Here is a 110,758-nt window from a genome sequence, read left to right as displayed (position 1 = left end):
GACTGAATAATTAGAAGTCAAATACAGTACGTTGCACAAAACGTGGACAATTATGGATCGTTATAAAACAATAAACACTGTTTTTTTCTCACCAAATAATCTACAAAGCATGATAGGACTGAATAATTAATAGTTAAGTGCAGTTGCACAATTATAAAACTATAAACATTGATTTTATTGACAATCTTGTAACATGTCATTGAAACGAGATAGACATCCTTTATTCTGTCATCTCGACTGGTTTTAAACTGCGAAACAGCAGTGATGGTGCTTTGCTAATTTAATTTTTAAACTCTCATGTTCATAATTTCGCAGACGGGTTGGGTGAACGGTTGTTCATAATGTTATATTTGAACCATCTTCAGAACAAAAACATGTCCAAAGTATATACAATATCAGTACGAACTCGGTTTGTTGTCGGCGGATAATCTTGACTTGTTTTAAACTAAATAGCTCTAGAATTTTTCTTGTTCTAGAGGACTTATCTCTGTCACAATTTGGAGCTGATCAAAATGCCGCATGTTTAACGGAGAGGCAGTTGCTACCTTTTATATAATGGAAGTTTCATTCTTACGACAGGACTATAACTTCGCAAGGCGAAAAGTTACCTTAGAATAACTAAAAGAAATTTATAAAGATGCATATCTGTAGAATTTATACTCATACATTTACTACAATGCATATACTCGCTGTTTGTTCTGGAATACCGGCCTTCTTTTCGGTGTTAAAACAGAAATATCTGCAGGACTTTTTAGGTATATATATGACCAGTTTGCGTAGTTCAAATTGAAAAAGTTCAAATCTAGGACATTTATAAAAAAAATATAGAATGTCCTATAAAATGACAATAAAAGTGTTTCGTTTACAAGTAGTGAAAATGCAGTAATAGATATTTAAAACGCGAAATATGTGAGGAAATTTAGGTATTTTTTGGCATCTATAAATATATGCATACCGTATGATCTGTCCTCTGACTCATTATATCAAAGAGACGAAGTTCTACCTTTAATGTAATAAGGGATCATGTAGATATCTTTTCTTTCTTTTTGTTTACATTTAAATATTTAATATTTTAATACTTTCGTAAGTATATTATCTATATGAAACAGTCACAAAGAAAGTTTGTAATTACATGTCCAATATTGTGAATATTAGCTAATTTTCAACAAAGATGAAACTTTGCCAATATTGAACACGCAAATAATCTTCTGGTACCAAAATCTACCCAACACGTTGAATAAATATCAGTATTTGTAATAGTTTACAAAGAAAGAACTCAACGACTTCACCTGATGTTTACCTCACTCGAATAACGTTTCCACAGTTTGACATATTTCTGTTCTATCAATTTTAATTCAAACCAACTTAAAACATATAGATAAAATTTGAAATCAATCAAATTGTAAACATGTAAACCGTTTAAATATTACATTTAGATACGATATTATGTTAAATATACATGTACAGTGCTACGTCTTCTGTGACCATTATGGACTAATGACAGGAAACAATTGATGTAAAAGAACAGAAATACATGATTGTGTTCAATATTTAAAAGAAAGTCAGATTTATAAAGTAACTTTAACAACAGTTTGGCAGGCAGTTATTTAAGGGAGCATACCTATATAGAACATTTGCGTAAAACGATGCCTAGATGACAAAACCTGGGGTGGTGTTCTCGAAAGTATCATAAGATTCGTCCTAAGACACACCTTAGACCAATTTTAGGATGGACTAAGGACCAGTTTAGGACACTCTTAAGTTGTGTCTCGAAGCTATCTCAGACGAATCTTATGTTAGGACGTCCTAAACATATCCTAAGTCGAAATTTTAAATCGTTAAAGTAATTTTTTGATAAAAACATTTATTCATGACAAAATTATTTAATAAAATTGTTTACGAATTTTATAATAACATAATATAGAATTAAATGCATAATTACCGATGTAATTATATCAAAAAGGATTGTAATTTAAACTGGAAAACAAATTCTTTTGAAATGAGAATTACATTTGTAGTGTAATCGTATCGTGAAACACGAAGTTCAAAGTTTAAAATCATGCACAATTTCTTTATATACGAGTTAATAACCGATGATGCGTTTCATTTGATGTTCATTTTCACGTAAAATAATTAGCAAAAAGCGAAATCCAAACTTTATCATGCTAGAATGAAGATAGGATGATCTTAAGACACCTTATTGGGTGACTTAAAGTTAGGACGAAAAATGAGATATATCATAAGTTAAGAGAGCTTCGAGAACACGACTTAGGACAAAGACTTGTCATAAGATAGACTTAGGACACGTCCTAATTCTAAGATAGCTTTGAGAACACCACCCCAGGAATTTTTCTATAAAAAAGATTAAAAGGATCACGAATTACACGAGAAAGCTGCAGCCTATGACTTTGAAATCTAGGATCCATCCAGTTCCTCTTTAATGCACCATCCCAACCTTTCATGATCATATCATTTATATTAATTTCATTTTTAAATGTTCCATATTGTCTTTTAAAGCTGTCGAGTTTGTAAAAATCAACCATCAACCTGCAGACTTAGGGGATTCTGATACATGCATTTTTAAGTTTTTCTTGCTTGATTTAATGCGGAAATGTTTCATAGATTTGCGACTGCTTTTTATTACTGTTTTACATTTTCGTTTCGGGAAAGCCTATTTGGCTCTTTATTTCCCTATTGATTTTTCCGGAGTATACTGTTTTTTGTCCTGGTTTAGTGACTTTTTATTTATCGAGTTGTAAAGAATTATTATTAATTGCAGTGTTTAGGATCGCTTACAATGTATGTTTGGCAGGGCACAGGACATTTTAGTGAAAAATTTTGAACTACTAGAGGACATTTGAGCGCCGACATAAGAGGCCTTTAGCGCCGGATTAATCCGTTCACCTGTATTTTCGATGGCCCATTTTAGCGAAAACATACCGGGTTGAATAATACTCGCTAAGCTGTGGGCAGAAGTTATATTATAATGAGCAATTTTATATATATATATAGTTGTCGCCAGCTATTTGCGTTTTTAACGTCGTACTATATTTGGCATTTCAATATTTTTATTCGAACGTAACTGAGCCTTCTGCAGACAAAACGCGCGACAAAATTAGAAGCCTTCAACCCTCTCTTTTCAGTATAACTTCGATCAATTTTAATCGTTATTTTCTTTTTTTTTTTTTAAAGAGTCGCTGGTATCTTTGATCATATTATTTTGTAAGACCCTTTGAACATGAATTCTGGAAATGATCAAATACCAGGAACAAGCGATTATATAATTCGTGATAATCTATATCAATTTTCCTCAATCGATTTTTCAAATATTGGACGGAAGTTGTAACTTATTCAGCGATGATAAAGCACAAAATTGGTATTTAAATCAATATTTTCTGTCAACAGCGTTTATAAAACCATTAAAAAACCTCTCTGCAACTACCAAATTTCAGGAAGCCTTCGAGTGACATGAACATGATCAATTTGATGCTTATTTGTCACTCCTTAAAAAGCAAGTATTTCTGGATAGCATCTGTAAAAAGTATCGCTCAATACTTTGTATGTCTTCGAAAGCTAGGGAGCTTAAGGTCATCGGTAATCGATCGCTTCCTTGGTTAGATTTCTCGTTACATTGAAACATTTGCACTTTAATCGAAGTTAGATAATGAAACAACCTTTGATTTTCATGGCCAAAGTTCATACTACTAACAAAATATATCTATATATATATATATATATATATATATATATATATATATATATATATATATATATATATATATAACTATTCAGTTATTATCGATTTCAACTGCAAAATGGTAAATGCAAAGGTATAATTATGCAGATCAGATCTATCTACCTGTGAAACTAATTTAGAAATTCCTATTGATTTCGCCTTTTGTTCCTGTCATGTGTTTCCGTTTTAACCAAGTAAAAATAACGTTCCAAATGTGTACACAAAGAAAAATCAGCGTCCGATTTTGGAACTTCTCCAAATTATTTTTCACTTTTGAGGTCATATGATTAATTTATTGAAAAAGTTTGTCAGTTTTTAAGGTAAATCTTTGTAAGCGTCCAATCCACGTGATTCCGATTGCTTTGTCTATATCCGTGAGCTGATCAAGTGGACATAGCTTACAAAGGAATTAGTCAGATACTTTTTGTTGTATATAACGCATATTACTTATATTATAAGAAGGGAAATTTGAAAGGATTTTTCATATTTAAATATACTTATGATCGATCAGCTGTTTTTGTTTACATGAAGACATTTAAATCTATTTTTGTACACAAAGAAGATATACGTCGAAATGCGAAAATTACATTTATATATATTCCATAGGACAGAAGACAGTGGTGCATTCAAAATGGATATAAATAAACATTGATTGAAAACAAAGGTAAGAAGCTACAAATTCGGAAAATTTAGAAAGTATTTCGTAAGAGCCATTTTCAAGGGAAATGACAAAGCAAAAAAAAAAAAAAAAAATACAGATACAACAGATACAAACCTTTTATTGTAAAGGGTGAACAATATAAAGACAATCTACATGCAATAGTTGTTTTGATTTGGGTTTGATTAATAAGGTCAGGTTTTGTTTTGTTCGAATATTTTAAAAGCTTCTAGTCTTTAAAAGATTGTCCACTGAGTATTATTTCAATGGTTTTTTTTTTCTAAATTCATCTGTTGAATCAGTTTCAGTTTGTGTTAAGTGAAGATATATCAAGCTTAATATATTTACACATTGCAAGAATTAGCATTGCTTCGCTAGAGGCTTAAATGATTCTCACCAAATGTTTGACCAATGAAACACAAAGAGAAAGAGAAATTAAATGCACAATCTATTCCATACTTAAGAAGGAAGAAGTTACATTATATGGTTTATTTACACTAAATGCACGCATTCAATATAATTAACTTAAAAACTCATTAGTCCAACTTGTTTTCATGAAAATAACAAATACATTTACAAATATCCTGTTTTGATACCGGACAATCTATACCTATGAACAGACTCTGTTTCAAACAAGATATCAAAACAGTTAAACTGACACGATGTATTTTTTATTGCCAACCTATTTGTCTTAGTTGACGTTGTTTTCAGCAGACACTTTGTATTCACATGGGAGCGAACTGCGCTCCTCTTAGCACAGTCATATTCCTGTACTCACACGAGGAAGACTAAGTAGTTTATCTAGCTCCAATTGATCAATACACCGTGAAAAAGATCATTAACGTATAAATTTACAAGATATAGTTGATCTTATTCTTTAATACAACCCATTATCAAGATTCAGTCCGGTCGATATTGCGCATGCGTGATTTCAGATACCCTACATGGATACAATCGTTATATAAAGTTATATGGAAAATAATCTTTAACAGACGATAGTCAATTTTCTTCTCAGTTGTTTTCTTAGGTGATCTGATGTATGGCGTGGAATTAGGGTCATAAACATAGAATTTAGCATATGCTTAAATCATTTTAGCATATGCTATATTATAATTTAGCATATGCTAAAATCATTTTAGCATAAGCTAAATTCAATTTTAAATTTATGCATTTATAGCATATGCTGAATTGTTTAGCTTATACATAAATGTTGGCGCGAAATTAAGGTCATGATAATAATGAATTTAGCTTTATATGCTAAAAATGATTTTAGCATATCTTAAATTATGATATAGCATATGCTAAATTCGATGCTTATGACCCTAATTCCGCGTCATACTGATCACCATAATCCTTAATGTGTCTTCTTTTAATGATATAAATTATTTTAAAATAATGTTTAAACTTCTTGCAAAAAAATTAAATTTTTCTTACAGTGATGTCAAATAGCTTATATTTGCCGTTATTTTCACAGAAAATGTCATTATTAATAAAAGTGGTCAGCTTTGAAAAAATAAATAAAATACTTTTACTGATGATATTCCGTTGCTGCTGTAACCAAGAAAAAAGATGATAAGCTATAGTTTAACGAGGTGTAGTTTGTTTTTAAATTTTTTATTGTCTTCTTACAACAAATTTGATTTTAATGTAGGCGATTTTAAGTTTTTTCTATCAATTTCTATTTGACAATTAATAGGATACATTGTTTGTGTAAACAGATAGTAAGTAGCCTGTTATACAATCTTGTTAATACAGTCATGTTGAGACATAATAATTCATGTGATATAGTGAGTGAGTGTAAACGACGTTTTGTCTTAACTTGGTTTAGGGCTGAAAGAATTACAAAACAATAAATAATATTAAATTCACGTTTTTATAATTGAAGTTAATTATATTCCAAGTTGTTTTTGAGTCTGTTATCGGCGAACTCAATCAGGACCTCAGGCTTTATTCAAATACCAGGAATTGAAATTTTAAACACCATTGACCCTTATAGTGTTTACTGGGAAAATAGAAACGTGGTCACTTCAATTTGTTCCGTGCGACAGTAAAGCCTATGCCGAAAGTAGGAGATGTTTGTTTTGGCGTTTAGGGATGCACCGGTACGTATTTTATAACCAGACACATTTCAACATACGATGTTTTCCCAAATTTTTCATATTGCAGTACAATGCCATTTAAAATTGACGTCCGTTTATCAGTGCGGTATGTATGATTACGCTGCCATGTTTGGAAGGACATCCTTTCAATTTCAAGTTACTTGCTCTCATTATCATCGGCACACTTTGCAAAATCTATTATATCAAAATAACGTGCCCTTGTACTGAATATGCATGTACTTTTTTGTTATTATGGATGTTAGGCAAAATAACAATCTAGAAACCAAACCTGCATAAAATTCGACTATTTGCGTTTAGGGGACGACCATATGATATTTTGAGGGGTGGGAGTGGGCAAGAGGATTTTCCGGATTTATCAATTATTATCACTTGTTGTTAAGCACGCACATACTTATTTTTCTGCGTCTTTGCAGCACTAAAACATATTTTCCTTTGTACACATTTGTATCCGCAACTATCCTGCATTTAATGTTGCAAAATATTCATTTTCATCCTGTCTTGTGCTAACTACTTCATTTTTAATTCTTACTAGGCCAAGTTTTTCAAAATCATCTTTCACCCTCCAGAAAATCAAATGGTCGTCCCCTTAAAAATGTTTAAATCTATTTGCGAAGCCGTTTTTTTAATCACGCTGAGTATCTTACTCATATAAGCATTATTCATATCAAAGTATGCTGAGTAGGAATAAAGTTCAAGCCACAGTTTCACTAGATACATGAATAATTTTGATATATATGCATGCGCGTAGCTACGTTTACGTCAAAACGCCCGGGCGTACACTTGAATTTTGAAAATAAAACAAATAATCGACATAGAATAAGAAAACTAGTCAAAAGCACATCAGCCTTGTGCTTCTTTTTTTTAATGGATTGTAATTTTGAATAAAAAGGGACTAAGTTTACTCAAATAGATCATTTTAATATGTTTGTTCGAATCTTTCGTAAAAGTCTGAATCCACTATGAATTCTACGTACTTTTCTTATATTTAAAGCAATTCACTATCTGCTCAGATTCGATATGCTGTGTGTATTTTTGTCGAGCCTGTGATTTATGTCCCAAAAGCGAGACAAAGCGGCGTCAATATTTAGGTTCCGAATGTAGATAAAGTCTTGAGAATGACTCTCCGTGAAATTTTACGAACGTTGTACAGAAACTGTTTATGATCAAAAGAGTATTCAGAGCAATATAGTAATGCAATTATATCTTTAATTTTCCCGCATTTTAAGGACCAAATGTATTTCTTTCTGCAATTAATAAGTGGCCGCAGTTTGGGCTTATATTTTGTTATTTCTCAATTACATTAACTACTTGTCGAACCTTCATCGAAATTTATGAAAATGCCGAAGAAGCTTTTTCTATTACTAATGTTTAAAGCTAAAATTTTGAAAGCATTTGTTTTCGTTCATTTTTCGGTTCTTTTCTGATAGACAGATAGCCGGACTCTTCTTTACGCAATTAATTGTTTTACATGCTCAATTTATAAACCTTCATAGATTGTCGTGAAATATTCCAGATCAAGAAAAAAATATCAAAAATTTTTTTTAGATTTTTTAAATATCCCTTTAAAGGAATGATAAATTGATTCACTTTTTGTGGGAAGAAATCCTACGTGTTCCAGATTTTTTTTATATTGCACCTCTTAGAAATATTTTTTTTTTCGTGTTCATAAAAATCTGCTTTTGTTGATTGTATGCTCACTCACGGCACCCTTTAAACTTATTTAAAAGTAATATTGGTTTGGACGTTTCCTCTAAAACCAACGACCATTAGGCTAGCTTCCAGTTTAACACCATGAATAAGTTAACATATTACAAAATTTAACCAAAAAAAATAAACCATTTAGATTCAAAAGTATGTTGATATCAATGATTTTTTACTGACAGGAATAGTTATGGTATCTCATTCTCGATAGCTTTCGGGCCTTCGTCCCTTTCGAACCCACTACCAACAACAGGTGCTTTGACATTGAGCGGTTGGCACCCCCCCCCCCCCCTCCATATTCCTCGCCAAGGTTCGGGCGTACGCGTAAAAATGACCCAGCTACGCCACTGTTGATATATATGCATTGCAAAGAGAGACATTTTAAGAAAATACAATATATATATATATATATATATATAGACTATACTTCTTCTAATCTGAAACAGAAACTATTAAAATACATGTCAATCAAAATAAAAACTGCACAAATATCACCGAAAGATTAATATGCGATATGTATATACATGATATGTTTCTTTCTGCATATATATATCAAGACTAAAAGCTAGCCACGTAATCGGTGACCTTGAATTATAAATCGATTTTTATTAAATATATAATCAGAATGCAACGCAAGCATTTATAAGTTTGGTATTTGATGAGATCAGTCTACCGTCATACTTCAAAAACATTCTACAAAATCCCTTTTTATAATAAATCCAATAAGGCTTATATAGATTACATTTAATTACATGTAATTATATTTTAATAATAGAGCATGCTACCGTAACAATTAACTAATACTATAGATCAATAGGCCACGGTATGAGGGGCTGCATTGTGGGTCTTGATTTCTGTGTATCTTTTTAGACTATTTTTCTTCTTTCTTTATTGGTGTTGCCCATTATTCTCTATATTTGATTTTTCAGCACACTATTATTCGTTATTCTTTATTCTTGGTCCATTTCTCTCAGTTCATTGATTTGAAACTCATTATTGTTCCTTTATTCTGTTTACTCAATATTCACACTCAACACATATAATCAAAACTATATCAAATATATTCTTTTTTATTGATTTATCTCACAATTGAAGTGAAGTTAAAACAGTCAGTATATATATATTCATAGGTTTCCAGCAGTTCCTCCTCCCCCAATTTATCTCGTTATGCCCTTGTTTTTAGTTAAACAAAAAAAGAATTGTGAATGAATATACATTACTTGTATTATGGTAAATTTGTCTTACACATGTACTTAACCAATGACACAAAACACAATTTAGTTTTGGATTTTCGTAGATTATCAACTTATTGAAACAGTCTCTATAAAATAAATATTTAATGGCAGAAAAGGGAGAGAAGCGATCTGGCACGAACATATTGGCAGGTAATCTTGGATATCAAAGGTTTGAAGTTCTGTGTTGCTAGACTTACTGCGTGACCTTTGAATTGCTTGGCTTAACTATGCTGCATAAATCATAAATGCATATTAACCATGATAGTAGTCTTTTGTTTTAATTGTTTGATGTTTTTGTTTGTATGCCGTATCCAAGTACCAGGGGAATTCTGGAATTCAGCGTTTGGAGTCATTTGAAGTAATGAATAAGCTTTCATAGAATTTAGAATTGAAACAGGGAATGTATAAAAGAGAAAATAACTCAACCAAAGAGCAGAACACAGCCTAAAGCCACAAATTGGTCTTTAAAAAGCGCAGCAAACGAATCCCGCAAAAAGTTTTAATATCGAGTTTATAATGTCCGAGTTCGGATCTCAGATATTAAAAGACTTATAAGCATATCACTCTGTGTAAGAAGATGCACCTTGGGGAGCAAAGTGGCAGACCGGAAAAAGTAGGTCACATTGCCTTTCATTTTACGTCTATTTTTATTTGATGGTTTTGCATCTGAATCAAATATTAGAAAGTAAAAGACAAATTTCATTTTCGCTCATGATGACTTTTATAACGTTTTACGCAGATTTCATATCTGAGAACGGAAGATACAATGTCTCATATGTTGGTTCTAGTTTAGTAAAAGTGCTTATCACAAAGTAGATGACTCTGACCTTGATTTTACGCTTCGTGGACTTATTTTTTATTTCTTATGATTGTATTAATTATCAAGATGGTGAAAGACCTATACATCAATTAACTTGCCTTAAAAAATCTTCTTGAATTTATGGAGTTTAGTAACTTTCGGCGAAATTAGTTCGTTTGTACCTATATTTTGTGCTTTATTTAAGTAATTCAAGCTCGAAGGTCCAAGATCGTTTTAACTTAGTAATGATCAACTTTTCTGTCAATTTCAGTTTATTTTCTCTTTAATAACTTGTTTAAAAATAAATAAAAGGTAAGAACAAGGCGAACTTTATGATCGTTTATAACTATTTAAACTTTAGTTGTTTAGTTTCAAATAGATGTAGAATGCTAGTAAAATTGATTTAAAAGAACAAAGAGAAAGCATAGAACATTATTTCCAAATAGTGGGGTTCAGTTGCGGATTCAACCATTTTTTAAATGGAGGTTCCAACCAAGGATACAAAAAAGGGGTCCAACCATATTTCCCCATTCAAAAGCATTGATCGCCAAAAAGTGTTGTTTTAAAGCCATTGATATTATGTTGCCTCTAATGGTATCCTCTTATAATTTCTTTTTCTCTAGAATTTCCATTATGATTTTTGTTGGTGAATATTCTGTCTTAGGTGTTTTTCTCCGTTTTTCTCATGACTTACCCTTAACCTTTAATCATATAATATATTGATACACAATTTTAATCAAAGTAAACACAACATGTAACAGGTCTAATAATCGATATTTTATTTCTTAAATTAACCCCATAAGGTTATCAATAATGTAAATCCTTGTTTTTGTGGAAAGGTGCCAACGAGAATTGACGAAACATATTTTAGTAGTAATATATTTTGCTTTCTAATGATATAAAGTTGTTTTTGCATATTTCCAATGAAACACGATTTCCATAAATGTCAGTAGTAATATGTTTTGCTTTCTAATGATATAAGTTTGTTTTGCATATTTCCAATGAAACACGATTTCCATAAATTCGGTTTGAAATTTTTAAAACTTTTTTAAAACGATTTTTTAAGGTTCAATGCTAAAGGGTAGTAATAATCATAAGTCGAAAAGGAATAGAACGTCCAATGTTCAAGAAAAAAAAATGAAGAAGGGACAAATAACTTAGTACGTCAAATCAATTAACCGAGAACTGAAGCCTGAGTAAAACAAACCGAACGCACATCACGGATGAAGTAAGATGCTAAAAATGATTGGCATTTCATGTTTGCTAGTTTCTTATATTGCCGTTTGATAAGTTATATAAAAATAAGAAGGTACGAGAAGATTGCCAATGAGACAACTTTATATCAGAGACCAAATGACGATGAAGGTTAACTTAAGGTCGACGTACGGCTTTCAACAATTAGCAAAAGCCATACCACATACAAGCTATAAAATGACAATTGTAAATCAATTCAAAAGAGAATCAAGATTTATGATTCATAACCGTTGGTAAGTTCTCATATCAAAATGGATTTGTATATACCGCTTTTCTAATCATAAGACAATACAAAATGCACAAACCGTCGTACATACAAATCCTAGCAAAGACAACATGATGATTGGATGTAAAACAATACATTTAAGAAAGTTTTCAAGAAAAAGGATCGGCAAGACCACGCTCAATATAGAAACAATCTAGCAATCTAAAAATAAAATGCAACATTAAGAAGCACAGAATTATCATGAAGTGAACATAACATTGACCTATAATGGTTTACTTTTTTTTAAATTTGTTATTTGGATGGAGAGTTGTCTCATTGGCACTCACACCACATCTTCCTATATCTATAAGTATGAGATTCTCAGAACAAACAAAGGCGCGCCTTTCTGGCTTATAAATAAGCAATTCCTTCTCATATTGGCACTCCTCGTGTACATATAGTTGTTTTATATTAATAGGTTGGTATGGACTTTAAATACAGATGTCCTTTGGTCAGATGATGTTGTATTGTTGTCGTCTTATCCTTGAAATCTTTTCCATTCACTCAATAAAGTTGACATTTTTATGATATAACAGAAATGACACAAAATACGAGACATAGGGTGGCTATGTGCTTACCTTTATGGCTAGGCTGCTAGAAACAGCGAGCCCGAAATTTACCTAATTACAGGATTCAACAACGTGTTTTTATTGATTAGGTCAATTTTGCAGATACTATAGGCGTTTGACCATCTGTCTTTTTTTGTGAATACGATATTATCCAAGGGTAAGATGTACTTCATCTGATCTTGATCTCACTTTTTCGATGATACTATATAATAGACCAATCTTTATTTTCTTTAAACGGTCAGTATCTCGAGAAAAGATAAAGTGCCACGCATATTTGATATACAACATTATCGTCCGGTGTACTATTCTACAAGAATTAAACTAGATCTATCATGACCTCATTTTTGCGGTTCATTGCTCGACGTTGCGTTTTCGTGAAAATGTATTCTAAACACACAAATTCTTGTAAAATTGTATGTGCGATTGCGCTATAAATGGCATTTCGCTTGTCTGCTCTTGTGGGGTTATGTTTGTGACTATTAAGCCCTGGTTTGTATTATTGATGAGGTTTGTAAAATCGACGAGCAATGGAAAAAAAACAACACTTATCGTATTTGATGATTTCACTTATGAATTCAAGAGTAAAACATTGACGGCCAAACTAAAATTAAATATTGTCTGGTTTATGGAACAGGTGTTGTTCTGTATTTGATCAGAATATGTTACTTGTCTAAAGCGTTAACCCCCACTCAATATAGAGGTGCGAAAAGACACAGTAATTTTGAATCTGTTAAATAAATGTGTTAAACTGCGTTTTGTCAGACGTGTGTTTGCTGAAACATCTGCCTCGAGATCTATTTTGCGGTTTATTTTTGGCAACAAGCAAATGGACGTACATGTGACAGGTAATTACTTTAGTAGTCAGAATATCTAATCTATTTTTAAGCAAAATTTACCAAATCTTTGTGAAACCTCTATGTGTTCATTTTGAGTTTATTTAACCTTCTGTATTTCTAATTGTCGAATTTATATCCAAAGAATATATTCTTAGTTCAAAGATGCATTGATTAAAAAAAAATATCATCGCAAACAAAACCCATGTGAAACAAAATTAAACATGAAAAGTACATGTCATAGTGATATATTATCATATTACCTACAATTAAAGAGACCATCATGTGATTTTACAAAATATAACCAAATGATATGTGGGGTTCATGTAACTTAGACTACAGTCTGACTTGGTATTTTGACACGTGACCATTAGGCGAGGTTTCTGGCTTGGCAAAGACACATAAACATGAGGCGAGGTCTCTGAATTGTTTAAGAAACTTGAACATAATATTACGGGGTTTCTGATTTGGTAAACTTTAAGACCCGTGACCATGTGTCGAGGTTTCTGACTTGGTAAAGACATGTTAACATATGACGAAGTTTCTGACTTGGTGAACATCTAGCAAATTGTCTTATTTTGTAAAGAAACGTGAATATGGGGCGAGGTTTTTGTCTAGGCAATAACAATAACAATATACTTTATTTGGAAACACTCAGACACATATTTACATGTGCACCAAGAGGCAAAATACATAGTCATTATTATGGTTACTACAAAACAATATATATATATATGTTAACATATTATCATATAAGTTACAATATTTTAACTAATTTCTTAATAGACAATGATAAATTTTTAAGAACTTTGATATTTCAAAATGAAAGCAGTCCTTCATTTTCTCAACACATTGATAAAGACAAATAAACATAGGTTGAGGTCTCCGACTTGATGAAGATACTTGAACATTGACGAGGTTTCTGACTTGATAAAGACACGTGACCATGGGGCAATTTTCTGATTTGGTAACGATACTTGAACAAGAGGCAAGGTTTCTCACTTGGGAAAGACACGTTAACATGGGGCAAGGTTGCTGCCTTGATTTTAAAGACACATGAACATGTGGTAGATTTCCGAAGTGGTAATAACACTTGAAGATAAGACGAGGTTGCTGATTAAGTTAAAAAAAACTTGGACAATGGGTGAGGTTTCTGACTTCGTAAAGATAGGCGAATATGGGACGAGGTATCTGATTTGGTAAATATATGTGAACATATGACGAGGTTTCTGACTTGGTAAAGACACGTGAACATTAGACGAGGTTTCTGAGTTGGTAAAGACACGTGAACATATGACGAGGTTTCTGACTTGGTAAAGACACGTGAATATTAGACGAGGTTTCTGACTGGTAAAGACATGTGAACATATGACGAGGTTTCTGACTTGGTAAAGACACGTGAATATATGACGAGGTTTCTGACTTGGTAAAGACACGTGAACATCTTGAAAGTTTTCTAATTTGATAAGGACACGTGAACATGGGTCGAGGTTTAACAAGTTATCTTCACTCTTTTTCTTCAAAATTGAAATAAAAAGGTAAATGAAAGCACAATAAAAATCAGTAAACGAAAGAGCTGAACCATATATGGTAGACACCAATGAGACAAAACAATAATATATATGAAAGGTCAAGGAAATTCAATGTTCGCAGCTGCTCATGAAAATATCAAGGATCTAACATACGGACGTTGTCTATCATTTCGAAATGTCATTAGAATATTTTAACTCGGCATTAGAATTGTGTGATGACTAAAATATATCATATTTTGATTTAGAGTGTCTAGCTGATAAGTTATGAAAAATATGACAGTGGATACAGAATTAGACAATTTTCGTGTAATAGTGACGAACAACACATTGAGTGTCGTTCTTGTTGGCATTTTTATAGCAATTTTTGTCACCAGCATTATAATATTTTGGATAAAAGGAAGACATTCGCCGGACATTACTTTTGATTCAGCTCACGTCTATTCAGATTCAGACGGTGATCCTGTAACGGAAGTAAGTATATTATTAACAGAAAAGAAGTAGGTCCGGTAAGGACCGATTTTGGCCTCAAATTTCAGGTTCATCTGACGAAAGATTTTGACCACTTTTTAAACACTTAAGTGTCTATTTCATTTGAATCAATTAGTTTATGTGAAAGATTTTAATTGATTTAGTCATTCCGATTCAAGCTCAAATATAAAAATCTACCTAATATGTAAAAAAAATGTCACTTTTCAGATGGTTTTTGTCAAAAATGAAAGTGGCCGTATCCATGTTCATCCTCAACCTTTATATATGTTATGTATTATCATAAAATACAACTTATATTTTAATATTAAGGATGAACACGAATGCGGCCACTTTCGTTTTACATGAAAACCGTCTAAAATTGAACTAAAATGCTAGAATTGTTAAGATTTCAGTAATTTAGCATGACTTAATGGTGCTAGTACCCGCTATATGTGTATTGTATTGTCAAAAACAGTCCATATTTATGTAGCAGAAGTATTCTACTGTCTTATAAATAACTAAAAGTTTACATTTTAACAATTTTGTAAAACTGCTATATTTTGGGGCCAAAAAGGGGTCTTACTGGACCTACTTCTTTCTCAATTGAAGCCATTTTGAAAATTGGTAAATACATGTATATGAATACTTAATACAAAATTTCATATATATTTGATTACATTTTGATTAGTTTATAATCATGTATGAAGTTTCGATTAATTAGCTCCTTATACGTATTTGTTCATCTTAGATGTAAAATTTGTCAAATTCTGGTAATGTTAATTAAGTGCACCAATAATGGTACTTTATATTTCGATGTTGCAAATATATACAGATACCAATTAAAGTTTCTTATCATATCTAGTTACCTTTACTACAAAACATCCATAGCAAAATATGAGTCTTCTGACAAGTGTTCTTTGATATGGCAGCACAAAAATGTGTCGAAATTGTAATTCACATTGGCCTAAGACAAATAAAAAAGACGGACAATATTCGATACATTGAATATGTCGAGATTTGTTAACATTAAAAAAGTGATTATTGAAAAAAATTAGGACATCTGAGTATACGTCAGCATTTCAATTAGAAAGCAACAAAATAACAAAACAAAAACATAAAAGGGAAACATAAAGTCCCGTGTGTTGCAAAATTTTCCCTTTAACGTTATTTACATTAAAAAATTAATATTAAATAGTGCATATAATGAAGGTTCTTAAGCACGCTGTAGTAAAACAATACAAAAAAAATCATGAATATAACAGACTAGGTAATCAACAATTATTTCAGTACGTTTATTTTATTTGCTTACGTAACTCATCGTTATTGCTGCTGTACACCTCCAGCGTTTGTCTTTAAAAATCACAAATATTCATATGTTTATACCAATATATGTTCAAACAAGTAACATCATTTTATTTAGTTGCATTTTTTTAATGTTTTTTGTAGAAAACCCTGACTTTGGATGAAGATTCAACCTATCAACGAGATTGTGTAGAAACAAACAGTACGCTCATTAAAGAATCTGACTGTTGACATGTAGAATTATTTTTACTATGACGACTTCTCAAAAACTATATTAGGCAAATGCATTTTTGTTTGGTTTATTTGTCTTTTAAGTCATGTTTAAACTACATCTGAGATTATACATCATAATAATACCCCAGGATGACCTGTTACAAATGTAGCTGTTTTTGGCAAAACATTAAAAAATTCAGGGTGTAAAATCCCAAAAGCAATCACAGAACATGTCTTTCTGTTTCTGTGGGAAATCCCGAAGCAATCAAAGAACAAACCATGCTGCATCTGTGTAAAATCCATAAACAATCACAGAACAGTCCATGCTGTATCTCTGTAAAATCCAGAAGCAATCACAGAACAAAGCAGGCTTTAGCTGTGTGAAATCCCATTCACATGGGTTTGCTTCGGAATTTTACACAGCAACAGTATAGTCTGTTTATAATTTGTTTCTTAATTCTAACTGCTAGATGTAAAAATAAGATTGAAAATAGAAATGGGAAATGTGTCTAAGAGACTACACCCGACCAAAGAGTAATATACAATCGAAGGCCACCAATGTGTATTCAACACAGCAAGAAAATCCAGCACGTCTTGTTTTGTGAATGTAATTTGATTTATCAACAATATTGCATGAATGTATTAAGTTCTATGCTTGACATGTATTTTCACAAAAGTGGATCATGATCTCTTTGTGCTATTTATGGTATTTCTCACTTTTAAAATATTGTTATCATCACAAATTAAAGGTGTTGGTTACTGATCGAATAGTTGTATTGACTGTTTGGAAGACTGTCGGAAAATCATAATGTCATCTGAATATTTACCCTTTTGCAAATGTACATAATAACTACGGGTTTTGGTCTATACAACTCCTGTGTCTTGCTCTTTTGACGAATACCGACATTTTCTTTTCTAATGTCATGCACGATGCCATCTTTGATATCATGGAAAGAATTGTTTTACTGCTTGTCAATCATGTATTGCATCAAGTATTATTAACACATCACGTGACCCTTTTTTTTTGACAGTATTCGATGGTTAAGTGATAATAGACAACTTTCGACTGAGTTCGATGCATTTCCGTCAAAAACTCTGGTTTTAGAGATTTTGACCATCATTCGTGCGTTTAGTGGCATCGTCACTTTCATTCCAATGTTGAGCAAGTGGTTGAGAAACTATAATGTTATATTGCACGAATTATTCGGCAAATTGAATTCTCATAATTGACAAATAGTAGTGCTGTCATTTGGGAATTGTAATTAAGTACTTACAAAAAAAATATTATTTCTAGTTTATCCTGAACAATGATGATCACTAAGACGCTTGATGAACGTTAACAGTGCAGACCCCCTCTATCTGGTAAATGACGTCATAAAGGCGCACAGAATTGACGAGTTTTTGCCGGTGACGGATGAACTCGAAAATGGTCTAATGAAAACAGCTGCCTTTGTTCAGTTAATCGTCGATTTCAAATCTACTAATATTGTACTTGTTGGTATTAATCAAAAATCGAATAACAATTAACAACGCTTAAAATATACATTATATTTTGATTATCACTAAAGACTGAAATAACCAATGAAATATAAAGTAACTTTAGCAATAGTTTCAATTCAGCATCAGTGTCTTGGGTAATATAAATATAACTTTCAGAATTGCAATCAAATTGCACAATTAATAGTTTGTTCGTGTTCTGATCGTGACAGAAGGGAAAAAAGACCTTGTCCCATTTCGCTTAGCTGCTTCAAAGTGATTTCATTTATTTGAAATAGTTTGCTATCTTATTCATTTACAGTACATTTTTTCTAGAAATTTATGTTAAGAACATTGCAATGTGCGCTATAATAGCTTTATATAAGTCATGTAAAACCATTCAAAAGGGGATTTTCTGAGTAAGCTACATTTAGCTGTCAAATTCTTATCCACCGATTTGACCTAATTCTCATATTTGGCTTATAACGGTACTAAAACGTGTATCCAACTCGCAAAAAGCATAAAAAGAACAATACACAATACATGGATTATATAATATGTATCAGGACTTTGTGTGTATTTTAGTCTCGAAGCCAGCTAACTACAATGTAACAATAAAGATGACATCCGACGACTGGCGACGGTCACATAGCCCGATATTAACATAAAATACAAATATAATTAGATAGGGACCCCGTGAAAGTAGAATTTTCTAGGTCTGTTTGATTTCATGTTATTAGGTTTTAAAAAAAAGTAATTTTTTAAAGCCCTCTTCTAAATTGTTTCCAATTTTGTCATGCTGTGATCTTTTAAAGTTAACTCTATCGTATAAGTTATGGTTATTGTTGAATGCAATATAGCACGGCCGACACTCGGCTAACCGAGAGTTTGGTCGGTTAATCTATATTGAGTATGCGGCTATATCGGCGGTTGGTCTGTTAATCGGGTTCGTTATACGTCTGTTAAGAGTAAAACTCACAATTTAATGTTAAACTCTGTTAAATATACAGATTTTTGCCATATTATGAGAACCACATCAAAAAAAGAAAAGTGTCTGACAAAATGATATCTATCATAGAACATTTTCCACCAGTAAAAAAAAATGCATAGCCTGCGCAGTTTTAAGTAAAACGAAAAGGCGTCTCGCAAGTATGTGGTTTTTATGCTTGTACGCATAGCAATATTTTGGATAAAAGGCTATAAAACATTTTTATATATGATTTAAAGGACACAAAATAGTACTTTTGTTCTAAAAAAAATAATTGTCATTGATAAATATTTCATAATTGTCATATAAGTTGAGTAATACCACATTTAAATGAATATTAGGGGAATACAGTCTGTTAATGGGTTGGACAATTTAAATCGTGTCAGTTAAGAGTTATTTAGCCACGACAATAGTCTTACTACCTTTAGTTTATATTTTCACATTGAAAAAAATGAGATGTACTTGTGACGAAAAAATTACAATACGGTGCAACAGTATCCTTATAGAAAGAGAACTTTTATTTTAATTTTATTTCGTTGCATTTCATTGAAGGGTGTGTCACTTCAATATAGCGTTATATGGACTGATTGGCCGCTCGAATTCGCACGAATTTATTATTTACGCCAAGTTATCAATCAGCCTTATTTTTTTTGTCTGTTCAAAGTCTGTAACATCTATGAATCTGTCATGTTTTTCAATGCAGCTGGTTAAATTCCATGCGTTTTCTTTGAAATATTAAGGCTTTTCTACATCAGGAATAGATTACCTTATGCCGGCGTCACACATTGGCGTATAGACCGGCGTGCACCAAATGTACAGAGAAAATTGACAAAGTCGGTATACGTTAGTTGCATGCCATAGGAACGCTTCGCAATAGTTCAAAGCGCGTTGCATAAGTTTTTAGTACGTCGAAATACAAAGGTAAAATTGAGAAAGGACATGGGGAATGTTTCAAAGCGACAACAACCCGACCATAGAGCAGGCCAAGGCCACCAATGGGTCTTCAATGTAGAGAGAAACTCCCGCACCCGTAGGCGTCCTTCAGCTGACCCCTTAAAAAATATGTATACTAGATCACACAAGACTAACAAAGGTCAGAGGCTCCTGACTTGGGACAGGCGCAAAATTGCGGCGGGGATAAACATGATTATGAGATATCAACCCTCCCTCTATTCCTCTAGCCAATGAAGGAAAGTAAATACGCTTGATGAACGCTACAATCACAGGAATTTTGTATGCAGCATAAAAAAACATACAACATACGCCAACATACGTTTCTAGTACGCCCAATACACGCTTAAAGCTCGTTTTGCACACGTTACAAATATGATTGACAGGTTAAATGCATCCAAAATTACTAGCGTATTGGCAGCGTAAATGATTTTGAACACGCCAGTGCTATACACTGATGTGTGACGCCGGTATTAGTTGTGTTTCCTCAATGCTTTTCAACTTCGTATTTTATTTGGCCTTTTAAACATTTTTTTCGTCACTGATGAGTTTTTCGTAGACGAAACGCGTGTCTGGCGTAAATATAAGGCGTAAATATAAAATTTCAATCCTGGTATCTATGAGGAGTTTATTTCCGGTATGTATTGTCTTTTGAAATTAATATTACTTTGATATTACACTTTTTGAAACCATTTCTATCAATTTTCAGATTCCATTGTCTAAACTTATGTTTCATTGTTCATGTGTTGTTTCCATATATTCTAGCCACTAATCTTGAGTCTATCCCTTTATTCAGATAACACCCCATATAGCAATTAAATTATGCTTGTAATGTCATTCATAACTCTTAACAGACCAATTAACAGACCGAGTTTTATACATCCGACCCATTAACAGACCACATTTGTATTAAAAATTGATTTATGTCACCAAAATACAGTTTTTCGTGTAGATTTTTTACATATTGATGTTAATATGGTAAACAAACATAATGCCTGTCTTTTTTCGATGTTCAAAATATTGCATGCAAGTAAACTCAACCAACTTGTCATTTTTGTGTACATTTTGTGTGTGTAAAATGTATATAAATTTACTGATGAGTAACTCGCCTTTTCATTTTATAGATCGTTTATTGAAGCTAGAAAAAAAATAATTACACCACTGGATTCAGTACTCCAAATCGTTTTGTCAGACATGAATAGTTTTTATGATATAAATATAATTAAAAAGTTATACAATGAAACATACTGACCTTGCAATGATTTTCTCGATAACACCTGATTAACAGACTTTAGCCAACCCTATTAACAGACCAACCGCCGATATAGCCGCATACTCAATATAGATTAACCGACCAAACTCTCGGTTAGCCGAGTGTCGGCCGTGTATAGTGTACTATCCTTGCTTACATTCTCGTAATTTGGTTTATGGTGAATAGTTGTCTCATTGTTAATCATAGCACTCTTTTTTTATATATATAAGTACTAATTATTTCCTTTTTAACATTTTGTAATGTTTTTAAAGTCTAGTTTCATCAAGGAGAATAAAAAACGAATTACAGATACCAGGCTTAAAGATTTATCTATCTTGGCTGATGAAGTCGATATAACAATAATGATACATTTTTACTGCAGCAGATGTGCATTTCTGTTTGTCCAATAATGTTTTAGGCAATAACAAAAAAAAAACCAACAACATTGCCAAAATATTAAAACAGCATCCATAAAACAATCTTCACATTCTGTAACCAGTACCGATGCGTGCAAAATATCTTGAAAATGTTTACATATTTTTCGTAAAGCGATGGCTATCAAATACATTATGTATATTATTGATAAATTCTTTTGTTGTACGTCTGTAATAATTGCTGACATATATATTTTAATTCTTTGATTGTCCTTATTCATGAACCTGACAAGAATAACAATCTTACGTTGTCTGTAATCTCAAAGATCGTATGTAACTCATTGAATTGACAACCTTTAAAAAAACATTTCTTCTGCAATATATATATTGTCTGTTTAAACAAGGCCGACATTAGTTTGGAAATATATAATAATTAAAGGTCTCGCATAATAGTTGCAGTTAATTTTGAATTTCAAAAAAGGCGGATTAAATCAAATATTATATTTGCCAAGGTTTTAAGCCAATATATCCTTTTTATCGTAGAAATGAGTCTTTACAAATCATGCCAATGTATACTATGGGTAATTCGTGACAGTGGTCGGGTCATTGTGCATTAAAAAGATAGTACAAAAAGCATTTAATTAGTCTATATATACATGAAAAACATTCTTTCAAATCTTCAATTGAAGTTTGTTATATAACTTGTAAAAGTTTCGAGTAGAGAAAATGTTATTTAAAAGGACTTATTTGTGTTTATTTGGTTAAATAATTACTTATTCTATGACGGTATGCTGTAATTACGATATTAGAATCGTCTTTTTTGTTAAAACATAAGTAAGGCCGTTATATAATTGCGTTTTAAACGCATATATACCTACATTAGTAAAGAATCGCATGCATGCACCATGCTAGAAACAAAATTGTTTTAACGTTTTCTGAAACTATGTTTTTTATTTATATCTTTACAAAGGAACAAAGTTTTATCATAAAATTGCGTACAGCAATAATGAAATTAATTAAATAAAAGTACACCAATTATAAGTACAGGATACATAACATACTATTTTGTAAAGCATATTGTTTAAAACAAAAACCTAATGAACATTATACTATTCAATTGCACTCTATGGAAAAGTACGGAAGCCGTAAGGGGACACACAAAACATTAGAATTTTTTTTTTTAATTCGAGATCACGATAAAACATTACCGTTTTATCGAGATCTCGATAAAAAATATATCGTTATCTCGATAAAACGAAATTGTTATATCGAGATCTCGATAAAAAATATATCGTTATCTCGAGAAAACGAAACTGTTATATCGAGATCTCGGATTATTAAATCGTTATCTCGGTTTAATATATCGAGATCTCGATAAAAAATATATCGTTATCTCGAGAAAACGAAACTGTTATATCGAGATCTCGGATTATTATATCGTTATCTCGAGAAAACGAAACTTAAATATATCGTTATCTCGAGAAAACGAAACTGTTATATCGAGATCTCGGATTATTAAATCGTTATCTCGGTTTAATATATCGAGATCTCGATAAAAAATATATCGTTATCTCGAGAAAACGAAACTGTTATATCGAGATCTCGGATTATTATATCGTTATCTCGAGAAAACGAAACTTTAATATATCGTTATCTCGAGAAAACGAAACTGTTATATCGAGATCTCGGATTATTAAATCGTTATCTCGGTTTAATATATCGAGATCTCGATAAAAAATATATCGTTATCTCGAGAAAACGAAACTGTTATATCGAGATCTCGGATTATTATATCGTTATCTCGAGAAAACGAAACTGTTATATCGAGATCTCGGATTGTTATATCGTTATCTCGGATTATTTAATTGCTTCTTATCACGTGTCAACTTATTACACAATGGTGACAGTCAACACGGCGGAAAGAGTAAGTAGGATTTGTGTGTTTTAAAGCTTGTTTTATATATGATGTTATGGTGATGTGTCACTATTATAGGTGCATTTAGCTGGGAATATATGATATGCGTAAGAAATCTGTATGGCAATATCTGAATAAATCAATTGAACAAATTCGTCAATTAGTGAATGTTTACAGTATAAACAAAACATGGTAAAGTTCTCTTAGAAATCATACTGTAAACACTGAAGAACACGATCATTTCCGTCAGGAAGGTAGAAAAAGGGACAGTACTTCTTGATGGGTTGATAAATCAGCGTCCAAACTTTAGAGGAGGTACATTTTTATGTTTTGATTGTGTTTGTTCATCCTTTAGAAGAAATATTGACATCTGTTTAATGTGCCATTGACCGTCATATGAACGATCTAGGCTCATAATCTAAGATTTGCTGTAGCGGCCATGTTTTTAATTGGACCAAAACAAAGGTAGGATTGTTGGTAACATTCCTGCATAGTTTCGTCAAAATCCGTCAAGTGGTTTCAGAGAAGAAGGTGAAAATGTAAAAGTTTACGACGGATGACGGACGCAACGTGATGGTAAAAGCTCACACTGACTTTCAGTTAGGTGAGCTAAAAAGGATTATATTTTCATCCCAATTTTTATCAATTATGTGTATAGTAATCCTTTGGGTAAACATTTTATCAATTCAATGAGATATGAGGAACTCTTTCTTTTGAATTCTATAGTCGGATAATCGGAAGATCTGCTATATGTATGTAGACAAAAAGACAAAAATTACAACAAAGTTCCAAAGTCATAACATTTGTATATACTAGAACACACCCGTGATATCACGGGTCCGTGACTGAATTAAAGTATATAACTATGCGTAAGCCTTATTTTAGTACTAGTATTGTCATCTGATAAAGTCATGCCGATTATAAGTTTCACAGTTTTCTCTGCATTCAAAATCTTTCTGTTTGAACCCGTCGACCTGGATTTTATCAGTTATTGGTAATATTGGAGTATTTTTTAATAACAGCATTGTCCTATATTAGTTATAAATAAAGTTTTAAGTCATGCCGGCTAACAAATCGAAAACTACCTATACGCCTTATTTTAAGTCCAGATTTTTTGTATTCGTATTGACATCTTAGATAGTCATACTGATTAAAATACTACAATAGGGAACAATATGACAATGATTGAATTTAGAAGTGTCAACCCTTTGATTATGACCCGTGTATATAGCAAAATCCTAAATACACCGTTTTGTGGTGCGCCTGTAAGATGCGCAACGTACAGATAAGGTAATAGGTAACAGGTGAATATATTATTTATATCGATATCGGATTCTACCCGGAACTTGTTAATGTTATGTGGAAAACAAACGGGTCTGGAGTGGTGTAAATTCTAATCAACACCATTGTTCTAATATTAGCTATATATAAAGTTGAATTCTTTGGTTTGTCATTTTTACCCCATGACGGCTGACAAATTCGACCTCGTTATTTTAGTATTATAGATATATACAAAAATATTTGATCTTGACAGTTTCTTTTGTAGGTAAACGTGCTTCGTTTGGTGAAGAGATATTTTGAAATGGAATTCTTTTATAGAGATATTGTCAAGATTTTACAAATGAATCATGCCATTAGTATATCACTTCGTCAGGTTAAGAGGTATTTAAAAGAAATGAATCTTGCTCGTAGAAAAGACTACTCAAATATTCGATCTGTATTTAACTTTGTTCATACGCAAGTCACTGCATACGGACCAGCGCATGGATATCGTTGGATGTATCAGAAGTGTAAGCGGCACGGGTTTAAAATAAAAAGAGACCACATTAGCCTCATGCTTAACACAATTGATCCAGAGGGGGTATATCTTAGAGCCCGGCGAAGACTAAAAAGAAGAGAATATTTTTCAAGGGGGCCAAATTTTTGTTGGCATTTGGACTCCTACGATAAATTGAAAAGATATGGCTTATGCATCAATGCTTGCATCGATGGGTTTTCCAGGAAAATAATATGGCTCAAAGTTGGTAGATCTAGTAGTAATCCAAAAGTCATTGCTAGGTATTTTATAGACGCAATAGAAGAGCATAGAGGTCATCCATATAGCATGAGAGGTGATATGGGCACAGAAAATGGGCTGGTTGCAGTAATGCAGACGTTGTTTGCTGGAGATGAATTGACAATACCTTTCATTTACGGAAAAAGCACTATGAACACTAGAATTGAGTCCTGGTGGGGCATTTTGCGAAAGAAGTGCTGTCAAGTATGGATATCAGCGATGAAAGGCCTTCAGGAACGAGGTCAATTTTCAGGAGACAAACTTGACATTAACCTAATTCAATTTTGTTGCATGCAGTTACTTCAGGTACCTTTCTTTTCTATTTGTAGAAATATTTTACCTTCCAATATGAGCTCATGGCAATAGGCTTTCTTTGAAAGATCCTTTTTGATACCAATTTTTGTTGTCATTTTACTTGTTATAAACTCTTATTTTGATATAAGGAATGTATTATGTTTTTTAATCAATCCCTCACAAACGGTATTTTAAGGGAAAATATAGATTATTTGATACTAGTACGTTGCTTGGAGCATAACTACGTAATTGGCTTACACTTCAAAATTGTTTTATTTTAGTTATCAGTTAGGTCATTACACGATCTACTGTATCTACTAAATCATTGGAATGTCACTCTGTATTCATCGTAGTAATCTTCATTTGACTAATTTATTTTAGGATGAAGGATTTGCTATCGAGGTGCTTGGGTTTTTTTTTCTATTATCAGTCGTTTAGGTTGCCTGAGCTGCCTGTCAGCAACAGCGAGTGTTCTCTTGTGAATCTTTTTATTTATGTTTTGTCTTCTTTTTCTGTAAACATGGTAAATTGTCTATGATTTTTCTCGATGAATTGGATCCTTTTTAATTCTTATTTAGATTGTACGTTTTACTTGTTCAAAATTGTTATTCTCATCTTGGTATATCAGGGACAGGCTGCATTAAATACGTTTAACCCCGCCTCATATTTTTAAGTGTGCGCCTGTCTTATGCCAGGAACCTTTGTCAGAGTTTGTATTTGAATTAATCTTTTAATTTCTTTCTGGGAGAAGGTTTCTCATTTGGTTTGCCTTGGTGTTAAGTTGGCATATCCTCATGATGCCCTATGGGACCATACATAGACGGTCGTACATGGTGTACATGCTGCATGGCGGCCTCCGTATGTCACGCTTTAATTGTTCGATGATTTGGTATCTGATTGGCATTTATTCCATAAATTGTACCTGACTTCTAATGATTGTAACGTATAGGAGTTTTTGTAATAAGTAATATCCTAACGTATAAACTCGTAAACGACATACATATCAAATGTGATCTGGAACAGAAAAAAAATAACATCATAGAAAAAAGTTACCCACATTAGGATTTCTCGGTAACGCGAAATTGTAGAAGAGGGACGAAAGATACCAAAGGGACAGTCAAACTCATAAATCTAAAACAAACTGACAACGCCATGGCTAAAAATGAAAAAGACAAACAAACAACAGCACACACGACAAAACATAGAAAACTAAAGAATAAACAACACGAACCCCACCAAAAAACTAGGGGTGATCTCAGGTGCTCCGGAAGGGTAAGCAGATCCTGCTCCACATGCGGCACCCGTCGTGTTGCTTATGTGATAACAAATCCGTCTAAGGGGGACGATCCGAGAATTTTGAAAAGGAAGGGTGCTAGAACAAATGAGGGGTGGTGGTGTGCCAGGCTACTATTTGCCGATTTTGGCCTATATTTCACATGAATTTAACAAAATTTTCCAAAAAAGAGGGGGTGCACATACCCGGAACACCCACTTCCCCCACCTTTTAATCGTGTGCTGTTGAATCTGGACATATTTTGAGAATGACACATATACTTTCAGTCGACGTTTCGTCTTAATGTATGTTTGCCAATCAGAACCTAGAGAAGACAATTACGCCAACAAGATTGGATTTTTACAGTGACATTTGGAACAAACTGATCAGCCCTACTTCTAACGGTAGTGTACAATTAATGGGGAAGATTTTAATCAGATTGCATTTGAAAATCTTGTGATTTGATTGGCCTTTTGTCCTGATTAAAAATGAAAAATGGCTTTGTCTTTTTTACAGAACGAACTAGATGACACTGCGCAGGTATGGAACACTCATTATATTAGGAGAAGTAGAGAGTATGTTTTTCATGGACGGCCTGTCAACATGTATCTTTATCCCGACTTGTTCAATGCTGAGGAGCATATTCGACTGGTCGATGACGACGTGCTACACTTTTGTCGATCAGAATGCGCTGAAGAGGACGAGTACCCATGCGAAGAAGAGATTTTTGAGTTGGGATGCATTTACATGGAGGAAAATCTACTGAAACCACCCGAAAACGTCGACGAGTCAGTAGCGCTATACCTAAGTTTGCGTCGCTGGTTTATTCAACAGCTATGAAAATGAAAGAGATACAAAATAAATAAATTGGTTTATGCTCTCGCTCTTTTGTATTTGCATGTAGTGATATACAAAGCAGTATCTTACGAAAATGGGTGTAACCGATGTTCTTCTATCACACAGGTACAAAATATGGTAGTTTTTTTTGATAAAGATCTTGGCTTTTGACTTTGTAAACGTTCCAAAATGATACGTGGAAATAACCATGCTAATGATTTTTGTTGTATATCAGACCGAGAGCGTACATATATAGGTCTTTTGATACTTGAACTGTCAATCAACTGTTTGCTAATTACACTTGTTCCATCTTGTTCCGTATGTCAATTCTCTGAGATATTCTCCAATGCTTCTCTTTCTTTTGCTCTATCTCACACCGTATCCAAACGTTGGTCTTTTGTTCTTTTTGCTAAAAAAAATTCTTCTTCTTTTGCGCTCTCTTGCACCGTATCCCAACCTTTTTCTTTTCTTCTTTTCGCTCAAAATAGCTCTCCCCTCACAACTTATCCCCACCTTTGTCTTTTGTTTTTTTTTTCTCGCTCCAATGGGCTCTTTTCCGTTCCTATTCCCGATACCCCCGGTGATCTACACTGCTCTGATCCGTGCTCACAACCTTGCTTTTCCTACTTTCGGCGTTATTTTGACAGCAAAGGAGGAGAAGAGAGACTGTGGCCGATGCAAAATGTAAGCATGAGTCGTATGAGCAAGCCATCGAGTCATACGAAAAAGCCACGAGTCGTATGAGCAACCATACGAGTAGTATGAGGTACCCTGCGAGCAACGACTCTCTCGGTCTCTTTCACTCACTTGTTAGGTGTTTGTGTCTTGTGTCCAAAATTCCTCAAAAATAGACATGAGTCGTATTAGCATAGCTTTGAGCACTATGAGCAACATTTCGATTCGTATGAAAAAGAGTGGACACACTGAAATGTCTCGCCTGTTCCAGTGTTCATAATATAACTTATGTTGTAAGTATAAAAAACAAGTTTAAACCACAAGCATTATAAATAAATTAACATTTAAATGATCAATGTACATGAGACGAAGGTGAGATAAACCCTTTCAGACAGAAATGTAGTTCATGCACTCATTCCATACAACAAATCTAGTTTACCTATTGCTAAAAGTATCTCCGAATAAACCTCTTAAAAAATAACCTTGACCATGAAATATAGGTCAAGATCAACTTACACCTACTTAACAGACATACACACCTTACAATTATTCCCAACACCAAATATAGTTATACTATCCCTTTAGTATCTGAAAGAAGGCCAAATCAGATAAATGTAACATTGGCCAATGAACCATGAACTTGAGGTCAAGGTCAAATGATTATTGCCAGAATGGAATCCATACACGAAATAAAATTGACTTCTGAGAAATAGACCATATCACAAATTTTAAATTTGGCCAGTCAACCATGAAAAAGAGGTCAAGGTCAGATTATTATTGACAGACAGACATGTACACCTTACAAACATTCCATACACCAAATATAATTGACTGGATACTTATAGTATCTGCAAAATAGACCAAAACACCAAAAAAAATATACTTTGACCACTGAATCATGAAAATGAGGTCACGGTCAGATGTCACCTGCCAGTTGGACATGAACAACTTACAATCATTGCACAACCAATTATAGAAGACCTATTGCTTTATAGATATGGACTTATAAAAAAGAAGATGTGGTATGATTGCCAATGAGACAACTATCCACAAAAGACCAAAATGACACAGACATTAACAACTATAGGTCATCGTACGGCCTTCAACAATGAGCAAAGCCCATACCGCATAATCAACTATAAGAGGCCCCGATAAGACACTGTAAAACAATTCAAACGAGAAAACTAACGGCCTTATTTATGAAAAAAAAATGAACGAAAAACAAATATGTAACACATAAACAAACATTAACCTTGTTAACTGATCCATGCAATGATGTCGAGGCCAAGTGAAAACTGACTGCAGACATGAGGACCTTGCAAGGTAGTACATATCAAATATACGGGTATCCTATTACTTATATTAAGCGAGAAATTATCATTGCAAAAGAAAAAGATTTTTTTTCTCAAGTAGTTACTGAACCATGGAAATGACGACAAGGAAAATCGTCATGACAGACGAAAAGTTCGTAACATAAGGCATCTATATATAAAGTATGAATTATCCAGGTCATCTACCTTCTGGAAAATAAAGCTTTTAAATCAAGCGCTAACGCCACCGGATCACTATTCCTAAGTCTCGCTTTCTGCGACAGAAGTCGCTGGCGAGACAAAAACCCTGAAAGTAACGACTCTTAACGCTGTAAAGCATGATTCAGAATAACGTTTCACCGCACACACACCACCATTTCCACGTTGAGACCTTGACCTTTTACCTAGAAAATCGATAGCTTCCGAGTAGATACAAAGGACTATCATCAAAACTCGTCAAAACTCATTGAAAGATGTTGATTCTAAAGTGTCCACAAAGGGATGATATGGACAACATAAACAATTACAAGTATTACTGCGACCTTGACCTCTGACTTTGAAATTCAAAAGCATCCGTGATATTGTTTTGGACTATCATCAAACGAAGCATGCTGATTCTAGAGTGTCCACAAGAAATGTTTCGGTGGAAGGACGGAAGCTTTCAAATATTCCCACGCCACTAAATTAGCAAATAAATCTGTCGTTCGTCATTACTGTGAAGTTTCAAAACATTTAGCCTAACAGTTTCAGAGGAGAAGATTTTAGAAAATCGGCCAATGAGAATCTAAGGTTTGCTATAGCGACCCTGTTTTTCATTGGACCAGAACAAAAATAAGTAAGTTCGTAAAGAACCTTCAACTGAACATTCCTATAAAGTTTCGTTTAAATCCGTCCAGTGGTTTCAAAGAAGAAGATGAAAATGTGAAAAGATTACGACGGACGACGGATGCAACTTGATGGTCAGGTGAGCTTAAAATGTAGCATAAGGACATGAAAGATAGACTGTGCCAAGTTCAAAGTAAATCCCTTCAGTGGTTTTTGAGAGAAAATTTTCGGAATGTTAACAGTGGGCGACATACGATGGAAAGCAAAAGCACAAATAGTCTTCGGCTAGGTATACTACGCTAAAAAATAAATATCATGAAATCTCCTTCAATATCTTTATTTGGCCAACAAAACTGACAAAATAATATAAAGCTGAAAAATGGGGGCCCGTATGCATAACACATCTTAAGGTTATATTTGTTCGTAAAGGACAGTTTTTTCTTCAAAAGCAATGGACGTCTACTGGTACTCTAAATGGAAATCTTAACTTCAGTATTTTTATGAATACAGGCTCAGGCCATTCTCAGTAATGCATCATACTCAGTACATTTTATATATTGAACTGAAAAGCAAACTTAATCATGTTTACTTAATAATATTTACATTAAAAAGTTACATTCAGTGCATATGATATTAAAGTTTTACTAAAGAAAAAAAGCTAAAAACTTTATGATCTTATTTAAATTGGTCTAAATTTGAAAAAAATGAAAACAAAATTTCGACAGGAATACCTCTGACTCAGAAAAAAAGTGTAATTCACACTGAATAAAAGTGTCAACGAGTTAAAATAATGGTGGAAAGGTTATTTATTGGTTACATGCCTAAAATTACCCCAGTTGCTGGAAACTACTCTGATACTTTCAGAAAGTACTCCTACAGCTTATTAAAAAAAAGGCAAAAAAGGGACATATCTCCCAAGACGAGACATTGGAGCAATGTAATTAATATGCTGACCAATATTTTGATAGCTTTACTGCTTTACAAATACTGAGGCTAACCTCATGATCTATTTCAAGTCATTTGAACATTGTTAGTAAACCCTTTAGATTATGTTTACCTAGTTAAGATCAGGACCCTTTTGATTTTTACAGGGTCAAAGATTTTAATATGTTTATGATGGATAGTTGACCCATATCGATAATACTTTCAGACTGGTGACCTAAAATGCAAGAGGTGGGATTAACTTCTAATGACATATTTTAATGCCATTTGAACTATGCATGTTTATTTTGTTGAGACAAGTATACACTCTACATTTATAATCTTCAGTTAAACATATCTAGATTCAGTCAGGCCAGTCACTCAAAGGATGCTGCAGTGATCTAGCATTGATGTAAGCATGGTTAAACAATGTGCATTTAGTCCCTGACAAATTTACATTTTGTTGATTCTTCTTTGAATCATTACATGAAATCATACAATACAATCTTAAAACAATGTGCATTTAGTCCCTGACAAATTTACATTTTGTCGATTCTTCTTTGAATCATTACATGAAATCATACAATACCAACTTATTGAATGTAAGTGATAAAGGCAAAAGAAAGGAATGTCCAAACTTCAATCAAAGAAGTGACTAAACATAATCCATCTCCCACATGTTTGTTTTGAATATGTTCATAAAGTCTTCTCTGAGGTCAGCAACAGACTCATAACAAGATGGCAGTTGTAGCATATTCCCACAAGTCTGAGCTGTGGGTCTCCTCTCAAAACCTGAAAGCATACTAAATGCTACATTTAATTGGTAACACATGAGGTTTGATCCAGTACAAAAACGCATAAAGTTTTGAAGTCCTTTCTCGTCTAAACTTTTTATAAACTTTTTAAGATAACCAGCCACAATCTGTTCTTTGAGTTCAAGAACATCAGGAAACTTTAGAAGTTTCAACACTTTTGCAACTGTTGGGTTCTTGTTTTCATATAGTTGGACCAATTCTTTTCTGTTCACTGAAAGTTTATTACGGAATATATCTTTCCAACATTCAATCACAAATTTTGGTTCTTGTAAAATTTCTTTATGCGCTATTTCTTCTATCAAACGTTTAATATTTTCTGCATTTGGGTACTTTTTGCAATTATAGACCTCCAGCACATCAATCAGCTCTCCAATTTCAACATTAAATCCTTCTAAAGCATACTGAATAGTCACTTTATCTGGGTAAGGTATATACTGTAGGAAGGATTCAACCAAATCTACTCCTGTTTTCCCATACATAGCATCTTCAAAAATTGCCAAACTTATTTTGATTGGAAAATATCCAAATTGAAGCCCATTACAAATAATAGAGGCTACTGACTCCCAATGTTCACGTTGCATGTCATGACGTAATATAGGGACTTTTGTAGAATTACCCTCGCAACATCTCAAATAAAATGTGTCCCAAAAATCAGTAAATATGTCTCTGAGAATACCAATCCCTTCCCCTGCTTCCTCTTTCCCATTATCCATAATCCTTATTACTTCACATTGTCCAAGATCTAGAGTTTTGTCCCGAAATAAGTCTATCAACTCACAAAATGTGTTGCTTTTATGAATCTTAATCACTCTCTTGGTATGTTCCTCGTCCGAATATAGTAATATATTAGGCACAACCAGTGGTTCATTTGGAATGGGCTGTTGGAGGGGCGGCTCATTTAAAGAGATTATCAAATCTTGTGGCTCATTTGAAGGAATCAGTTGGGATGGTGTCTCAACACGGTCCTCTACAAAGTTAAACAAATTCTGAACTGAATCATTTGATGATTCATCATCATTTTCAATTGGACTTACTGGCAAATTTAGCGGCAATGTTTCATTATAACTGTCAACTGATATATCATGTGGCAATATATCTACATATGGATTCAATGCCACCAGCATCATATTATTGCCAGAAGGTTGACCAGAAATGACAAAAGTATCATCTTCATTAACTCTTAGCTGGACTGTTTGTGGAGTTAATGATGAAGTCTCTGAAGGTGAATCATTTGATGGATTAAATTTATCAGAAGATAAGTTAGCGCCTTTGCCTGCAGCTGCAGTTGAAACGTGTTTATTTACTTGTAGTAATTTGGGATCAGGTAAACTATCATCAGATGGAGATTCCATTTCAGAACAGCCCACAGCAGTTGTTGGTAACTTCTTGCTGTATATGTAAAATCGTAGAAGTTTTGATCCTGTCAAAGTATATAGGTCTGCAATTGTGCAATCATTGTCCATTCTGTCTCCCATAAAATTTCTGACTTCATATTGAAATTCTGTTACTTTTCCTCTTTTCGATTTGCCATTCAGGAAAAATACCTTCTTCCCATGTTGAAGGATATCATCCTGCCTCCAGGTCTTAGGTGCATTGATGTATCTTGCGCCTCCTCCATTTGGTGTCCTGACTTGACGATATTCACTACTTCTGTAATCGTAATCAAACCACCCAATTTCAATCTTCCTCTCGTGCTTTTTGGCATTGTCATTTCCTTTGAGCTTTTCACTTCTGTTAGTGGGTCTTGTGTCCTCTTCATGGGCATTTTTTTCTTTTTTCTTTCTTTTGTTCTTTTTTTCATAGGAACATTTGCTGTCTTCCTCACTGACATTGTGGTCACTGTCTGATGACTTATCATGTTTCACTTTGCGTCCCATTTTTTTCCTAAATTTATGGAACAGACCTTCTGTTCTTTGATTTTTTTTAACATTTTGTACTTTTGTCTTAAAATGACGTTTTGCTGCATGGATATCTCCATAACTTATCATAAGGAACTTGTGCAGGTCGGTATCAGTCATATCCAGCAAAGTCTGGGGATCGACCTACAAAATTATAAAAAAAATAATAGAATTATTGCATGTATGAGCCAGCACCTTAAACAGTTATAGTGGTTGTGTAAGTGTGAGTTACTGGACAAATGATACCAGAGCATTTGTTTTGTGACAAAGATTTTGATAGGACAATCATGGAAGTCTTCCATGGGACAATGTAATATATCATTACCGGTAATCTAATCTATGACAGATGACAAATGATGGTAGCGTGATAGCTCACATGACCATGATGACCCTTTGCTTCAGGTGAGCAAAAACATAATACATAATCAAATTGAACAATCGATGCAGTATGTTACCATAAATAGTTGAGCAATCTAAGATTTGTTATTTTTTATTGATAATATAACAATTGTAGTTTTCCTCTCAGGTCAATACAAGGTTATAATATCCAAATGCCATATGTATATCAACATTGGACTTTGGCCTGTAACAAGTGTTGATATTCATTTGTCAGGCAGATACAATCTCTCATCATATACGGCATGCCTTATACAGTGCTTTTTGCACATGTGTAACGATTGGAAGGAGACAAGCAGTATTTGCAAAACCTGGACTGATAACCCTGTACCAGCCCAATGACGTCACTACCCAGGCTAATATGGCCGTATCAACCAGGGCAGAAAATCCATATCAGCTTCCAATGTTATTCTACCTTATTGTCGGAAGAATATGATGAATAGATTAATATATGGGTAAATCCATATCAGCACGACTATCATCTCTCTTCCCATATCGGCCCTCGACTACGTCTCAGGCTGATATTGGAGTCTTGGGATAATAACCGGGGCGATATAGATTTACCCCTATATTAAGCTATAAGTATTGACCAGAGAGAAAAGCTATAATTGTAGAAATAATTTCAGTTGGGAAAACTGACATTTACAGGTCTATTACCCCTAATATAACACATTCTTGTTTTTTCAAATAAGTACAACTCTTATTAAAAGAGAGTCCAAAATAAAAAAGGAAAATCCAAGAATGTCCTTTTTACAGGTCGAAATTTGCTGTTATTGTGAAAATACCTAATTCTGTAATTTCATATGCTAATATTCTGCTTTTGATGGGTATTTTTTGCAAACAAACAGTGTTAGAAGAAATTTCTTCTCTTGCAAAGGGAACACATGGAGAAAAAAACATCATTAGTATGACAATTTTATTGGATATATATATTAAATTACTATTCATATTATACAAAACATTCAAATTACAACGAGATGGAGGAACAGTAACCTATAAATTAATAAAATGGAAAGCCATAATTTGTTCAATAAATTTTGTTCATATAAATTTCCCGTCTCCTTGGAAGAAATTTCTTCCAACAAATTCGAAAATTTATTTCATTTCTAATAAAGTATCGTACAATTTTAGTTCATAAACTCAACTTTTTCACTTCATTTGTTATCCCCTCTCAAGTTGGAAGAAATTTCTTCCAAGTAAATTTAAATCATCCAAAACTTGTCCCAAATATAGAAACATGTAATATTTTTACAAATTATTGTCCATTTGTTCAACACAGATATTTCACTTATTTAATGTTCCTTCTTGGAAGAAATTTCTTTCAGTTACTTTTACAACAGTAAGAAATTTCTTTAAAGATTAAAAAAATATATTTCCACAGTGCACTGCAGAAGTTTCAATTGAATTTAGCAAAAAAAAAAATTGCCAATACATTATTAATTATTCAACATATTAAAAAAAGAAACATATTTATATTTGGTATTTATATTATAAAACAAATAAGTCACTCCATTTCAAGACTCAATCTTGGAAGAAATTTCTTCCAAGAACTTTTACAGCAGAAAGAAAAAAATCATTCCATTCTGAATAAAGTATCCACCACTACTTGGAAGAAATTTCTTCCAAGTTCATTTACACCCGTAAGTGTACAAATTTGTTGTCATTGATACTGGTTGGAAGAAATTTCTTCCAAGTGCATTTATAGCCATGTGAAAAATTGTCATTTCGTTTCCTATAAAAGCTCCGTCATTTCTTGGAATATTTTTTTTTTATTTCGTCATTTTTTTCCAACAGTATATTTTATTCCTCTACCTTTATATAAAAAAAAATTAAACCTTTTAAGAAATCTAGAAAAAATGAAGTACATTTTAACAAGTATTACATGAAACAGGTTTTTTAGAACTCATGTTAGACTTGAACGCTGAAGTTAATTCACTAAATTTTGAATAGCTAGCACATACATATTACATAAAACAATAATGCTAAACACCAAATACATGTAACTGTTTAATATTAATAAGGGGGAGACAATAAGGAGGGGGAATCTGAAGAATTAGTTATTTGCACTTTTTAATGTGCGGTAAACTGAAAGGCTCTATGTACAGTAGAAGAGGTGAACATGTTTCCCTGATTCCTATACCCTACTCCCAGACTAATATTTGGTTAAAGGCATTTTTCCAACATATCTATTCTTATCCTACAAGACGTTTTGCTAATTCTGACACCAACAGTGCATATCAAATTTCTGTAAAAAGGACAGGACATAGATTTGTGACGTCTATGACACAGTACAATATAGAAAACAGATTTGAGGCTGGCCATAGATTTGAGGCTTACATATTTGTTTGACTTTTTTTAACATAAAGGTTTCAAAAGTAAGAAAATGTGATTTTACAAAATAGGTTCTAATTGTTACCTTATGCACTACAACCACTAACTAGAATGCTTAACAGTACACTACTATTAGCTGGTTTTGGCATATTGTTAAACAAAGCTATTCATTTCTCCGGTAATAACAGTAGTAATGAGACTATTTAAAGTCACTTCAAGATGAAATATGATCAATTAATTGAACACAAATAATAATTCTACAACAGATAAATGCATTGCAATACAATATCAACAAAACATAATATTAAGTTCAAAAAAGAAATCTCTTAGTTTGCCTTTTCCTGCAGTTCTCTGGTAATAGTATTATCAGTTCACACAAGAATGTACTTTGTTTCTGTTTCTTTGTTGCCTTTATTTTATCTGAAAAAACAAAGTACCGCATAATTATGTTCTCTGTCTAAAACATGAAGATGTATCAATAGCATGAACTTTACTCAAATATACACCAATATTCATAAAAACAAAATAAATTTATTTTAAGTTATATAATCTGGCTAAGGATATGACCAAGTCCCATCCTCTCCACTCTTGGCTGTTTAAGATAGAATTTTGTATCAGTGAGGTAATGATTATATTGGTCCCATTTGTAACTTGCAGCATTCAATTAAAATGATTCGAAGGGCCTTTAACATGTTTAATGAGCATGTGTGAATGTAGAAAAAATAATAAACGATTGCCATGTGGTGATTATGCATCAAGTCTGAACCCCAAAACCATTATAAAACAACAATGAGTGACAATTTGAAAGTTCTTAATCAACTAATTGAAGTTCCTTTATGTTACTTTCACACGCAAATGTTTGAATATCAACGTATCCTTCTGGTTCCTGCTTCCAGGAATGTATGTTATACTAGCGGACAAAATCATTTTTAAAACCTCAACACTTCGGAGAGTGCAAGTGTTTCCGTTGGTCAAGAATGTTACAAAAGAACAATATTATTCCTATAATGCAATTCCATACGGTACCAGTGGTATATTCTTCATTTTTTTCATCGAAGACTATACAGGAAAAATGGATAGCATTTCCTGTTACTAGATATGTCCGTGTTGTATAACAATCAAAATCATATACATGGTATGCAGCAAAAATGGATAGTGTCTTTTTTGTTGTTGGGATATACAAGTACCCGGCCACGTCCACAGTGTGTTTTTGTTATATGTATTTCTATTTATCCACCTGATGAGTTAGGCTTTTTCAACTGAATTTATAGTTCGTTCTTACAAATGTATGTTGTACTGTTGTGCCACTTTCCCAGGTTATGAGAGATTTTGAATCCCGCTAACATGTTTAGGTGAGAGGTTACGCGCTATAAAACCAAGTTCAATACACCATTTTCTACACTTGAAATGCTTGTACCAGGTCAGAAATATGACAGTTGTCCATTCGTTTGATGTGTTTTGTCATTTGATTTTGCCATGTGATTAGGGACTTTCCGATTGAATTTTCCTCGGAGTTCTATATTTTTGTGATTTTACTTTTTAACCCCGCCACATTCTATATGTATGTGCCTGTCCCAAGTCAGAAGCCTGTAATTCAGAGATTGTCGTTTGTTGGTGCGATACATATTTTTATTTCGTTTTCGTTGATTTTGTTGTACATGAATTTGGCCGTTGATTTTCTTGTTAGAATTATTTAAACTTGTCATTTCGTGGCCTTGTATAGCTGATCGACTATTGGGTATGGGGTTTGCTCATTGTTGAAGGCCGTACGGTGATATTAAAATGCTGCTTAAAACATCGACTACATGTAATCTTTCAATTAATGAAAAAAGTAAATTTTAATGACCTTGAGGTGAAGATTTTTAAACATATTTTCTATAATTTGTAAAATGTTATTTTGATTTTCTGGATTTTTTTACACCAAATTGGATAAGCTTTCAATAAGAAGTAATTGCAATCCTGTATCGTCCAATTAGAACCTATACAAGATTTTAGTCAGAGTACCATCTTAAAAGAAATCGCTGTGTAGTTGAAATGGGCATAACATTGTAACCATTGTCAAGCGAAAATGATAAAGTGTAAGAAACAACAGACAAAAATTTCAAAATTATGCATGAATCGAATCATTAATAACACAGTAATGTAAAATGATAATAAATATAGGAAGATGTGGTATAAGTGACAATGAGACAACGCTCCATCCACGTCACAAGTTATAAAAGTAAATCATTATAGGTCAAGGTAAGGTCTTCAACACAGAGCTTAGGCTCACACCGAACAGCAAGGTATAAAGGGCCCAAAAATTACTAGTGTAAAAACATAAACTAAATGCTCCGCAGGGCGCAGCTTTATACGACCGCAAAGGTCGAACCCTGAACAGTTGGGCAAGTATGGACACAACATTTAAGCTTGGTACTGTCTGAAATTGGAATGTGGTCAAATGTTTGACATAATATTGGTTTTGACACAAAATAAATGTGGTCAAAAATCTTGCAAATCTATAGATATTGCTCGTCAGTGTGCAAATTGAAGATATTATCTGGAACCTTATAGTACAATTTCAGCGAGATCCATATACTCTAACACAAGTTATTGTCTAAACCTAGAAAAATGCTTCTTTTTGGCCCTTTTTGCCCCTAATTCCTTCATGTTTGGGGCAATAAACCCCAAACTCAATCCCGTCATTCTCTTTGAGAGATCCATACACTTACACACAAGTTATTATTTGGAACTAGAAAAGGCTGGTTTTGGACCCCTTTTCGGCCCTTCATTCTTAAATGGTTGGTCCCATAACCCCCACTACAAAGGTCTAAAAGTCTGAAAAGACCAGTTTTTGTCTTAATTTGCATGAACTTTTACTCGGCATTCTCCAAAAGTATGACTTGTGTTTTAAGTTTTCTTGACAAATTCTCATTTATATCAAGTTTGTATGAAATTTACTTGACATATTCTTGGCATTCTGAATATGGTCTTAAAATTTCTTGACAAATTCTTGACATTTAAATAGTGTCTTGAAATTTCTCGACATGTTCTCGACATTCTTATTTTTTCTCAGTATGGCTTGACATATTCTGAACATTTTGAATTGTGTCTTAAATTTACTTGACAGTTCTGAGTTTAACAAATCATGACTAATATATATATTCATGATATAACTTTAATCTTTATTTCTCTGTTGTTTCAAGTTACACTTCAAAAATAAAAGTAAGGCATGTAAAATAATTGAAAATTTGGGTAATTAAATAGAAAGTCACAGGACAAAAAGTCACAGACAAAAAGTCACGGACAAAAAGTCACAGGACAAAAAGTCACAATTCATATATATTTTTTTTTGTCAAACAATTATAAAATTCAACACTCATATTGCAATAAAAAATGATTTTTGGTTGTCCTAAAAAAGAATAAGGTTTTTGAAACAAGATGGGAACAAATTCTTTGACCTTCACGAAATCCCTCCCCCCTCTTATTTTAGCCACACAAACCCAAAAGATGAATTTTGGGGTCCAAAAGAGACGCATGGTCACATTTTAAAACTGCCTAATAGACACTTATTTTAGTAAAGCATTTGACTGGCAGTTTTGCGAACGGCAAAAATCTAAATGCTGTTTGTCAGCAACTTCAACTTATGTTCCAAGTGAAAACAACTAATAAATTAAACGTTTAATAAACATAAATCAAAATTAAATTACATGGGGGATTATTAAGGGTATTCCAACTAAGTTGCACCAAAAGGGTATCTTACTATACCAAATTAATCGTTGATTCTTCAAAGTTTAGTTTAGCCATGATAAGTATATAACAGCAAAAGAATGTCACAAACAGTGCAGAATAAGTCTGTTCACATTTTAAGGCGAAATTTATACTGTTGAGATAGTGTCAAGACATATTTAAGACTGTCAAGGATGTGTCAAGACATATTCAAACATTATTAAGAATGTCAAGAATATGTCAAGACAGATCGAGACATTATTAAGAATGTCAAGAATATGTCAAGACAGATCGAGACAAATTTAAGACAGTCAATAATTGGTCGAGACTAATCCAGACTGTTATCAGATGATACAGGAAGTGTCGAGAAATTTTAAGACAATGTTCATACTGTCAAGACACTTGTCAAGAAAAATTAAGAACCTTATGAGACAAATTCATACTATGTCAAGAATTTTTAAAAATTATTTAGACAAATTAAGAATGTCGAGTAAAAATTCTTGCAAATTCAGACAAAAACTGGTCTTTTCAGACTTTTTTGACTTTTGTAGTGCCCTAAACAGAATCCTAACCTTCTACTTGTGGTATTTAACATTTTGGTACAATTTCAAACCAATAGAAATATTCATACACAAGTTATTATCCTGAAAATAGAAAAATGCTTGTTTAGGACCCTTTTGGGCCTCTTATTCCTAAACGGTTGGGACACCCATGCCCAAAATTTATCACAGGCTTTCTTTTTGTGATATTGACCCTTCTAAAAAAATCATAAAGATCCTTTTACGTAAACTAAAGTTATTGTCCGGAAACCATTGTGTCTTCGGACGATGACGACCACGTAGACGACAACATCATAGTATTATACGATCTTAAATTTTTTTGTGGTCTTATTATAGAAAGAGAAACGAGAAACACTAATGTACCACATACATAAACGACCACTGAACATCAAATTCCAGATTCATGGTTTAAACGTTTTAATGGTACCAAACCTTCTCCCTTTTCAGAAACAGTAGCATAACATCACAACATAGAAACACACACTATAAAATATCAATCTAAATAAAAACAAGTGTAACTTTTTTTAATAACAGCAACTGTTGATTTCGTAGGGAATCAATTTACATGAATTTTGTTTGTAGAAATGTATTAGGTAAACCAGTATTTAATGTGTAAATGAAGTGTGAATTTCCATTACGGACCAGTTTCTTTGAAGTATTATTGCAAAATATTTCCATGTGTTGAGTCAATACTGCTAAAACAGACAGTAAAGAGGACATCTATTGAGGAATCCAACTCAACCAGATGGGTTCGGTTCAGTCGCTCGGAACACTTTGTAAAAGGTGATTGTAAGATAGAACAAGATGCTCCATTGCTCACATTGATATTTTTATTTACAATTGATGCATGAAATATTGCAACCGTTGTAAATTTTGCTTTAATTTCAGAGATACAAGTCAAGAACTTCATTTCCCCCTATTGTCTATTCTTAGCCATGTCTGTCATGTTGGTTGGTTAGCAGGGTCATCGGACACATTTTTTTTTTTAACTATATACCAAAATGCTGATTTTGGCCAGTTTGATTAAATTTGTCTCAATTGTTTCAGGAGAAGACTTTTGTTAAAGATTTCGAAAAAAAATAATATAATTTGACTTTAAAGAGCAATAATTCCTTATGGGGTCAATTAGTCATTTTGGTCATTTGACTTATTTGTAGATCTTACTTTGCTGAACATTATTGTTGTTTACAGTTCTATCTCTATCAATAATAATATTCAAGATAATAACTAAAATGTCCTTAAAATTATTTATTCAGGGACAAAAACCAAACAATTTACATCTGATCGTCTGAAATTTCGGGACAGATAGATCTAGACATGGAAACCAATTGTTTCTTGTCAAATTTGCTCTAAATGATTTGGATTCAGAGATATAAGCCAAAATCTAAATTGTTCCCCCATTTGTTCTATTTTTGAGCGATGGTGGTCATCTTGGTTGGTTGTTCGGATCATTGGACATATTTATTAAACTAGATACCCCAATATTGATTATGGCCAAGTTTGCTTAAATTTTGGCTAAGAGTTTCATCAGGGAAGATTTTTGTAAAAGTTGACGGACGACGGACGAAAGACGCCGGACGACGAAGGCCTAGTGATGAGAAAAGATGACTTGGCCCATAGGGCCAGGTAAGCTAAAAATCAAATCATTATATAAAATAAAAAAAAAAAGAATAATTATATATTCCTACCAGAATCTTTGTCTTGAGCTGCTCGGTTTTTTCCATTTCTTTTTGATTAAGAAACTATTTTCCTATGCTGATGTGCTGGTTTCTTTCCAAAATCTTTGTTAACTTTTAAAGTACTGTTTTGCTTGGTTTTATTCTTTGAGGATGTTTTTTTTTTTGTGTTTTTTTTTCTTCCAGATGAGCATGATGGGCCATTTAAAAGGGCTGGTTTCCGTTTCTCTTGTCAGTTTGCTTTTGTCCTTTTCTTTTCTTCTGGCATTTCCACCTAAAAAAATATCATTTTTGTTTTACTTTTAGAGACAAAATATTCTATATTGTGCCTGATGTTCATATGATGAAATCATAATCTTTCAGTCAGTTTAATTGAAGTCTGGAGCTGGCATGTCAGTTAACTTCTAGTAGTCTGTTGTTATTTATGTATTATTGTCATTTTGTTTATTTTCTTTGGTTACATCTTCTGACATCAGACTCTGACTTCTCTTGAACTGAATTTTAATGTGCGTATTGTTATGCGTTTACTTTTCTACATTGGTTAGAGGTATAGGGGGAGGGTTGAGATCTCACAAACATGTTTAACCCCGCCGCATTTTTGCGCCTGTCCCAAGTCAGAAGCCTCTGGCCTTTGTTAGTCTTGTATTATTTTAATTTTAGTTTCTTGTGTACAATTTGGAAATTAGTATGGAGTTCATTATCACTGGACTAGTATATATTTGTTAAGGGGCCAGCTGAGGAACGCCTCCGGGTGCGGGAATTTCTCGCTAAATTGAAGACCTGTTGGTGACCCTCTGCTGTTGTTTTTTATTTGGTCGGGTTGTTGTCTCTTTGACACATTCCCCATTTCCATTCTCAATTTTATTTCATTTATTTTTTTTACGGAAGCCTTTTAGAGTCGTGCTTATTTACTTTTTAAAATTTGATATAACAAATTATCTGTTTGATATAATAGATTATCAATTTGATATAACAGATTATAATTATTTGATATAACAATTTATCAATTTGATAAAACAAAAAAGAAAATTTGATATGTCAAATTACTTATGCAGGAATTGGGGTTATGCCCTCAGTTTCTTTTTGACAAAAATGTTTTATAAGTGAAATGCTTAAACTGTTAAGAGATATGGACCTAAATGTTATTTTGCATTGCTTTGCTCATGATCTGAAATCCTTTAACCTAAATATACAACGTTATTAAGGATGACTGTACTAAGGTGAAGTTTTGGAATTTGTGTCAAATGTTCGGACTCCTTGGTGTTTTTCCATACAATACAAGGTAAAATATTTTGTCCCATAACACCCATTTATCTTTTCATATAAGACTTTATAGCTCATGAAAGGTCATTTTCCAAAATTTAAGAAGATTCTTGATTTTCTTTCTTTTGTTTTGAGACCCAAATAATACCAATGCAAATGTAAGGTAAAAGTCCGAGTCAGACTTTTCCCGCCATATTTTAAATCTCAAACATCTCGAAAAGGAGGTCCATGACCTATCAATATTTTTAGCTTATTTTCATCCTTAAAGAATGCTCTACCAACTTATCGTATTAATTTTAATTTATTAATTTATTAATTTTCGCCTAACCTCACCTAAGTACATCCTTAAGGTGCTCTATATATGTTACTGTTATTAATAACTACGTATACGAGCATGTACAATATTACATAACTGATTTTATGAGTGCCCGTGTGTAAGGGTTAGGGTGCAAATAAGAAGTACGCTTTAGAAGCGAGGCTCCTGCTAGAGGAGGGAGATAAAGACTAGGTAACAGGTAACAGCCCAGAGGTATAAAAAGGGGAGCCCTCAGGGCCTAAAACACGGAAGTGGAAAACGCGGAAAAAATTGGTATATCTCTGGAATATAAGATAAATTAATAATTAAAACGGATTTTGAAAGCTTATACAATAGACTATCAGATAAAAAATAATTTAGGTATGCGTTTTCACCGAAAAGTTGACCGGAATTAGTCTCTCTTAGCGTGACCATAGCAATTCGTTTTGGAACCTTAAATCTTAATTTCACGAATTTATAAAAGCATATAACCTGATCAAAATCTGGAAAATGATTCTTAAAGATAATTTTATGTAAAATAATATGATATAAAGAAATATACAATGTATAATATGTATTTACATTGCGTAAAAAGGGTTAAAAATTGACCGGGGGGAAATTGACCGGAAGTCTTCCTTGTTTAATATAAAGATGAAGTCAAATTTTCAACTTTGAATTAAAATTTACCAAAAAAAATAAAAAGCCCGGTAAAAATCGTGAACATGTTTTTTTTTAAAATAATTTAAGTAAAAAATATAATCCGACATGAATGACATGAATAATCGATCTGATGCTTCTTAGTCGAAAATTAAAACTAACGACCATATATTGCATTCAGTTGAAATGTGATAAATGTTACCAGGAACATATTTATTCCCAGATGTTACGTACACATATAAAATAAACAATACTTTAGATATTATTTGTATCCAATTGTTTTTGAAATTTCTACTCACCGAGTCAGTTGGTGCAACCATAAGTGCTTTCATAGCAACGTCCAGAAACGATTTTATTTTTTCGATATATTCTCCTCAATAAAAAGAAACATCCGATTTTTAACACAAATTTAAAATTCTAAATATTTCTGTTCAAACATATGATGTGTTAATAACTAAATATTGCTTACAAATGGACTGTTTCATACCACCCGACTATTAAATGAAACAAAAACAGTTAGGACGCATGTTGTGCACCCAGTGTGATGTGTTTTGCGCACTGTGTGATGCGTTTGATGATAAGACTAGCTTAGGGTCAATTAACATATTAGTTCTGTTAATATGTAACAAAAAAGGGCATGCATTTCCCATCGTTATTAAAATAATTATTAAGTAATATATGTCCTCATCTCCTTGTCAAAAACTTAAAACTTGACAAATCTGACAAATCAAATCCTTATCATCGAAGTAAAACTGTCCATACGGCATAACCAAACTTATGAATTTCATTTATACACATTACGTTGATGTTTTCCGTTGAATAAACGAATCAAAATCTGACTGGCTATATGACAGTAAAAGAGATATGAAATTTCTTTAATTGGTATAAAGAAACTTGAAGATGCAAGTCAAACATGCTCGTATAAGTGTCATGCATGCACGGATTAACCGACGTGCAAGGGCTGTTTAGCCAGTCAAGGTCATTTAAAACTTCCATTTGTTTGCATGCACGATGGACGTATTATAAACAACAAATTCTGGATCTTTTGTCTATATATATTCAAAAATAATTAATTTACTCACAAGTAATTAATGGTTTGGCCACAAGTAAATCATATTCATGAGTTTGTTACGATCATCTATTTCATAAAAAGACATATCTACAAATTATAGATAAGGTCACAACAATTTAATTTCATGTTCTACGGAATTTTTCGACTCCAAAAATTGGGGCGAGCGAGCGAACGATTTGAAATTTTTAATATAATAAAAAATAATTTTGCAAATTTTTTGAAGCGAAGTTTGAAAAGTAAAGGCGAGCCATTATTTTTATTTGAAAGAATACTTTTGCTATCAGACATTCGGCATTGTACTAAAAGCTTGTCAGCTGCTTGGCCGCACACAATTATGTATCCGGTATCTGTTTATTTTTTATAACCTCCTAGACAGATGAAATCTTGTACGTGTTTTCCTAAAGATCCGACGACCTTGAAAGAATGCATTTTGGCTTTTATCTAGACTTTCTCTCATTACATGTTTATAGCCTGGTATCCCGGCCCGATATCTAGCTGCGCGTCGTAAGGACAAGATAAGCCAGGACCTCCAGGCTATACATGTTCATATCTATTACTTCAGTTATCAAAAAAAAAATAAAAAAAAAAAAAATAGGGGAATAATTTTGTGAAGGAGACACATTGTCGCTTCCGATTCCCAGCACTATTTTTGCAATGTCAATGTAATACTATGATCGATTTGTTTTAATTACTGTTATTTAAAGATTTCGTCGGAATGAATTCCGTTTAAATATCTCTTAAGTTAACACCGTATTTTGTAAATATCTACTGAAAGCAGATAAATAATTCGTACAACCCTTAAATATCAACTGTTACAGCAGTTTGCATTAAACAAAAAATAAATTAACCTAACCCGATACCCAGCAATTCTGTTCTATTTTTTTGCTGTTCTGATCTCCATACTCGTCTAATTAAATTAGAACATAGGTGTATAAAAAACTTTGTACACCCATGGTTAGATTATGTACATCAAAGTCGCATATTGACATGTCGTAAATTATAAAATCTAAGCGTCAAGCTGAGTGATATCTTGAGGCTTGGCCACTGGATTTAGTGTTATGAATAATTGATATATAAGACTTTAATCAGTTGTGTTATTTGATCATTCACAAGAATTTAGAGAATTTACAATATGGTTTTGTGGAAAATTGAAGGAACCCACTTGGTAAAAAATGAAAACTCTGAAGATAGCAATATACAATGTTTGAAGGAATCTTCGAAACTTAGACGTGTAGAGGTATGTAAACACACGTAGCTTTAGAATATATACATGTAGTCAAACACATAGTCGTTAAATCAATGATTTAAATAGATGGATAAATTATTTAATGACGATAGGAGTCAAGCTCCGAGGGGTCAATGATGCCGTTTTTCATATTAAACTTTCACATAATCGTAAAAATTATTACGACATGCTATTGTATTTTTGTCTCATTATGACACGAGAACTTATTTATCAATCTAATGATTTTGAAAAGAGAAGGAAAAGTTCAAAAGAAAATATTAGATTATTGGAGTAGGCAAAATCACTAGCTTAGAATCTTAGACCTGAAACTTACAATGGATAAAAGTATCAGTCCAAGCTTGGACATTCAGAATATTTTACTTACATAAAGAGTAAAGTCATATTTTCAACTTTCCGTGAATTTCTCTTGACTACTATGACAACATTGCACTGATCGCTGAAACTGTTTAATATTTAATACATGTTTTAATTAATTTAACTTTTAGTATCTTAATACTGTCTTAGTGACTAAGAGTGTAACAAAAGGCACTTTGAATGATTACCAACCCTTAAGACATTTCAGTTTCTTACGGATTTAAGGGAATTTTTTGCATTCCCTTTTCAATTCAGATAACTCGAAAACATCTTAATTGTTTGGTTTTTAGTAAGAACTCTTTGCATCAACTTAAGCATTTACGAGCGTAACACGATTCTTTCTTAACACGTTTCAATGTAAGTGTGGCTCTACCTATTCCTTAACTACGTACACTTTGAATGAAAATGAAAATTATAATAAGCAGGCGAATAAATCAAGATATCTTTCAATCTTTTTTTTTAACTTCGTGATTGATCGTAATTACGGAATATATCGAAATAACCGGATGTGTTACAGTACTTTATTGTCAAGGGACCATGTCACTAAATGACAATATGTTAATTTTTACGATAACGATCCTTAACAAAAAAAACGGAAAACATTTATTTCAGAAATTTTAATTGTTAACAGAAGTCTAATGGCAAATATTTCATACAATTCAACAACTTTGAAAAAACAATTCATCCCCCCCCCTAAAAAAAAAAATCTTTCAGACGTCAGTTCGAGCAATCTCGGAATAAAGTTAAAGGTTGAAAGTTGGTTTTAACTTTTCAACTTTTACTGAGTATAATAGTCTCAGATTTTTATTATAACAGGTGTAACAATTCATCTGTCTCGTAACCAGATACACGCTATGAAGAATATTATCAACCTTTTAAAATCTCTGAATACGTTTAGAATATTTTCCATGTTTAGACGATAGAGATAACCATATAAAATATTCTTGTAAAATTCGATAAAAATTTACAACCTTAATTTTTAACTCAGCGATCCCACGAGATTCTGTACAGTGTTTTTTGTGCATTGTGTTTACTGGTCCGAGACCACAATTATTTCGTAGTGCATTTCTTTTAGAAGATAAACGAAAATTAAAAAAAAATCCCACCTGCGCTTTCTCAATGAAATTTTTACAGTGTGTTGTACTACTTTTGGGACAAATTATATCAAAATTATAGAAAACTTCATCGACTCTAACTCAAAATATGGACAATTTTATGTTTAGGGGCGTCTTAAAATGTTTTGAAAGCTTCCGAAGTGCTAATTTTCAACCTTTTTCAGCTGGACCAAATCACTACTTTCCTTTAAAAAAAATTTACAGTGTAATTTCACCCTTTCCCTACTTGCAATTTGAGGCATTAAACATGGAGAAATAAATTTGGAAGAGGTATGAAAATAAATGGCAAGTTACCCACTGTCAGCACTAGGGACTATATTTGCGAGAATCAAGGGACGACAATTGTGGTCTCGGACCTATTGTCAAAAACTATATGTATAAATACTCATAGTAAGTATTAAGTCCATATCGTATATATAGCAAAATCGAGAAGAGTTCATTTGGTTGATATTTTTAATCATTTGACAAACTTATAAGTAAATAATAATGATCGTATAAAAAGAAAAGCTAACCTAGGCAGCATTGATTAGGTAGATATTTTTACTACGTAAAAAAATACTTGTATAGCCATTTTATTAATAGTGGCAGGGGTTCCAGCAGTCGTACGCTCTTTGTGCACAATGGTTTGTTTTTATATAAAAAAAATCAATTAACAAATTTGCTTTTAGTCTAAGATAATTTTTTAAGGCTACTATATTAGTTGTTTACATTGCATTTTTGTTATGACCTCCACAATTTATTTTTAATATCCCAAATAAGACTGTATTTAAATTAAATTTGAACTTTTGAATATATCCATTAATTAGTTATGCCCAAACATCAAATACGTTTGGACATGTTTATAAAATGGAAACAGATGTCGTTATTCATGTGGCGATTCACAAATGACCACGGGAGTTTCCGTGTTTATTTACATTGGTATGTAGATAAGACTAGCTTCAGTTAACAGAACAGGCGAAGGCGGCATCGCAGATACCCCACAAAGCACGTACTAGAAAATCTTAGTCGAAACCTTAAATTTTCCTAAAGAAATCAGGGGAATGCGAATGTGTCAGTGTTTCGTTGGAGTTCCTGTCAATATAATACTTCCATTCTTTGATTTAGTAATAGAATTATGAAAAATACAAAAAAATGTCGTGCCTAAGTAAAAGAATTTTTCTTAATTATTCTTCTAAATCAATGATCCTGATTAAATTAAGAAAGAATGTAACGGCTCAGTGCATAAGACCAAGAAAACAGAGTTTTAAACAAGAGGAACCTCAAGTTCGCCCGACCCCTCGCACATGTCTTTGTGTATGTCTTCAGAGCTGCTGGATCTTTACTTTTTCCAATTTATACTCTTTAGATATATTCTCTTACAAATAAGATTATTATGTCATATACATACATGTACATATAAGAAATTGTATATTTATCAGTGCGTTTCTAAATGATCGCTGATTCCTCGTCATATTAATATTTATTAATATTCTGTATTTATTACTAAAACCCTGGTTTTCTGAGTACATATAATATTTCCCTCTGGACTTGGTAATACTTGCCAAACCTGTTCAGTATATATTGTTATATAACATAGTCAGTCAATTTGGACACACATCTTTTTGTGAAGAACAATAAATGTATTTTTTTAGCCAGATCTCTCCGCCACAGTTTTTCTCTTCTAAGGTTTATGATGACTGATAAGTATGTAAACTTCATTGACAAATATTGCATGAATATGAAAGAATGAGAACATGTTAGGTAGGTAGTGTGTTTACTATATACTGGAATTTGATTGAGCAATAAACATTAAATTCAATTCATGTCCAATCAAATCCCAGTATATATTGAAACTCCGCCTACCTATTGTTTACATCCAAGCAAACATAGCAAGCAAGTTGATCAAAGTCTTGTTTTGCATATTTCTATAGAAGAGCTGTTATGATATCTAAATATAAGCCATGCTTTATACTTAACTGGCATAACCCCGTGGATCAGTTGTGAACAATATAAGTTCTTGACTAGCTGATAACCTAATTCATAGCAAATGGAAATGTTGTGATATTGTCTCATAATGCCATACTAGAAGGAGCAAGATATTTGACATGCTTTTTCACAAGGTTACAGAAGTTAGAAGATATGAATAACTTGCCTTGACACCATGTTTGCTCTTATTACGAAATGCCTTCTGCTCGAATTGGCGGAAAGGCAGCAAATACCAATTTTCCTGTTTTTAATTTTACATGGGCAAGGATCAAACCATTACCTGCTGCTTTCAATGAACTTGTCTTATGACAAGAGCACTAACACTTGAAACACACCATTTTTTATCGAGCCTGTAACTTCTGTCCCAGAAAGCTTGACATATGGATAAAGTAATCTGGCGGCTTCGGCGGTAGCGGTTTTATAAATCTTATTAAAAACTTAATATTTCAGAAGGTAGAAGCCTTTATACTTTATATATAGATGCCTTGTGTTATAAAGTGTCCATCTGTCAGTCTCAGATATCTATTGTCCTTGACCTCGTTTTCATGTTTCATTGACTACCTGAAAAAAAGACTTAATGTGCCCCTCTTATAATGCTTCACTTAACGCACGTTATTTTTTTTTCGAGTCTGTGTGTCTGTTTGTTCGTCCGTTCGTCCGCCCGCCTGTCCCGCTTCAGTTTTTGGTCAAGTTAGCTAAGTTTTTTGATGAAGTTGAAGTCTATTCAACTTCAAACTTAGTGCACACGTTCCCTAGTGATTATGCTATGATCTCTCTACTCTAAATGCCAAATAAGTGTTTTAACCAAATTTCACGGTCAGCTAAACATCGAAAAATATATTACGGGTGGGGCATCCGTGTACTTTGGACGCATTCTTGTTAGTAATATCATTTTATAAATATATAACTATATTTGGTTTATGCATATATTTAAGGTCCTCATGCCTGCCAGACTGTTTTCACTACACCTTTACGTCATTTCATGGATCAGTGAATATGGTTAATTTTTCGTTGTCAAGTCTATTTTTCAGAAACTATGAGCAATGGGTCTACACTATTTCGTGTATCCAATGATTGAAAGGTGTACATCTCTAACTGGCTGGTGTTATTTGATCTTGACCTCTTTTCATGGTTATTTAGGTACATCATCTGACATTCTCTCGGACTTCTCTTGAACTGAATTGTAATGTGCGTATTGGCTTGTTATGCGTTTACTTTTCTGCATTGGCTAGAGGTATAGGGGAGGGTTTAGATCTCATATACATGTTTAACCCCGCCGCATTCATGCGCCTGTCCCAAGTCAGGAGCCTCTTGCTTTTGTTACTCTTGTATTTTTAATTTTAGTTTCTTGTGTACAATTTGGAGTTTAGTATGGCGTTCATTGTCACTTAACTAGTATATATTTGTTTAGGGGCCAGTTGAAGGACGCCTCCGAATGCGGGAATTTCTCGCTACATTGACGACCTGTTGGTGATCTTCTGCTGTTGTCTGCTCTATCGGGTTGTTGTTTCTTTGACACATTCCCCATTTCCATTCTCAATTTTATGTATATATTTCTTTTCCAGGTGGCAGTGACAGTGGCAGTGGCAGTGGCAGTGGCAGTTTAGAATACAATAACTTGACCGTTTATTTGGGAACAATAAGAGAAAAGACCATGACATTAGCTATAGCAAAACTTGGCAAGCTGACCAACCAGCTGTGCAAGAAGAAAATGTTAGATTCATCTCTTCAGCTGGACAATCTCTTCAGCTGGACAGCAATGATGTTCTTGAAATATTTAAAATTATTTGATATCCGAATTTAAAGGACATGTTAAAATGGTAAAATTTTATTACCCGAGGAGCAGAAATTGTCAATTGTTAATTCCATTACAAATTATTTAGATAAAAGAAAAAAAATATAAATTGAACACTCTGAATAACTTTTATATTGTGTTGTTTTAATAATTACAAGACAGACATCGTGAAAGAACTTGGAATTTTGTAAATGTAGTGTACAAACGAAATATGATCAACTGGATAATTCATAGCCTGCATCAAGGAAATAGGAGGGTGACGCAACAAACTGAAGGATTCATACTCTGCAATCGCATAATAGGAGGGTCTGGCAATACACTGGGGGAGATTCGTAGACTGTAGCATTGATAGAGGATAGGCGGATAAAAAAATGAAGTGAAAAAATTGAGATTATTAACTATAATTGCATTAAATTTTATAAGTAATGAATTATATTTTATTATTTGTTGGAAGAAATTTCTTCCAAGAAGGAACATTAAATGAAGTGAACTATCTGTGCTAAACAAATTGAAATTAATATGTAGATGTATTACGTGTTTCTATATTTGATGGGAGAAATTTTGAATGTTTGATATTACTTGGAAGAAATTTCTTCTAACTTGAGAGAGGATGAAAATGAAGTGAACAAGTTGAGTTTATTACATTTTTTTTTTGTAACTAAAATTGCCAACTTTATTAGAAATGAATTTTTTAATTAGTTGGAAGAAATTTCTTCCAAGAAGGAACATTAAATGAAGTGAACGATCTGTGCTAAACAAATTGAAATTAATATGTAGATGTATTACATGTTTCTATATTTGATGGGAGAAATTTTGAATGTTTGATATTACTTGGAAGAAATTTCTTCCAACTTGAGAGAGGATGAAAATGAAGTGAGCAAGTTGAGTTTATTAACTAAAATTGCATATTTTATTGGAATGAAATATATTTTCTAATTTGTTGGAAGAAATTTCTTCCAAGAAGACAGGAAAGTTTTATGAAAAAAATGTAGAGAACGAATATTGCTTTCCATTTTATTAATTTATAGGTTACTGTTCTTCATTTCATTGTGATTTGAATGTTTTGTAAAATATGAATGTAAATTTAATATATATATATCCAATAAAATAATCATATTAATGATGTTTTTTCTCCATGTGTTCCCTTTGCCAGAGAAGAAATTTCTTCTTACACTATTTGTTTATGTTTACAAAAAATACCAATCAAAAGCAGAATATTAACATCCGAAATTGCAAAATTAGGTATATTCACAATAACAGCGAATTTCGACCTCTAAAAAGGACATTCTTGGATTTTCCTTTTTTATTTTGGACTCTCTTTTAAGAAGTAAGAAAAAAAATACATTTAAATTTATGTATATGTACCGTCACTAATTAATAAGTAATTATTCAGATTAGAACACAGATTTGTTTATGTAACACTAATCTTCCCTTTCAATTCTATAAATGTAAATGGCATGACCCCTTAGGGTGTTCATTTAGCAATTTGAATGTATAACAATTAAAATAACAATTCACTTATGCCCGCGTCACACTGTCCCGATTTTTATATACGATGGACACCCGAATGCGAAAATTGTAAGTTCGTACGAAGTTGGTCCCGATCTCTTTAAAATACCCAAAAGTGACCGAAGCAAGTACGATGAATAACGAAGTCTATACGAGGGTGCCGAAAGTATATACGATAGCAAAAGATGGACATACGAAGGTTAACCGAAGACGGTATTAAAGTATGATTCATAAAATGTCTTATAACTTTTGATTGAAAAGAGATACGCAAGTTCGGTTTGTTGTAAAGTCATATTCATAGGAGATTGCTTGGATAAGCATTTTTTTATTTTTTAGTATAATAGTCCAAGATATGGCCAAATAGGCTGTCCACATCTCCAAGGTCTATTTTTTAGTAACGGCAGCCATGTTTTTCGGAAAATGGCTAAGTGTGACACAATTTTTTAAGAAGATATACCATAAAGAGGATTATGGCAATGTTTCGTCAAAATCCCTTTAGTGGCTTCATACTTTTGATAACAGATAAACAAAATGGACATAATGATGTCGATAACAATCACTCTATGTTACTGACCCTGTATTTACTCTATACATTTAATTCAGCTCTCCACCTCAGGCCTTACATATAAAAAAGAAAGTGTGGTGTTATTGTCAATGAGACAACTCTTCACAAGAGACCAAATGACTGACACAGAAGTTAATCACTATAGGTCACCGTACGGCCTCATACAATGAGCAAAGCCTGTACCGCATAGTCAGCTATAAAGGCCCCTAAAGGACATGTAAAACAATTCAAACGAAAAAACTAACCGCCTGATTAATGTTAGTTTATCAACAACATACATGTACAGTGACTCTTACAGGAGGTAACATATACATCACTGTGCTTAATGTTACCCACAGCAAAAGATGGCGGACTCTTTTAACTCGTTGATATCTAATTCATACAAAATCTACCTTTTGCAACGTTTTTCATGCAGTATGTAAATATTTATAGGATTCTTGAATAACGAAATCACTTACAATTACCATTTACTAAAGCGCACTTTAGCGCAAGGCCGACTTTAAAAAATGCATGACATCCCTAACTTTTTTTTATCGAATCTCAGCAGACTGTCTGTAACTTTATTTTCAGATGTGGGTAACTTTTGATTTCAAAATCTAAGAGTTATAATTTCAACAATTAAAGGATAATAAACACTATGAAACCCCTTATTTGTAACCTTCACGGCTGTTTACAATGGTCATTCACCACCAAATGTGATTGAATTATAAATAGCATCATACTTTTTTTTTGTAAGGGTTTGTGGAACTTGATCCTGGCCATTTTTGTCTGTGTTTTCACTTTTATTGATTACTGTGTGTCTTGTAACCGTTTTTCGCTTTGGACCATGGCTTTGTCATGCTGTTTTACATTTTGGAGTTTAGTTGTCTGTTTATTTACTCACCCCTCTCTTTCATTTTTTAATGTTTATTTTGGTGATTACTCTTTGACGCGGCTCGGTATTTATACATCCCGCTAGTTAGTTATAGTGTAATGGTTGTTTTATGAATGTTTCCTAGTATGTTTTGTATTTTTCCTCTGTATAATATCAGAGATTATTAATATATTGTTTTTGTTTCTAATTAGTGGAAATGAGTGTCTTTTGAATATACTCTTTATGGCTGAACCTTTAATAATTGTCATGTGACTTTTTTTTATACATTATTACGATATGGATCAAAATAACCAAGAGAAAAGAGAACATATCCAGTAGCTATCCTGGGGTAGCCAGTATACAAAATCATATCAGAGTTTTACGGATTTATCATTATTTTTTTCAAATTATAATCCCGATTTTGTCTTTCATCAATACAATGAATTATATCATACTAGAAATCTACTTCATTTCTGATTATATATTCGATGCATTCTCAATTTTATGTTTTAACTTTATATCCACGTATATCGATTCTTTGAATGTTACGGACATCCCTATTGGTAAAATGAAAAGATTTAGGACAAGTTTTTTTGAAGTTGCAGACAGCCTAAGTCATATGTAAGTATTTTCGAAACTCGTGCTGTGATTGTTTATTTTTTAGTATTTAATCACCAGTTAAGATAAGGAGTTTCCCTAAACGATTGATACAACTTTTCAATTTGAGTGTTTTAAGTGATGCATTCATTCATGGTATTGTTATCATATAGAAGACAAATTTCGTACTGACGAAAGGCATCTCCATCTTGGGCTGTGGGTAACTTAAGTCGTTTAAGCACAGTGTACATGTTATTATAGTCATGACAGTACATTAATGTCAAAACCTGGCATTATAATGTAGTATTATGTATTAAAATGTGAATATACATGTAATAATGATAATGTACCTTCTCTTCTCTAATTTTTTGTATTGATTCATCTGATGCATGTCGATCTGTTAGAAACTGAATCACTTCACAGTAGTCATCCATTTCTTTCTGTAAAACAAAGACAAATTTCAATATGATCATTACAAATCAAGAGTAATAACAAAATTACCGAACTGATGAGCAAAAATCCAGGGCAGTAGTCAATAAATAAAAACAATCAAATTTAAAAAATCGATAAATAACGCTTATCAGGGGCAACAACTCTTCCACGGAGAAAACACATACCTTTGAATTCAATTAAATAATATTAAATCAGACCGCTGCGCAGAAATATGGAAATTCGCCAAGAACGGGAGAAAAGATGTTCCCCCTTTGAGAAACAGATAATCGTATGGAAAACTTTACTTTAGTTTTAGGGTTATGGCTGATTAAGTAATACTCAACCAGGCCTGAATTAAACATGCTTACATGTACTTCAGACTATTTCATATTCACGCCGGGTATCCTGGCACACGGAACCGCAATATCCATAGCACAGAGTTCTAGTTCTGTAGGTCAGTAGTGAGAATGTGGATCTAGGGAGTCCTCTGTTTTCAGTGATTTACGGAACCGGGATGGCACATAGAACGTGGACATGTCACAATGAATGTACACTAACTGTCTGTGTGTAAAATATAGACAGAAAGGACCGTAGGCAAATAATACTCTGTTGAGTCAGAAAATTTCAGTGCGTGAAATTTTATTTATTTTTTGCACACATCGAAACAAAGCATTTTGTTCTCAAGATACAGGAATTTACAGTTAATCCAGCTATTTTGGATAAGGGCAGAACTGTTGCATGGACCATTTGATTTTTCAGGGGGGGGGGGATTGGTTGTCTTTTCATGTGGACCCAGATTTTTTTTCCGGCAAACTTACGGCCAGGATAATTTTATCTAAGAAAAAATTAAATGGTCTGTACCTTGGAGGCCAAATTTTCTCTTTGAGCATGTTGAGATCAGTTTATTCCACCCTTCCTGGACAAATAATTTTTTCCCTCAAATTTCAGGATATTATAAATATTTATTTCCGGACAAGGCCCCCTGAAGTTAAATGGTCGGTCCTTTATTTGAACTTGAATCCGGGTCTGTTTGCTCTAATTCACGTTGCCCTAGGACCTGTTCACTCTACTTCTTGTTCGTCCTATTTCGTCCTAGGTCTGTTCACGCTGATTTTTCATACATGTTTCATATATTTTATTGTTTGTTGGAAATTTCACCAACTTTTTATCTTGTTTTTGCTGTATATTTTCTATCATTTAATTTATCTGTAAGTTATATAATCACTGTGATACAATTTTATTGTATTGTCTAACATGTCTCAATTGTTTTACATGTATATACGTTTGTGTGCTTTGTGATTTTTTTTCCCTTCATAAATTTGTTTTACTGTATTGAGACTTTAAATCAAGGTGTGCCTTGACTTATCGCGTTCTGTATTTGCTTACATTTATACATTTTATTCATTAACTCAGAGAGAACAGACACCATGTATTTCCTCTTCATATATACATGGTTTTACATTACTAATTTTTGGTGCCCTTTATAGTTTGCTGTTCCATGTGAGCCAAGGCTCCATGTTGAAGGCCCTACCTTGACCTATAATGGTTTAGTTTTATAAATTGTTATTTGGATGGAGAGTTGTCTAATTGGCACTCATACCACATCTTCCTATATCTATCATGTCTATGTATATTTATGTTACAGTGAATTTATATAATCAGGGATTATGTAGAATCCCTGATTTTTCAGGGAATATGTAGAATCACTGAAATCATTAGTAATTATATATAATCCCTGAAAATGACTGATTTTACACTCACTGAACATTTGAATGATTATTCTACAAACTCCCTAATATTATTTCAGGGATTATCAATAATTTAAGATTCCTTTGTTTGATAATTTTTTTTAATATAATAAGACAAATTAAAAATGTATAATTTTTTTCTTTCATATTCCTTTCCAAATGAGATAAATCTGCTTTTAAACACAGAAGGTGATCTTAAAGTCATATGAAACCAGTGAGTGGTGAAAAATAATGTTTATCCAATTCTTGAACCAATGCATGTATATATCATAAACTTAGAACTCTGTGCACATGGAATGCATGGTGCACGATTTTGTCATTTTTTACGCAAATATATCGTATAATTGTCAATTTTTTTTCTCTCTGTCTGTTATGATTTAACAAATACGGCTGCTCACTAAATGCCGTGTTTTAAAGCCGAAGTTTACCGATTGTCACCTTATAGTAAACAAATAACAAAAAGCATGGGTATTGAGCACGTTTTTAACATGTACAATTAGATAATTGTTTATTTTAATGACAGACCCTTGCATATTGCGATCATCAGATTTTTAAGAGGAGGGTTACGCTCAGGTCACTATGCATATGGAAAATATATCGGCGAATTGCTTCCTGGAAGCAAGCAATTAAAAATTAAAGAACCTTAGTGAGCACGCTCACATACCCCACGTCCCCACATTGTCATTGGAGAAATAAAATATGTGTAAGAAAAAAATATTGTATAAAAAAAAAAAATTGAGTCATAATTTCCTGTCAATATGCACATAGTTTGTCCTTATTATCTACAAAGTTTTTATGAAATTATGTTGTGTGGTTTCAGAGGAGTTGCGATGACAAACTGTTGCAGAAGTACATTGAAACAAATAAGTTCAAAGGGGTGCAACTCCTAGAAAAAAAATTGAATCATAATTTCCTGTCGATATGCACATCTACAAAGTATGTCCTTATTATCTGAAAAGGTTTCATGAAATACTGTTGTGTGGTTTGAGAGGAGTTGCGATGACAAAAGGTTGCAGTAGTATATTGGGCAAATATGTTCAAAGGGGCGTAACTCCTGGAAAAAAATTGAATCGTAATTTCCTGTCGATATGCACATCTACGTAGTATGTCCTTATTATCTGAAAAGGTTTCATGAAATTCTGTTGTGTGGTTTGAGAGGAGTTGCGATGACAAACAGTTGCAGTAGTACATTAAAGTAAATAAGTTCAAAGGGGCGTAACTCCTAGAAATAAAATTGAATCGCAATTTCCCGTCGATATGCACAACTACATAGTATGTCCTTATTATCTGAAAAGGTTTCGTGAAATTCTGTTGTGTGGTTTGAGAGGAGTTGCGATGACAAGAAACAGGACTGACGGACGGACTGACGGACGGACGGGTCAAAAACATTATACCCTCCGCAACCCGTTGCGTGGGGTATAATAAGTAAACTTCTTCTAAATGTGGACAAATTACAGAATTTCCCTCAGAAAAAAGTATATGTACATAAGTTGTATAATGATACATGTAACTATCCATTTAGTTATAAAAAACATATGCATGAATTTTTTTTAATTTGAGGTTTCTTATGACTTTAAAGATATAACTAACACAGGGTTTTTAGAAAAAATTGAAGACTTCAATATTAAAGTATTTTTAATTGCTAACGAACCTAGGGCAAACGAAATCCATGGGGGAACGAACTCACCGCAAACTGACCTAGGCCAGGGCAAGCATGTAACTAGAGTGAAACGGTCCTGTTACCATTTAACTTGAAATGCGGGGGTGAGGAGGGGGGATTTGATTTATTTTTCTCAGTAAGAATAAGGATTTATAACGTTGGTGAGATCATGCCAGAACATTTAATTATTCTTTGAGGTGGCATTATTATTCTGTATGAAAGATATTTTCATACAGCATAATGCCACCTCAGAAAAGATCCTCTATCAAATTAGTCTTTTTCTAGTCCAAATAATTATGACGTCTAGCAAGGCTATTTTAAATTTTTTCTCTGGGACACCTTCCTAAGGCAAGGCTATTTTAATTTTTTTCTGGGACGCCTTCCTACGTCATAGCAAGGATTTATATAGTATTAAAGACAATACAAATCATTGGTGATCATGGTGATAGGAAATCGTCCCAGAAAAAAAAAATTAAAATAGCCTTGCCAGACGTCATAGACGTAGGAAGGCGTCCCAGAAAAAAAAATTAAAATAGCTTTGCCAGACGTCATAATTATTTGGACTGATCTTTTTCGTGAAAATTGTTTGTTTCGGAATTTTAAACAAAAGCCCCCCCCCCCCCCCCTGTTTTAGATTTAAATAGTCGGTCCTTTATAGAACTGAGTATGGCTGATCACTTAACATCTTGAATGTGTCGAAGTGACTGCAATCTTTCTGCAAAAATAGTGGTGAAAACGCTATATTCTAACATGTCTTTACGTCTTACCTAGTTCATGGGAAGTATAATAAAGGGGAAAGATACGAACCTTATTGTATGTGTATAATACCTCCTACTAAGGAGCATCACCATATAATAAGGTATGCTGTAGAGGAGGACATATTAGCACATTGTTTCGGCCGTGACAGATTAATGTGAGCATTTGCCTATATAGTTTCAAAGACAGGCCGTGACGGGTCTTTCTAACAGAAAGTTAACCATCCCAAAACATAAATAAACAATACAAGACGGCCATCATGACCATGCTTGCCGCATAATTAAATGCATGCATGTTATGGTCCCATTAAAACAAGAAATGAAACATACAAAACAAAACACTTTGAAATAAAATAAGAATTTGAGTAATACACTAAAAGAGAAATAACTTTATAAGCCCCATATACCATATATATACGAACCCATATACATTGACACTCACCACAGGCACTTGTCTCATAATTTTTTTACTATATACTTAATAAGTGCCTGTGACACTAACCAAACAAAAAAAATCCCTTTTCAAAGCTATTATATGTATATCTTTTTTTACCAAGAGTTGATGGAAATCGTTCTTATATATCATATCTCCTAACTATATTGAGGGTCTATATTTTTGACTGAAATAGTTTAGGTACATCGCAAAATATGCATATTGGTATAAGAAGTAATTCATGCCATATCCTGGAGCTCCTTCATTACGATTAATAGGACGGAATTGTAATCCTAACGAAAGAGTATTGGAAGTCAGATAACGTTATTGAACATGGACGTGCAATCGTCAGTACCTAGATGACAGGGGATCTACAGTATATGAATTTTTCGTCGCCGCGGATTATTGGCCCAAAACAGTGAGTGCTTTTAATAATATAATAAAATCAATAAAATGCTTTATAAAATACTTCTGAAGGAATTAAACGATCGTGTTCGTTTACAGTATGACTTCTAAGGTTATTAATTTCTATGTCATTTGGTCTCTTGTGAAGAGTTGTCTAGCCGTATTTGGCACAACTTTTAGGAATTTTGGGTCCTCAATGCTCTTCAACTTTGTATTTGTTTGGCTTTTCAACTATTTTGATCTGAGCGTCACTGATGAGTCTTATGTAGACGAAACGCGTGTCTGGCGTATAAAATTATAATCCTGGTACTTTTGATAACTATCATTGACAATTACACCACATCTTCTTTTTTATAATTACCATATAAAAAAAGAAGATGTGGTGTAATTGCCAATGACACAATTCTTCACAAGAGATCAAATGACATAGAAATTAACAAATGCAGGTCACCGTACGGCCTTCAACAATGAGCAAAGCCCATACCGCATAGTCAGTTATAAAAGGCCCCGAAATGACAAATGTAACACAATTCAAATAAGAAAACTAAGGGCCTAATTAATGTATAAATAAATGAACGAAAAACAAATATTTTGGTTTTATGTGTTACATATTTGTTTGAATTGTTTTACATTGTCATATCGGGGCCTTCTATAGCTGAGTATGCGGTATGGGATTTGCTCATTGTTGAAGGTCGTACGGTGACCTATAGTTGTTAATTTCTGTGTCATTTTTGGTCCCTTGTGGGGAGTTGTCTCATTGGCAATCATACCCCTCTTCTTTTCTATATGTAACACAACAACAAACGACAACCACTGAATTACAGGCTCCTGACTTGGGACAGGCACATACATACATAATGTGGCGGGGTTAAACATGTTAGCGGGATCCCAACCCTCCCTTAACCTGGGACAGTGGTGTAACAGTACAAGTTCAACATAAGACATGTTTGTTTGGTGTAAAAATTGACTAATTGACGAATTTGTGAAATTGCTTCACTCACATATTGCCATACAGATTTCTTACCCGTATCATATATTCCTATGTGAATGCACCTATAATAGTGAAACATCCTTATCACATCAAATATTGGAAGTAACTTTCCGTGCTTCTTTATCATGCATATCGAGTGAACAGTCATTCAAACAAGCTTTGAAACAGACAAATCATACTTACTCCTTCCGCCGGGTTGCCTGCCACCTCTTGATCCGCCATTTTGTTATCAGTTAACACGTGATAACTAGCAATCCGAGATCTCGATATAACAGTTTCGTTTTCTCGAGATAACGATATAATAATCCGAGATCTCGATATAACAGTTTCGTTTTCTCGAGATAACGATATATTTTTTATCGAGATCTCGATATATTAAACCGAGATAACGATTTAATAATCCGAGATCTCGATATAACAGTTTCGTTTTCTCGAGATAACGATATATTAAAGTTTCGTTTTCTCGAGATAACGATATAATAATCCGAGATCTCGTTATAACAGTTTCGTTTTCTCGAGATAACGATATATTTTTTATCGAGATCTCGATATATTAAACCGAGATAACGATTTAATAATCCGAGATCTCGATATAACAGTTTCGTTTTCTCGAGATAACGATATATTAAAGTTTCGTTTTCTCGAGATAACGATATAATAATCCGAGATCTCGATATAACAGTTTCGTTTTCTCGAGATAACGATATAATAATCCGCGATCTCGATATAACAGTTTCGTTTTCTCGAGATAACGATATATTTTTTATCGCGATCTCGATATATTAAACCGAGATAACGATTTAATAATCCGAGATCTCGATATAACAGTTTCGTTTTCTCGAGATAACGATATATTAAAGTTTCGTTTTCTCGAGATAACGGTATAATAATCCGAGATCTCGATATAACAGTTTCGTTTTCTCGAGATAACGATATATTTTTTATCGAGATCTCGATATATTAAACCGAGATAACGATTTAATAATCCGAGATCTCGATATAACAGTTTCGTTTTCTGGAGATAACGATATATTTTTTATCGAGATCTCGATATAACAATTTCGTTTTCTCGAGATAACGATATATTTTTTATCGAGATCTCGGTAAAACGGTAATGTTTTATCGTGATCTCGAATTAAAAAAAATATTTTCTAATGTTTTGTGTGTCCCCTTACGGCTTCCGTAGAAAAGTGATTTTCAATGATATATAGTAAAAATTTAAACTTTGATATGAACATTATTTTGTTAGTATAATAACCGTTAGAAACTGCAAAAATGGACGAAGAAAATGAAAGAGGGTACAGTAGTGTCGAAAGTAAAACCGGAAAGGGATATGTAACAATTGATGAAAGTCGAAAAATTATTAAAAGGAGTAAATCTCAACCGACAGGTAATATAGGCTATGTGTAACTGCTTAACAAAACCATACTAAGTATGAAAATAATTTTAGGTTACAAGTTATTAATTAATTATTATAGACTTATCATAAGCTTTACAATTTAAAATCTATATGAAGTTCATATAACAGTTTGCATATAATAGTTAATTAATTACGACCACAACGTCATGATATGCTAAATGTTAACAAACATGAAAAAAACAACACGCAAATACTATTTATCTTGATGGCCTCAAAATGAATTGTTTATTTTATGGAAAGGATTTGTACCTTTAGCAAGAATAACATTACCCCGGAACGAAATCAAGGGCGGGTTATCGCACGCATGGAAAGGTAAGTGATGCAGATCCTATCGAGACTGGCTATGCGGTATAAATGGTCTTTGCGCATTGTTGAAGGCCGTTGGGTTATCTGAAGTCGTTAATTTTTGTGTCATTTGATCTCGTGTGAAGAGTTGGGTGATTGAGACAGCTCTTCACAAGAGACCCGATAAAAGAATGCTATGAAAATCGTCTACCTTGACTGAGAAAAAAAAAAACGATCCATCGGGTGCAGTATAAAACTTTGATGAGTAATACACCTACTTTAAGTATGTTGGCTAACTCGTCTGTGGCTGCTTAGCCCATATTTTTTTTTTAAAGAATCTGTTTTCCGATGAAAAATTCTTGGCAATATCTGTTAGTCTAAAATTTATCCCTAGGTTGCATAGATTCGGGGTAGTTAGGAGCTTAACTGACATACAGTATTCACACTTGCCACGATTGAGGAGTCTTGATTCACGTCAATGTCTATTAACCTAATATACCGTGAAAAATTTCGCGACAATATTAAGTTTTGCTCAAAATAATTCAAAAACAATATCTTTCTGAAAGATCAAGATACTGAATTGTGTGAACTTCAAGATAACCAAATATTTGAGTACTGTACAGTCATGATTAGCATGACGTGGTTCATAAAGGAAATTCTCTCAAGAAACTTATCTGTTAGAGTAGTTATTTCTCTCTTGAAAAAACTAGCTATTCATAATTACATGTATTTATTACCCATCACAACTTCACCACCGACAATTAATACATGTTTAACGTGTCACGTAATGTTTAGACCCGCTTGCATTTGTATCCCAAATTCTTACTGTATGTATATTTGACTTATACAAGGCGGTTGCTGATGCCATCGTGGGTAAATTGGCGCATAAACATTATAAAGTTTAGTTTAAAAAGTGAAGCTTAGCCATCAGGTATATGCACTTTAGAGTAAGGTTGACTTAAAAAATAAAAAGTGGGGTGTGAATTCGAAGTGATAAGGATTTTTTAATACTAAATATATAGTATCAAGTGATCGGGATTTTTCCATTTCACTGTATTGATTTGAAAACATAAATACATTTAAACAATATAAAACAGATATATATTCCAAGATTGTATATGACAGTGATTATCCATTCGTTTGATGTGTTTGAGCTCTTAATTTTGCCATTTGATCAGGTATTTTCCGTTTTGAATTTCCTTCGGAGCTCAGTAGTTTTGTGATTTTACTTTTTATATATAGCAATATCACAGCACATTAACTAAATGACCATTGAGTATTGTTTGCATGAAGATAACATTTACTTCCACTTCTGAATATTTTTTGTTCAACATTCCCACACCATAACCGAGTACCGCTACTGTAGATACAATAATCTTGTTATAGATACCAGGATTCAAATGTTGTATGCCAGACGCTAGTTTCGTCTGCAAAAGACTCATTAGTGATGCTCGAATAAAAAAAAATGAAAAAAGACCAAAATTAAGTAAAAGGTTAAAGAGCATAGAGGGTACAAAATTACGAAAGGTTTTGCCAAATACAACCAATGTAACCTTTTCCGTAGATAGAACATTCTTAGTATTATAAAAAATTCAAAGTCTTGTAATAAAATATTGTAAAATTATGTTCATGCTAATAATAGAAGTGATACAATAGGGGAAGAACCTCCGGTGGTTTTGCATAAACTCATAAGAAATACCAGGATTAAAACTTTGAACTTCAGACGCAAGTTCCGATCGCATATGATCTTTGTTGTAATTCAAAATTGTTATTGCTAACGTGTACATTAGATTGAAGATATGAATGATTACATTTTTACATTGTGTACAACATATTTTAAACTGTGTTACATGTTACATATGTATTACTTATATATAATAGGATAAGATTCCTTTACCCAAAATACATTTAAGATTTAGGGACACGAGAACAAGATTATTTTAATAATGAATTGACCCTAATTTCGGACCCAGTTCATAGTTCACTTAAAACAAATATTTTGAAAAGGACCTTCAAATACTTTAAAGGAAAATTCTTGTATTTTAAATATCATTTCGTTCTAATTTTTATTCCAATATTTGATCATACTTGTGAAATTCATACTGTACTATTCAAGAAACAAAACAAAAATCGTCCTAAATTAGTCATTTTTTTCTGACTGATTAAAAAAAATTCCCTTTTTCTCACAGGTCATATAGTACTGATAGGATCAATATAAAAACAAAATACACATTTTATCAGTAACAATGTTAAGAACAATATTCGGGTTGAACAGAATAGGAGCTAAACGTAATTACTACTGTTGTCATTTCTATCTTTATCTTTTATCAATATAAGTTTTATTGTTGTTGTTGTTGTAACCAACACATTTTATTAGCCCATTATTATAATTCAGTCGAATACTATATATATTTTCTTTACTTTATATTAAACCAAATGATACTGTAAACAGTTATTGTGCATAACTTACTAATATTCATGTTAACTTGATTATGAATTTCAGAAATATTTGTACGGACAACGTTAATTAGATTTCTTATATTTACAGGTGAAAAACACAAGAAAAAAACATTCAGCACACGACGAAAGATGGATAAAAACACAAGAAGACATTTCATCACACTACTGGATACAAATCCTGATAGTTTTTTACAAGAACTGTCGTCCGGAATCAAAGCGAATTCAAACGAAAAAGTCCGCGAACTGCTCACTATAATGGAAAACAAATGTAGTCCTTTACACTGCATGAAACAATACCGCGAAGGTGAAGATAAAAGTGAGACTTTACTTCATATGGCCGTAAAATACGAAGATGATTTTGATATTATAAAGAGAATAATTGAATTATGTCCAGATTTGCTGTCTCTGGCAAGGGAAACGTCCGAAAACTACCAAGGACAAACACCACTTCACATTGCGATAACTAGAGGCGATGATAATGTAACAGAATTATTGCTTTCGTCGTCGAATTTAGAATCGGAGAGAAAGCAGTATTCAAGTCGGACGAAATTAACTATGATTAATACACCGGCAGTTGGCAGGATATTTGCTAATACGGTAATGATGGGTGAACTACCATTAAGTGTTGCGGCTTTGACTTTCAACGAGACAATCGTGGATCTCTTGTTAGATCATGGTGCTAATATGCATTCTGAAAACAGTTGTGGGGACACTGTTTTACATTCTCTTGTAAAATACGCTGCTGTTTATCCAAACAAAATCGACAATGTTATTAACATGTTTACATACCTTATCGAGAGGATGAGAGAGAATAATACGAGTCATGGTCGATACCAAGGCATTGATACCGACATTTTCTTAAAAGAAGATTCATATGTTTGGTTTTTGAAAAATGACGAATTTCTAACGCCATTACAACTATCCGCTAAACTAGGAGTCGTTGAAATTTTCCAATTTATAATTAATCTTGAAAACGTCTATTCCTTTGTAAGCACACATGACGGACTGTTTGATGTAAAATTGTATGATATCACCGAAATTGATACGGTTGCTAATCACCACGTGGCATCGACTACTACTGGAAACGAAGGCTACGGAAGTAAAAAGGTTTCCAGAAATATTGACGGTGTTTCTCGTACAAGTATCAAGTCAAAAACAAATTGCAACCCTTTTAAATGTAGTCAGTTTGATAATCCAGAAACTGAGTCAATTTTAGAAATGATGTTTGATTTCGACTACCAGAGTCATTCTGCCTTCAGAATAATTGAAACGATACCAGTAAAGAATATAATTCTTGAAAAATGGCAGAAGTTAAGGTATATTTATTTCATTTGGGGCTTTCTGCATGTGTTAATGACCGTGTTTTTAACCATGGAAATAGTCATCAGGTCCGAGTTATATGCCCTCAAAACTGCTTCAAACACAAGTACACTCGAAATAACTGTTCCGGATGCATCAAAGAGTTTTGCTGAATTTGTGTCCTGGATGAGTGTCGTTCTTGGTGGTGGAGTTTATTGCTTAATGGTTCTTTTGTTGCTGATTGCAAAGAAAAGGAGACCGAATACGCTTCGATATATTTTTCATAACTTAGGATACGTATTCTTTTTAATCGCGTTTTCTGTAAGTTTATTTGTTGACTTTTTCATGACAAGAACCAAAAGCACACATGACAATATTGCTTTAATACTAGCCGTAATTGCTGGTTGGTGGTTTTCCGTATTTTTCTTACGAGCTATCCGGCTATTTAGTTTTTTCACAGAAATGATCCGAAGAGTCATTATAGGAGATCTTTTGCGATTTTCAGTCATTATTTCGTTTATGTTGTTTGCATTTACCGCAGGCATGTATGCCGTCTTTGTCGGTGCTGTTAGATTAGATCAGCAAACTTCTGCATACGAGGAAGCTGTTACTGAACACTTTAGTAGTTTTGGAGGTGCCATGTTAACTATGTTTAAACTAATGTTAGGTTTGGATGATTTTGGAGTTTTAAATCAAGCCAGAATCCCAGGTTTAGCAATAGCGCTTTACATAGTGTTTGCTTTGCTTACTTACGTGCTATTAATAAATTCACTTATAGCCATGATGTCACAGACATGCGCAGTGGTTCTTGAAGATAGATACCCACAATGGCGACTGCAACAACTTTCTGTCGTGTTATTCCTAGAAGATCTATTTTGTTTATCTTGCATTCGATATTTATTTGGATCCCCGGGAACAGAGAAAGAAATTCGTGGATTTGACCCAGTTTCAAAGCAAAATAAAATTTACAGTCGATACTTTTTAAAAATACATTCATTACAAACAACATATGCTTCAGAGGAAGATCGAGAAGCTATGAAAAAGACGGTGAAAGAAAAAGAGCCAATCAGAATGGACGGATCGTTACGGTCTGATCAAGGAACATTAAATTATCTTTTGAAAACAGGATATTCACCGTCCATTCGTAGACGAACAACACGTAGAATGAACCGACCTGAAATGGAAACGCCAGCTATAAGCATTGATGATGTAAGTAGTTCACACCGAAAGAAATCACCGAGAAGAAATAAGCATCTCAGTAGAGTGAGAGAGGAAGAGGAAATAATTACAAAACAGTCGGCTGCAAAGTTAGGTTCCGAACCAGATTTGATTAAGTCAGAAAAATCGCCTCAGAGCAGAAGGCGAAGATACCATTCGGAAAACATGCATGAAAAGGAAAATAGAAAATCGCCGTCTGTTGCTTCAGTGGCGAGTGATTATACGCGGTCAGATGGACTACTTACTCCCGTCGAAAATAAATTGCATGTTCATGGTCATTTTAACAGTTGCCCTGAAAGAAAAGAACTTTTCATTCCGAATGGATATCCCCACGTTGATATAGAACCATATCCTCATGCAAGTGAATGAATCATACGTTCGATATGAAAGAAAGTTTTAGACATGGTTAAAGATTAATGAATCCAGTTATTAAAGTACGTAACAAACATTTTGAAATTTATGCCAATGGGCAAATATCTGAAAGCCTGAACTTTTATCTTTACTTTCATATTTTTTTTAACTCTCAAATTCTTTAAGAAAATAATTTGTTTCAGAAGGGACGTGAAAATTAGGGAAGAGAAATAAAAACAAAATTGAGTTGTAATAAAATTGAGAATGGAAATGGGGAATGTGTCAAAGAAACAACAACCCGACCAAATAAAAAAACAACAGCAGAAGGTCACCAACAGGTCTTCAATGTAGCGAGAAATTCCCGCACCCGGAGGCGTCCTTCAGCTGGCCCCTAAACAAATATATACTAGTTCAGTGATAATGAACGCCATACTAATTTCCAAATTGTACACAAGAAACTAAAATTAAAATAATACAAGACTAACAAAGGCCAGAGGCTCCTGACTTGGGACAGGCGCAAAAATGCGGCGGGGTTAAACTTGTTTGTGAGATCTCAACCCTCCCCCTATACCTCTAACCAATGTAGAAAAGTAAACGCATAACAATACGCACATTAAAATTCAGTTCAAGAGAAGTCCGAGTCTGATGTCAGAAGATGTAACCAAAGAAAATAAACAAAATGACAATAATACATAAATAACAACAGACTACTAGCAGTTAACTGACATGCCAGCTCCAGACTTCAATTAAACTGACTGAAAGATTATGATAATATTTTCTTGTTCCTGTATGTGATTCAAAAGGTGTTGGTATTGACACAAAGGCGACAAATTTATCATCCTGAGAACAAAACATATGCCTAACGTTATCCCTTCCACAATAATTTATGTTTGGTGCTGTACAATAATCAACATTGTAGAAGCTGTTTTGAGCAATCCCACATAAATTCTCGGGTGTATACAGTTTTAATAAAAAAAAAGATTGTTACATAGCAATAAATTACAAACTGGCTTATTTTCATTTAAAGTTGTCATTCTTTAGATCATTTGATGTCTATTTTCAGAATTTGATACAGCTTTTAAATAATTCTTTTATTATTTTTGTTCCGTTTAATCATCAATTTGCACTCAGTACCAACAGTATGCACACACCTATTTATATGTACTCTTAAACAGCTGTCAAGGCCAGTGCAGTTGTCGCCTATCTTCTTTTGTACTTCGTGAGTAACATTTATGCACTTAGTCCGTTTAGTTCTACTTGAATCGATGCATTTGTCTATTAAAAATGAAAAAGTAAAAGAACTTAAAACCTGTTCATTAATTTAGGGTAAATTTGTGATATAAAAACAAACTAAATTTGATATTATTTGTTTATGGTCATATACATTTTATGAATTGTTTGAGGTGTATGTGAATTTGTTTTTGTTGTTTTTGTTGTTTTTGTTGTTTTTGTTGTTCTGTTTTTTTAATGATGCTTTTATTTATTTGTTATACCGGATACAACCAAATAAGATATGACTAGATTGGTGCATAGAACTATTATAATATTTTGTAACATTTAGTTCATTGACATGTTATTACTGTTAACTGTTGTGTAGTTTTATAACATTATGTAACATTATACCTTATAGTGCTAACATATTAGTGCTCTTTTGTATGATATCTCAAGGATTTGTTTTTTTTTATTTTTGTCTGGAATAGTTTTTACATGAACATTTATTTTTTGCAATGCTTTCATTTTTGGTGAAGACTTGTTATGAAATCATTTTTCTGTAATCTCAATGTTTAAAACTACCTTTTCGTGGAAAAGTTTAAGTGTAAAATTCTAGTTATTTTTCACACTTAGAGTTTGATAATACTTTGTCAAAAGGATTAGTTTGGCTGAATGCCGTTTGCATTTTACAAGTAGTATATAAATTAAATCTGAGGTGGACTTGGGTCTTTTTATTTCTTTGTTGGTAAAGCTAAATAATCAGTAAGGTTATTTAAATGTAACATGTACTATGGATCAAAAGCAAACATGTAGTGCATAATATTTATCTGTTTTAATGATTTGATTGAAAGACACTTACACGTTCAATGGAAAACATTGCAGCCATATTTTCTATCAAAACAAACCCAATTCGTAGGAACTATTATTTTTAAAATATGCACTTCTACCCAGTATGATCTTATTTTTAATATTAACATATAGTGTTAATTTCTACAAAGTCTACCTCAATTATTTTGCATAAAAAACCCTGATTAAAGCCTTCCTAAACTTGTAGTGATGTGAGAGATTTCTTTGCTCAGTTATGAAGGCTCCGATGTGACTTTGTGATGAAGAACACTAATGAAAGCGCTGTTCCTTTGCATTTTGTGTAATTTTTTTTTATTGTACGTGTACTACTGATTTTGTATCATTGACAGATATTTCCTCTGTTTTCTTATTTCAACAATGGGCATACTTTATTCTCTAAAATTGATAGGTATAACATCTTTTACGGTGCATAAGGTTTAAATACAATACTGATTCTGATACATCAATCTTTTTTTTTAATTTGTAAACAAAAATCCTTTTGAAAAAATATTGGCCACATCCTTCGACCAAGATAAATTTGATATACAAAGATGTAGCAGTCAATTAGGACGTTCGTGTTTAAACATTACATATTGCAATTCATGCTGAAATGTAGGTTGATACATAGCAGCAATGTAGCCTGTGACCATATTTATGTATTTATAAAGTTTTACATGTTATGAATCACGTACAGAGATATACTTGCAACAGGGTACGAGTAGGATATTCTCTAATGTTTGTTATCACAGGATTAGGTATACATGGTATATAATAAGTTATAGGCATTCGTTATTATTTAGAATTGACAAACTGCAAAGTTTTAAAACATTATCATTAGTTTCTACCATTTTCGCATTGGTATTTAGTAGATATTTTATAGTGCATTTTATTTTTCTATCTATACATGTACGACTGTGATTTGCCAGATGCATTACGTTTATTTTTTTAGGAAAGTATTCATTCAGTATTTGTCAGATTTCTGTTTAATACAAGATCAGTATTTTGTATTTGTAAAATTGTGTGCCAAATTGTTGCATTGTTCACCATTTTAGTTGAAGATAATATTGTTAATATATGTTACTAGTATATACTATTTACTATTTAAGTGGGATGTTCTGAATTAAACCCCAGTTAATATAACTGACTCCTTAATCCCAGAGGCAAATACTTCGTGTATCGACTTATGAAATTACGTAATTATTTATGCGCAAAAAGGTTAATGTATTCAGTATGTGCATTCAATCATCATAACAAATACTATATGATTAAACGTTTGTACATCTACATGACTCATCAGTGACGCTAGAATAAAAAAAAAGTTTAAAAGGCCAAATAAAGTACAAATTTGAAAAGCTTCGAGGACCAAAAATTTCGATATATATTGATTAACATTTTCAACGGGTATATCTTCATCAAGTATAGTCATGACCAGTAGAATATGGAAGAGAGTTAAACATGAGAATGGCTTTTTAGACTATCAAAACTAAAGATGGACTTCTGAGTGTTCTGCAAGAAAGTTTATTATTAAAGGGAGACAGCAGTTCGCAACAAAAAAGCAAAAGGTTTCAGACTTTAAACATCTGGTATCATGCAGATGGGAGGAATGACGTCTTCATAAATATGCAAATCTTTTTATCGCTCGGCGGCTAGAAAATAAGTGAATATAATTGACATTTAGACCATCAACACTCTATCGTCAACATCAAATTTTACTAAAATATTGACAAAACTGACATTAACGTAACACAAAATAAAGTGCATAACTTTAAACTAGTATTCACCATTCTATACTTCAAGAATTCTTTTTAGATATAATTTATTTTTAAATTTGAACAGAAATCCATACGTGGATAAAATTATATCACATCTCCTTTTTTCTATTTAAGTAAAAATATGAATCATACTGTGTAATTTAAAAAAAACCCAGCAATTTGATATACCTTAAGCATTCTAAACTGACATCATCAAAATGTATATTTTTTCATATCTTGACTTTCTCATCTATTCTGAAATGGCTCAAACTAGAACATTCCGCCTCAGGACTTGTTGATTATGTACTTTATGTGTTTTCGTTTGAATTAAGTTAAAAAATACGGAAGGATAGGGTTAATATTGACCCTTCGTGAATTTACTTGTGTCATTTCTATTGAAATATAGTACACTGAATGTGTAACTTTCAAGCCAAGTGTAGTGTATTAGATTCATACCTCTAATGTCTTTCCATTTTATCTTACAGACAGACAGAGACTTAAAAATTTCCGACTTTTCGCAATTGATTAGGGAAGTTATTGATCAATATGTATAAATTGTGTAATGTAGGTAGCGTCATGTTATAAATGCGACCTGCTACCCTTTTTATGAGTTTGTAAAGATTTACACGTTATGAATCAATATTAGTGATATATTGGCAACAGAGTACGAGTAGGAATATATCTATCAAACTTTATTTTCCAATGTAAATTATAGGACTAGGTACAAGTTCTAATATTTATGGGTTATTTTGTTAATCAGACCAGTTATTCTATAATCAGGGAAAGTGTGAGTATCACGGGCAGTAATAACATATAGTCTTAGTAATTAAGAAATTAGAATGCAAATTCAAATGAAATATAATGTTGCAGAAAGCGAAATTTATTTATCCCAATTTAGCTTCATTTTCATTGTATATCCCCTCCTTCTTATGTTGACATTTCAGAACATTAACGAAACGAAACTTGTTTTTCTTCCCATCAACTGAACAGCAATGGTATGGAACGACGTGTGTCTAAATTTTAATCCTCTTCTGTGTTTAAGGCTAATTCACGATTTATTTTTTATTTTTTGTTCTTTCACATAAATTTTTTAAAAAATCCCTGAGTCTGCTTTATCTAGAATTGTGTGTAACACAGTACATGCAGTTTAGTTTCAAGTAGATTGCGTACCTTTCAGATCAGCTATGTTTTTCTGTTGTAAAGGATGATTATGTTATTTACCATGCAGCCACATAAGATTTTTTTTTACGTCTATTCATGTGACAACTTTATGACAAACATTTTTATAACACGATACCGAGATAACACCATCTTATATAATAATTCGTTTCTAATTTAACGCAACAATGTTAGATCTTTAAGTTTGTGTTAGCAACTTTATGTTCTTCTATCAACGACATTCGAACCCTTGTGTCTGTAACATCATGGCAACATCAACTGTACCGTGTCCAGCGCCCTAGACCACTGGACAACCTAGGCTACATATGAAAATAAATACATACATTTAAGGTGATTTGGCTTTCATATACTTGTTGAGGACTCAGTGGTGTTTTCCACACAGACTTTAAATAATGATTTGTATTAATCTTAAATGTAAATTTTATTCTTGTCTATCACTTCCGTTTTGTTTTAATAAAAGAGTAATAAGGAGGTATTGCATTATAAATATGAAAAAAAAAGAAGAATGTAAGGCCCTAAAATGACAAATGTAAAACAATTCAAACAAAAACCTAACGGCCTAATTTATGTACAAAAAAGATTGAAAACAAATATGGAACACATAATTTATTACCAATATAAACGAATGCCTTTATTAAAACATTAAGGTACAGAACTCTGCCAGTAGACAAGATACGGGAATAATAGACGTATTTACACTTGTATGCAAAGTTTTCCGCCATTTCGTAAATTAAGACAGGTTTGCATAAACTTTAACATCACATTTCATCAAAAAATTGACACCACAATTAAACGTGTGTGTTGTTTGCCGTCAGAAGATTAATTCAGAGCAGATATAAGGTCATTCTGAGACAAAATTCAGTTAAATTATCGAAAGTGTTAATGAGTTTTTTTTTTCAAAACACCTAGTTTAATGCCCATTATTTTTCGAAACAAAAGTTCATGTTAATGACTAAACAATGGTATTTCAACCTTTTTAATAATACAATGTCTACAAATAATTGATTGAGATAAGGACAAAATGCACACGGGTAAATACTGCATCAACCTAGAAAATAGCTATATCATGTATACTTTACGTAAATGTGTTATAATTTAAATGCGAGTTTTATCAAATCTATGTTTCCAAAAAAAGTATGAACGTAAGGTGTAATTAACCATCTGTTCAAAAGCAGAGTACTCGTATTAGAAAGTAAAATTCAGATTTGAAACTTTTGATTAAATCATAAAAGTATCGTCTTTTCTGAATTTGTATCCTCCTTTAAAGTTTGCAAATAACCATATATTTCAAGTCGTCTATCATTTGTAAGATTGTTTTTCGCCATGTATTACTTCTCTGGAATGAAGAAGTATATCCTGGCATTTGGAATGTGTTCTTCGTTTACAAGGAACTACTGTTTGAGTTGAGTATGATGCATATTGTTATAATAAACAGGATCGCTGGTATACAGACCTATGCGTTTTGATTTGTCGTAAACCGTCTTTGTGAACGTGTACAAATAACCAGATCCACAGCTAACACTGTTACTTTTTAAAAAGAGGAGTTGGGTGTTTGTTGTTCTATGTAGATGGTCTGTTTTACTGTCCATTATGTTTGGTAGTTTCTCTTATCCTTTGCTAATATATATATACTTTATTACACATGCAACTGAGATTATTTATTACCATCTCGATTATCTTTCGTTCAATTGAAAAGAAATTGAGTTGAGCTGTGCTCAATATTAGTTTAGCAACGATTTCATCTTGTATTGCACGTCGAAATTAAAGACTCCGATTCAACTGGACTGACAGCATATTCAAGCAGACCACCATGTCAACACTACTTCAGTAACAGAAAACTGGCCGGAGGGACAAACATAATGAGATGATACGTCTATACCCCCAGTAAACCCTTGATATTACAGTGGTCAAGTCTTTTTTAAGTATTTAAGAGTTAATTTTCTTAAGCAATATACATGTTGTTTGATGTAAATAAAAGTTGATTAAACACTTACGACTTTTTCTATTTTAATTGGAATAATTGTAGTTGTTATGGACGAGTTATCTGTTTGTCTATGCAGATCTGATTTCATTTTACCAGTTGTCGTCAATTCAGTCGCAATTTCTGTTGTAATTGAATTTTGTAACTGATTTTTGTAAACAAATTTGTTGTGTCATCTTTTGAAATAGACATGATTGCTGTTGTGTTACGTTCCGTTGTCATCTGATATTCATAGAATAATTGTATTTTCCCAAGCTGGGATTCATCTGGCTGTTGCATTAGTTGTCACGTCTAGATCTGTTAAAGTATTTTTTCTGTGAGGGATTACATGTGTAGTTGAATATCATTATAACATAATGTAGTCCCTGTGTTGTTATTAGGGCTGTTATAGGTAAAGCAGATATTACAGAAGTAGGTCAGGATATTGTGTCTACTTCTCTATGAGTCTGTTGCAACTCTTTCTGTAGTAATTCTTACGTTGATATTTGCAGTGTTATTTGATGGGAACAGTATTGTCAGTTTTCTGCTGATAAATCTTCCTTAGTTGTTGTAAGTTATGTGATAGAAATAGTTATACAAAAATAAAAGTAAAAGAATCAAGACCTTGAAAATTGTAAAGGACAAACAATTAATTTCTAAAATGTATGCTATAGTACGTATGTTTAAGTTGCTGACTAAGGTTTAACTATTAAAATGCGAATAACAAAATGACAGTTGTCTGTAATCTCTTAGATCGCAAGCGTTTCTTCAATTGGAGATTAAAAAAAAAACATGTAATCATGTTGGAGCTAGATCGATTTTAGCATGTTTGTTATAATAGCCAACCTTTAATGATTATATGATTAAATCACATATTGAAAAGGGTTTTAACTAGGAACGTTATCGCGAAATTTTTTTTTTTGAAAAATTACCTTTATGAGAATAAATTCTTGATATCGATATTTAAAATTTAAAGCACAGTGCAAAATGCATTGAAATCATAATACACGACTCACATATTTCAAATCTGCAAAAGAAGTCATAGTGTGTACATCAAATTATAAGTACAAATGGACATATTGACATTCAAAAACACATCATATACTGTTGATAGTAAAAGTAAAAATATTCAGACTTATGATACAACTTTATTGTTTTTTTAACTAACCGTAGGAGATAACAAAAGAAATGGACGAATGGGATGAAAAAGGTAAGCGCATTGAAGAAAATAATTTTAGGTAATTATTAATTAATTGTATTGCAATGGAAAGCAGATAAGACTCAAATCTGCTTTCTAAATTGCAAAACTTTTTAATGATATTTGGGTGCACGTAGGGCTAATTTCAACTGGATTGAATTCGAACATTTGTCATTTTCTAAAATCCATTTAACTGCTCTTAAATTCCTTGTAGCAGAGATTCAAATATTTGTATTCTTGATTTGCATATTATTCGAATGATTGATAAATAACCATAATCAAATTTCAATGTGTAATAATGCATTATGGTGAATGACGTCTTTCAATGCAAATTTGACAAAAGCATGCAAAAAATATTTACAACATTGTCTCCAAACAATAATCAGTGCTGAAAAATCTCTGTTTCATTTCATTTAAAGCAGTTAATCACGTCATTTGCATTTCATAAACATGAAGTAGTTATCAGCTTTTGGCTGTTGTCGACGCACGAAAAGTTGGAATATAATATAGAATAAATATATTTCATAACTTATTATTATTTTTTCATAAAACCTTGGTTCCATATGACGTGACTCTGTACTTGTACATCCCGTCATTATGTTATTGTGTTATTGTTCTATGAAAATACCTGTATTCTTGTCTTTCGTATTTGCTAATGTGCTTTATATGTTTGCCTTTTTGTGTTTCTTTCTTGTATGTGACGTGGATCAGTACTTAAAACACCCGTCATTGTGTTTGTGTGACATGGTTAATGTTTGTTTATATATCCGTTTGTTTTTATAGTGATTAAGATTATAATAACACACAGTTGACTGCTGTACCCCTATTTTTACCTAGTCTGTTTGATTTTTTCACACATCTTTGTCAAGATAATGGAATTTTATACAAGTGAGAGGTTTAACTAGCTTTAAAACCAGGCTTAATCCACCATTTTCTACTAAAGAAAATGCCTGAACCAAATCAGTGATATGAAATTTATTTGATGTGTTTTGGCTATTGATTTTGCTATCTGATTACGGACTTTTCATTTTGAATTATCCAAGAAGTTCGGTATTTTTGTTATTTTACTTTTTATAGCACTATAACCTTTTGAAAATCGACAATGATTTTACTGCTAGCCACCATATTTACATGATTATATATGTTCCTGTCGAATATCTATTGATCATTAATTTACATATTGGATATATAAACTCGATCAGCTTTAGCTACACTTAAGACAATTCAAGTTTTCTCTCAATTCAGACGATCACCATGCATCAGCTGTTTTTTTTAGAATAATAATTATAATAGCATCATCATCATTATCATATATCCCATAAATATTATTCAGGTCAACAAACCAAACTCTTACATTAAAAAAAGCAAATAAAATTTGTAAGGACTAATTTGATTTGATTTTTCATGTTATTAGGTGAAACAATAAAGAAAGAAGACCTTACTATACTACTGGAGGAAAATCCTGAAGATTTTTTTAAAAGGCTGGTGTCTAAGATAAAGGCTAACTCAAAAGAAAAAGTACAGTACCTCCTCTCTCTGGTAGAAAAATCAATCTCTACGACGAAAGGAAAAAAACTTTTTGTCAAGCGCGTGAAGCAATATCGGGAAGGCGAAGACAAAGGTGAGACTTTATTGCATATAGCGGTAAAGTACATGGATGATTCCAATGAAGTGGTTATTGACAAAATACTTCAAATTTGCCCAGAATTATTGACCGTGTCAAGGGATAAGCACTATAAAGGACAAACACCACTTCACATTGCTATAACAAAGGGTGCATTTTTAATCACAAAATGTTTGCTTTCGTTTTCGAAATCAAAAAGTATTAAGAGTATTACTAAGAAACGTGCAACTGGTAGAATATTTACTAATACGGTAATGATGGGAGAACTACCATTACATGTGGCGGCTTTAACCTTTAAGGAAAGTATCGTGGATCTCTTATTGGAAAATGGAGCAAAAATGCACAGACAAAACGGTTGCGGCGATACTGTTTTCCATTCTCTTGTGAAATATTCTGCTGTTTATCCAAACAAAGCCGATAACGTGATAAAAATGTTTACGTATCTCAACAAGAAGATGAGGAAGCAAAACCAAAACCATGAACCTCACCAGGACCAGGATACCGACATATTTTTAAAAAGAGATTTGTTTGTGTGGAGTTTGGAAAACCAAGACTGTCTTACTCCATTACAATTATCAGCTAAATTAGGAGTTGTTGAAATTTTCCAATTCATAATCAATCTAAAAAATGTCTACTCATTTGATAGTTCACATGACGGACTGTTTGACGTAAAATTATACGACATCACCGAAATTGACACAGTTGCCAATCATCACATAGCCAGTATTACAAATGCGGACGAAAGTGACGGAAAGAAAAAAAAGGTTTCTCACAATGTGGTTGGTATTTCTCATAAAAGTGTCGAAACAAATACGGATTGCAACCCTGTTAAATATAGTCAGTTTAATTATCCAAAGACAGAATCAATTTTAGAAATGATGTTTGGATATGACTACCATAGCCAAGCTGCCTTCAGAATAATTGAAACCATACCAGTAAAAAATATCATACTGGAAAAATGGAATAAATTGAAGTATATTTATTTTATATGGGGATTTCTTCATTTGGTAATTACCGTGTTTATAACTGTAGAGCTAGTCATTAGGTCTGATTTATATGCTCTTCAAAGTTCATCTAACACAACAAAACTTGACATTCATATTCATGAATCATCTAGAAAATTTGCAAATATTGTATCCTGGATAAGTCTTATACTTGGTGGTGCAGTATACTCCTTAATGATCCTGTTGCTACTGATTGCGAAAGCTAGACGACCGAATGCGCTTCGCTATATTTTCCACAACTTAGGATATTTATTATTTCTAATTGTATTTTCCGTTTGTTTGTTCATTGACTTCTTCATGACAAGAACAAAAGACACACATAATAATATTGCTTTAATAGTAGCCGTAATTGCTGGTTGGTGGTTTTCTGTATTTTTCCTGCGTGCTTTCCTTCTTTTTAGCTTTTTCACAGAACTGATCCGAAGAGTCATTGTTGGAGATCTATTGCGATTTGCAGTCATTATATCGTTCATGCTGTTTGCATTTACAGCAGGCATATATGCCGCTTTTGTTGGTGAGGTGGGTTCAGAACAAAACACGTCAAAATACCAGGAAGCTGTAACTGAACACTTTGATAGCTTTGGAGGTGCCATGCTGACGATGTTTAAACTGATGTTAGGTTTGGATGATTTTGGAGTTTTAAATGAAGCTAGAATTCCTGGTTTAGCAATAACACTTTATATTGTGTTTGCACTGCTTACGTACGTTCTATTGATGAATTCACTTATAGCTATGATGTCACAGACATGCGCAGTGGTTCTAGAAAACAGATACCCACAATGGCGACTGCAACAACTGTCAGTAGGTCTGTTCCTAGAAGACCTGTTTTGTTTGTCTTGCATTCGACACGTCTTTGGTTCCACTGGAATAGAGAAAGAAATCCGCGGATTTGATCCTGTTACACAAGAAGTCAAAGAATATAATCGATACTTTTTACAGATACATTCACTACAAACAACATATGCTACAGAGGAAGACCGAGAAGCAATGAAAAATATGGTGAAAGAAAAGGATCAAATAAAAACAGAGGCCTTACGCTCAGACAAGGAAATATTCAAGTATATTTCAAAATTTAAAGAATGGTATGAATGCATATTAACTAATCGAGGAAATCAAATTTCAAATGAATCACAATTTTCAATAAACGATGATAAAGATGGAGAAGTTCAAAGAGAGAATTCAATAAAAAAAAGTAAACGGCTCAGTCGAGTCTCCGAAGAGAAAGCTACTCTGCAACAGTCATCTACAAATAAATCTTTTAGAACGGATTTAAGTAAGTCAGAAAAACAGCACCATAACAACAGGCGCGGGAACCTTTCTGAAAACATGCATGAAAGGGGTACTAGAAAAGGTGTGTCAGTTGCTTCTGCGTCAAGTGAAAGTGTGTTATTGAACGGACCACTCACTCCAGTCGACCATATACTTGACATTCATCCTTACCCCGACGACTGTCCTGAATGAAGAATTAATTATCCTCACCTCGACATAGAGCCTTATAATAGGCATAAGTTAAGTAATCAAAGAAAACATTCAAAATGTTTTTTGAGAATTTAAAGAATGAATAAACCAGAACATATAGTCCGTAAGTCAATAATTTGTTCTAAAAGAAAATAAAAAAAATTGAAAGTATTTTCAAAATTCAATAATTTTAACATACTTGCTTTTAAGCGGGATTAAATGAAAAAGGAGTATTATTTATTTAACATATTTCCACTGAAATATCTGCATTTTTAATCCCAAATGGAACAAAATCGAATAGGTATTCAGAGCACGTTCAGGGAATTATTTTTTTTCTATTAAAATCAATATACACATTATGTAGCAGAAGAGGTCAATTCGTTAATCAATACGAGTGCTACAGTGTTATTTCTAAAACAAATTAGAGCACTTACAGATAGGAAAACTGTTTGCCAAAATTTCCTCACAGGAAAAAGTATTTCCTCCAAGGAAAATTTGAAGCTGCAAATTTCCTCACAGGAAAAAGTATTTCCTCAAAGGAAAATTTGAAGCCGCAAATTTCCTCAAAGAATATAGAATTTCCTCAAAGGAAATATTTATCCAGCAAATTCCCTAAAAGTAATCTTTTTACTTTGAGGAAAAAACAATTTCCCTTGAGGAAAAATCTTTTTCCTTTAGGGAAATTTGATTTCCCTTGAGGAAAAACTACTTTTCCTCTGAGGAAATTGTTGAAAAAAGGGGCATAACTTTTTAAACAGTGATGCTAGAGCTAAAAAAACATTTTAGGACAAATATCAGGGAACCAATACCAAATACCAACCATGTTATCAATTTCATTTTGACTTTACTCCAAAAATTACGGTGACAACTTTTTCACTCAGCGGAATTTCAAACTTGTCCCGGAAACTGTTATACGCTCGACTCAAATCTTAATTGTGCAGGAATGTCAGTTTTCCTGCGAAGGTCTGTGGTTTCAAACTTCATATTTATACCACCTTTACAATCAAATAGAAGCCACACTATAGCCGGGATTTTACTGCAGAACTGTAGAATTAGAAATGACACCATGTTTTTACCCTGTCAATCTTCGAATCGCATTAGCCATGCATGCGCGTTGAAAGATTTCATAGCTAGTTTTGTAATGCAACTGTAGTTCGATGTAAATTATTTTAGCACTTATTTTTATTTTTAAAGGCGGACAAATTGTAGATGCTTTCGATGATTTTCCTGCTGTTGTCAGTGGTGGCGGATGCAAATGTGTTTTATTATTTATGGTTGTTGTTATCAATTCAGTTGTAGTTGATATAAATATTGTAAACGTGTTTATTATATTGTCATGTGTTTTAATAACCCTGAATGTAGTTTATACATCTGTGTTAGTTAGTTGATGCTGCGTTCACACGTAATTCGATTTCAGTTCGCATAAACTGATTCGAATTAGTTTAATTCGTATTCGAGTTGCAATGCACGTCAAATTCGATTTACTGTCCGAACGACGTTAACTTTTAATTCGTTTTAATCATTTCTAATGCAAATTAGATAATGTGAATTAGCAAATTCGAATCTATTCGAATTTAAAAAAAGTGCATGAACTGGTATGAACACGATTAGCAAATTCGATTTGTATTCGATGAATTCGAATTTCAAAATACTACGATATAAACAGTTGTTTTGCTTAGTTGAAAGATTTTTAACTTGTTGCCTTTTGTTGGCTGTTGTTCGTGTGGTTCTTTGTCAATTGTGTTCTCCAATTTATTTATATTGTAGCCCTGTGGTGTTGAGTTGTCATTTTAATGTTATATTTCACATGGCTATAAAAGAGGGAGGTTTGGCATGCCACAAAACCAGGTTCAACCCATCATTTTTTCCTTTAAAAATGTCCTGTACCAAGTCAGGAATATGGCCATTGTTATATTATAGTTAGTTTCTGTGTATGTTACATTTTAACGTTGCGTCGTTTGTTTTCTCTTATTTTTGAGTGTAAATTCACATTGCGATCAGACGTGTCACGGTACTTGTCTATCCCAAATTCATGTATTTGGTTTTGATGTTATATTTGTTATTCTCGTAGGATTTTGTCTGATGCTTGGTCCGTTTTTGTGTGTGTTACATTGTAGTGTTGTGTCGTTGTTCTCCTCTTATATTTAATGCGTTTCTCTAAGTTTTAGATTGTTACCCCGATTTTGTTTTTTGTCCATGGATTTATGAGTTTGAACAGCGGTAAACTACTGTTGCCTTTATTAAACTTAAAAATTTTAAATATTTTTTTCAAATTTTAAGCACAATGTTTTCGGGGAATGATTTTGTGACTATAAACTAGGTATAAATCATTCTTTGTCATCTGTAAACTGCAAATACATATCAATATTATATAATTTCAAGTAAAAACGAAATAAGTCCCAGTTATTCCTTTGTTCTTTTCAGGAAAACAAGTTTCTGCTATTGACCCTGTTAAAGTAATAGATATTGAACGCACTATAGACTGCATGCGCAGTTGCTTTTGTAAATATCATGAGTATTTGATGAATTGATTTTTATACACTTTCACAAGAATATCTAGTGTCAATATATTCTCCTTTTGTTATTTTTATAATGCTTTGATCTATTTTTGTTTGATAAAATATTTAAATTCATATGCATGTAAGGCATGGTGAAAAGAAGTATACATGTATTATGTAAGATCAATTTCTATTGTAATAATGCATAAATCTACTATTTATAAAGCATTCTATAGTCTTTATACGATATTCTTATTATAAGCAATGTCTATTTTCAGAACAAAGAATAGTTGAGAAAGTTATAAATAAAACAATAATATTGTTAAAATATACACGTACAAAAGACTGTCAGCAACGATTTTTTTTGTAAATATTAGTATTTCATTAATTCATTATTGGACACTATATGTCCAGCTAAGAAAATAACTGTTTTCGCCATGCCAGTTTAATATTGCTTAATGTGTCTGCGAGTATTCTTTGATAAAGTTACTTTTAATTCAATTCGTTGTTTCTTCTCGTATATTGTAATTTACTAATACTCTTGTTGATAAATTAAGGATTTCTATTGTTTCTTTAATAATACAAGTTACACAGCTGCCATTTTTTTTTTGTTGAGGTTTCAGATTTTGGATTAAATCAATAGTTCAAAAATTAACTGTATTGCTGACACAAACACAAAAAAAGTTCAGGCTCGCAGACAACTACCAGCATATAGTAGAAACAAATACAAGATCACTCAGCACAGAGGAATACATAAATGAATAATGTAATAGTACACAGAGGAATGCATATAAGAATAATATAAAAGTACATTAGTATTATACTTCAGGTTAAAATGTCATATTTTGATTGGTTAATACGAGGGTGTTAATTTACTTTATCACATGACTAAGCGGATGACAATTTTTTTTAAGAATGTCACACCCTCTCGTTCAGACCAATCAAAAATCGACAATTTAAAGGACAATGAATTGAATTTAGATCAAGTAATAAAGACAATGCTTAAGTTATACGTTTGGGCTCAGATTTTATTATTTGACTGTCAAAATAAAAAAATAAAACATTTTGCTTCATTTCTGTTGATTTTTCTAATACCCATAATGTTGTTATGTACGTGATGTCATAGACAATACAATTCTTCTGTAAAACAATAATGATAGGACATTCAGTATAGAAAATTAAATAACACATAGCTCAGAGGGTGATATAGTAGATTGGTACCCCTCGAAAAAGCATTGTTAACCTTGACTTCGCCGCGGTTGACAATGTTTTCTCAGGGTATCAATCTGCTATATCACCCTATCAACTATGTGTCATCTATATAGAAAAATGTCAACCGCAGAATGACAACGGAGGCCTCCCATAAACTTACAACAGTCCACCAGAACACAACAAACAAAAAATAAACTGCGCGTCACACGAATGGATAAACGTCACAAAACCAGGATTGACCCCGATATGTCACTTTTTAAAGCACACGTGTAACTTTAAATATGTCTAGTTTTACGTTAGAATACTGATCAATGGTTTAACTTGTGAAGCTAAATGAAGACTGAGAAAAATAAAATATAACTTACCAAGTGGACAATCAAACACTAAACAAAGTTTAATAAAGACAGGTAACATAATTGTCAAAATGCATGAAAAAACACAGCTTAACAGTCCATCGAACACAACGCACAAATTCAAAAGTGAACATAACGACCCACACGAAAATCATTAAATCTGGTTCTCTCAAAACCCAGTAGCGACTTAACCACTAGTGAAATCCTTCTTATAGATGATGTTAACCCATGGAAAGCTACACTTGAAAAAAATCTTTATATGAGAAAATATTCTTAAATATCTCAGGTCTAATCCCAACGACATTTGCTCATTCATTGAATATAGTAAAATGTAAATTCTCTTACCGAATGTGAAAGTTTTGTATAAAACACGTGTTCATGAGGTCATAAATGAATAAAAAAAAAGTGGTGGTTGAGATCCAATAAGACAGAACCAAACTACACAAACAACATGTCTAGATGTTAAATTACGATTTTCACCATAATAAAGATCTCATTCACAGCGACAGCGGATTCAAATGATTGATGAACATGCGTTTCTTATAATACTGCAGATTACATAAGCATATATTGCTAAATGTATAGTGTTTTGTTTTGCTTTTAAGTAAGTTTCCGAATTATTTAGTAATTCACAGACGTCTATAACAACATTGCATCATTGAACATTTTCTTGATATTAAAACTGTTATTGTAGATGACCTTATTAATCAATCAATATAATAAAATGTGTATAGTCATATTAACTCTTAACAATAAGTTTGTGAAACATTATATGAAAGTAAACATACGAAAAATACATTTCACAATCAAAACGATAGGAAAACATATCCCATAAAACACATAAAAGTTAAAAAGCTAAACAATCTATTTATATATTATATATTTAGATAAATAAATCAAGAGTCCTCTGTCCTCAGTTCTAATGCATGCTTAAAAAGGACCCTAAGCTTTCTTTTTCCTTTAAGGTTAATAAACAAAGAAATTATTTAATTTTCTCATTTTCTTGCCAGGATATAAAACTCGGCATATGTTTAACTACATTTACTATAAAGTTAACGGTGATATAACCTTTAGACTGAGTAATACAGCACACTGAAAATGGACGATATCAGCCTCTTTTTAGAATTCATGAAAACAAAAATAGCATTCAGAGAACTGTTTTAATTGTAAATCATAAAAGCTGATTATCATACCACTTCAGTTCAATAGCACAAGTTAATACCTTACGTGTTATATAGGAATATTTCTTCTATATTGATAATGAACATAAATATACAACATATTACAAAAGTCGCATATTCCATTAAAACCTATAGTTTGGCATAGGTGGGTTCCACTAAAAATAAAATGTTATCAGGTGTTCTGGAATGTTATCTAGCTCTATGTGAAGCATTCATCATTGTACATTGTGTCGAATGTGAGAACAAATGTCGTATCTAAAATGTTTTGAACGATATAAGATAACAGGTACGGAAATCACAGGTGATCCCATGGAATGTTAAGAAATTTTGCTTACAACTAGAGCACAAAGGACTGCACATGAGCATAGAAAAAGTACAAACATAAAGGTCAGTTGAGATCATAAAACTCTTCAACTCGAGCGCATTAAATTAATTATGTGTTAATTCATATTTTATACGTTTTGCGATAGACAGTATCAAATAAAATAATTGGAAATTGTAGTTTTTATATAATAAGGTTGTGTTTAACATTGACTATGCGAAAATAGTAGCCAGGGTGAGAGACAAAAGTAAAATCACAAAAATACTGAAGAGGAAAATCTAATCGGAAAGTCCATAATCACATGGCAAAATCAAATGACAAATAAAGGCAACAGTAGTATACCGCTTTTCAAAACTCGTAAATCTATGGACAAAAACCAAATTGGGGTAACAAACTAAAACTTAGGGAAAAGCATTAAATATAAGAGGAGAACAACGACACAACATTAAAATGTAACATACACAGAAACGGACTAAGCAAAACACATAAAAAACAAATGGACAAGAACTGTCATATTCCTGACTTGGTACAAGCAAATGTAGAAAATGGTGGATTAAACCTGTTTTTTTAGCGCTAAACCTCTCACTTTGTTGACAGTCTCATCAAATTTCGTTATATTTACAATGATGCGTGAACTAAACAGACAAAATAAATAAAATAGTCAAAATATGGGTACAGCAGTCATCATCGTGTAACAATTCTAAAAGGAACAATTATACAAAATACAATAGTGTACGACCCGACGGGAAGTGAACTATTGTCTCTTACCCTGGCTACTATTTTCCATAGTCAATGTAAGACACAACATTAATATCATTATTATACTGACTGTTTACTATTTCAATTAGTGCTAACTGTGTATTTCTATGTAAACAAATGCATTATAGTATGAAAAGAAGCCCTTTTTGTAACTCTGTATATATAATATGTGCTGTCTTAATAAAGAAAGTTGATTTGAGGTGAAATTTTTTATTTTAACTGTATCTGAATATAAATCATTATTGACTAGTTAAACAAGTAGAATTCTGCTTAAGCTGGTGCTAAAGGTTGTGTTAAACTTACTAAGAGGTACATATATATATTTTGCTTAATGCTGAAGGCATGAACTCATGTTGACCTCAAGATGAAGAAGTACCAAAAAGGCATCGTGTCATAGCTTTGCCCGGTATTGTTTTGGATTTTGTCTAAACAAGGTTTACTTCATACCCCTTTCATTTCACTCTCATTAACATTTTTCATAGTGCTCAGTAACTTACAAAAAAACCCAGTGATGTGGTCATAAATATTTATCTATTATAACAAATGACTTCTAAAGTATTCAAACAATTTTGGCTTCAACGGCAGTAAGAAGAAGTAAACAAAGAACAAAAACGTTCTAACAGAAACTACAGTATTTTAAAGTCTCTTAAAAATGTCAGAAAAATTCAAATGATATCTACTATATATTTTCCCCTTATTGTTCAATTGTAATAGTTAATTAATTGTCAGGCTAATAAATCCAACCACTTGTCTGGCAAAGCAACTAAGCTCCGCCTTTGCACGTGAAACTGACAATGATTGACGTGAAAATCAATAGTCTGTTCCAACAGCAAAGCATACTATTTTCGTATATATATATATATATATATATATATATATATATATATATATATATATATTATAGTGCAGTTAACGTTATATATTCCTTTAAAACTATGCAAAAATAGAGTTATTTCACCATAGAACGACATTCTTACAGGAAGAAAAATAAAAATGTATTGAGTCACTGATAAGGTCTTTGCATCGGAACTAAACACATTTATTCTAAAAACAGTTGTTGGCATGACACGGGTTATGTTCTTCTCATATATGTTATTATGGTATGATACTAAACCCCTAACGGGAAGGATTGTGCCTGATGTTCATATGATGAAATCATAATATTTCAGTCAGTTTAATTGAAGTCTGGAGCTGGCATGTCAGTTAACTGCTAGTAGTCTGTTGTTATTTATGTATTATTGTCATTTTGTTTATTTTCTTTGGTTACATCTTCTGATATCAGACTCGGACTTCTCTTGAACTGAATTTTAATGTGCGTATTGTTATGCGTTTACTTTTCTACATTGGTTAGAGGTATAGGGGGAGGGTTGAGATCTCACAAACATGTTTAACCCCGCCGCATTTTTTGCGCCTGTCCCAAGTCAGAAGCCTCTGGCCTTTGTTAGTCTTGTATTATTTTAATTTTAGTTTCTTGTGTACAATTTGGAAATTAGTATGGCGTTCATTATCACTGGACTAGTATATATTTGTTCAGGGGCCAGCTTAAGGACGCCTCCGGGTGCGGGAATTTCTCGCTACATTGAAGACCTGTTGGTGACCCTCTGCTGTTGTTTTTTATTTGGTCGGGTTGTTGTCTCTTTGACACATTCCCCATTTCCATTCTCAATTTTATAGAGTAAATATCATTTAGGTAAAATAACAAAAAATACCGAACTCCGAGGAAAAATTCTTAACGGAAAGCTCCTTATCAAATGGAAGATTAAAAGCCTAAACACATCAAACGAATGGATACCAACTGTCATATTCTTGTCTTGGTACAGTCATTCTCTGATGTAGAAAATTGTTGATTAAACCTGGTTTTATAGCTAGCTAAAACTTGTATGAGTTCAGTAATTTTTACTATAAATAATAATGTTTTCTCGAATGCCTACCCTACACATTGTCTTTAAATTATCTATTATTGCCACTAACTTTTTCGTCAGCGAATTTCCTTTTCTTTTATAGTTTGACTCGTTGAATAAGAACAATTGTGACGTCGTCCCTTTAAATGTTATATTTCTACTTCGTTCATTTCTTTTCAAAATCTACAATTGTAACCCCTTTTACAGAATATGTGCGATACACCCGAAAGAATAAAAGTTAACCATACAATTTTTCGATTCCACATATTAAAATTTGCCATTTACGTGCCTGTTACCGTAAGACAGTTAATTGCATTTCATTCTCATTCTCATGCATTTTATTCTTATGGAAATTTGTATCCTGCCAAAAAGTTTGTAAACAACCAGATTTTTCCAAGTCGTCCAACATTTGTATCCATTTCGGTACGTCCTGTTCTTTTTTCACCGGGTTATTACTTCGCTGGAATGTAGGATTATATCCTGGCATTTGGAATGCGTCCCACATGGATACCCACCTACACGGAATAACTATTTGAGTTGAATGGGATGGCATATCGTGGTATGACGAAAGGTACCGGTTTGAGGGTTGCTTATTGTTACCCATTGTACATTTTGAATTGATGTGATGCCTTCTTAGGAGACACGTATAAATCGCTACACCAACAGTTGAAATAAGTGCAAACATTGTTATTAAAGTTCCCATGATAATTCCAATTACTGCTGAATCTGATATTAATTTGACAGATAAATCTGAAAAAGAACAAATACACGACGTTTAAATATTGCAATATGAAAACATAAAACTTTTTATTAACGATTAATACAACTAAGATATTTATTCAGCTATATATACTCAATTTGTGTAGGAGAAACACAATCTAATCTAATGTAAATATTTTTTAATTTATTTTTTGTCCAATGAAGAAGAAATGAATTTAAGATATAAGTATATCATATTGTAGTATTAGAATGAAATAGAGCGACAGTATTTCACCTATGGTCAAAAAGTTTCATAGAATCTGTCTAGATATATTTCTTAGCTGTAAAACTCGTATATATTACGACGTATTAAAATCGTTATAAAACTCAACACTTCATAAGTTAAAACTGATAGTAATGTCGAAGCAAAAATGTTTGTCAGAACATTTCAATGATACAAATTATCTTACATTTCACACCATACCCCACTACATTGTGAATAATGTAAAGTTGTGTCCGGTTTAGAAGCAATTTAATCTTTGTTGTTTTCTCACCAGAGGTCATATTGATTGATACTTGTTTTCGTGGCAATTTTTCATTCATATTATAGAGATCTGAAAGGTAGGTCGACGTTTCAGACGTCAACTGGAAATCTAGGATATATCGGAGATATAGTCTTGCAACAGAATAAATATAAAGTCCTCAAGCAATTTTGGCAGTGTTTGTCTTTACTTTACCACCATTCTTTAGGGTGACATTCTGCCTACACGGGGGTATCGTATTAAACGTTCCCGCTCCGGCCGGACAGACTATGTACTTATACCGCCCGCACAGTCAAATAGACGCCGCAGGCATTTACTGCAGAATGGGATAAATCCATATTTCTATACCTCTATCAGTCTTTTCCGGGTTAGTTTTCTTATGCTTTTTAGTTCGATAATATGTTTTGAAGCTCTCGCGATTTTTCTGTTATAATCGGAAAAGTTGTAGATGCTTTCAACGAGTTCTTTGTTGTTGACAGTGACGCTGTATGCAGATAAGTGGTGGCATTTTTAGTTGTTATCAATTCAGTTGTAGTTGATGTAAATATTGTAAACATCTTATTCATGTTGTCATGTGTTTTAATAGCCCAGTATATAATTACTACACAGTTGTTGCTTTTGTTGCTGCTATGGATATAAAGTCTATTGTAGTATATTGTTCAGTTGTTGTCATATACTTTGTTCTTTATGTGGATTGAACATTGATCGTTTGAAATATTTAGTTGTTATAAGCACATGTAAAACTGTCACAATCTTTGAAACAATTCTTATTGATGGTATAATTGATACATAACTTATAATAGTTTCCATAGTTGAAAGTAGTGTCTACACCGGTACAGTAGACATGTCTATCGAGGATTGTATCCAACATTGGTGAAGTCTCTTTAGTAACTCTCCCTTTAGTGGCCCTTTCCGTTGTATTTTGCAGTGGTATTCGTTTTGATGGTTGTTTTAAGTACAGTATAGATTGTGAAATTTTTGTTTAAACCATAAAACAGGCAAAGCTGTTACTTCTGACGATGTAGTTTTTTTATATCTTGTATTTAAGAATTGAATGCTTCTTTTTGTAACTTTATTAGGGTGTAAAAGCGTTGACCGAAGTACATTTTGTATGAAGCGCGGAAGCGCTTCATTCTAAAAATGTGCGCACGGTCAACGCTTTTACAACCCTATGAAGTTACAAAAAGAAGCATTCAATACTTATAATTACATTTTTTAGCTAGGCTCATGAAAACACGATTTATTTAATTTATTATTACTTTATTATCACTGGGGTAAAGCTGATGACCGTAACTGCATTCACGGTCATCCCAAGATGTCGGATGAAAAATTAGGTCAGTTTCTGTATTGTCTGTTAAAGTGTTTCTATATCATTTTATTTACAAATCATACATTGAAACGATGTAAATTTATAAAAGAATCACTCGAAAATCACTAATTACTTCCGAGAAATGTGCATGAAACGGGAAATTCGATTTGAAAAAATCGTTAAGATGACCGTAAATCATAATCAAAATATTTTCAAGATGACCGTAACATAAAACAAGGATGACCGTAATTGGTAAAAAGATGACCGTAACTTGTAAAGGATGACCGTAATTTGTAAAGACTGATTGTAATTTATATAGGACGACCGTAACTTTTATAGGATGACCATCAATTCTAAGAAATATCCGTATTGTATTCAAAGCTTTTTTGTTGAGTTTGTCGATCTCAATAGGGGCTCGGTTAGCGGATATAAATATGTTTCATAAATTTCTTTTTTTAAACTATAATATAATTGGCCATATTTAGGATTTATAACAATGATAGTAAATTGCATATTTCTCGTAAACAATGAAATATTTATTGATATCGACGTTTAAATTTAAACACAAATTTACAGCGATACGACGAAAATTTGAAGAAACATGAATGTGTCCCTAGTACACGGATGCCTCATCTACACTATCATTTTCTATGTTTAGTGGATTATGAAAATGGGATAAAACTGTAATTTGGCATTAGAATTAAAAAGATCATTCTATAGGGAAAATGTGTACTAAGTTTCAATTTTATTTAACTTGAAGCTGGACAAACGGACAAACAAACAGACGAACGGACGAACGTACGCACAGACCAGAAAAACATAATGCCAATAAATGGAGCATTAAAAACATTAATAATACATACGAATATTTGGTAATCGAGCCCATGTGTATGGGTCCAGAGGAAGCAGATTAAAATCTTAATTTGTCTTGATATATGCAGGCGGAAACACTTTTGAAATAGAACAAAAGAATCGAAGCTCTGTGTTTATCGAGAGAGCGATAAAAGTTAACTGTAATGTTTGATATAGTAACAAAATTTTAAAAAGTAAATAGAAACAAATAAAACGACAATTTTCTTATTTTAAAAACACCATTTGCATAAGTTTTCAATGTATCTATTACATAGTGATGCAAAACAATAAGATATCAAGTCGACGACATGGCGTAATGGGGAGATGATTTTGAAGAAGTAGAATCCTGACTGTATGAATAACATTTCTGTATATATACAAAATTGACAACGTTCCGCCTTGTGATACGCTTTTCGTACAATACTATTTTAAGGATCTACTTTGCTGGAGCACACCTTCACTAGTTTATTCGAATGATATTTTCAAAATATTTCTGTTATTTTATTTGCACGACAAAATGAAAGACGATATAATATCAATGGGTGTACATGCAATTTTTTGGCATTTTTAAAAATGTGTATTTATTATATGTCATTAAAAGGAATCCCAGAAACAAAAAAAAATCTTTTGTCGAGCAGTTGAAGGCTGTGCACCGCATGTCTTTTGGCAAATTCATTTTAAAAATTGAACCCTCTACTGTAAAAAAGATACATATGGTAATCTTTGCATTTGAAGCACGTCTTATTTTCTTCTACCTTTAGGATAAAACTTTCATATTAATATGTGTATACCAACACGATTAATCATTTGATACAAAAAGATAGTTATATAAATACGGATATTTCTTAGAATTGAGGGTCATCCTTTAAAAGTTACGGTCATCATTTACAAATTACGGTCATCTTAAAAGCAGTTACGGTCAGCCTTGTTATGAATCGCTGATTCTGTTACGGTCATCTCGATTGTGATTTACGGTCATCTTGGCGATTTTTTCAAATCGAATTTCCCGTTTCATGCACATTTCTCAGAAGTAATTAGTGATTTTCGAGTGATTCTTTTATAAATTTACATCGTTTCAATGTATGATTTGTAAAGAAAATGATATAGAAACACTTTAACAGACAATACAGAAACTGACCTAATTTTTCATCCGACATCTTGGGATGACCGTGAATGCAGTTACGGTCATCAGCTTTACCCCAGTGATTATGGGACCTCGTGTCATCATGAATGATAAGTTTTATTGTGTGATACAACTGCTTAAGGAATAACAGGTGATGTGCAGTTAGCCAATCAGAATAACGTATCATAATGAAACATACATCTAATGTAATTATTAACAGTTGTATCTTCTGATGTTGTTAAAGTAAATATGACTTTCTCTTCAGTAGTAGATATCGTTGTTGAAATAGTTATTGTTACATTGGAGACTAATTGCCGGATTGCAACGTTAGGTAAGAATTAGATTGAATAGTGCAGAATGGAATTGTACAGTATGCATTTACAGACATGCACATTGCTGCATTACTCGTTTATGATGGCTGTTTAGATTGGTTTCACCAAGATGCGTCGGACTAAAACATGCTCCCAAAACAACATACTGGATATGTAGAAACTGTCATTGTAAATAAAAACTTAAAAAATTGTATGCAATGTTGTAAAATTCAAATAAAAGTTATCATGTTTCGTTTTAATACATATTAATCGTCCCAGCGTACATTGAATTTCCTAAATGTACTTAGTAACAATGACGCGACGTAACAGTAGACAAAATTATTATTGTGACATTCGTAGTTAATCGGTTCCTTTAATTACCCAGCCCTGCATTCCAGCAATTATCCTCCAATATAACAATAATTATTCAATCATTGTTACATTTTCATGTAACCATAGCCAGTGCCTACTGCTTACTTCCTGTGTGGTTAACTTAATGTTGTTGTCTGATTCGCTGTTGTCGGCTAACTTGTTACATCTGTTGTCGTGAATTCAAATCTTGAACTTTGGACTCTGTTGTAATGACTTCAAATGTTGTAGTTTGGTCCGTATTTGTCACTTGACCTGTTATAACTGCTGCCTTGGCTTCCATTGCAGTTATTGGATCCATAGTTGTTGGCTGACTTGTGGCTTTTACTGTTTTTGTTGTATCAGTGGTTTTCGGCTTACTTATGACCTATAATGTCGTAACGTTCACTGTTGTAGTTAGTTCTGTGTGTATATGTCTACTTGTGGATTCTATTGTTGTTGCCTCAACTGTTATAATTGGTTCCGTGGCTCTTTGTCTACTTGTGACTTTTGTTGTCTTGGCCTCCATTGTTGTAGTTTGATTCGTAGTTGTTGGCTTACTTGTTATTACGGTTTTTTATTTTATTCCAATGTTGGTGTTATTTGATCTGTGGTTGTGTACTTACTTGTTATTTCTGTTGAGGGATCGGTTGATGTTGGCTTACTGGTGTTTTCTGATGTCGAGACTCCTATTGTTGTAGTTGGGTCCATGGTTGTTGGCTTACTTGTAACTTCCACCATGGTTGTCGGCTTGATGGTGACCTCTGTTGTTGTGGCTTTATTTGTTGTTAACGGTTTTCTTATGACTTCTGTTGTCGTGGATTCCATGGTTGTAGTTGAATCTGTGGTTGTCGCCTTACTTGTGACTTTCACCGCGGTTGTGGGCTTCATTGTGACCTCTATTGTCGTGATTTCCCCCATGGATTTCGGCTTACTTGTGACAGCTGTTTTAGTGCTTTCAAATGTTGTAGTTGTATCCGTGGTTGTCGCCTTATTCGTGACTTCCACCGTGGTTGTCGTCTTCATTATCACCTCTGTTGTCGCGACTTCAACGTTTTTTGGTTTAGTAGTAACATATGTTGTCGTGGCTTCTATTGTAGTAGTTAGATCCGTGGTTGAGTACTTACTTGTGACTCCTGCGGTTGTTCTTTCCATTGTTGTAGTTGCATCCTTGGTTGTCGGCTTACTCGTGACTTCCATCGTCGTTGTCGGCTTCATTGTGACCTCTGTTGTCGTAATTTTGACCGTCGTTATCGGCTGACTTGTGACTTCTGTTGTCGTGGCTTCGACCGTCGTTGTCGGCTGACTTGTGACTTCTGCTGTCATGGCTTCCATCGTCATTGTCGGCTTACTTGTGACTTCTGTTGTCGTGACTTCTATTGTTATAGTTGGCTCATCTGTTGTGGCTTTTGATGTTATTCCTGTTGTCGTTTCATGTGTTGTCATCATAGTTGTCGTGGTTTCTATTGTAGTAGTTGGATCCGTGGTTGTGTACTTACTTGTGACTTCTGCTGTTGTGCTTTCCATTGTTGTATTTAGATCCGTGGTTGTCTGCTTACTCGTGACTTCCATCGTGGTAGTCGGCTTCATTGTGACCTCTATTGTCGTGATTTCAATTGATGTTGTCGGCTTACTCGTGACTTCTGTTGTCGTGACTTCCATTGTAGTAGTTGGATCTCTTGTTGTGTACTTACTTGTGACTTCTGCTGTTGTGCTTTCCATTGTTGTAGTTAGATCCGTGGATGTCGGCTTACTCGTGACTTCCATCGTGGAAGTCGGCTTCATTGTGACCTCTGTTGTCGTGATTTCAATTGATGTTGTCGGCTTACTCGTGACTTCTGTTGTTGTGGCTTCCATTGTCGTTTTCGGCAGACTTGTGATTTCTGTTGTCGTGACTTCCTCCGTCGTTGTCGCCAGACTTGTGATTTCTGTTGTCTTGACTTCCATCGTCGTTGTCGGCTGACTCGGGAGTATTGTTGTCGTGACTTCCATCGACGTTGTCGGCTTACTTGTGAGTTCTGTTGTCGTGACTTCTATTGTTGTAGTTGGCTCATCTGTTGTTGCTTTTGATGTTATCCCTGTTGTCGTTTCCTGTGTTGTCATCATAGTTGTCGTGGTTTCTATTGTAGTAGTTGGATCTGTGGTTATGTACTTACTTGTGACTTCTGCTGTTGTGCTTTCCATTGTTGTATTTAGATCCGTGGTTGTCTGCTTACTCGTGACTTCCATTGTGGTAGTCGGCTTCATTGTGACCTCTATTGTCGTGATTTCAATTGATGTTGTCGGCTTACTCGTGACTTCTGTTGTTGTGGCTTCCATTGTCGTTTTCGGCAGACTTGTGATTTCTGTTGTCGTGACTTCCACCGTCGTTGTCGCCAGACTTGTGATTTTTGCTGTCGTGACTTCCATCGTCGTTGTCGGCTGACTCGTGATTCCTGTTGTCGTGACTTCCATCGTCGTTGTCGGCTTACTTGTGAGTTCTGATGTCGTGACTTCCACTGTTGTAGTTGGCTTATCTGTTGTCGCTTTAGTTGTAATTTCTGTTGTCGTTTCCCGTGTTGTCATCATAGTTGTATAATCTTCTGTTGTCGTTTGTTCAGTTGTTATAACTGGTGAAGTTCCTTCCGTTGAATGAAAAGTTGATGTAGCGAAGGCTGTTGCTTTTGAGGTGACCTGAAATTGCATAAAGGATCCAGGTTATCGCATGTATCCTTTGAATAGACTTATTTATAAAGGTTATGAATTTCACACTGTAGCAATATAGAATCATATTCAAAACAGTGTGGCTGTGGCCATTGATTGACGACCTAAATTATCCCATTGACTGGGACAGATTAGGTGAACGTGTGTCTGTAACGACCACTGCTCAATATTTACTTATTGTAGAATTTAAACTGTGGGGTAACCAAAGGTTCTTAACGCCTTCAATAATAAAATAATTCGAAAAATTAATCAGGAATAATCTTTATGTTTTGATTTATATTATTAATATAAATCATAACATCGTGTTATTCCTGATTAATTTTTCGAATAACTTCATTTAGGTGTTGAGAACCTTTGGTGACCCCACAGTTTAAGTGTCTTTAACAAGTACAAATGAGCAGTGGTCGTTACAGAAAAACGTTCACATAATCTGTCCCAGTCAATGGGATAATTTAGGTCGTCAATCAATGGACACAGCCACACTGTTTTGAATATGATTCTATTTGAATATTGCTTTAGTCTATACTAGCATCATGTTTTTTAACAGTATACAACATAGCTAAATATGTAATGCTATGCATTGTTATAACAACTGATTGCCTAGCTACATTCTAGATCTATCGATATGATGCACATATGTATTTACATTTTCACTTTGCATATAGTCATGCATTTCCCAGATACGTCATTAAAAATAAATCCGTTGTGTACTAATTGATATTTTAGTCTGGAAAAACATGATTTATGTAGTTGTATTCGACTTTGAACTAGTTTTGAATTCAAAAACAATGGATACTTATAAATAAGTATTCTTTTGTATGATTTTTGTGTTTCGACCCGATCTGATACATTTAGTAAGTTGAGACCTTTTCTACTGAAAGGAGTAGGTCCAGTAAGACCCCTTTTTGGCCCCAAAATATAGCAGTTTTACAAAATTGTTAAAATGTAAACTTTTAGTTATCTATTGGAAAGAAGAATGCTTCTGCTATATAAATATGGGCTGTTTTTTATTTACAATACAATGCATAACGGTATAACGACACTGTTCCGGGTTAGGAGTCAATTGAGAGCCAATAAAAATATTAACCCTGCTGCTTCAATATATATATATGCCAGTCCTAATTTAAGAGCCTGTAATGCAGTTGTTGTCGTCGGTTGCTGTCTGTTATTTGTTTTCCTTTTATTGATGTATCATGAATCTGGTTGTTGATCTTCTCATTTGAATTGTTTAACCCTGGCATTACGCGGCCTTTAATATCGGACAACTAGGTTACAACATAGGTTTGCTCATTGGTGTAGATAAAGGCAATAATAGTATATTGGTGTTCAAAAGTCATAAATCGATTAAGATATAATAAATCCGGGGTACAAACTAGGCAGTACGGTGACCTTAAGTTGATAACACCCAGGCCGTACGGTGACCTTAAGTTGCTTACATCCAGGCCTATTGGTCTCTGTTTGATAGTTATCTCAATTGGCTTGAATGCATCCGCTCACCAATCTGTAGGTTGTGTTGCCTTAACTGTTGTTTGTAATAGAATAGCACATAATACCAAAAAGATGCAAGAATACTATCGGTCTAAATATGACATTGCTATGAAGTCTAAAACATCTACCTTTGCTTAACGATTTTGATACATGTAGCTTTTTAAGTAAATGTTGTTTATAGAAGCCTGTTGTTCAGAAGTTGTCGTTTGTTGTTGTGGTTCATGAATATTTCTCGTTTGTTTTCCTGTTTGTATTGTTTTACACTAGTCTTTTGGGGCACTTAATAGCTTGCTGTTCGGTGCGAGCTAAGGATCCGTGTTGAACACCGTACTCTGACCAATAATTGTCTACTTTTACACATAGTGACTTGGTTGACGAGATGTCTCATTTGCACTCATACCACACCTTCTTATTTAAGAATTGAATGCTTATTTTGTTTTTTAAATTATTTGGGTGTCAAAGGATTGACCGAAGTACATTTTGTAAGAAGCGTAGGAGCAAAAGCGCTGAAGCAGAAGCGCTTCATTCTAAAAATGTAGACAGGTCAACAATTTAACAACCCTTTAATTATTTTTTCATAGCATGAAAACACGATTTTAATATTTTTTTAATTTTATTTACTTGTGCACTTTATTGTGGAAGCTCGTGTAATTATGCACGTTACATTTCATTCGCAAATGAAGGTTGATTTGAGAATGACACGAGCTTGCTATAAGCCAATAAAATTAACGTATTTGTATATTTGAATATCTTTGAAATATACTCAGTATTACCTCAGTGGTGGTTTCTTCTAATGCTAAGTTATTCTTGATATATTTGATTACGAATCCAGTTTTCGGATTAAAGTTGTCACTATAAAATACCACACTTATTTTTGATGCACTGTATAGATAGTTGTCAACGTTTCCGCTATCAAATGGTTGACAGAAGTCTCCATAACCTGAAATGTTGTATTAAAGTTGATGAACAAAAAATGCCATGAATTTTTTAAATTTTTTTTCTTAAACTATTAATTTTATCAACATATTTACATTGTTTGTTAATAGACACATCAAATACCGGTACCTTATCCCAGCCTCGTTATCATTAGTATAGAACATCTATTATGGTTAATTATGTCAGTACCACAGGCACTTATCTCAGAAATAAAATCATATAAAACGTAATACAACACAAAGTACCAAACTCGCATTCCAGAAAAACGTCAGCCAGGAACTTAAGATCTTTTCTTAATTATCGAACTCTATATATCTTTTAATCAAACAGTGTTTTACATATCATTTAAATGTGACAGATTTCTTCCTTTTCTGACTAATAACAGCTATTTTTATCTGAATAATCCGCTTACACCAAATCAAATAAGTAAAGAACACTTTCCGCCATTAATGAATCAGCCATAATGATTGTTGATCGAGTGACATATGGCAGTAAATTGCGGGGTCATAAATCCGGTCAAATAACTTTGTATAACCTTCTATAATATTTATTGCATCAATTGTTTTATGTGTGCTTGTTCTCAATATACAAGACTTTGTAATGACCTATAACAATGGAAATTTTCTTTTATACAAGCATTACTAATCGATTATATGATATATGCATCTGTACATTGTTGATGGTCGTATGGAAAAATGCATTTTTAATTCATATTAAATTTTTGCATATAAGATTCGCTTAATGATGCCATCAATTTTCTTAAATTATCTAAAAGTGTATTGTCCTGTAAACTGCTCAAATATGCAATTCGATTTCATAATAAGAATAGGCAATATCGTTTTGAGTATAATGCTGTTGGTAATGTCATTAATTAGCTATGATACGTACCATCAACTCTTAGATAATGATAACAAGTAGTTCCTCCAAAATCAAGATTAACAAAGACAACAGAAATGTTGACCTCCGAAGTCGGAGAAGATGTTATAGTCCATTCACAATCAACATTTCTAAAATATACCAATAATTCATCAACTGAGTCAAAATGGAGAAACAATATGCAGATCACGATTTAAAAGAAATATAATTACGCACAAAATATTTGTATATTTTCTAAATTGTTGGTCATCTTCTGCTGGTTGTATTTTTTCTACATGCACTATACAGACTGGGATTTATTTCTTACTGCATGTATAACGCCGGTAGTATATCGTTCAAACAAGGGCATTGTGCTTTCAATATCTTTTATTTGAAAATAACATTAAACAAAAAGACAGTTATAGTCTACAACTACTTTTATGTATAAATTAAGAATACTAGTTACTCCAAATGCAACAATATTAGTTCTACTTTTTTAAGAGATGTGACTCTGCGTGAGACTGACGTCAAATAACACTTACAAATAGGATTTTTGTTTGAATATATCTTCTGTAGACAAAATGTAGGATACACTTACTTCCCATATGTATGCGGAAAGTTAGGACTGGTTATGTATTGTTCTGTATCTTTTGCGTCTAGAGAAGATGGTCCCGGACAACCTGCACCTGCTATTAAATTAAAATATGTATATATATATATATATATATAATACAAACAAGTCTAAACAAGTGAAAAACCATACAATGAAAAATACATTGTGTATAAAAATAATAATATAACATCTACACACGCTTAAAAAACACGTGTCTCATGTCTATCTCTAGATTAGACTTCCGTGACAAGGTAACACTACGACTATTGAAGTTATATTTTTATATAGCGGATGTGGTCGAGTGGTCTAGAGCGCTGGACATGAGGCTAAGCGATTGGTGCTGTAGTGTATCAAAGGTGTGAGTTCGAATCCCGCTGAGGGACGAACAAAAAATTGTCAGTAGAAAATCTAACTCTAACACTGTTTGGAGTAATTTTCAGACTTATATATATATATCAGTTCCCAACTCTGGATATTGTAAGCTTTTTTAAATATATCAATAGAATTTTGAGCTGATTTAAAAATCTCTTTTGCAAAACACTACACTATGAACTAATAAATTTATGGTGACAACGGTTTGCTCGATTATGGTTTAAAGCAGAACTGTGTGTTTCTTTTGTTTTGGGTTGAGGCTCTGGACAGTTTATTATAAGCATTGCACAACATCGTATATTTCTATACTATTAATGACGATGTCTTATGGCATCTTCCTTTGAAAAACAGTCACCAATATATGTTAGAATGACGGTTTTGATGTCAGATCAGAAGTTTATGCTGGTTGAGCTTGTTGTCAGTTACTCCGAGCATTGGATTTCTTTGATACTATGTAATATTGTTACATGGTTTATACGTGTCTTTTGGGTCTTTTTTGTCATTACTTCCTCTAGTAGTTAGAACTGGAAATGGTAGATATGATTTGACTCGTTTGGCCTCATCGCGTATCCGTTTGCCTGCTTTGGTGGGGAACCTCGTCAGTTGTTGATGTTTTATTTTATTTTCTCTTTGGGAAAGTTGATATTTATTCAGTTGATAATCTTTAGACACCTGTCTTTTGATGAAGACCATATGCTGACTTATAATTATTCAATGATTTTGAAATAATTTAAAGATTTGCAGTATTTCGTTAGTTTGGAGGAACCAATAAACGCTGACTTTTCTATTAAACAAGCTTCGGCTGTAAATATTGTTAAGATAAATACATTGACTTACAGAAATCTTTTGCTATCATGACTTGAATTTCAAATCCCGATCCATCGTTTCCTGTATCATCGTCAGTTGTAAAAACTATCGATACGATATTGGTTTGTCTAGTAATTACTACAGTTCTGTCTGCTGAAGGATTATCGCTGCTATCGATAATCAAATCTACTGTCTCGTTTGTTTCTTCAAGTAAATAGAGGGATGCGAATAAATCTACATGCTGAAGTACTATAAAATAATACTTTGTCCAATAATAGCAACATACATATGAAATATTTGCATAAGTATATGATAATTGACTGTATGTTTATGCCAGCCGACATCGTAAATGGGATCCAAATTACTTAGTAGTTTGAAATTGGAAGGGAAGTAAGATTTACAAAACCCATACACATGACGAACCATAGTTTCAGAAGTATATTTTATTTAAATTGCAGTCTTTAATAATAATAAAAAAAAATAATGCATATGTCTCCTTCAAATTTTTAAATTGAGAGTTTGCTTCAGAATCGTTGATTTTAGAAATATACGCATGGAAAAAAGTATTGCAACACTTTGATTTTTTAAAACTTGAAAAATCAGCCCTTATTCTAGATGGAATATGATGAAATATTTGTAAAATAATATTGAAACGTAGTTAATGATAACATTGGCTTTAAAACGAACAAAAAATGTATGAAAAAAAAAGTTTTATCTATCCAAAACTTTTATAACATAATGTAGTGTTTTTTGTACAAAAAATGAATTTTACAACTTTTACTGTAGTCGAACTTTTCAATGTCAGACATTTCAAAATTAATCTTTAGATGATTGTTCACATCATGGTTGATCGTTATACGCCAAAGAATTAGTACTTTGTGCGCAGCCTGCATTCAACGGATAACCGCATTTTAACGTCTTCTGATTCCTGCCATAAGTCGAATAATTTGTTGCTAAGGTAGCAACAACCATTCCTGACGAAGGGTATTGTTTATTTCATGACGTGTTTAAACTGGGGTGTCCTTTCGTGCACTTTACGCTCAATAGTGTCCCATATATGCTCGATATGGTTCAAATTCGGGCTACGATCGGGCCAAGGAAGATAAACCGAATTCCATTGGTACAATGGGTCTTCCTCCACGACGCTAATTTCCATTTTTGGCGAGCTCTGCACTAAATTGGATACGGGAACCTTTTTGTCTGATCTTAGGCAAAGGTCCCCGAAATGGTCTTATCACACGATAACCAGTATCGATGAGCCGATCTCGAACAGTTCTTGTTTAAAGGCTCCTGTATAGTCATCACTTTCTTTTTAGGATTGTATTGCTTGCAATGGGTTTCCTTCTGACCAACCTTCGTTGTGCTTGATTTTCCCTAGCAGATGTTATAGGGGGTCTTCTTGATCTCGGAAGGTCTTTAACATCGTTTATTGCCTGATTTTTATTCTTAAAACGACTTATAGTGGAATGGTGATGACCAACAGTACGTGCAATTGCCACATCGACATCCCTGCTTCTCTCATGCTGAATATCTGCAATCTTGCTGCAGTTATGAGTTGTGGATGACCATTTACAAGGTGGTAATCACATAACTTTAAAAACTTAGTTATTTAAAGTGTTGAAAACAATGAGGATAAAAACATATTTATTGTTTACGAGTACAGTAGCTGTTTGTGCAGATAAGATCTTATCGAGTCGATACTTATTGATTAAACTCGGGTGATATTTAAATAATGTTTAACTAGTTCTATTTCAACAAAATATATCCCAAATAAATAAAAAGTGTTTTTTTTAATTTGAATTTCAATTTGGTGTTGCAATACTTTTTTCCATGTGAATATACATTAAAAACAAATTATAAAATCAATCAAAAATGAAACTACTCTTACCTGCATTTACCCGAACAGCATCATTTACCGTCTGCAAACCAACAAAATTAGCATTTATGTAGACTTTACTTGCCAAAACTTCCGAATGTATCCTCCATTTGCATGAAAGATTTCTAAAAAGTATCAACGAAAATCAATGATGAAAAAGTACAATTTTGAAGTGTTTGCATGGCGTCATTCAACAACAAAAGCAGACTAATTTTAATTTTCTAGTTCTTTGGATTTTAGAACGACATCAGCAGATGTGGATGAATTATATATGATTTCGGGCAGATACAATAATAATCATCAACTTCGTTAGCACAGAGAGAGTGCTCGTTAAATGACCAAAAATTGTCATACCACTTTGTTTTATACCATTTTTAAATTTTACCGGTTAAATTCTTTCGTAAGCAGTCCAATTGAGACGAATCCTCATAATCTGGCATATAACTTCAAGTGTTTCAACGGATCAATCAGGAAAACGGTTTTTTGTATGACTACATAAACGAAAAAAATATGTTTTGGACAATGTTAAAATTGAGAATGGAAATTTGGAATATGTCAATGGGACAACAACCCGAACAAAGAGCAGATAACAGCCAGAATCTTCCGGCAAGTCTTCAACACAGCAAGAATATCCAGCATCCGGAGATGGGCCCTAGCTGCTTTTGAGTATGGTATGAGTTAATTTGAAGATTATTCCTACCAAACTACAAATAATAAAAATGAACGTACTAGTATTTGTTAACTTAAAGCAAAATGTTTCTGTAAAAGAGTGTTTTTAAGTGAGCATTACACACCTGTTATATCCATTGCTGAATCCTGGTGACTGAACAGTTATTGTCGTAAAGAGAGTTGCTTCAATGATCTCATCTGTGCCGTTGCACTGGCATAATACTGGAAAATAATTTTCAAAATTATTTTGATGAATTTGATTTGTAATAATGTTGTTATATGTCCATCGCCACAAAAATAGATGTTAAATACTATTTATATCGATTCAATTATTTTACAGATATATTGTTTAGTCTAGTTACACATGAATCAATCAATATAAAATTTAGAAAATTTAGAATTTAAAAATGATAAGAAAAAACATGTTTCACCAAAATTAAATTCACCAATTCAATGACTTCATTATTTCATCAGACTTTATGAAAATAAATATAGGAATTAAAATGTTTAAATAATCAATTATATTTTTTTTATAACACTCATGTTGTTTAATATGATTTACTTACAGACTTTCAAGATATTCTAAATATGAACTTTGAATACATTTCGCTTTGAGCATTTCTTTACATAATTACATAATTCCATAAATACAAGACATTAAGACTTTGTTATTGGCCTAAATGGTAATTGTAACATAATACGGCATTTACGTGATAATCTGCTTAATAGTTCGGTTTTTCAAAAAACATGGTTTAATATAAGTTAACGATTAATATGTTATTCAATCAAAAAGAAGCATGACGTGCTTTGTTCTTGCAACTTCATGTAGAAAGGCGGAGCCTGGACTATGGTTTAATCTGACATGTTTTATGTTAAACCATGATTTAAACTCCGCCTCTTTGTTACGCCTGATTGGCAGTTTAGTGAATTAACGAGGACAAGCATTTCGTTTGTTTTACAAATAGAATTTCTACTTTGTTGGAATTTCGTCACTGACTTCATAAATTTCAAAGAAACTTTTAGACACCTCTAACGACTCGGCTTGTGTTTCATAAAAACATTTAGACCAATGCATTTAATAAGTACAATAAAAGTTTTGCGATACAATTTTATTGGGGGAAATCTTTTTTTTAAAGATTTTTTTTTATGACAAATCAGAGCCGGAATATTTTGTTCTAAAAATTCCCAGGCCCAAAACAATCAAAAGGTATGTGGCTTAGAGAATCCCAAGTCGCTCAATTCAGAAAAATAATACATTTTTGTCATGTCTGATGAGCCGTATTCCCAACTGGATCGATTTCCTCGTGCGCGCTAAGCAGCGGGTTAGAACTACACTCCCACTGTTTTTTTATTGAATAATAAATAAATTTGGTGTTTTTACTGTCTTCTGATTGGTTTAAATTATTAGTTTTATTTTCAATGTTATCAATTTTGATGGTGACACGCCCACTCTGACGTTGTGTATTCATACGCCAACATGTGTGTACGTTGTTATTGTTAATGAAAATAATATAAAAAGTTCTTTGAGCCTTATTTTTTTAATAGAAATTTATTTATAATGAATGGCAATAATTTATTTTGATTTTATTGAACCATAAAACTAATTTTTGACACTTCACATTTTACATAATCCGCTTCGCGGATTATTCACTGTGAAGAGTCAAAAATTAGTTTTATGGTTCAATAAATTCAAAATAAATAATAGCCATTCATTAAAAAAATCACCAGGCCACTTTTGAATGATGTTACAAAACGTATACACCACACCTTAATTATTAACATATTTAAACGAACTCATCCTGCGGATCGTCGTTTAAATATGTTATCTCGTAAATAGCGCGGTATATATAATACTTATGCCATAGAAATTTTGCATAACTAAGACAAAGGTTACTTCTTAAAACAAATGTAAGTAACCGTTAAGTTTAACGATTCATTGTCTTTTGATCATTTTGTTGTCTTTTTTTATTTCTCAATGTATATTTCAGGAATGCAAAAATTTTGAAATAGTAATTGAATGATTAGTAGATGATTATTCACTTATTTAAAAATGACACATACCTTTATTCAAATATACAATCATAACACAGCAACAAAAGAGACATTCTTTGAACATCTCTACACCATTAATTTATAGTCTATTTCCTATAATCCTGAAATTGCAAACAGAAGCCTACATTTTTCAAATTAAAAGGCCGACGATAACAATCGCGAATGGTTTCTCGATATCCTAAACTCGTTAGAAAACCAAATAGTACAGGAACAATTAGGTCGAAATAATCAAACAGGTTGACATGAAACAAAATAATCATTATAAATCATTATCATTAGAATAAGAACAGATTATATGAATTTCATCTGAGCATGTTGTTCCTGTATTTGTAAAGGAAAAAAGTATTTTGACAGTAAAAGTTTTATAGGAATATATTTTGATAATCATACATTGAATGTTTATAGTGTATACTTATAATTTTTGAAAGTGTTTTTCAGTTTCAATTTTGAGGTAGATTCGACATTTAGTTAAAGAGAAAATATTAAAGATCTTACCTTCTGTTTTCCGTTAAAAAAAAACCCCGTTTGTTTTCAACACTAGCTTTATTGTGTGCTGTAATTGAAATCAATTCTAAATAATTAATAATAGTTTTAGTAGATAAATTGCAATAAAAACTTGATTATGTTGTTTTCTTGGTTCTGCCTGAATGAATTATTAAGCACCGAAATTAACTTAACTTTTGATCTTGAAGCGATAACTGTATCAAATCCTTAGGATACGTTTTATAACAGTCAGATCAATCATTTATATGTCTATACTACGAAAAAAAGAGAGAGATTTCATTGAGCTGCAACCATACAAAGTATGAAAGTTGTGGAATATAGTGTTTTGTACTATCTAAATTTGTCTTTGAAACATTTATTTTTCTACAGAAAACGCCAATTTTAAAGAAAACATAAAAATTCTATTTTTGTCACATGAATTTTCCGGTTGAAGTAATAAAACGAGGACGGGTTAAAACGGAAAGATTTTATCAGATGACAATACGTATTGAAAGAAAATTTGAAGACAAAACTCACAGTTTGGCTATGAAGGTGAAAAAATCCAAACATATTAGATTTAAATATATTGTTTTAAAAAAATAACGCAGACTTTTAGAAAAAAACAAAAAAACTCTGATTCCAACAAAATAAGTTGAAAATGACATCAACAAGATACTTGATTTTTATTTTGACAACATATTTGTTGTGTTTATGTGACTTAATATTCAACAAACACTAAGCATTCCTATTGAAATCAACTATGATCCTCTACTTACAGACTTGTTCCATTATTCGTACAAGTTAATATACATATTGGAACTTGGTATGCAGTTTGACAAGAAGTTTTCTAAACCGTTATCTTCGCGTTTAGCCATATAGATGATGTCTGCTTATTAAACTTTGGTTACTACGTTCCACAGTCATTCCCAAAAAATGGGTACAATTCGAATGTAGACACTGTTGAAAAATAAATTTCAACTGAACAGAGAGAGAGTGTTGTTTTCTTCTGTGTCTATATCTAGTCTGTAATTTTTTAAATTTTTACTTACACCATTTTAGTTGTTTTCTAGTTTTAGCATTTTTTGTAAGACAAGGTAAGTATGAACGTATCGGAGGTTAGTGTTGTATAAAGTCATCTTAAAAATTGCATTAGAGAAAAACACAAGATTTAAATCCAGGCTCATGTGAAATGGGTTACATTTACCACCATAGCAAACTGATTTATACGTATTATTCTGTATATATTGAAAGCAAATACCAATTTTAAGGTCTGAATTAATATAGTGTTTAAAAAATAATTCAAATAAGTAGTTTTCACAACTTATTTAGTAATAAATTTAAACTAATGAAATGTTATGCTGTATAATATTTTAGTTTCATAATACAGCTTTCCAGGAAAAACCCTATTATTTATGTTTTGATTCACTTGTATGTATTTTTTATGCTTGTATTAATCCACACCCCCATCTTTGTTACGGAGGTTGATATCAAACCAGTATCTGAATGTTAATACATAGTAACACTTAACTTTTTAATGCTAGCTTTTCTAAACAATTTATTGACATTACAAACTAAAAAACTGTTTTCTATCAAGTTATTTGTTTCTTTTAGTCAAATGGACTTGTTCTTGTCAAAATCTCCGTAACGATTCATGAACTTTCACTCAAAAATATGTTTTACCTAAACCGAATACTATTCAACTTAATTTTATTAGCTCTATACAGATAATGTCATCTTCCTTCACACCATAATGTATGTATTATACTCAACTATGAAGTTTTGGAGTCAAAATAGTTTCATTTCGAAAATTTCTATCCTCCGTAACGACATTTAAAACCTCCATAACGGACAATTCCAGTTCTTACCAACAGCAAACATATAAATGAATGTAAATATTGGAATTAAATGACAAACAAGACAACAGAATTAAACATTTTTCTTAGTAAATCGTTATCTAAAGGAGTAAAGTCCTGTTAGAGAAAAAAAACTTTTTTTCCTTAAATTTTATCCTCCGTAACGTAAATTAATGATGTCGTCTATGATTGACATCACCTTTTGATTTTTATTAGTGATAATTGATGAACTGATTTTGGTATCTATAACAATGTACAAGAATTTCAATTGGTATGATCGTGTTTACATGCATCTTTAGATTATTTTTTTTTTGCATAACCTCCGTTACATTGATGAGTCCTAAATAATCTTGAAAATGTTGGCCATAAACCGCTGTTAAAGTTATGATTGTCGTCGTAATTACACAAGTTGTGTTGTAGACTATTTTAAATCTAAGAAAATGGCTGATA

General features: G+C 32.7%; 3 protein-coding genes and 3 long non-coding RNA genes across 12 annotated transcripts; 4 read left to right on the top strand and 2 right to left on the bottom strand.

Moving 5' to 3' along the window:
- The first annotated feature begins 3,931 nt into the window (after window positions 1-3,931).
- Window positions 3,932-70,206, top strand: LOC143063934 (transient receptor potential cation channel subfamily V member 5-like). Of its 5 annotated transcripts, XM_076236386.1 has the most exons (3): window positions 3,932-4,400; window positions 9,513-9,600; window positions 67,180-70,206. In XM_076236386.1, exons 2-3 carry the CDS (start codon window positions 9,555-9,557, stop codon window positions 69,975-69,977), a joined length of 2,844 nt encoding a protein of 947 aa, XP_076092501.1. In that variant the 5' UTR covers window positions 3,932-4,400; window positions 9,513-9,554; the 3' UTR covers window positions 69,978-70,206. The 5 variants fall into 5 exon arrangements, with proteins under 5 accessions (XP_076092501.1, XP_076092503.1, XP_076092504.1 ...); XM_076236388.1 differs by lacking the exon at window positions 9,513-9,600 and having other exon boundaries at window positions 3,934-4,400; XM_076236389.1 differs by lacking the exons at window positions 3,932-4,400; window positions 9,513-9,600 and adding an exon at window positions 6,449-6,496.
- Window positions 13,095-16,759, top strand: LOC143062317 (uncharacterized). 2 transcript variants are annotated; one of them, XR_012974684.1, is made up of 3 exons: window positions 13,095-13,182; window positions 14,948-15,173; window positions 16,617-16,759. It is a non-coding gene; the product is annotated as an uncharacterized LOC143062317 (long non-coding RNA). The 2 variants fall into 2 exon arrangements; XR_012974683.1 differs by lacking the exon at window positions 13,095-13,182 and having other exon boundaries at window positions 14,030-15,173.
- LOC143062316 (uncharacterized) lies at window positions 25,823-28,146 on the top strand. Its single transcript, XR_012974682.1, has 2 exons — window positions 25,823-26,003; window positions 27,781-28,146. It is a non-coding gene; the product is annotated as an uncharacterized LOC143062316 (long non-coding RNA).
- On the bottom strand, window positions 36,585-46,069 carry LOC143062315 (uncharacterized). The gene is made up of 3 exons (XR_012974681.1): window positions 45,731-46,069; window positions 43,229-43,490; window positions 36,585-37,692 (listed from the first exon to the last, which is right to left on the bottom strand). It is a non-coding gene; the product is annotated as an uncharacterized LOC143062315 (long non-coding RNA).
- A 7,689-nt stretch (window positions 70,207-77,895) lies between the features above and the next one.
- On the top strand, window positions 77,896-82,997 carry LOC143063933 (transient receptor potential cation channel subfamily V member 5-like). Its single transcript, XM_076236384.1, has 2 exons — window positions 77,896-78,117; window positions 79,520-82,997. Exons 1-2 carry the CDS (start codon window positions 78,096-78,098, stop codon window positions 82,192-82,194), a joined length of 2,697 nt encoding a protein of 898 aa, XP_076092499.1. The 5' UTR covers window positions 77,896-78,095; the 3' UTR covers window positions 82,195-82,997.
- Window positions 82,998-90,551: 7,554 nt separating this feature from the next.
- On the bottom strand, window positions 90,552-106,232 carry LOC143063932 (uncharacterized). Of its 2 annotated transcripts, none has more exons than XM_076236382.1 (8): window positions 106,046-106,232; window positions 105,264-105,376; window positions 103,406-103,579; window positions 102,182-102,272; window positions 101,617-101,735; window positions 100,566-100,732; window positions 96,228-98,274; window positions 90,552-91,167 (listed from the first exon to the last, which is right to left on the bottom strand). In XM_076236382.1, exons 3-8 carry the CDS (start codon window positions 103,422-103,424, stop codon window positions 90,710-90,712), a joined length of 2,901 nt encoding a protein of 966 aa, XP_076092497.1. In that variant the 5' UTR covers window positions 103,425-103,579; window positions 105,264-105,376; window positions 106,046-106,232; the 3' UTR covers window positions 90,552-90,709. The 2 variants fall into 2 exon arrangements, with proteins under 2 accessions (XP_076092497.1, XP_076092498.1); XM_076236383.1 differs by having other exon boundaries at window positions 96,729-98,274; window positions 106,046-106,229.
- Window positions 106,233-110,758: the final 4,526 nt, after the last annotated feature.

This window comes from Mytilus galloprovincialis, chromosome 2 (genome assembly GCF_965363235.1).
Source record: "Mytilus galloprovincialis chromosome 2, xbMytGall1.hap1.1, whole genome shotgun sequence".
In the NCBI taxonomy this organism is placed as follows: domain Eukaryota; kingdom Metazoa; phylum Mollusca; class Bivalvia; order Mytilida; family Mytilidae; genus Mytilus; species Mytilus galloprovincialis.
This window is presented reverse-complemented; position numbering and strand designations above follow the sequence as displayed.

What these genes read in the sequence shown, in the direction of transcription:
- LOC143063934 (XM_076236385.1), top strand. Translation starts at nt 64,202, where the DNA reads ATGGACGAAGAAAATGAAAGAGGGTACAGTAGTGTCGAAAGTAAAACC. An exon ending in GAGTAAATCTCAACCGACAG is followed by an intron (nt 64,317 to 67,179) that starts GTAATATAGGCT and finishes TTATATTTACAG; the next exon opens with GTGAAAAACACAAGAAAAAA.
- LOC143063933 (XM_076236384.1), top strand. Translation starts at nt 78,096, where the DNA reads ATGGACGAATGGGATGAAAAAG. An exon ending in GGACGAATGGGATGAAAAAG is followed by an intron (nt 78,118 to 79,519) that starts GTAAGCGCATTG and finishes TCATGTTATTAG; the next exon opens with GTGAAACAATAAAGAAAGAA.
- LOC143063932 (XM_076236382.1), bottom strand. An exon ending in TCATTATCTAAGAGTTGATG is followed by an intron (nt 100,733 to 101,616) that starts GTACGTATCATA and finishes ACAACATTTCAG; the next exon opens with GTTATGGAGACTTCTGTCAA. An exon ending in TCCCTCAACAGAAATAACAA is followed by an intron (nt 91,168 to 96,227) that starts GTAAGTACACAA and finishes GTTCTTTTTCAG; the next exon opens with ATTTATCTGTCAAATTAATA.